Source organism: Poromitra crassiceps (genome assembly GCF_964638095.1).
Source record: "Poromitra crassiceps genome assembly, chromosome: 6".
Taxonomy (NCBI): Eukaryota; Metazoa; Chordata; class Actinopteri; order Beryciformes; family Melamphaidae; genus Poromitra; species Poromitra crassiceps.
The window spans coordinates 33481904-33626082 of NC_139627.1; the positions used below are offsets into that span (position 1 = coordinate 33481904).

The 144179-nt window shown below is 45.2% G+C and overlaps 3 protein-coding genes across 4 annotated transcripts; 2 read left to right on the plus strand and 1 right to left on the minus strand.

Moving 5' to 3' along the window:
- Positions 1-32281: 32281 nt before the first annotated feature.
- Positions 32282-105731, minus strand: kdm6a (lysine (K)-specific demethylase 6A). Of its 2 annotated transcripts, XM_083638420.1 has the most exons (31): positions 105311-105731; positions 105097-105160; positions 97103-97211; positions 93097-93146; positions 88934-88992; positions 87367-87411; positions 78369-78489; positions 69581-69635; positions 69106-69140; positions 66113-66206; positions 58080-58206; positions 57160-57258; positions 56325-56544; positions 55766-55906; positions 53247-53339; positions 53018-53095; positions 52771-52878; positions 50796-51185; positions 49780-50678; positions 43279-43408; positions 42991-43096; positions 41999-42204; positions 41432-41484; positions 41270-41344; positions 40991-41139; positions 40789-40903; positions 40487-40674; positions 38160-38301; positions 37753-37879; positions 32909-33079; positions 32282-32576 (listed from the first exon to the last, which is right to left on the minus strand). In XM_083638420.1, the coding sequence occupies exons 1-31, from the start codon at positions 105481-105483 to the stop codon at positions 32550-32552; spliced, it is 4449 nt and encodes a 1482-aa protein (XP_083494546.1). In that variant the 5' UTR covers positions 105484-105731; the 3' UTR covers positions 32282-32549. The 2 variants fall into 2 exon arrangements, with proteins under 2 accessions (XP_083494546.1, XP_083494547.1); XM_083638421.1 differs by lacking the exon at positions 87367-87411.
- A 9917-nt stretch (positions 105732-115648) lies between these two features.
- fundc1 (FUN14 domain containing 1) lies at positions 115649-119312 on the plus strand. The gene is made up of 5 exons (XM_083638023.1): positions 115649-115729; positions 116158-116311; positions 117280-117355; positions 117447-117575; positions 118363-119312. Exons 1-5 carry the CDS (start codon positions 115711-115713, stop codon positions 118438-118440), a joined length of 456 nt encoding a protein of 151 aa, XP_083494149.1. The 5' UTR covers positions 115649-115710; the 3' UTR covers positions 118441-119312.
- Positions 119313-119906: 594 nt separating this feature from the next.
- Positions 119907-138226, plus strand: efhc2 (EF-hand domain (C-terminal) containing 2; the record flags this gene model as incomplete). The annotated part of the gene is made up of 17 exons (XM_083638197.1): positions 119907-119945; positions 120382-120570; positions 121681-121831; positions 122084-122307; positions 122389-122640; positions 123490-123597; positions 124093-124231; positions 125483-125648; positions 125748-125887; positions 127220-127416; positions 127600-127733; positions 128207-128401; positions 132683-132775; positions 133175-133294; positions 133913-133931; positions 135056-135140; positions 136365-138226. 17 exons carry the CDS (start codon positions 119907-119909, stop codon positions 138224-138226), a joined length of 4113 nt encoding a protein of 1370 aa, XP_083494323.1.
- Positions 138227-144179: the final 5953 nt, after the last annotated feature.

Genomic DNA, 144179 nt, shown 5'->3' on the forward strand with positions numbered 1-144179 from the left:
ATCGAGCTTTCAAACCTCTCCGTCGAGAAGCAATGAACCCTTCTGCTCTAGTAGGTGGCTTTGAAATGTTTCTGTGACACTTGTAAATACGTGCGTATCGCTGATTTAGACAGCTTGAGAGCGAGAGTCGCAGGCAAGTCTATGTACGGATAAGGGACTCTTGTAGGGTAGACGACGTCATATCCGGAAAGAGTCCGAAAGGCGGCTAACTTTAACCCCTGTGCATTAATTAATTTATTATTAATTTGCCGTATCACTTTCCTCTTCCACAGGTTAAATTTCCCAGAAGGCTTTGCATAACTTTTTACACTCTGTTTTACAATTAAATCAGGCTAAAAAGTGTTAGATAGAAATAATAATATGTATTTTAACACAACAGGCAATTCTGGAATATCTGAATATTGGTCAAAATAAAATGAAATGAAATGTAAACGTAAACCATAAGAGAAACCCACACACAGCGATGGGGTCTGTAAATACCCCTCGCAAATATAACATCTTATAGTGAAGTGGGCGCAGTGCGGTGTGCTCCGTAATAATCTACCAGGCAGCAATCTGCCAAAAATAATTGAAAGCGCCGTCTTCTACAACAACTTTTTGTTGCGCGGAAGACAAGAATGTGACACTGCAAACGTTGCCCTGGACAGAAGCAGCTAGCTACTGTACAACATCAAACCTCTCAAAGCATCTGCAGTGGAAACATGCTAACACAAAGCTGGTTGCAGAGCCAAGCTGAGTCGCCTGCCTCGACCCCAAGCAAGCAGCAAAAGCTTGCTTTTCACCAGGTAACATCAAAATCAGAGGTGGACAGGCTTGTTACCTCCTCCTACATGGTAGAGGAAATGTTGCCAGTTTCAACAGTAGAATGAAATCGCCATCTTTCAGAAACATATTGAGCAAAATACAGCAGGCACAGCTGGTGGACAGCCACCATCAGACAGGAAAAGTTTTGCAACCTACCTTATTACGATAGAGATTTGTGCTAATATATGGGCATATGTAAGGTTTAATGTTGTATTGTTAACTGGCAAATTATGTGACAATGCATCTCAGGCGATGTTATGGAGTAACGCAAAAGTAATGTAACGAGTAGTGTAACGAATTACTTTCTCCAGGGAGTAATCAAGTAAAGTAAGGCATTACTTTTTTTGAAAGTAATGTGTAATATGTAATACATTACTTTTTGAGTAACGGACCCCAACTCTGGTCGGGAGGCAGTTGAGTTTACACTTGACGATTAGAAATCTGTACTCATAATACACTAACAGATGATTTTGCTGCCCACTGGCACAACAACTGCCCACAACAACTGCAGACTAGAGTCAACAAAGACAGACTGAGCCCAACTGGAAATCCTGTGTAAAATCGGAGGGAAAGTCTTGTAGTGTATTTGAAGCTTTAGTCTGGTGTGTTGATCAGAGTTGTGATGAAAGGGTTGGGTGGGCCCCGGAAGATGTTCACATTTCAAAGTGGGCCCCGGCATTCTTAAGTTTGGGAAGCCCGATCTTTAGACTAACTGTCATTGAAGTGAATGTAACTGAGGTTGAGGTCCTGGTGTGAGGTTTGAACTCACAACCTCACAGTTGCACATTATTGTAACAGTCCCTGCGCTGTGCTTGAGTCACGTCCTCTGAGGTTATGAGTCATGTGGTACTGAGAGCTGCGTAGTGTCACTGTTGACATTAAACCAGTCTAATATATCTAATACAAGGAGAGTTTGGCCAAGGAAACATTTCTCATTATGCACTGATATTTTAGAGGTCAATTTCCTTTTAAAATCCTACTTATTCCAGCAAAGTACTTTTCAATACCACAGAGTCTCATTCAGGTTTTCCTTATTTCAGGATTGTAAAATGACAAGCCAGGTTTAGGGATTAAAAACCATGGAACGACTTTTTACATTCCGCATTTGATTTCATAGTCTGTGATAAAACTGAATCTCATTGGGCTCCACAGGAGCTGGAGGACTTCGTTTCTGGCTTCAGTTTGCAGGCCTGGAATTAAGTCATGTTTAGGGCAAGGCCACTTTGGCCTTTGATAAATCCACATTTATTGGGGCATCACAGCCAAAATGTAGGGCACAAAGGCCAAAAAGCAATGGTTATTAAAATATTTTTTTCAGTCCTTTTTCCTCAACAAAATAAATATCCTAATAAAAAAATTAAGTGCTGCAGTGTGATATACAGTAGTGGTTCTCAAACTTTTCCACGTCAAGGACCCCTAAACTGACTAAACTAACTAACTAACTAAACCGACATTTGATAAACTTTTAGCTTTTGTGACGACCCTCAACCTGCCCCTGTTTTGCAACAGCCTGATGTTGGGGTTGTTATGCTGAATGGGTGCACCTGGGCCCTGGTGCACTCCTTGGGCTTAAGAAGACCTTCAGACCATTCAGTCTCTCTCCCTCCTCACCTTTTGTTCTGTTTGTTTGTTTAAAGTTCCCAATATAATGCTATTTTTAACTGTATAAAACATGTCTCATAAGTCTTTAAAACAAAGTTATGAATTCTGTTGCCAAAAAAAATCAAATCCAGCCTCTGTGGGACTTCTCTATGTGCTCTGTCTCTCCCCTCATTAAATATGTGCCGTTTTGATAAGATAAGATTGTCTGTTGGGATCAATCTGGGAACCCATCGGTTAAAAAACATTTTTTTTTCCCTCTAACCTCTGGGGGCAGCAGCCCCATTTCAATGTGGTGCAACAGGAACTCAAGAGGCACGGTCGGCAGCAGAAGAAAATCCCTTTCCCCTCCCTGCATGCTCTGCCATTGGCTCCAACCGACCGGCTCTGACCATTAATACATTTCTTTTCTGCTCTCTGCGTGTCACTCTCAAATCCATCTGTCGCTATGAAACAACAATAACAACTCTAGCTTGTTGCTAGTAGCAAGTAGCAACTTGCTATACGCTGAAAATGGTAAGTGTTGACTACACACCGGTCACGTTCACTTCATTTTGATCAGGTAAAGCGCAGCATGCATGCGAGCGCTGTTACACCCCTTCTGACGGAGCCTGCCGACAGATTTTCGATGCAAGTCGAAAGTCTGTCTCGAGAGATTAGTTGGGATAGATACATCTTTGGTGCAGTTGTTTTCTGAAAATGTTTCCATTCTGCTGACCAATTTGGGCCCGTTTTGGCCCGCCACGGATTTGGGGATTTTTTTATCCCATTTTTATCCCCCATTAGTGCTAATTTATTTATTTATCCTGGCTGCTACTCCCCCCTCTGCCGATCTGGGGAGAGCCAAAACTGGCTCCATGCTTCCTCCGAGACATGGGCAGTTAGCCAGCCGCTTCTTTTCACCTGACAGGGGAAGCTTCACCGGTAGGACATAGCACGTGGGAGGTTCACGCTATTCCAACCAGTTCCCCTCCCTCTGAACATTTTCAAAGTACCTTGAGGATTTTTCAAGTTGTGAATTAAGTCAAATTTCTCTCTTGATTACAAAGGTGGAAAATACAACTGTTTTTAACTGGGTGTTTACTGATTAAATGTTTAAGCTCCCCACAAATGCAGATGTTTTTTTTATATATATAACCAATTGCAAATTATTACAATTACCAAACAGATAAAAAGTAGATTATTATATTGAAATGTTATTTTAGATTTAGAATGTTAATTTTCTATAAAACACAATACATTTTAATGTAATTCCATGTTTATTTTTGGCCCTCGGCCCTCCACCCAGATTGAGTTTTGGCCCTTCATGGGAAAGAATTTGGGCACCCCTGCTCTAGAGAGAGAGTGGCGTCAGCGGAGGACCAAAATGCGTGACTCATTAGCCAATGAACAGCCAGGAAAGGGTCTCGCGCTACTTTTGCATGCTAAAATAAAGCTGATAATGTACAATTTGATTCAAGAAAAAAACAACTTTCAAAGTCCAACACAAACTGTCCATTTTGCTGCAACTCGACAGTGCTGCTTAATCCAGGACCTTACTTCCTGGAACTCTTGAGAGTAAAAAACTGGTCCATTGGAGTGAATGGATATGTCGCGACTCTTCTATATACACGGCTCTGATCAGAACTAAAAAGAGAGACTATGACACGAGTTGTCTGCAAACTTGATAAAATGGCGCGTCACATAAAAGCTACAACAGAAATTAGTGTATAAAATAAATAAAAGAGCGTTCCGGTGGAGTAGAAGAGAACATTGGATAGGATGCCACTCACTCTCACGCGTTGTGACCAGTCAGTTAAAAAGCTCATCAGCCAACATATCAAGCCAGGGTCAATGTTAAAAAATACTGGCTAAAATATGGGGCTGTATAAAGTTCAAAGCGGGGGGGAAATCAAGATTTCAGATGTGCCAGTTAGTTTTACATGAAGAAATCGGCAACTTTCTTTGAAGGGTACAACTAGTTTAAACAAGCAGTAAACATGGTCCCCCAACTTGGGTCAGTCCCATTCACTGTCAATGCTGCACCCTAGTGGCACAAAGTCAATGTTACAGTGTGACAAACAACAAACTAACGAACGGACAGACAGATGAAGCCCGACCCACCAAAGGGGTTGTCCCCCACCCCTTTGGTGGGGGACAAAGCGCATGCCAAACTAGAAGGGGTGTTACGGCCACACTCCGGGGCATCCACAGCACTGGCATTTGGCCGTGGTATTCCTGCCTGAGTTTGGATCGGTGGAAGCAGCTCCTCCCAACTGCTCCAAATGCTCTCTGCCAATCACACTGAGTAATGAACCGATCAACTCTGTTAAAGACTGACCTCTAAACTCAGCAACGACGTACCTCTAGAGGGATGATATTCCTGATCAATTTATTCCACCTCTGTCTTTGCTGCAGAGTCAAAGTATCAAAGCTGCACACTACAAAAAATAGCTCAGATATATAAACATGGCTGACCACATCCATGTCCAAATAACATTGTACATACACATAGACGACCACCACAAAGGCTGCACTTGAACATATTTGGTAGTTCATGACGCACACTGAATCACGTCAATTTACGTAAAACCATGAATTACCGTACCTTAAGTTGAAACCAATGACTAACCATCACTTGGAACTTGATATCCCAGATCTAGGAATGGAAATGCCAGTACTATTACTGCAGTTCACTGTAGTCTTTACAGACTCTGTCTGTCCCAACTGTGGTTTCACCACACTTCACCAAAAACTCAAACTGGTGGTAAGCAGGGCAGATCTGAGCATGTTCGCCATTATATCTTAATGACCAAACCCAGTGACTCATGCAGAGGTGGAACCTCCCACAGAGTTTGGTGTGAAGGTTTTGGCCACTCTGCAGCACCACCAGTTGCGTAGGTGTTACCACCAGGCATTCAAACAGCCTTACTCAACTCCATCAGTCTGCGGAGTGGACACAGGCAATATACTTTTACAACTCATCCTCACGCAAGTTTCCATCATGTTCGCACACACATGATAATATTTACTTTGGATATCTTTCGACAATAATGCCAGATTTGGTCTTTTTCTTTTATAATAAAGTGATACTGGTTGAGTGGTCCCTTGCATCCACTCCACGGGGACATGAGACGTCAGTCAGGTACAGAACAACACCCACTATCTTGCTCAAGGACACTTCAGCAGGGTAGATGCCTGCCAACACAGGGGCTTGAACAAAGATCATCTGGTTGGAGGTAGGGATGTTCATCAGTTATCGAAAATCGATAATTGATTGTTAAGGAATGGAATCGATCATGTGGAATTTTTATCGATTATTGTTATTATTATTATTATTTATTTTTTTATTTTTTTGCGGACTAGGTTTGGGTGGAATTCGTTCCTCCTCGCCCCACTCCATTGCACAGCCGACTAACGTGAGGTGGAGCTTCATATAGTCTCTAGTTTTCTGGCTGGGCACGGGCCTTTGTGCCAACAAAACTGTTTTAAACATGGGGAATTCACACCGGCATGCGCCGGGGACAGCAGAGTGTTGGAGAGGAGACACATTGAAATAAAGAGTTCATTGAGGAGAACACGTTGTCTTTCGTATTTTCTGCCATAGGCATTCATTTTGTAAAAAAAAAAGGATATATATATATATATGATCGATAATCGATAATTGATCGTTAATTTTCCCGATTTTCGATTATGGAATTTTTTCAAAATGAACATCCCTAGTTGGAGGACAGTTTTTCAAACCACAACATCCGCATTTCACAACCTTCTTTACATAGTCATTTTGGGCATCATTCTGGAAACTCATGACTGTGATCAAAGATTTCTGGAGCCGGCAAACTGCCATTCACATGACTAGAACACTGTGTTCATGCATAGCATCTTTCTCCTGCATTTCCTCTTTTCTGAGGAAGTCAACATGTCCAGAACAGTGGCACTTCATCACTGAGAGAGTCTGCGCATGACAGTGGGTTGAATGTACATACGGCGCTGTGAATATTCACTTCCAGTTCAACCCTGCCGGTGGTGTCCATAATCCCCTGTTATTTAACCACAGAATATTGTATCAGTAACTAAGCAGTGTTGTAGTCGAGTCACTCAGTACATTTACATGACACTTAAAAAAAAAATCAAATTATTGCGTTAGTCCGCCTAAAACCGGACTTTTGAAATGCAGGTAAACATGTTAGCTTGACTGAAATCGAAGTTATAAAAGTCCGACTAACACACCCAGATAATGCGATTGGGAGTCGATTTACTCCTGCATGCCTATATACAGGCCAGTCGGACTGAACTGGACGAGGTGATCAGTGCATGCGCTAAAGTTCCCGTGCCAGGCTTTGACCCAGAAGTCGAACAGTGTGTAAAACGCATAAAACGTAAACAGAGGGTGCATTTCATCTGCACAAAAAGTAGAGCGTACAACACCAAAGACGATGGGATTTCAAGCAAGACGGCCTAACTTCAACTCACTTCCTGTCATTTTGGCACGCGGGTTTTGCTCATGGCTTTCCACGGACACTAAGAGATTTTCGGCAGCTCTGAGTCTATTGGAGTCAATGGGAAAAGTCAACGTGATCTCAGATTATGACAGATCCCTTCGCCCCCATATTCATTACAGGAAATATTCGGCCCATTCTCTGAAGCCACATATCTTCTGAATATTCTGACACTAAAATGGCATTTTTCAGACAGAAAGATCAGGAGTGATCAGTGTGAAGGGCGAGCTAAGAGGGAGAGAGAGGGGTCGGGAGAGATATGGAGGAAGGGAGAAACGTACCATATTTTTCCATTTTCCTATTTGTATAGGAGTTGTTTCAGATTGAACATAATACAGGTCGTCAAGTTTAGACTGTGCACTGTAGACCCCCCCACCCACACTCTCTCTCTCTCTGCTGCCTCTACAGCCTGAATGGAATAAGCCAGTCATGCGTGCTGATGACTGTGTCAACCTTGGCTCGCTGATATACCCTCCTAAAAATACCAGCCTCTTCATTGGCCCCTGCCTTCGTCATGCAGGTGACACACGGGGAGACGTACGACCGCACCAGGTGACCCCCGGGTATTTCTGTCGCCAGAGGGGGTCAAAGGTGAAGTGTCGGCCACCACCATTCTACGTTTATTATTGTGGTATGAGGTCGCGGGGCTCTATATCTGGTCTCTCACATCAGCTCCTAAATTCAGCTCAACACACACACACACACACACACACACACACACACACACACACACACACACACACACACACACACACACACACACACACACACACACACACACACACACACAGCTCTGCAGAGGGAGAGACTGACACTAGCATGAGATTGGCATTCTGGTTGGATTCCATCCTGCTGAGGTCTATCCGGGGGAAACCCTGACGAGGCAAAACACAACATGTCCCCTAGCTGTCCCATAGACAGACAGACAGGCAGCTGACCTCATGCAACATGTCCCCTGACAGATAGACACACAGACAGGCAGCTGACATCATGCAACATGTGAAGACCAGCCGGTGTCAGGGATGGACCCCACGGAGGGGACCGCATTATGAAATACTGACGTGATGAAATGCTGGACGTGATTCTCTGCTCTGCTTGTTGGGTCAGGGCCAGCGTGTGCATGTGTGTGTGTGTGTGTGTGTGTGTGTGTGTGTGTGTGTGTGTGTGTCTGTGTCTGTGTGCGTGTGTGTGTGTGTGCGTGTGTGTGTTGAGGACTGCCAGGGCCCCCATTTACCCAGGTAATCACATTACTAAGCACCTGACTGCCTGCCACCATGGATGACACATAAGCAGCCTTGTTGGCCCTACATACCAGTATACTTTACTCCAGTGGGAGAAATGAAGTTGCCCCAGAGCACAGCTTCAGGCAGGCCCTGATTCCTCATAGACCCTACAAAGTGCTGGATTACTTTATCAACACAATCGCCTGGTTAAAGCTGTTGGGTCATGTTGATGTCTTGTTTTGTAAGTGTTGAGTGGTTTTGTGCAATTCATTTGCTTGATTAGTGTCTCGGTTGGCCCCAGACGGCGGAAGCAGTGTTGCCAACTTGGCGACTTTGTCGCTACATTATACTTTTCAGACCCCCCTCATGAGTCTATTTCTCAAAGGCGACTAGCAACAAATCTGGTGACTTTTCTGACCATGGGAAGCAACGTTATGCGTTGAATTTGGCAATAAATTGGTATGGCTGATGCCGGTTTGCTCTCTCTCTCTTTCTCTCTGCCTGTCCCACACACAGTGCAGCTCCCCTCCGCTGCCTGAGAGCAGCGATTGAGGATGGGTTGACCTGTCATTGTTAATGATCGATGTATGTGAATCTGGCCCGAGTAGGCGGAGTCAGCACTTAATATTAAAACGGGCTATGCCATGGCATCATGCACTGCAGCATTATTGATATGCAAATTAGCATATGATGTCATCTGCTGACTTTCCGAGCAGCCAATAGCTGCTTACCTTGGAAAAGAGTTGGCAACACTGAGCGAGGCCAAATGACGGCGCTGCCTGGCTGCATTCATTCAGGTGGAGGAGCAGAAGGCTGGGCTCTTAAAAGCATTGGATGAAAGGCACAAGAAATGTGTGAAAGGAAAGCCTTTTCATCGTCCACGCTCCGTTGTGAGTGCTGTTGCCGTAAACACTTGTTGGATAGACATGTGATGCTTTGATATGCTTTCAAGACCCCATCCTTCTGCTCCTGCATCTCTCGTAGGTCATGTTGCCTTCAAGTGGAGCTCGTGTTTGCCGTGCGTGAATACGACATAAATCCACTTAAAAGCCCTCAATAATCTGGCCCCCTCTTACCTAACAGATCTCCTCCAGCGCCACTACCCCACCCGCCGTCTCCGCTCTGCTGATGCCAACCTCCTAACCCCCATCACCAAAACCAAGCACCGCACCACGGGGGACAGAGCCTTTGCCATCGCTGCCCCAACCCTCTGGAACTCTCTGCCCCTCAATATCAGAAACTCGGACTCACTCACCTCCTTCAAAACCCAACTCAAATCCCACCTCTTCAAAACAGCCTACAATATCTGACTTCTACCTCTAACCACCATTCCATCTCTGCAATCTATTGACTTGTATTTGTTTTCGTTCTTGTTATTTAGTTTTGTTTATTGTATTACTTTTCTATGTATTGTAAAGCGTCTTTGAGTTCCCCAGAAAAGCGCTATATAAAACTTATGTATTATTATTATTATTATTATTAAAAGCCCCCCCCCCCCCTCATATGGTGTAGTTAGCCGCTCACTAGCTAGCGGTAGCTAAATTGTTACCCTCGGTGGCTTCTAGTCAACTGCGCATGTTCACGAGGTGACCACTTGAATGCCAAGCATGTTGTGTACACGACTTCCAGTCACGTATTCATGGTAAACACGAGCCCACTTGAAGGCAGCATAAGATGCAGCCATGCGTCATAGAGCTCAACAGTCACGTGACTTGCAAACTGTGATTGAAACTATGCAAATTGTTTGTCTTGAAACTATGCAAGTTGTTTGACCCCAGGAAGAATAGCTGCAGCTCTGCTGTAGCTAATGGGGATCTTAAATAAAGACAAAGACAAAGACTTTCTGTGACGTTTCCAGCCCCGGAAGAGAGTTCCCCATTCATTTCCTCCATAGTGTCGGGTGTCGCTTCCGAACTTCTCAAACTCGTGTCTAGGGCTATTTTAGCATTCCACCAACACCGCAACATGAATGTGATCAAAAGGTTACAAGGAGGTTAGGCTGTTGGTCAGTGAACTTAGTTTGAATTACCTGGCCCTTCGCGCAGGATGTCAGGCTGCGTCTTGTAGTCACTCTTTCTCCGGCTAGCAGCTTAGTCCATCCCGACCCTGAAACAGCACTGTCGTCTTCGAGATGCGAGAGCCGATCCAGGCATCACCAGTTCAGTAGTGCCTCGCCATAGCAATACTGAAAAATGTATGTCTATCACACATTGATCTTGGTCACATCACTTTGAATTTGCTCTCAATGTGTGTTGAGAGTTGTACTGATCCTATAACGTTAGGGCTATAGGTCAGCTCCTGTAGACGACTAGCTGACCATGCTATCGTCTGTCTTGATTTGTATTACTTTTTATTCAGCCTTCTGTGATTTTCTTTTGTGCTTATTGCATTTTACTATTGTTTGTCATGTAATGTGTAACTGCTTGGACCCCAGGAAGACTAGCTGTCGTCTTCGCAGCAGCTAATGGCGATCCTTTTTAATAAACAAATAAACATGAAGTTAGCTCCGGCTATCGCTGTCGTCCTCACCCCGGAAGTAGTCCAACAGGAAGCAAGGGCAAAAGGTCGCCTTGAGAATCATAATTATAACAATAGTCCATACTTCGGCCAGGCAATTAAACATCAGTCAATGATCAGGACAGCCAGAAATACATAAGTAAACATTATCTGATCTGATCTGAGGGGATACTGCCTACTCTCACCTAACGAACCGTGACAATAGATGTTGTAGAATCTATGTGTAGAATGGAATTTGTATCAATAACACCATTCAGCCGGTGACACAAACAACAATGTAAATAATGAAAGAAATAACCAGCCTCTTACCGCGTCGCCGGTGTGTTGTTGCTGCTCGTCGTCGTCAACTCACTGTTACTGTTTGTGGATGCTCACTGATGCTGGAGCTTTTTTCTTTTGCAGCCTTTTCCGAATGTCCATGGCGAAAAAATAACTATCTTCACAAGTGCAGAAAAAAGTATAGCCCAATATCCTAATTCTGGGGGGATTTCCCCCCAGGAGGCACATATGTCCTGCCCTACTCTGCCGATTGGCTTACCCTGATATTTTACCCTAAGCTAATCAATCGCCATACCCTCATGCCTACACACAACCAATCATCACTCCGGATGCCTAACCCCAACTATCACAGGTAGAGTAGGGCAGGACCGCATTGTAGTAGGCAGAGCAGGCTGGTTATGCAGCAGTTTTGAAGCCCGGCTATGCCGGGACACAAATCGAACTAATCTGTCGCTGTTTGCTATGTGTCTGTTTGGTCGCAGGCTTTGCCAATCTGTCATCTGTGAATACTAGACTGCTTTTTCCATTTACACTCCTGATAAATGGAACAGGCTCCAGGACTCTTGGTCATATAGTTGTTCAGAGTACTTCTTGAAGATAGGCTACATTATAGGGAATGCTCTTGTTTTTCTTAATGTGTTTGTTATTATCATCTTATCTTATTTACCGGTAATTGTATTGGTATGGTATTTTTTTTTGTAGACATATTTGGGGATTTTTATAAAGATATTTTTACCAATAGCCAAAACACTGTTTTTTGATTCCAAACCCTTTCCAGTTCTGGAAAACAGTTTTTCAAAATTCCATACTTTTTCCAGGAATTTCATGACCGTCATTTCATTCCCATTTCATGGGAACCCTGCATAAAACCGATTATGTAACTTAGAAAACAAGTAAGAATAGAAAATGCCTCATCTGCCTGTTCATACACTACACTGTAACGTACCTGCATTTATGACAAAAGACATAAGGTAGAATCTGGTGGACACAAACAGCATAAATGCTCTGGCTGGAAAGACGGCATTCAAGTTCATGTTAACTAGCTATTGGAGATATTTCTACTGACGACAAAACACATGTAAACGAATGGTTAACTTAACAAAACATGGCGAAATTAATCTAAGACCATTAATATTCAACCCAATAAAGCGAGCTCAACTTTTAAGTCCATTTCAAGTTAGCTACTAGCTAAACATTGTTTTGTCCACAGCATTCAGACCTTGCCTTTGGAAATCCTCCATTTGCTTTGAGGATTACCCAGAATGCTTTGCCATTACTACTCTGCCATTACTACTCAACAGGTACCATTTTACAACAACAGGTGGCGTAGTTGTCCCAGGTTAACCCACCGCCATGCACATTTTCATCCCAATCCGACCTGGGGTGTGGGTTTAAGGTGGTACGCAGCACTTTAGTTTACTGGCGGTTCCAGGAAGTACCTGCCCATGATAAGGTGACCAGATTTCTGAAATGAAATTCGGTGGCAGTCAATATATCATTAAAATACGCAATGTTATTATCAATGAAATAAAAAAAGGGGGGGGGGATTCCATTCCGGCGGCGGTTTCATATATTTTTGGCCATTTACTGTAATAAATGGTGCAGGAGGATGAACACCATAGGAAAAATCATGCTGTGAATTGGTATCCAAAACCTTTGACATTTAGAGATTTCTGTAACAGTTGCATTTTTGGGCGATTGGGTGCATGGCGAGCACTTTGGTTGTGGAAATGGCTCAGAAACCCCTTTGTTGTCAATAATACCTAGTTAGTTGTAGTGGCTTCTTGTCCTTAATTCAAAAGTTCCTTCAATAGCCACAGTGGGCAGTGACTGGCAATAATCCAGACTCACACAAAAGATCAAATCTCGGAAGGTTGTTTTCTTGTCAAAAGTACAGTCTATTTATTTTTTCTTTTAGCCTACAGCTCCATTCTTCCATAGTCAATACATAACTTAAATAGGCTACTTGAAACAAACTGAAACCCCTTAATTGGCATGAACAAAGGAAGAAACCATGATCTTCAGCATGATCAAAGACTGTGTGCCCTAGGCCACTCCCCCTGCCTGCCAGCCGGCAAGTGGGGTAATTCACAGTAACATTAACTTAACAAATGATACATTTTCCTCACTTTTGGCTCATACACCTAGGAAAGCCAATAGATCTCCTGAATGCCATATGGTTTCTAATTTGTGGTTGCAAAGTTTCCTGAGGCTGTGATACTAGAGGTCAAGCTAGCATCACATGGTTGAGCCCAATGGATGCCTGTCTTCTAGTTTCATATGCTATAAGTATCACATTTTTAAAGCATTACAGCTTTAAAACATTAGCCCGTTAGACCCTCTGAAAGACAGTATTCACGGCCACGGATGAGTAGAAAATCAGGGACATGTTCGGGAACAGCTCCAGCTGGGACAGGTCACCAAAAACAGGGACTGTCCCGGGAAATCGGGGATGTCTGGTCACTTTAGCCCATAACCTTCCCCGTATCAGAACACCCACCATGGAGATTTTCAGCCCAATCCGACCTGGGGTGTGGGTGTGAGGTGTTTCCCAGGACTTTCCAGGTGGTTCCAGAGGACTTTACAACCTGCCCATTACCTTCCCCAGATCATAACCCCCTGCCATGCAAAATTTCAGCCCAATCCGACCTGGGTGGGCGTGAGGTGGTTTCCAGGATTTTCCAGGTGGTTCCAGGACTTGATGACGTGCTCGTGACCTTCTCCATATCATAACCGCCCCCATGCAAAATTTCAGATGACTCCGACCTAGTCTCTTAGAACAGACGAGTTGGCTTCCGCAATTTTCAAATGCTTCCGCCATACCGTCTGTAATTCTTGGGGGAGAAGCATGCGCCAACCAGAATGGGAAGCAGAAAGGCGGGTCTTCTGCTTATTAGTCCAATACGAATTTTTTTAAGGCGGGTCTTCCGCTCATTAGTCCAATCAGAATTTTTTTTCGTGGACACACGTGTCGTGATTGGTCGGATTTTGTCTAACTTCCTTCCAGTCTAAAGGTTTTTTTTCCCAACTTCCTTGTGCATGTTCTGGGGGTGTAACGTACAGACTATTTAGCTGCATTCGCCGGATGTAGATGAGACAGTCTGTTTTAAGAGACTAACTCCGACCTACAGTGTGGGCATGTATAAAAGACATACATACATACATACATACATACACACATACAACATACTTCAACTTTATTCTATAAAGTAGATGTTTACACTTACTTGCAGGGTACCACAGTTCTTTACTTTGTAACTAAGATGCATAGGGGAAATGTAGTGGAGTAAAAGTATACATTTTATTTGGGAAATGTAGTGAAGTAAATGTGAAAGTTGACAGAAATATAAATACTCAAGTAAAGGATACTTAAGTAGCCTACTGTACTTAAGTGTTATTACTTTGTAAAATTACACCACTGCCTATAATCATCATCATATAATAAGAATCCAAAGTGTGTGTGTGTGTGTGTGCGCGCGCGTGCATGTGTGAGCGAGTGAGCAGAATTGTGTTCGGCCACAGCTATGCCATTTTACCTGCGATCGGCTGAATCTTTGAGGAAGTGTAAAGAGCACACCTGCGGGTGATCTAATGGAGCCGGATTTTTGAATGAGGTCATTTGGGCCGACTAAGCTTCCAGTGATGGAGGTAGATAGGTAGATCATCTACAGCTGGCACTGCGAGACCACTAGGGCCGACTAAATGGGCAAAAATGGCTAATTAGTGGCCAAAATGCCCCAACACAGGTTCAGCACCATGGAGAGCTCCAGAGTGGAGCAGCACACAGGTGAGCAGAGTTTGAATCAGCCAGTGAACTCTGGAGTAACACACAGGTGAGACAAGTTGTAATCAGCCGGTGAAGTGGACTATGAAAACCCTCTGGGAAGAGAGAGGAGAGGCTGCGCGCTTATGTTTTCCAAATTTGTAAAGCATTTTGGATAATGCAGTTCATTCGAGCCATCTGGGCCGCCGTACTTTCCATTGTTGATTGTGTTACGTTATTTGTATGTGCTCAATACTAATCTAGTCTACTTTATATACATAATGTGATTTCCCGCCAAAGGAATGTTTATCTCTGAAAACCATTTTCCTAATAAGAGCTGGGAATCAAATTAACTTCCTTTGCAATTAGTGTTGCTCATTCAAGAACACTCGTCATAGATTTAACCATTTATTGCATAAATGGAAATACAGTTATGTTTGGCGTTGAAGGCTCCGCTCTTTACACAAGATGCTCCTGCCTGATTCGGCCCAGCAGCAACATGTTACGCCGAACAGGGAGTGCAGCCAAATCCCCCATGGGGATACAAGATTCCAGATTAATTTAAAGCCAGTAGTGAGTAACAGAGGGAGCCTAAGCAAGACATGGAATACAACTTTTTGAGCCATGCAGGCTCTTGAGATAGAATACATGTTTAGCCTTTGAGCCATGCAGACTCTGAGCTGGAAAGGTGGAGGCTGGCATGGTGGAGGCAAAACAATTGGCAGCAGCAGCGGTGTGAAGCAGCATAGGTGGAGCAAAGATCAGAGTGAGAGGAGCCGTATATGGACCGCCTTATTGGGAGGATGGCTGTGAGATTGGTGAATGAACCTACTTCCGTGTCTCAAATGAACTAACGGGAGGCTTCATTTATGAGAAATTGATTATAGACTTTGCAGGGTTCGTCTGTCTCCCACATTTGCCACTAATTGGTTATTCTGCAGCTTAGTTGTAACATTTGAATTATGTGTAAGGAAGTGCATGAGAAAATCAAATGTGGCCCCGCCTACAAGTGTTGGTTCACAACACATATTGTCATGAAGCCTGTTATCCTGGGCTGCTGGGTTCCATGAGAAGCTGGAGGAGAATTTGAGGGACCTACGCAGACTGGAAAGGGAAAGACATTGATACCTGGTAATGTCCGAGCTGGAAAGGCAAGTAAGGCAGAGCACACTGCTTGGGGCAGTTTATGTGATTCAAAAGGCATTTCATATTTTGCCATCAACCACACACTGTCACAACAGCATGTGGCTGGTATTGTTTTCATCGTGTGTGTGTGTGTGTGTGTGTTCACAGCTTTTGTGTGTGTGTGTGTGTGTGTGTGTGTGTGTGTGTGTGTGTGTGTGTGTGTGTGTGTGTGTGTGTGTGCGTGCCCGTGCCCATGCGTGTCATCATCAAGGCAAAATGTGGTCCTGGAGACCTATTGTAGCTAGCTTGTAGAGAACTAAGAGAGAAGCCGTTTTGAGTACTTGTCTATCTCTTGTCGGATTTTGTCAGGGCGATAGCATCACAACTGTGCAAGATGCAGTCACGAAACTTTACACGTGTGTGTAGTTGAGATCACAATGAAGTTCAAAGATGGGTCTAGTCCAAGCAAGGGGGCTGGAAGTAGCCACCCCACCACCACCACCACTTTACGCCCCTGGCCCACATTCATTTTAAGTTGCAGGCTGGTGTGATCCCATCGCAAGATGGTCTCTATATATTTGTATAAATTAATTCAATTAATTTAAAAGTAGTTAGTTTAACCCCAAAAGTATATTGAGATTCAGTTAATTTTCTTGCCCATAATGTTTTATCATTTTCAAAATATACAGTTCACTCTCCATTAAATGCAGTTTTACCCTAATTCACCCCTGCATGTTATGCAGTGACTGGTACATGATATGCCCATGTACAACTATCAAGTTCACTTCTCAGGACCATTTATAAATATATTTTTTCACTCAAACTGATCATCTTTCTCTTTTGGTTATTAGTTATCTAGTCCCTAGTCCTGTGTTCTGTTCCTGGGAGACGAGCGCCAAGACTTTGCTGTTATTGTTGGACAGTTTTGTTTAATAATGAATCATTACAGCTGATGTGAATGTGAATGTTGAACAACTGCTTTTATGTATACTTTCAGTGGTTGTCAGAGGTTCAACAGTCTGCAGATCTTCATCCAACCAAACCAAGCAGCTGAGTCATGAACTTGTGTACACCTTCAACCAGAGAGATGGAACTGATGAGTGAAGTCAGCTGCTGTAGTGTATCCTTGATAGCACTTGGATGAGAACCACTGATTTAGTTACCTTTTTATAAGGGACATAGAAATAATAATAACCCAATTACGATATTACATTTACTCCATAATGTAGTGAAGCCTTTGGGTAAAATGAACAACCCAAAGTGTTATCCTATAATAAAATTGCCTAGGTGGGCGGGTAGGAGGGGTAAGCCACGATTTGCTTCACATTGTGCGACCCGATGTCACTTTCGTGCTATTCAGCATAGCGCCACCTACTGGCAACCACAAAAAGTGCTTTATTTTAAGAACAATTTATCGGATCGACTTCAAAATCTGGGAGTACGCTTAGGGGGACCTGACGGAGTTCAGTGGCGAATTTTGTGCTATTTGGCATAGCGCTACCTACTAGCAAACACAAAAAGTGGTTTATCTCGAGAACCGTTTGTACGATCGACTTCAAACTTGGGGAATGCGGTTAGGGGGAACTGACGGATTGCAGTGCTGAATTTTGTGCTATTTTGGCATAGCGCCACCTACTGGTAACACAAAAAGTGGTTTACCTCGAGAACCATTCGTTGGATCGACTTCAACCTTGGGGAGTGCATTTAGGGGGGCCTGACAGAGTTCAGTGCCGAATTCAGCACAATTCGGCATAGCGCCACCTACGATACCTCACACACACACAACACAATACCAGTCCCGAGTCCTGGCATACTAGATTTGGAGGCAGCCTGATAATCTAGTCCTCTATATTTACTCAGCGGCTAATTCATAAACTACCAACGATATTTTCAACTAAGCATTTTTAGAGAGTATACTGGTTTTAAATCACTGCTCTACTGTTTCACTCACTTTTGAAGAGCAGTGATTCTTTGTAAATGGGAATAACCCCTGTTCCATGCCTGACTTTGACAGAGTTTTTAAACCATTTTGAGATTACACCTCCTCTTCCTCTATAAAAGCCATATAGGTATCCAATAGGATAATCAGATTGAATCCAACTGTATATGAGACGCAATCCTTTAGGTTGCTATTGGACTGTAGCCTACAGTGAGACTAAGAGTTGCCCAAAATGATCCTATAAGGAATTGCTTCCAATATATAATAGAATACAATTGAATTTTCTTATTTCAATCCTAAAAGTCTTTTTGGCCAGAGCTGTCACTCTCTCGTATTCCTCCTTTGAAATGCAAAGATGTATTTCACCAACGTGAGGAGGGGAATAGCCACTTTACTGTATGAAGAGTTTGATCTTGGATGTGTGGCATCCTCCACTCTAAATCCCTTTCAGTCATGAATGCTGCACATACAGTACATGGAGACTGATGAGCGTCTGGACTTGTTTCTGCTGAGAGTGAAAACTTCTCTGCGTGGGAGAGTTGCTTTCTTGATGCCTCCCCCGTCCCTCCTGTCCGCTCGCCTTCACTCTCCCTTTCTCTGCCTCCATACCAGCTTAGAAATGAGGAGTAAGTCCCTCTGTTTCAAGAGGTTTGGAATTAGTTGGTCTCCTAGCAACAACCATACAATACAACATGGTTTTGTGTGAGACAGAGACACAGTGTGAGAGTGATGTGTAAGTGCGAGAGACTATGGGAGAGAGTTGAGAGTAAGAGAGTGTGTGTGTGTGTGTGTGTGTGTGTGTGTGTGTGTGTGTGTGTGTGTGTGTGTGTGTGTGTGTGTGTGTGTGTGTGTGTCTGCGCACTAATCAGCTGAGTGCAGTTTTTCCACTGTCGTAGATGCTTGGTGGGTTTACTCTCATGTGGAAACCTGTTCCACTCCACGCGTCTGTCTACTTCTCTCTTTCTGGCTCTTCCACCACCACACACACCTAGCCACCTACACACACTCACACAAACACACACACGCATCCGCACACACGCATCCGCACACACATACATTTGTCCATTCACAGTAGACAGCACTTCCTCCCTGGGTTGATGTTACGTAAGCGCTAAGAAGCTGAATGGAAACTGGTGATAAGCTGGTGTTTTATCATGAGGACAGAGTCAGTGACCATGAGACAGACAGTCTGGGTGGGACAAACCGACCATGGGCTGGTGTTTATAGACTGGGGAGGGCATCCTTTACAGATCGCCCACACTCCCACCCACCCACCCCAGCCCAGGTACCCTGATGTCACCACCGCTGTCCTACACCTGAAATCTGGGTCACCGCAACCAGCTGGCAAACCTCCAGCGCTGCCACCAAAATGAGACCATGGGGAAACTCTCTATAGCTGATGTCACGAGTGGCAATCTCGTCTCAAGCACTTCTGTGGCGTCTCACCACTTTCGGATGTAGCCAAAACCAAAGGGTGTTAACTGGAGAGGCAAGGGTTAACTTCCCATAGCTGGAACTGTGAAATCCGAGAACTGGAGAGGGAGAAGGAAGAGGGAAGATTTCTGGGGACCGAAGAAGAAGAGGAAGATAGTCGGAGGAAGACCCAAAGCGCTCCCCTTTGCCCTCCTCCTCCCTGACAGCTCCAAACCTCTCCTCTCTTCTCTTCTCTTCTTACTGTCTTGCTGTTTGAGTGACAGCTCCTTCTCTCTGAGCTTTTATAGAGACTCTTCTTCTGGTAAGAACTGTGTGCACGCGTGTGTTCGTGCAAAGCAAATGTGTGCGCGTATGTTGCTCAAACGGCCAAGATGTGTGTGTGTTGCACCGGGGGGGGGGGGGGGGGGGGGGGGGGGGGGAGGGGGGGGAGGGACTCTTTTTACAGTTACACCGCTCCAGACGAGGTTCTTTCCCTCCCTGGTGTTAAAGCTCAGCAGCGAGCGTTTCCCACTTCCTGTGCAGCGCTGAATCAGCCCCCAGGAATGTACGAGCACTGACTCACACTTCCTCCTGGATATGACAGAGCTTCCTCTCCTCCACCAACTGATTTTAGCCCCTCTCTCCTCCACCCCTCTTCCTCTCCCTCCCCCCACCCGACCTCCTTCCTCTTAACAGTCGAAGGTTTGGGCGGAGTGGAAGGAGTGACTCGCGGTGCTCGCCGTGCGTGCGTGTTAGCTAAAAGGCAGAGCGCTGACCAACTGGAGCGGGGCACTCAAGAGGGATAAGTCACTCATCTCACTCATCGAGCATCTGAGTCATTTGCGTTTAATTCGCCATGTCTATTTTTAGGTGCCTTAGCCCACGGGCCTGATGACCGTTCGGTAAGAGCAGAACAGATGGGTCTCTGTTGCGTCGCTGCAGCTGACAACAGGTCCGCTGTTAATGTCTCCTGGCTGCGCAGGGCTGGAGGTGAACTGCAGTTCAACTCTCATTTAGAGAATTAGCTGAAATGCAGGAGCAGAAATACACTGTTATTTCTATGGCGACCCCAGTGCAGCATGTTTCCGCAAACACAGTCAGCCTATTGCGTCATGACGTTGAGACCTTTTGAAAGTAAAATAAACGTTTCCCCCTTTTCATGTTAAGTGTAGTCCGCTTTTCTGCCTCAGAAGAACCTATAACCCATGTATAATAGCGTAAAACGACTTTGTAGAGTTTGTTATTGCAGATAAGATGTGTTTTCCGCTGTGTGTGTGTGTCGATAAGTCGCTCACACTCATTTCTGCCACACATTAGCTGCCATCAATCTCGTGTGTAAATGTAGGCCATTCCCTAACTGCTCCAGTGAGAAGCAGACGTCTTTTTCTCTCAGCACAGTGGAAAGTTTACCTTGTGACCAAGGTGTGCTGCTGTGCTGATTATGCAAACATCCCACAGCCAGTATGAGCCTGTACACGCACCCAAAGGCACACACACACACGCATTCACCTGAGTCATATATGACGTCACATGCGACAGGTGCCTCGGTGGACACAGCAGGGTCTGAGGCGGTATCGGTGTGTGTGTTTGTATGTGTGTTTGTATGTGTGTGTGTGTCTGTGTGTGTGTGTGTGTTAGCATGTGCACGCGCTGTCCTGTGTGCTTGTGTGCTCTTTTGAGTTGTTTGCGGTGTTTACACACAACAGTGCAATCGTTGGCGAGCGCGTTGCGCGTCAGGGCAACTGGGAAACGGCGAGCGCTAAGAGGAGCTGGTGATGTCACAAAGTCATAACCAAGGAAAATGTTGTGCAATACCTGCGTCACTCTGCACCGGGACAACAAGCCGGGTGGTCAACATCTAAACAAACATCTGTCATACGGAGCCGGCAGTCCACACAGACACAGAGGTGTAGTGTTGCTGCTTAGTCAATGGCCAGTGACTTATAATGTAATGTAGCTGGAAAGCACCTTTCTGCCCAGCAAAGCCAGCTAATGTGATGACTGTTAGAGCCACTTCAGATGACCAAATCTTGTGGTATGTTTGTTGAGGGAAGTCACACAGCCCAAACCTTATCTGGCTCTGTCTCTCTCTCTCTCTACACACACACAGACACACACACACACACGCACACACACGCATGCATAAACGCACATAAACATGCACCAATGCACACACTCACACACTCGAGCCCTATCCAAAAGCACATCCACAACTTGCCCTACTTAGACAGAGACAATCATCGATCCTGTCCAGGCCATTCAATGTGAAAGCGACCCTCACGTTAACCTTTCTTTTCTTTGGATCTCCTCTTGGGAGAACGAGGCTAGGTCAGTGGTGAGTCACCCAAAAATGATGCTCTGTAGCTCGGGTAGGAAATGGGAGCGTGCAGGCCGAGTGTCTCAGGCCAGAGAGGAGCAGAGCGAGGGGGCAGAGTGTCTCAGGCCATGAGAGGTGCAGAGCGAGGGGGCAGAGTGTCTCAGGCCATGAGAGGTGCAGAGCGAGGGGGCAGAGTGTCTCAGGCCAGAGAGGAGCAGAGCGAGGGGGCAGAGTGTCTCAGGCCATGAGAGGTGCAGAGCGAGGGGGCAGAGTGTCTCAGGCCAGAGAGGAGCAGAGCGAGGGGGCAGAGTGTCTCAGGCCAGAGAGGAGCAGAGCGAGGGGGCAGAGTGTCAGGCCAGAGAGGAGCAGAGCGAGGGGGTAGAGTGTCTCAGGCCATGAGAGGTGCAGAGCGAGGGGGCAGAGTGTCTCAGGCCAGAGAGGAGCAGAGCGAGGGGGCAGAGTGTCTCAGGCCAGAGAGGAGCAGAGCGAGGGGGCAGAGTGTCTCAGGCCAGAGAGGAGCAGAGCGAGGGGGCAGAGTGTCTCAGGCCAGAGAGGAGCAGAGCGAGGGGGCAGAGTGTCTCAGGCCATGAGAGGTGCAGAGCGAGGGGGCAGAGTGTCTCAGGCCATGAGAGGTGCAGAGCGAGGGGGCAGAATGTCTCAGGCCAGAGAGGAGCAGAGCGAGGGGGCAGAGTGTCTCAGGCCAGAGAGGAGCAGAGCGAGGGGGCAGAGTGTCTCAGGCCAGAGAGGAGCAGAGCGAGGGGGCAGAGTGTCTCAGGCCATGAGAGGTGCAGAGCGAGGGGGCAGAGTGTCTCAGGCCATGAGAGGTGCAGAGCGAGGGAGCAGAGTGTCTCAGGCCAGAGAGGAGCAGAGCGAGGGGGCAGAGTGTCTCAGGCCAGAGAGGAGCAGAGTAAGGGGGCAGAGTGTCCCAGGCCATGAGAGGTGCAGAGCGAGGGGGTAGAGTGTCTCAGGCCATGAGAGGAGCAGAGCGAGGGGGCAGAGTGTCTCAGGCCAGAGAGGAGCAGAGCGAGGGGGCAGAGTGTCTCAGGCCAGAGAGGAGCAGAGCGAGGGGGCAGAGTGTCTCAGGCCAGAGAGGAGCAGAGCGAGGGAGCAGAGTGTCTCAGGCCAGAGAGGTGCAGAGTGAGGGGGCAGAGTGTCTCAGGCCAGAGAGGAGCAGAGCGAGGGGGCAGAGTGTCTCAGGCCAGAGAGGAGCAGAGTGAGGGGGCAGAGTGTCTCAGGCCAGAGAGGTGCAGAGCGAGGGGGCAGAGTGTCTCAGGCCAGAGAGGAGCAGAGTGAGGGGGCAGAGTGTCTCAGGCCAGAGAGGAGCAGAGCGAGGGGGCTGAGGTTTGGGCAGGTGAGGCGAGGGGGCTGAGGTTTGGGCAGGTGAGATCTAATGATAAGATGAGGCTAGTTCATGTCAACAGCACTAATAAAGAGTTCTCTTCTTCCCATCCGTTGGAGCAGCGGAGTTTCCCTGGCTGCTCAGGTAGCATGCACAGCACCTGTCAGGAAGGACGTTGCTTTATTGCTTTAACAAACAGAACATTAAAACAGCCGATTATCCTCGCAGTCAGTCAATAAATATATTTTTGGCGTCTGTTCCTCAGTCAAGCAATCATCATTACTCATTATCACATATTCTGAGCGTTGACCTTTCCCCTAGTTACTTTTGCATACTATGATCGTATGTTCATGGAAACTAAAATGTGATAAAAAATGACTAAATGGAACCAGTGTGGGCTAATGTGCCGTGTTTCAAATTAGTAATGTGATCCATCAGATGACAATTAGATCTTACTCAAAAAGAGAACTGTCACATGCATTATAGCCATGGGACAACAGTTAGCCACTCCGCTCAGTGATGTTTGTTGGAAGAGTCATGGTGAGTCATACATAACAAGGGAAGGAATTTAAACATTTGGGGTAATTGCCAAGTGCCTCAATTTGGCTGCCATCTGCATTTTCTAGAAGCCCCCATTTGAATTCTGGCTGGCGAGGATAATCTTACACTTGACCCGACTGAGACTTAATCAGCCAGAAGACAGCGAGCTGGTGAAAATTTTCGTATACCTTTAAACAGTGCCCTCGGGATTGGGAAAAGCTGTTACCTTGTGGACATCGAGGACGGCCTGTCCACCTCAGCTGCTGCTGCTCGGACAGTATTTGTGGACACTGCCACCATGTGGCTCCCTTCCAACCACCAGTGACCAGAGGAGGATGGCTCACTGTGTGTAGCCTACAGAGAAATCAGATTAGATTAGAGTGGAGGAGGGGGAGGGTTGTGTGTTTAAGATCAGAGGGGGAGGGGTGTGTGTTTAAGATCAGACAAAAGATGTCTTCAGGATAATATATATATGTAAATATACCGTATGTAAATAAAGACAGATGTTGACAGTAGATACCACTAAGCAAGTGTGCATCCATATTCAATGCCACACACAAAGCACATTCATCAAATTAATTATTATTATTATTATTGTGAATATACAATTGTCTTGCATGATGAATGCCATAGAGCTGGAATGGCGAGAAAGAACACTAACGTATACAGCCCAATCTCTTAAAAAGTAGTACAAATAACACGGTTTTGCAGTGTTAAATAAGCGTGGAGTGAATACGGCAAATGTCAAAAATAGCGTGCAGTGCACAGTGTATGAATGTTACATGCATGGCGTATCCTATCATGGTAGATACAGCGATGGACAAATTTAATTAATTTTGTGGAACTTAAAGTTGTGTAGCCCTCACACGCATAGCCAGCAAGTGCCTAGAGAAGCTGGTCATATCACACATCCGCCCCACACTCCCCCTCTACCAGGACCGCCTACAATTTGCATACCGCCCCAACAGGAGCACAGCAGATGCCATCGCCCACGTGCTCCACACCGCCCTCTCCCACCTGGATGGGAGGGACACCTATGTGAGAATGCTGTTCGTGGACTACAGCTCAGCGTTCAACACCATAGTGCCCTCCAGGTTGGTCAGCAAGCTCAATGATCTGGGCCTGAACACAGAGTGACTGGATCGAGGACTTTCTGACAGAGTGCCACCAGGGGGCACGGTGGCTCAGTGGTAGAGCTGTCGCCTCACAGTCAGAAGGTCCTGAGTTCGATTCTCGCCTGGGACACTGTGGGCGCTGTGGTTGTGTTCCCCCCCCATATCTTCAGTGCCTACTGCCCAGGTGGGGTATCTCGTCGTAAGGGCCTTTCTCTCTGTGTGGAGTTTGCATGTTCTCCCCGTGCTCCCCCAGGGGGTTCCTCCGTATATAACCCCCCCACTAAAAACATGCATCAGATCGTCATCGTCATCCGACCAGTGACGACAACATCCGAAGTCGGTCCCCGGGCGCTGTACGAGAAAGCGACCACTGCTCCTGGCCTGCCCCCCGGAGGAAAGGACATGCCTGGATGGGTTAAATGCAGAGGACACTTTTCACCGGCCACCATCAGCATGAGTGTGTTGTGGCCGCATGCATGTATTGTGGTGTTCGTGTGACAATAAAAGACGGGCTTGTCCCGTTACGAGAGTACGGGCTTGTCCCGTTACGAGAGTAAAGTGGACAACTGCACATCCTCCCCACTGACCATCAGCATAGGAGCGCCGCAGGGCTGTGTCTCCAGCCCCTTCTGGTAGGACCTCTACACCCACGACTGCGTGGCGACACAGACTTCAAACACCATTGTGAAGTTTGCAGACGACACAGTGGTTGTGGGGCTGATCTCCAATGACGATGAGACGGCCTACAGGAAGGAGGTAGATGCCCTGGAACAGTGGTGCCAGGACAACCACCTCTCCCTGAACGTCTCCAAGACCAAGGAAGTCATTGTGGATTACAGGAAGGGGAGGGAGACTCACCCCCCAGTCACCATCAACGGCACAGTGGTGGAAAGGTTGGACAGCTTCAAGTACCTGGGAGTCAACATCCACCAGGACCTGACGTGGGCCAGCCACACCACCACTGTCGTCAAAAAGGCCCAACAGCGACTGCACACTCAGACGACTAAAGAAATTTGGCCTGAGGCCCAAAATCCTCAGGGACTTCTACAGAGGCACCATTGAGAGCCTGCTGACTGGCTGTTTCACTACCTGGTACGGGAACTGTACCACCATAGCATGTAGCAAGGCACTGAGAAGGGTGAGGCGCGGGGCCCAGCACATGACAGGATGTGAGCTGCCAAAACTGCAGGATCTGTACACTCAGCGGTACCTCAGGAAGTCCTGGAAGATCATCAAGGACACGACCCACCCGCACCCCACAGCCTGTTCTCCCTGCTCAGGGAGAAGATAAAGCGGCCCGAAGACACGCACAAACTGTCTGCGGAATAGTTTCTTTCACACACACACACACACACACACACACACACAAATAGTGCAATAAACCTGTGTTATTGTCATTTGCACACTTCCACTGATGACAAGTGGACACTCTTGGACACTGAACAAGTTTCACATTTATTCTATCTTATTCTATTTTAATACTTTATCCCTTCTACTTTATTACCTCTCCTACTGTTGCCTTAATTGCCCTTCACATACACTGTTTACATTGTTTGCCATATTTAACTATTGCCTTATTCTATTTGTTGCTTGCTGTGATTTTGCACCATTTACCTACTGCACCTTGTCTGTAACGGAGCCCGCAGCATAAGAATTTCACATGCGGGTACTCATACAACGGAGTGACAATAAAAACCTTGAATCTTGTATACATGTACAAATATACAGTAGCCTATGGACACTAATTAGGAACAATAAATAATGTTGAGCCAAATTGTGCATTTGCCAAAGAAATTAATCCACCTTCTGGGTGTCATGCACCAAGCCAATGCTTGTCTCCATGACGATGTCACTAGCATCCATCTATTCCCTGTCTGTCTGTCTATCTATCTATCTATCTATCTATTTATTTATCTGTCTATCTATCTATCATAATGAACAAAAGATGTGTCATACTGTGTAGCACATGTGAGAGCAGAAGCCCGCCTGCTGGGAGAAAATATGAAAGCACAACAGAATTGGCTGCTGAATGTTTCCCTCAGTACATTTCTTCTGCTTGTGACTCAGTGCTCAGATCCGCTCCCACTGATTCAGCCTCATATTCTACTGGGCAGTCATTTTCAAAGGAATGTCAATAACAGGCAAAGAAAAACATTTCAGAAAAGACAGTACTTACCATGTCTTGATGAAGGGCAAACTCATTGTCAGAGCCACAGCCAAATGCCCCTATGATACATCCTCGTCCTTATATGAGATAGATAAATCAAATCTGGAATTGTATAGTCTGTAGCTTGAAGATTTTTTTTTCTCTCTGGGAATATGTCTGTCTAACTATTCATGTATGTGTCATTATTAGTTTTTGTTTAACAGGTAAAATGAAAAGTAAAAGTAAATAGACCACCATCAGGCTGGAGAACTAGCTGAAGAGCGTGAGAAAAAAGAGAGGAGTCGGCCAGATATAAAAGTAATGAATTTCTCCACTCAAATTGCTCTTTACCCAGAATGAATAGTAGAAAAGTTATATGTTTATGTAGGCTAGTGTCCAAAAAGGAATGAGAAAATATGAATTGCAATATAGCCTTGACCTATACAACCAAATGAAGAGTGTTGTATCACTTTGGGAGGTGGAAGGGAGGACTAAGCTACCATGATCATTTAAAAAGCACCATATGATTTTTGGCATCCATCACTTTGTATCACGTTATTATTATTTTAATAATAACCCCCCCCCCCCCCCCCCCCATCACATTTTGGAAAATAAGATGAAAATGAGGTGGAAATCGTAAAACACATCCAGTTTCAGGGCGATGCTTCCTGTGACTCACGGCTACAATATCATCACTCATCCCAGAAGAATCTGGGGGACTTCTACCACATGGATGTTGCCCTGCCAGTGCTCAATGGTTGGGTTTGAAAATATAAGGGTAAATCCTCTTCTCACAGTTGGCATGGGCAGCTTCCTCCTGCCCGCTCCAGAGCCACAGGTGTGATGTGCAGCCAGTTTCCAGCTGCTCATGTGACACATTGTCACTGTGCCCCAAAACCATGAGCTTCAACTGGGTATGGCAAGGTGTTGCACTTACTGTACCTTATTAGCCTATATGAGGCAAGCATTTGATGTTGTTTATGTATATATACTATACATAGTATATGTATAGCGACAACATCATGTTTTGGGTAACTTTGTAAAACGCAGTAGGTTAAAAGCAGTCGCCTTGCCTGCAGCTGCCAACAGTGTCTCACCTCCGGTATGCGAGGTCGTTTGAAGTTTACAGTTTGCGGTAGTTTATTCATTCCAACAATAAACTCTGCCCAGGCGCACGCGACCGACCACAGCGGTGATGAGTCCCGGTTGAGTCACTGAGCTGCGTATTTCAGGGGTACAAGAACTGCAGAACCTGGGCTGCTGAACAGGAGCTGATCACTAGAGGACTCTCATACTCAGCTTGCTCATGCATGATGGTTACCTAAGAGAATAAAAAGCAATAAATCTTCAATTTTTCAAATAGCTTCTCTGACTATCTCTATATGACCTTATACCGCTACTTAATTAGACATGTTATGTTTATATCCTATAACTAGGCTATAATATTCCTTCCCATATTTGTATAGCCAGGCCTACTATCCTTCTAAAATGTATTATAGGATCAATCTCTCTCTCATGAAAGGAATGGCATACAGGACTTCTTATTAAATGTGAACTCGCAACAAATTATTTAATTTCAATAGGGCACTTTAAATTAATTGTAATTATTCCTAATCCTTTAATCCTCATTGTCTTTTTAACTCATAAAGGTTATGACATGTTATGAGCTTGGATCCACTTTTGGCAATGAAAGTAAGTACCGGTAAATGTAAGATTCATATTTACTCAATGCAAACTACAGTATGAGCAAAGTTTGATCATTTTCATATGGAAACAATGCATGCTGAACTGCATGGAATACACGCATGCAGAACATTGCCTAGTTCCAATATCTCATTCAAAACAAAACAATAAAAAAAGCCTTCATAGCACAAAGTAAATGAAATAATATAGTAGGCTACTCTAAAATAGACACGTTTCAGACTACTAAGTGACAGTCAGAAACCATATGTCAATCAGTCTGTTGCCACCTTGTCAGGCAGGAGATATTGAGCTTTCTGCATCACAACGGTAGTCTGCACTCTGTAGACACATTCTCTCAAACCCACTTCCACAAATGACTATGATTTCCTCTTGGCTGGTGAAAGCTCTTGACCCAAACAGTCCCAAGAAATGTAATTTCTGCCATTCTGTATTTCCTCTCTTAAAATACTTGCATATGTTTTCTGTGTCAACTCAAGTGTGAGTCACTTGGTTTAAGAGTCAAAACAAATAGGAACGGAACAAATACAAGCTGACTCACGAGTGACTAAGGCATTTGGAATACACCTTCAGGATTTAAGAACAGCTTTGATCCTCTTTATAAGGTAGGTGTGTGTGTGTGTGTGTGTGTGTGTGTGTGTGTGTGTGTGTGTGTGTGTGTGTGTGTGTGCATGTGTGTGCGTTACAGGCATGAGCTTCAGTCCTAGCATCCATCTCTCTCATAACTAGAGTGACATCTGCTGGCTCTAGGTTACACTGGCTCATATTTCGCTCGTGAACAGAATTTTTGTCAGACTCCCCCCTCATCCCATCACACACTGCAGCCATCTGTAACTGTGCACGAGGGACAAGATGGTTGTTACATTATCATGCATCAAATATGTGTTACAGCACATGATGTAACACTCATACGGCTTATAGCTCCAGCTTGAACATAAGTGGGTTTCTACAAGTGGCCTCTCATGAGTTTGAATATTGTCACGACTCACAGAGAAGGGTAGTGTTGTGTGTTGGGAGGGGCCCTATTTTAACGATCATAGTGCATGGTCTAAAGTTTAGCTATGATCGTCTAAATGCATGACGCATCATAGTATTCCCATGATGTCACGTGCATTTCCTACCAATATGTCGCTTTACAATACACACAGCTCATTGGCTGCGTGTCATTTGATTGTAATCACCTGTTAATTGATTACAATCACCTGTTATTTTCCTACCAAGATGACCATGTGGTGATGTAACAGAATACTATCAATAGCACAAGCACTTTAAAGTAAGATAGCAATGTGCCAGCAATGTGCCTGGCCACACAGATGAGCACAATTTGCTATTTTAACATCATGGGCGCTGGGCGTTAAATTGACAACTGCATCAGCTGGAAACTAGCAAGTACTTGTGCTGCGCGCCACTTTGCGCCTGGTGGGAGATGGGGCCCTCTGTCTAAGTGAGTTGGTCCGCAGGAACCTGAGTCTCTCCATTTGTATAATGGAGATGCATTGGCCTATTCTTCTGACCAAGGATATAGCTGTGATATATTAAAAAAAAATGCTTTTTCTTTATTCAGCTGTAACAATGGACATTAGGGGTGTCACGATACACTCAGTTCACGATACGATACGTATCACGATACTGGGTTCACGATAACGATACGATACGATACGATTTTAACAATATTTTTTTAAACTTGAATAATGACAATATATGACTGGAAAAGTAGTATTTTATTTGAAATGCACAAATACAAAACATGCTGTTGTGGGAAATTGTTATTACAATAACAACTAGAAAAAACATGAGATTGGAGATAAGGCTTATCTTGAAATAGAATGAGTTACACCATCACTTAGATTTACTTTGAACTAAAAGGTTTCTCAGCAGTATAAATTCTCATTATGCATCTTCAGTTTTTCTTCAAACTCAAACAACAAGACTTTTCTTAATCTATTTTTTATGCATCTTCAGTTTTTCCTGTCAAGTAAACAGTTTTGCCAGAAACTCAATTGAATGGTTTCTCTCCTGTATAACTTCTCATGTGTCTCTTCAGAGACTTGTTCAACTGAACTACTTTCCACACATTGAACTTCAACAAACAAAGACGTTTCTTAGTCTATTTTTTGAAGATTTTTTTTTTTTTTTTTGCGATATGAGATTTCATCTCAACGATACATATCGTGACGTTTTACTATCGCGAAATTTCGTGGGACGATATATTGTGACACCCCTAATGGACATGTTTCAACTATACAGCCTTCGCTGGTTTATCAAAAACATGTTCACTGACTGATAAGTAACATGACCAGAGTCCGGCCTATTGTGTGTGTGAAGATGCCAGACACCCAAAAATATTAGATGATATCAAAATCCCCAAATTATCCAAGAAGTCTGTTAAATCTTTTTCTGGCCATTCATTACCACCGAGGAAGTGCGCGCTCACACTGTTCCTCTTTTATTAACCGTTGATTGTCAAAGTTCCTCTTTTCCTCTCCAGTAAGCCATGACAGCATCATGTCTGCTTTTAGTAGGCTATGGTAGTAAATCTGGCAGAAACAACTCTATCCATGTTCATCTATATAAAGTATATGTCAAAGGAAATGAACGCACACCAAAGGTTATAGTGAGGCATTGATCACGGAAGCAAACTTGAATCAAAAGAAGCATCACATGAAGCCAGAGTGTGTGATGCTTCTTTTGACACAAATATATGTACAATGATAGGAGGGGACAAAGGTGAGAAGACAATAGGTATTTACCTTCTGGTCCTGTTGGCAAAGTGGCAATTTTCCTGGCAGTCTGTGAGTAAAAGACCAAGTGAGAGAGACAAAAGGTGGAAATGTGTTCTTCAGTGGAACGCTGGGGAAGGAGGGGGACAGGAGACAGATGATGAATAAGGAATGGACATCTCATGCAACCCTTCCATTAAACTGTCAGACCTGCTGTTCCCCTCCAGGTTTCCCCCCTCTCCCTCAGACCCAGATGAAGACATCTTCGCCTGGCTGGGTCAGCGGGCACCCACCTGGGAGCTTCCCCGTGCTCACCCAGAGAGCAGGTTAAACTACACTACCAACAATCCATCTGTGATTCATGCTTCCCCATGCTCTCCCAGAGAGCAGATTAAACTACACTACCAACAATCCATGTGTGATTCATGGAGCTGGTGGGACGAGGCTATAGATACCGCAGGAGTGCCAAGATCAAAATACCTACCAGCTGCAACCAACTGGCCTTCACTTACAGCTATAACAGTCAATGACATAAATCCTTTCTAAATCAGCACAACAGAGCTTAACATGTAAATAAAGACAGTTTTTTGTTTATTGACGCATAAAACATCCTTCAAACAATAAAACCATTTCAAAGAAGGTCTCTGTACAATTGCTTACCAAGCAGTTTTATTTATATAGAAAACTTATGAGGGGCCAAGCTTAAAATGACAAGGCTCCTTCAAATTTAATGGCAGGTACTCTGGAAAAAGAATTACAGCATTCCATTAACAATATTTTCAAGCAATAAATATGCATTTATAAATAGTGTAAATTTACATCAAAATTAGAAAAAACAAAAACAAATTAAAGTTTGTCTATGTGCAACCCATTTCTCTGTGACTTGGCTGTTGTTTCTCTTCAAATGATTTCCTCTTTTTTACCTAAGAAATCAAAAACTCAGCATGGTTCCAACAAAACAAAACCAAACAAATAGAAAACAAAATGGGGGAAATGTTGCAATCAACGTTTCACATTACAAAACAAATTTCTTCTTCTTTTCCTGACCAAGGAGACGTCTATCTATCTAACGTACAAAGACCAGCTATGCTAGTTACTCATCTCAGGGGGAAAAGGGGGGGGGGAGGCAAAAACTCTGATGTCAACCCACAAACAGAATACAAAAATGGAAAAAGAAAATGATCAAGTCAGTAGTCTTTGTGTGACGTTGTTGCCAGTTATAACATGATATATACAAAACTTTTTTTTTCATCATTTTTTGTGGGATTTAGCATTTTCTAGAGAAGTCCAGCTGGGCCAGCAGTAGAACAGTCTGGTCATGACGACAGGAGAGGCTGCCATCCCCCTCCAGTCCACTGGGGGTGGCGCACCACTCTGGGAAGGTTGCATAGACACACAGCTTTCACATAGCTGCCTTATGGGTTAGCTACAGACTGCCGGCTTACTTCCTGAATATCAGAAAAAAGAGGGTTTCCGGAGGGTTTCCGATAAGTCCATTATGATTCTAACTGTCCTCAACATAATGTTACCATCAAGAAGAGGAAGGCAGAGGGCTAGCCTGTAGAGAGAAAGAGTAAGAAAACTGAGCTCTATGCATTTCCTTTTCATTTTGGCTGCAAACTGATTTACATTCATATTCCAGCCTGTATAGTAGACAAAACTCCTCTATTCCACACATATTCTCTCCTGAAACGTTTCCTTCATGGATGACAACAAATTAACTTGACGTAAAAATAGGCAACACACTGTAGAGGACCTTCAGTATGTTTATATATTAATGGACTTTGGTCTATAAATAGAACAGCATCCATGAGTCAGATGACACAAAGCTAGAGAAAGCACAACTAGGTCTTGCTGGTGTGAATGCTAATGTGCCTGCCTGGTACTTACAAGTGTGAACTGGTCATAGACCTGCATGAGGTCCTCTATCTTGTACTGTTCTAGCACCACAAAGTTGTCCAGGTTAGTGCTCCCCCTACGGGCACAGTCCTGGCAGTGCACCACATAAGTTTTCCTGCTGTTGCTCTCGCTGGTCACGAACAGCAGGTCAAACACCTCCACCTAGGTACAAGAGACAGATAGAGCAGTGGGTTACACAAAGTTTGTGTTTGGATGAAAAACAAATACTCAGTCTTCCAGTGTCACCTTACAAATGTCAGTCACATCACATGGTAAACCTATGGCTGCTCGACAGGGCCAGGCCTGTAATCTGGTGGCCCTAAGCAGGATAAGTTTGGGGGCACTGCCTCACAGTGGATAGACAGTGAAGTATTTCTACGAACCAGCTACCATAATGTAATAGAGGGTATGCATGTGATGTCACAGAGGCAGAAGTCACTGTGGGGTCACGCCCACTGAGTCACAGCAAGACTGAGCTTGAATGCAGTAATCAGCCTAGATAACTGACACCTGCTGCTCAGGGAGGAACTTGACACTCATTTTGACACTCATTCCCGATTGAGGGGGCGTGTTCCAGTGGGTGTGCATACCCTCTATTATAACCCACTATGCATTTTATTTGTACCTAGAGCTATCAAATGATGGGCCGTAGTTAACACTCAAAGTAAAGCTGACTGCACTTGCCATTTTATACTTCTACTTTGTTTTTGACTGAATGCTTAGTGTTGAAATTGTTTAAATTACATTAACTGTATTTGTCCACTAGGCGGCTCCAAACCACAATTCAGTATTGCTCCTCCTGAGAAAGTGATTTTTTTCTTTTTAAAATTAGCAGATTTTAAGCAGAAAATAATGCTAAGTGTACATTTCTACACCACAGTGTGCATAAATAGCGAAAGGAAAAAAGGTGAGAATAACAAATTTTCATACAAAGGTTACACCATGTGGAGCACCACTGAGCACTACACAATTAGTCCAGGCAAAGTAACTCATTTTGGAACCAAAAAACAAACTAATTGTAAAAGAATTTTTTGGCAGCTTAGATCATTTCTATGAGGTGTCCAGAACAACATACTAAAAGTCCTAAGAAATCCTAGTTGAGGAAATATGTTTAATTCTCATCAATCCAAGATGTGTGCCAGTAAGGCCAGACAACAATACACCCCAATGGGGCTATTTTTTTCCTTTACTCATATCAAAATAAAACTTTATACAATGAAAGTATCCATGAAAAGTAACATTTTTTGTATTACAAGTTTCTTTGAAAATGAATTTGAATATGCAAATGAGCTATACACTAATCAAATATAGGCTACCCAAAATATACCCGCATAGGAGTAAAGGAAAAAATGAAGCCTATCACAATCAAACCTCACACAGTGAAAGTATACATGAAAAGGAACTTTTTTGTTTTACAAGTTTCTTGGAAAAATCTTAAATATGCAAATTAGCTCAACACTAGGCCTAATTGACTTGTCCAATAAGCCATAAAGTCACAAGTAAAACAGGGGCCAAATAACTAACACATTCATGTCTATTCAGTAAGTTAACCTATGCATAAACAAGATAAATTTGAAGTCACTTGCCACACTTACCTGGGTCACTTGCCACAAAAAGGCAATGCGATGCTACTTCAAGATGAAAAGTAGTTTTGACCTTAAGCAAAATGTGTCTACAGTAAAATGTCTAGTTAGAAAGGAGTTGGTAACTTAAAATGTTCCGATTGGGTTTCTAGCCTAGATATTGCTGTTGCTAGCTTCTCATAACACTGCAAAGCTACTTTACAAACGGTGGAAGTCTGATGTGTGGCCCGCCTGGTCTGAAATACTTGCTTACTACAAAAAGAGAAGCAGTTTTGGTGTCTGGCAAAATTATTTAAAGAGCTGGAATGTCTGGAAAGTGTGTCTATCTCGTTTTTCATCTGTCTTCTGTGTGAGAGTGAATCGTTTAGTTGGTAAGAATGACTTCTGCCATTAGGGAGGTATGGTGGTGCATTGGTAAGCACCATCGCCTCACAGCTCGAAGGTCGTGGGTTCGATTCCCACCTGGGGACGAGGTGAACGCTGAAGGAATGCGTGCCCGTCCGCATGTCCTCGAGTGCCCACCGACCGGGTGGGGTCGGCAAAAGGGCCTTTCTGTGTGGAGTTTGCATGTTCTCCCCGTGCCTCCCGGGGGTTTCCTTCATATAGGAACCCCCTTCACAAAAACATGCAATATCCTGGTTGCTAATGTGGTTCCTCCTCTGGTCGTTAAGGGTGCCTGTTCAGAGGGAGGGGAACTGGTTGGAATAGCGTGAACCTCCCACGTGCTATGTCCTACCGGTGAAGCTTCCTCTGTCAGGTGAAAAGAAGCGGCTGGCTGACTGCCCATGTCTCCGATTCCCACCTGGGGACGAGGTGAACGCTGAAGGAATGCGTGCCCGTCCGCATGTCCTCGAGTGCCCACCGACCGGGTGGGGTTGGCAAAAGGGCCTTTCTGTGTGGAGTTTGCATGTTCTCCCCGTGCCTCCCGGGGGTTTCCTTCATATAGGAACCCCCTTCACAAAAACATGCAATATCCTGGTTGCTAATGTGGTTCCTCCTCTGGTCGTTAAGGGCGCCTGTTCAGAGGGAGGGGAACTGGTTGGAATAGCGTGAACCTCCCACGTGCTATGTCCTACCGGTGAAGCTTCCTCTGTCAGGTGAAAAGAAGCGGCTGGCTGACTGCCCATGTCTCGGAGGAAGCATGGAGCCAGTCTCGGCTCTCCCCAGATCGGCAGAGGATGGAGTAGCAACCAGGATTGCGAAATCAAGTGAGCACTAATGGGGAATAAAATGGGATAAAAAAATCGGAAAAAAAGAAGAAAAAAAAAGAATGACTTCTGCCTGTTATCTCGTAATCTTACCAACAATACCAATTATTTGTAAATCTACCAGCCCAAAATGTAATCTCACCACGTTACTAATGACTAAGATGGCTATTCTGACTTTCTGTCATGTCATTAGGTTAGGCTTGTTCGCAAATAAAAATAAATAAATTAGAAAGCAACTGGAGGCAAGATTGTGCAATCAATTCTTAAGGTCAATATAAGTCTTTTTGTGGCAAGTGACCCAGGTAAGTGTGGCAAGTGACTTCAAATTTATCTTGTTTATGCATAGGTTAACTTACTGAATAGACATGAATGTGTTAGTTATTTGGCCCCTGTTTTAATTGTGACTTTATGGCTTATTGGACAAGTCAATTAGGCCTAGTGTTGAGCTCATTTGCATATTTAAAATAGATTTTTCCAAGAAACTTGTAAAACAAAAAAGTTCCTTTTCATGTATACTTTCACTGTGTGAGGTTTGATTGTGATAGGCTTCATTTTTTCCTTTACTCCTATGCGGGTATATTTTGGGTAGCCTATATTCGATTAGTGTATAGCTCATTTGCACATTCAAATTCATTTTCAAAGAAACTTGTAATACAAAAAATGTTACTTTTCATGGATACTTTCATTGTATAAAGTTTTATTTTGATAGGAGTAAAGGAAAAAAATAGCCCCATTGGGGTGTATTGTTGTCTGGCCTTACTGGCACACATCTTGGATTGATGAGAATTAAACATATTTCCTCAACTAGGATTTCTTAGGACTTTTAGTATGTTGTTCTGGACACCTCATAGAAATGATCTAAGCTGCAAAAAATTATTTTACAATTAGTTTGTCGTAAAATGCTACTTTGCCTGGACTAAATATGGGTTTCTATTAACAGCCACCCTATTTGATTACAGCCGGACCAGCCTCAATTCCTCTTTGGGTAAGCTACATGGAGGCAACATGAACACAATTATTGCCATTTAAGATAAGAGGGAAAGTTTTAAAATGTTTTTTTGTGTGTGGATTTATCTGCCAGGGTTACTTCCTGCTGCATTGATTACAACTGATGATGGTGTTTGGATGAACACTGAAATGTCTTGTTTTCTACCTTTTTTAAGTTAAGTTATCAGTTAAGTTAAGTTATCCTTTATTTATCCCCATGGGGAAATTCATCCTCTGCATTTGACCCATCCTCTACTAGGAACCTTCCTAGAACTAGGAGCAGTGGGCAGCCGCAGTGCAGCGCCCGGGGACCAACTCCAGTTCTTTTGCCATTGCCTTGGTCAGGGGCACTGACAGGAGTATTAACCCTAACATACATGTCTTTGATGGTGGGAGGAAACCGGAGCACCTGGAGAAAACTGACACAAACACGGGGAGAACAAACTCCACACAGAAAGGACCTGGGATGGACTGGAGTTCGAACCCGGGACCTTCTTGCTGTGGGGCAACAGCGCTAACCACTGAGCCACCGTGCCATTTTTAGTCCAGTGTTTTTAAAAATAAATTATTTTTAAAACTTTCAATCACCTGGATATTTGAAAATGAACTTACAGTACACAGATAAGAGGGAAATGATTCATCTGTAAGGCAGGGTCTGTTGTATTTAAGTTGCAACTTGATATCGTAATGTGAGAGGTCAAGGGACCCGTTTCAAAATAGTCATGCCCATTTACCTTTGTAAAAAACGTTGCCAAATTTGGAGCAACTTTATGCCCGCTTCCCAGTGAGCTAGCATAACATGGTTGGCCCTGATGTATTTGTCAGGATGTCTAGTTTCCGCTAATACCGGAAGCTCTGCTCTAGCTAAAACATTGAGCACGCAAGAGCTCGTCAAACATGGAGTGCACCCTGCCATCTTGTTCCCACGGGGGCCCCCTGGTGGCTGCGGGGCCCTAAGCAGCTGCTTAGTTTGCTTATAGGGAGGGCCGGCTCTGCTGGCTGAGATGGAACCCATCGTAGGTAGCAGCCAGTTGTCATTGAGCGTGTGTGCGCCTACCTCACAGATGCTGCAGTAGTGGGCCGGCTCGTTCTGCGTCCTTCCGTGCCACACCAGCTCCTTCCCCGCAGCCAATAGAAGCTCCCGCAGCATCTGACACTGCTTCAGGGTCCGCAGCAAGCAATACCTAACACACATGCAGGAAGGCACGCACGCAGGAAGGCATGCACACGCGCACACACACGCACGCAGGAAGGCATGCACACAGGCGCACACACACACACACACACACACACACACACACACACACACACACACACACACACACACGTTAGCTGAGCATGAGTTCCCCTTTCAATTGTTCAAACCACGGGAGCATAACAAGTCTGAGATCTTAAGTAGTCCTGATATTCATATTAGGAATTAGCACTGGTAATTTTAGAGCAAGCGCGAGTTCGTGTCCTCACTTGATCATCTCGAAGAGCTTGTGGTCGGACACTTTGATGTTCCTGGCCATGTTCCACGAGAGGTGGATCATGGGAACGATGGATTTGACACTCTGCAGTTTGTTCCACTCATAGCGCTCCACTGCCAGCTTGTACTGATGGGCTGAGGACAAAACACAGAAGAACCACCCTTCATTTTCATTTCTGTATATCAGTAGAAACTCTAACATGTATTTAGGGTGGTATACTAGGGATGTCAAGCGCTAACCCTTTAACTGTTATCCGACAATCATTTTGATTGATTAATACTATCAGTTACACAGCAACAAAAAAAAAGTAAGTACGGTAATAAAAAAAAGTCTGTTGCATGGCAAAATAAAACGAGGCTATAGGCCAGGTGGGGTGGCCAACCCGAGGCTCGTGAGTCGCATGCGGCTCTTTGCTTGTTCTTATGCGGCTCTTCTATTCACATGAAATTGTGGTTGTGTTTTTAACACACTGCCTGTTACAGGCCATGTTTACCACTGCTTCAGTGTGAGACGAACCAACCACTTCAAACCATATACACTGTTATCTTGGAAATTGAGAGAGCGAGAAAAAGGCAGCTAACCTTCATGAATCACTTTAGAAATGGGGGGGGGGGGGGTGATATTGCTGTTGAGTGTTTTGACATTTTCTTTTAAGGCAAGTTCATTCAATGGCAGGGAAATGTCAAAGTAACTAAGCGCAAATATCAAGACAAACACAAGACCAGGAATTCACAAAAAAGCACAAACTAGAACGACCGCACTGTGGATATATGTCTCCGCCAACAAGTGAGCAGTCGACATCCATGTCTGTCCAGACTGTGACGTTTGGGCCAAATGTGATGAAATTCCGTCAAGGCGTTCGGATATCATGTTAATGAGATAGAAAAATGGTGTTGATGAGGTCACAGTGACCATGAAACAAAACACACACACAAGAGACAGACACACACACACAAAGTCCCAGTGTTGTCATAAATTGTGACATCATCAGTGATGTCATAAGAGGTTGTGACATCATAAGTGATGTCATAAAAGCAGTTGTGACATCATCAGTGATGTCATAAGAGTCCCACTGATGATGTCATAAGAGCAAAATCAAGTCCCAGGGGCAAACACTGAAAGAAGTGGGAGTCTGGCTTCAGACCCCTGTCTTCAGTCATGGACAGCTGTATGTTGCCAGCTCCAGGACAGGTGATCCAGCATCCCTGAGGAGCAGCCAGGGCGAGGCCGCGCAGCGGCCGAGCTGCATATGCGGGATGCAGGGCCAGCTCGGCGAGCTGCAGGGCGAGCCTAGGAATCGAGCATGCATAGCGTGTGAGATGCCTAGTTTCAGAATAAGAGCATATCTATGTGGTCAGAGATGTGTCCATTGTGTCACCAGGCTGACTGGGCTCAAACTCCGCCCGGGGGAACAGCTGTCCCAAGTGAGGAGGCACAAATAGTATTGCGCCAACTTCACCAGCCAGGGGAATAATGGTTAATGATGGTTAACAAGGATCAGTTGTTGGCCAGATAGAATTTTTTTTTTTTTTAATTGCCATCCCTAGTTGGTACACTGATCACTCTTTTTCAGCAGGGCTATGCTTCACATTCATACAGTTTTTTCGTCATCAATATTTTTTTATTTAAAACAAAAAGGGCACAAGACAAACAGAAAACGGACACTGCCACAATAACTACAACAACAACAACAGCAACAACAATAACGATAACGACGAAAGGGCGGCACACTTTAGTAGAAACTAAAGGAATAATGAAACATACATTCCCATTCAAAAAGCAGTGAGAGTAGACTTGAAAAAGGAAAAAGAAAAAAGGAAGCTCTCAACGTGGAGTTCGGGGATGCCGAGGAGGCCTCACTATTAAGTGATGCCACTGAACGCCATCAATGATGACATCATTAGTGATGTCATTCAAGTAGGTCTGACGCCATCAGAGATGCCACCGGTGAACGATGATCTGACATCTGTCAAATTCATACAGTTCTTCTACTGCTCAGCAATTACACTAGAGCAGGCTAGAGGTTTAGCATTTTTTGTCCAGGGGCCCATTGAGAGCAGTTGTTGAGGGAGGGTGAGTTATTCTTTAAATGTCCCCACCCAGAATTCCCTTTGTGGCCCAGAGATTCAGACCTCGTCACAAGCCCTCATAATGTTGGCTTGGGAAAAATTACACTTTCCCCCCTAGGATCCATTTGATCTCAGCAGCAGGTACAGTAATAAGCATCACCATCCATAAGAACCTCTCCTTCTGAAAACCATGCTCTGAAGTTTTTGCAAATCCGTCAACCCAGAAAAGAAAGTAGTCCCAGTCCCGCACCTGTGAGGGGTCCGACGTTCCACGCCACGTTGTTGCACCAGCCGATGGCCTGAACCCAGTGCACAGTGCCCGTGTTAAGCCACACCAGGTCCCCGGGACGCTGGATGAACCGGTAAACGGGCACGTTGGCCTCGTACAAGTCCTCCAGGTTAGGCCACCAGGAACCCATCAGGAAGTTGATGTTGTTCCTGCCAGAGAAGAACACACAAACACGACTGTCAGTGTCAAAGCTGGCGATAAAATAGGTTATGCATAGAAAGGTGCTATGAAAGGTTTAGGGCGTGTCGTTTCTGGAAGCATACTTTTCACAGAAGTCGTTGATGGTTCCCCAGTGGGGCTCAGGCACAGCAAACCACTCACAGTCCCCAGGACCAATGTTGATGTTGACTGAACAAAAGTTATTGTTCTCTTGATGACCTAATGCAGGATAATATGATTAGAAACTATGGGAAATCAAAGCAATCGACATAGATGTAGTGCTGCTCATTCCATCTGTGTATATACCTGGTGTCCTGCTCCCAGGCACCTTCATGTAGAGCTGGACAGTGTTCATGCCCAGGATGGTGTGTCCTACATGGCTCAGCAGGTTCCCAGCAGACACCACTCTGGCGAAGGCTGGCAGCTTAGTCAACTCCTGGAGCTGCTGCTTCCACCTGTAAACGACAAAGTTATAGATCAGCACTACTGCAAGAATACACAACCCCCCCCCCCCCCCCCCCTCTACCCTACTGAAGAATTTGTGTGAAAAGAAATGGGTCCTAACATTTCCAGATATTCACTTACTTCATCTCATCAGAGAGGTCGATGTTGGTGCCAAACTTGATGTGTTTGAAGGGCCCTTTCCTTCGCCGTGCCGCGCTGAGGGAGCATGGGAGATGTAGTTAGAGTGGCAGAAAAAACCCAACACAGATTCTGAGAGATGCAAGAAAGGCAGAAGGAACTCACTTCTCCGACGAGGCTGCTTCTGCTTCCAACTCCTTCTTCTTCTCATTCTCCTCCTGACACATGCACAATTCATGTTCACAATCGAAACGAAGTAGAAAAATGAAAGAAAAATGTAATGGAATATATTTTACATTATTTGAAAATCAATAATTAAATGTGTGAATGAAAGAAAGAAAGACAGAGAAAAGAATACTGAAACTACAAAGCAGACAACATTTCTATTGTTGTACTGTTAACAAACATCACCGGTGACACATTTGTAAAAACAAAATACCTAGTGTAAACACCACAAATGAATTATTTTAGATAATGAAAATAAATAGCTTGCATGAAGAAATAATACTCTTGTAAGCCTTATACTTGATGTAAGTGTGGCTATTTGTTTTTATTATGAAATTTGTAAAATATGGTGTATAACCCTGATTCAATGGTGTATAATCCTGATTCAATTCTGGTTGACCTCTTGCCTTTTTTAAACTAGGAACCACAATAGTAATCCCACATTGGTGTATCAGCCAACAGTACAGTAGTGTGTGTGGCATATGTGTGTATCCATCTCCCACTGACCCGTAGGGACTCCTGGAAGGAGGAGGCCTGGTACTGGGCGTATCGGACCACGGTGGTGTGGGAGCGACTGCTCTCACAGCGCCACATCTTCCTGCTGCCGCTGGGGTCCCAGTTCTCGTCGGTGGGCTGGGCCAGCTGGGTCCGCACCTCCACCAGATGCTCCGGGTTAGCCTCCACCAGCGTCTTGGTAGAGAACAGCCCCAGGTCTGTGGGGTGGATGACAGACAGGAGCCAATGAACAAACATTTACATTTTGATTTCCATTTATTTCCTGGTGCCATAGAGAATAATGCATAATTAATATTTTGTTATTCAGTCATTCATTTATTTTATGAGGGAGGTCCCTGAACAGAGGCACTTGACTCTGCAACTGCCTTGTCGAAAATGTGGGTTGCCCTTCCAACCAATCAGGGAAGCTGAAGGGGGAGAGGGTTTTTTCTTCCAATCACGCTCACTTGGTACTACTGCATGGTTAGAGGGAGCAGGGAAGATAAGAAGGTAGGGGGTGTGCTTCAGCATGTGTGTTTTGCATCATTTCAAAGATTCTCAATGTATTCAAACTTAATTATGGCAGCTTAACTACCCACACGAATGAGTAATGAACAATTTGTCAGATTAAAGTATGATATAATATGGCAGCAAGACATGGTATAAGGAGAGCAGATGTGTTTGTCATTCTTGGCAAAAGCAACTAGGGCTCCCTACAGCAAACACATGCAGTAACATTTCCCACTTGCAGGTGGTGCTGTTGTCATACATGTCAAATTCATCCAGGGAGCACACACCCTCCAATGAACACAGAGACACACCCACAGAGCCACGTGAGACTGCAAATGACAGACAGCAGCATGGAGTTGTGCACATGCACACAGCCACTGGCACTCTGTCTGATGTTAAATCAACAAGTAGTAGTTTCATTGAAGATCAAACAGTGTGTCATATAAGTCACATGCAGAGGAATATGCTTAAGCAAAGGCATGGCCTCTTCTTACCTAGTTTCAATGCTCCGGCCAGTCCTCTGATGACAGTGACCGGGTTGGAAGGGTTGGTGCAGAACTGATGGAGGGGAGGGAAGAAGGCATCTCTCTTGTTTTCCAGCTGTACGACAGAGAGAAGAGACAGAAGTGGTCAGAGCAACTCCAGATTGATCAAGGCAATCGATGGATAAAAGAGGAATTAACTAGGAGTGTTTGTATTTGGTGCTGTAGCCAAGATACTGTAGCGCAAACATTGCACACAACAACATCATGGATACTTCTATATGGTCCGTTTGTACGCACATAGATGCTGGGCGTTGGGGGGTTGAGTTTGTCCTTTGGCAGCACGGGGGACGGTGCGGGAGGGGGCCTCGGCGGGGGACACTTGTCCAGGAGGACGCTGCTGGTTGACAGACCGTTCTTCCCCAGGTTCCTGCAGTGCAGAGAGTGAGAGGGAGGAAGAGACAAACCGCTACATCACATCAGGGAAAGCAGACTGCCATTGACAAAGTATTACTATAAATGCACACCGCCATGTAGTATGCAGGTCAAACTATTTGACAAAGAGCATTTGCTAAGCACTTATAGGCAAGAACTCCATGTACAGTAGGTGACTTCATCTCACCTGGAGGTTTATAATACTAGGCATCTCGCGCGCTCAATTCCTAGGCTCGTCCGCTGCGCAGGCTCTCCCGTCCTGCAGCTTGCCCTGCAGCTCGGTCGCTACTACGCGGCCTCGCCCGCAGCTCGGCTGCTGCATGGCCTTGCCTGCCCTATTCAACGCGTGCAATGTCTCCCTCTCTCTCCCCCTCAGTTTATCTCCCCCTCTCTCAGTCTCTCTCCCCCCCTCTCTCTCTCCCTCAGCCTCTTCCTCTTCTTAGATACACAGACAGACAGACAGACAGACAGACAGACAGACATTCAGGTGAGAAGAAGCCTAATGGCAACGCAACTGCATCCAGAATCTGCTTCTCATCATTTGGAAAAGCAGTCTCCTTAACAGAATCAGGAATGCACTCACCTGGGATGAACAAAGTGGAGTTGGTGTTTCAAGCCTAACATTTGAACTGAGCCGTTCTAATGATGTGTGCATGCCTACAAAAGTTGGAAGAGAGGCTCACTAGTTGGGTTTCCATCCAAAGGTATTGCACATTTTAATCGGGTTTTCAGAAAGTCAGCAAAGGAAAATACTAAATAATGCGCGTTTCCGTCCGCTGCTATTATGCAAATTATAGAGGTGTCAATCACCTCGTGTTTGAGGCTATCTAAGCTGCTGCTGATCAGCTGCTAGACCCGATACGTGCCCTCTTGCAGACGGGCAACGACCAAGCTCTATTAAACACATCGAACTATTCATTTAAAGTTTCTTGATGATCTACAAGTAGATAAAATGCAATTTCCTGATTACCAGGTGCTGCTCTTCAACTCGGCAAGCATAACGTTATACCACGTAGCAGATAGTAAGTGAATACAATTTGGAGGTTTTTGCTAATTTTGCAGCGTTTCCACAAATTTTTTTAATGCGAAAATTGAAATTTTGCATAAAAACAGGTGGATGGAAACCCGACTACTTAGTACTGACAGGAGCACGCTTATAGCCGTTATAGCTGCTCATCACTGTTCCTATTGGCAATCAAACAGTACATGTACACAAACAAGCCCACAGCCATAACTCCTCACCACCAGTGTAGGAAATCTCAAAAATATTTTGGGGGCAACTAACTTTTGCCCCCACTATTTAAAAAGTGGGGGTATTTAGTATTTACAACATTTTGGGGGCACTTGAAAAGGAAATTGGTGCATAACGTTGCTAAAGCGTAGTGTGAACAACAGCACTGTTTGTGTGAGTGTGTTCTTCTTCGTCGTTGTCTTCTGGCAACCAGCTTGCAGGTGCTGAGTGTGTGTTAGAGATGGAAATGGGAATTAAATTAATAGAATGAAAATAACATTATCGAAATTTTGGGGGCAATTTTTGCCGCAGGATCATGGTTTTTAGGGGCAGTCTGAGATTACTTGGGGCATTTTTGCCTTTGCACCTGGCTAAATTCCTACACTGATCACCACATCTGTAACCAACATAAGCACGTGTCTCACTGTCACAACGGCACATTGACACAGCATCTACTCAATTTGGAACCAAAGACATAAAGTGGCAATGGAGGTTCCCCCCATCTCATGCAAAACAATTACGATCTATAGAGACAAATACTGTAGAACCCAGCTCACATACACAATCTATAGAGACAAATACTGTAGAACCCAGCTCACATACAAAATCTATAGAGACAAATACTGTAGAACCCAGCTCACATACATGATCTATAGAGACAAATACTGTAGAACCCAGCTCACATACATGATCTATAGAGACAAATACTGTAGAACCCAGCTCACATACATGATCTATAGAGACAAATACTGTAGAACCCAGCTCACATACACAATCTATAGACAAATACTGTAGAACCCAGCTCACATACATGATCTATAGAGACAAATACTGTAGAACCCAGCTCACATACACAATCTATAGAGACAAATACTGTAGAACCCAGCTCACATACATGATCTATAGAGACAAATACTGTAGAACCCAGCTCACATACATGATCTATAGAGACAATTACTGTAGAACCCAGCTCACATACATGATCTATAGAGACAAATACTGTAGACCCCAGCTCACATACATGATCTATAGACAAATACTGTAGAACCCAGCTCACATACATGATCTATAGAGACAAATACTGTAGAACCCAGCTGACATACACGATCTATAGAGACAAATACTGTAGAACCCAGCTCACACTAGTGTTGTCATGGTTCTTGGTACTTCGGTACTTAGTCGGTACTACATTGCTACGGTACTGAATGGTACTTGTTTTTCATGGTACCGAGGGTACCGAGTTTAGTTTGCCACCATGGCTTTAACTCCAGGCGACTGAGGCGAGTTTATTTGAGTGCTGGCAATGAACACCAAAACATGGACACAGCCGTCAGCTAACGTTAGCCTGTCTGCCTGAGCAACACACATACATACTGCGCATACAGCCCTGCGCACTTCCGGGACTACGGTGTCCCCGAACGTCCACACGTAATCGCGAACAGTCATTCAGCTTGTTGACATGGATGACTTCCGAGAGGGATGACGCGCAAGGGACGGCGTCTGAGGAGCACGATGGCGGAAATGGCGTCAGAGTGATTTGGAGGGAGAATCAAATAATGAAGATTCGAGGTGTGTGGAGAACAAGAGAAAGAGTGTGTCGAGTGTCTCGAGCGGGTCTGCTCAGAATATTAAGAAAGTGAAAAAAGACGGGTCGGGGCCTTGGGTGGTTGGAATGAAAGCGTGTGAAGACATTGATGGAGTGTTTAGTAATCCACATGAGGTGGGAAAGTTTGTGAAAGAAGAGTTTGGAGCAGTGAAGTCTGTCAAGATAACGAGAGGTGGGATTGTTATTATTGATTGTGTGTCGAAGAAGCAGGAGGTGGAAGTTCTAGATTTATGCATGTTCAAATCTTGTGGAGTGATGTGTTTCCGACTTGGAACGGGTCCAGTGACATTGAAGAAAGGAGTGATCAGTGGAGTGCCAGTATGTGTTGACTGTGATTTATTTGAAGAAGTGGAAGGTGTATTTGAGGCGAAGAGAATGAATCGGTTTAGAGATGGTCTAAGCGAGGAGAGTACCTCAGTCTGTTTGAGTTTTGAAGGAGAAATCCCGGATCGAGTATTTTTGGATAGTGTCAGCTATAGGGTGAGGGAGTATGAGAGGGCTCCTCTCAGGTGTTATTCTTGTCAGGAATACGGTCATGTTGCTGCAGTGTGCAGAGGACAAAGGAGATGTGGACGGTGTGGTGGAAAGGAGTGCAGGAGGGAGACATGTAAAGATGAGGCAAAATGTCTGCACTGTGAGGGGAGTCACAACACAGGATCAGCGCAGTGTCCACGTAGAGTTAAGGAGAATGACGTGAGCAGGATCAGAGAGGAGAAAGGAGTGTCGTATGCTGAGGCTGTTAAGTGCAGGGAGATTTAGAGAAAGGAAAAAGTGGAAGTGCAAAATGAATCGGAGCAGAAGAGTGGAACTGGTGGAATTGAACGAAACATTTGTGTGGACAAGAAAGGATTTTTGACATTCATGGCCATGGTAATTAATTGTGCGGAGCAGGTCAAAGGAAAAAAGGAAAAGATTAAGATGATGATGGATGCAGCTAGAAGGTTCTTGAATGTTGTTGACATTTCCGGAGAGGAAATTGAGAAGGCGCTGAGGGATGAGTTCCCGCCGACTGAGTCATAGAATGGACACATATATCGTGAATGGGAGCACTATGGGTGGATACATGATGAACACTGTAAATACTGTAGATTCCAATATGAAGAAGACATCAAACTCCAGTAGGTGGCGGTAATGCACAATAAGCTGTTTGCCAACCGCCATAAAACAATAGTAGAAGAAGAAGAAGAAGCTTGTTGACACGAGCAGTGCGCACAGTCCGGTGAAGAGAATGGCTAGTGGAAGGACAGCAGGAGCGGCTGCTCCTATTCCAACAACTCAACTTGTAGAGAAGAAGAATGCAAAGAGTCGCATTTGGAAATATTTCGTATTCAAGGCAAATGCAGATGGTGTTATCATCAGTCCCCAAAAACACATCCAATCTCACCAAGCACCTGAAAGACAGGCACCCAGACCTGTTCAAAGAATTCAAGGTGGGTTAATTCTTTCAAACGGTGTAAAATAACACGTTTAACAACATATCAAACGGACCTTATCCTGTCGCATTAGTTTTTGAGATAGCTGGCAATGCATTGTGTAACCAAAAAACGTTTGGCTAACGTTAACGTGTTTTGTAATGGAATCATTATGGGACACGGCTAATACCTGGCACAGCGTTAGCTAGCATAGTGTAGCACGTGTGCAATGCAATGTTTGTAATGGAATCATTATGGAACTATGGCTAAGTTCGGCTATTAGCCGTGTCCCATAATGATTCCATTACAAAACACGTTAACGCTAGCCAAACGTTTTTTGGTTACACAATGCATTGCCAGCTATCTCAAAAACTAATGTGACAGGATAAGGTCCGTTTGATATGTTGTTAAACGTGTTATTTTACACCGTTTGAAAGAATTAACCCACCTTGAATTCTTTGAACAGGTCTGGGTGCCTGTCTTTCAGGTGCTTGGCGAGATTGGATGTGTTACCCTTGCCATAAAAAGTTGAATGTAGGCTAACTAAGCAGAAGCACAATATTGTTTTTGTTTTAAATACTTGAGGGCTACATGCCACTGGTGTTGCACTGTCTGCACTCACTGCCATACAGAGTTGAATGTAAGAAGTAAGCAGAAGCACATTGTTTTTGTTTTAAAGTTGAAGGCTACATGCCAGTTGTTCATTGGAAATGGTTGCATACTTTAATAAAGGAGAATATGTTGAAGAAATATCAGTCTGTTTTATTTACCGTGGTACCGAAATTGGTACCGAGTACCGTGGAAATTCACTAGTAACGGTACAGACTACTGAATTATTGGTACCGTGACATCACTAGCTCACATACACAATCTATAGAGACAAATACTGTAGAACCCAGCTCACATACATGATCTATAGACAAATACTGTAGAACCCAGCTCACATACACAATCTATAGACAAATACTGTAGAACCCAGCTCACATACATGATCTATAGAGACAAATACTGTAGAACCCAGCTCACATACATGATCTATAGAGACAAATACTGTAGTAGCCAGCTCACATACACAATCTATAGAGACAAATACTGTAGTAGCCAGCTCACATACATGATCTATAGAGACATACTGTAGTAGCCAGCTCACATACATGATCTATAGAGACAAATACTGTAGTAGCCAGCTCACATACATAATCTATAGAGACAAATACTGTAGAACCCAGCTCACATACATGATCTATAGAGACAAATACTGTAGTAGCCAGCTCACATACACAATCTATAGAGACAAATACTGTAGAACCCAGCTCACATACATGATCTATAGAGACAAATACTGTAGAACCCAGCTCACATACATGATCTATAGAGACAAATACTGTAGTAGCCAGCTCACATACATGATCTATAGAGACAAATACTGTAGAACCCAGCTCACATACATGATCTATAGAGACAAATACTGTAGAACCCAGCTCACATACATGATCTATAGCAGGGGTGCCCACACTTTTTCAGCTTGCGAGCTACTTTTAAAATGACCAAGTCAAAGTGAGCTACCAAGCATATTTATTTATATATATATACACTGAGTATACAGTGGAAAACAGTGGAACAGTGGAAAAACAGTGGAAAAACAGTGGAAACAGTGGAAAAACATTGGAAAAACAGTGGAAACAGTGGGAAAACAGTAAAAAAAAAAAAAAAAAAAAAAAAAAAAATTCTTCCTCAATGCCATGCGATCGACCACACTACCTTCGCGATCGACCGGTCGATCGCGATCGACGTATTGGGCACCCCTGATCTATAGAGACAAATACTGTAGTAGCCAGCTCACATACACGATCTATAGAGACAAATACTGTAGAACCCAGCTCACATACATGATCTATAGAGACAAATACTGTAGAACCCAGCTCACATACATGATCTATAGAGACAAATACTGTAGAACCCAGCTCACATACATGATCTATAGAGACAAATACTGTAGAACCCAGCTCACATACATGATCTATAGAGACAAATACTGTAGGACCCAGCTCACATACACGCAATGTGAGAAAGCCCATGTTTCAACATAGCTTGGCAAGGAAAAAGCGAGGCCTTACCTGCAAGCTTTCAACACTTCGTTGGAGCTGGGGTAGATGGAGACTGAGGACCAGGGTGCCAGACCAGAAGAGACCGTGTGCCTGTGAGCTCCCCCAGAAGGCTCCACCTTCACTGGGCTCCGGGAGTCCTCCAGCCCCTTGCCATTGAGCGTAGGGCCCTGGCTGTTGGTATTGGACGGGCTGTTAAGGCAGGAGAGGCTGTTGGCGCCGTGCGGGTCAGCTGAGCGGGGAGATGGGGTGGCGGTGGACATGGCGGAGAGTGGTGACGATGCCACCGAGTGCTCCGACAGCGGCTTGGCAGCACCATGGAGACCCGGGTGGACGTTGTCGATTTGATCCGAGGAAGCCGCTCCGTGGTTACTGTAGTTATTGTTATCGTCATTACTGCTAGTATTGGCTTTTCCCTTTAGCAAGGCTGAGAGCTGAGGATTGTCTGAACTGAGCACGCCAGGGGCAGGAGAGCCCGGCTGAGATAGGCTGGTCGAGCTGTCCGTCACCCGCGGCTGGACGTGATTAGTCAATCCCTGCGCGGGGACGGTGCCGGGACTGAGGGGTGTCCCTGCGGAATGCCTGACGGTGTTCTCAGGTCCTGATGGCAAAGTGGCGTTGGCGCCACTGCTGCCGTTGTTGCTCCCTGAAGGCGTGGTGTCTTTGGTGTGGACCCCTGAGGTAGTAGCGAAGTGGGGTGGCGAGGACAAGTGGTTGGGTGTGGTCTGGGGAGAGGTGGGAGATAGGGAGGAGGCTGAGGAAGAGGCAGTGCAGGGCCCAGAGGAATGTCCAACCTGATTTAGAGCAGCAGAGCCAGAGGAGGGGAGCGAGGTCTGAGGGGAGGAGGACGATGAGAAATGTGGTTCTCCATTGGGACCTGCCGAATGTGAACTTGGACCTTTTTGAAGCCCCTGGACAGAGAGGGGGAAAAGAATGAGGGGTCAAGAGGAATGGTCAACTAAGTATTTCATACAACGCTACACTAAACATTCCTAAGAGACACAGAAGAGGTTAGCGCCGCGGGCTACCTGAGTGATGCTGTTGCGCTGCTGGCTCCTCCAGGCCTCGTCTGCATGACAGGGACTGTTGGTCGTGCTGCTGGTGCTTGGCTGACTGGCGGCTGTGCAGTTGTGAGGTAGAGAGTTCTGCTGCGGGTAAGGCACGTTTCCGTTGCTCGCGCCGCCATCTCCCGGTCCCAGGGTGTGATTATTGCCCAGAGAACCAGCGTCCGGGTGTGCCGGCGGCCTCGCTGTGCAGGATCCGTTGGCCGTGGGCCGGGCAGGGCACGGGGGCCGGACGGCGCTGTGATTGAGGGGGAAGGTGTGGGACAGGCCCACGTGGGGGTGAGAGGGCTCAGCCAGAGGGCCGTTGGGAAGGCTGGGCCGCGACTGTCCACCTGCTGCTGCCTGCTGCCTCATCTGACACAGCGGAGAAAAACAAGACCCACATTACTTTCCATTATTATTGAAATACTACACCTGCAATGTATTCAAAATGTCTTAACTAGTTCATATAAATTTACAGAATATAATTGTTGTACTGCACTTCTATTTTGTATTATAGATGTAGTGGATGTGTGTGTGTGTGTGTGTGTGTGTGTGTGTGTGTGTGTGTGTGTGTGTGTGTGTGTGTGTGTGTGTGTGTGTGTGTGTAGCATACAGTATATGTGTGGTGGTCTGGGAGAACCCTTCATATGTTGCTGCTACACATTGGTAATGAGCCAAAGAAGGTTGAAAATTAGTTTTGCAGGTATTGTACTTTCATCTCCGCAGTACATCATGGTGAGGCGAATAATTATTTTCATGAAACAAAAGGCAAAGTATTTATTTTTATGGTTTTGGTGGAATGCCACTGTAGAAAATAGAATCTTGTGGAATGTTTAAAGCCATTTTTCTCCCATGCATCGCATGGCCTGCAATAGCCTCTCTCTCTCTAACACATAACAGATTAAAATACTCATAACTTTTGATCTGAGAGAGCTATCTCAGTCATTCAAAAAAGTTATACATACCTGTAGGGGAGGGTTTCTAATTTATGGAAATGTAAAAATATATATATATATATTATTATTAAATTAAAAAAATCAAGTTTTCACCATGTGAAGGGTTTTTGCAGGCCACCACACATATTATTTCATAGTGGTAAATTTAGACTGAAGAGCTTTGTCAAAGTCTTGTATATTATAAAATCCAACTTCTAAATAAGTTCCACTGTAAGCTAATAAAGATAAACAGGGAGTTTACATAATTAATGCAAAGCTTGGTATAATTACAGCACGGGATAATCAGCTCGTGTGTGTTTGTGTGTGAGATTGTGTGTGTGTGTTTGTGTGTGTGTGTGTGTGTGTGTGTGTGTGTGTGTGTGTGTGTGTGTGTGTGTGTGTGTGTGTGTGTGTGTGTGCGCGTGTGTGTGTGTTCAGATGTGTTCTTGAATATTCCAGCTAACACTCCTGATGTTGTTGTTGTCAATGAAAATCGTAGAGAGGTGTTTGTTCTAGAGGTTGGCTGTACCTTTGACCACAGCCTAGAGGAGGCCTTTCTAACCAAGATGATGAAATACCAACAGCTAGAACAGACCATTTCACAGCTGGGCTACAGGTGTAAACTTCTAGTTTTCATATTTGGTAGCCTAGGTCATGTCCATAAGCTGGTTGTGAGAGGCCTTCAGATGGCTGGTCTCCCAAAGAGAAGGGCCAAGCAGTTAGCGAGATATTGTTCAATATCTACTATTATCGGCAGCCGCTCAATATGGAGGAGGCGCTGCTTTTTGTACCCATGAAGTGGATACTGATCGCTCTCTTGCATTACAGTATAACTGTATATATCAACCTGCCATGTTATCATCCTGTGTGTTTCTTATGTGTATGCATTATTGTGTTTGCCGTCTGGGCACTCATGTAACTGACTGACTCCCAGCATTTGACTGCACTATTACTGTTTATGTCCTTTGCATACTTGTATTTATGTGGACATAAATAAATATTTCAAATGTGTTTGTGTATACCTGCTGCTGATGTTGCTGCATGAGAGAGAACTGGCTCTCCAGCTGCTCCAACATCTGCACCTGCTGGGGCTTCAGATTCGCCCGGTTGGTCCGCAAGTGATCCAGGAGCTGAAGGGAGGGAGAGGCTCCAGGAATTTAACATCTTGCACCGTTTTCGTGCTTCTGCACCTCACAATCCGTAAGCAAATGCTGCCTCTTATGTTCTTAATTAAGAAATAAATTGCTTTGGATGAAGACGTTTTCGTACCTGAAGTTTCTGTGGCGTTAGGTACCAGCTGGGGATCTGCTGCTGCGTGGGGCTGGTTGCCCATGAGTCTGCAGCACCCTGTTGAGAGAGAGAAAAAAGCTAAACCCATCTATACCAAAGAGAGCTACACAGGTCCGAATGTCCCCTGTTCCAGTGGAGTTTAAGTGCATATTAGATGCCTTTCCCAGTGTAGTTTAGTTGTGATAGTGATAAATGTTCTTAGCAGTACCTTGGCTGGGCTGGTGGTGCGTTTCCTCTTAGCAGGACTGGCCTGTGTGTCTGTGTGACTGCTGGAGGACTGGCTTCCTTCCCCCTTACATGCCTGGACAACCAACACAGCAATACAGCTGGTAAGCACACATCCTTCACTAGAAATAACAAAGCTTCTTTTTCAATTAACTCACAAGCTCAATTTCAAAGTCAGCTCTGTTTAAAAAACAAACAAAAAAGGTAAAACAGAAACCAATCCAATCCACATCATTTCTGCGCACTGATATTGGACAGACTACATTTTCATGCATAATTTTAAATGCAGCCATGACAATACTCTGATTAAAATGTGGGTTATGTTGACACTTTAATCTACTTAGGAGACTTTGATTAAGGTCATAATCAGAGTATTCATGCTGTGATTGAGATGTGGGATAATGCAAAATTAGTCATATTCAGTGGTGGGTTGTTTGGACATGCATGTTCTGGGTAAACCCGTCCAGAGTTTTCACAGGTTACAATGCCACATGATGTGGCATTGTTGATGTTCACGGCTAATATTTTTATTTACACCTCAAACCTCAATACTGGATCATTTGCAGGAAAGGCAACATAAATATTGTTTTTGTTAACATTTAACTTATTTAAATTGTTAACATTTATGTTTTAATTATTTTATCTATACATTTTTATTATTAACATTATGCCTGCAGTGTTGTTATGCAGATAATTTGTTATTTATTTGTCATCAGTAAGAGGTGAGTATGCAGGACTGCATGAAAACATAAGCTTAGTGGAATAATAGAGGGAGAACCATTTAAATCGATGTGTGCATGTAAATTACATTGTGTGCAGGTTACTGTTAATGAGGCCAGCTTTTTGGCTGGAGAAATGTGAAAAACCAAACCATCTGTAGAACCGCCAATTCGCATTAACCAAGAAAACAAAAGTTTAAAAAAAGCCTTTGGACATTTCATTCATGATGTTATTGTTTGCAGTATAACTAGCAATCTCGTGCGCTATGCTCGCTCGATCGCGGCCTCGCCCGCCCTGCAGCTCGCCCACTGCACGTTGCATATCGTCGCTGTCGTTCCAGGACCTCGAATGTGCCTTTTTTTCACTTTTTTATTTTTTGTCATGAATCAATGCCATTGGTCACCCTTCACGTCTCTGTGTGGTTTTTAACAAATGCAACCAATGGAAAAGCATTAAAACGAGCTTGTGAGTAAATCTCGTAACGCCATTCGCCCTCAATCTGTCAGTCAAACCTCGAAATTCCCCCCCTACCTCCGTGTGTACCCCCCAACGCAGGACAATAAACCCGGAAAAGACACACGGCAGACGCGCTGTGTATTTCTCATATCGTTTTGACTAATCCTGGCTTCCTCTGACGTTAATATATCAATCAAATGTTTTCCAGTTATTCCTAGGCTGCAAACTTGTTTTAACATGCAAATCAGAGTGCTTTCTGACGAGAATAAAGTAACGTTAACGTTACGTTATGTCAGACTATTTCTCACCCCATGTGAAAGCCCCCATTCAGCCATGAGAGGCGAGGGGCAATGCTGCTGCTCCTGCGCGCGCCCCCGCGGCCTGGAGCTTGGGGGCTCGTGCATGAGTATGCGACTCTCTCCCGCTTGACTGGCCGTGAGAAAGCGCTTCCAAGTCGGACTGATAATATAAACAACATCATTTGAGCTTATCCAGGTAAGATATTTATAAAGTAATGACACATTCAGCGGGAAACTAACTATAATTAAGACATTGGACGACATTTGGTTCAGTAGTTTAAGAGCAAACAGGTTTTTTTTACTTCCTGAAAAGTTCATGTTTTGGAAATTCGAGGTCCTGGAACGACAGCGGCGATATGCAGCTCGCATGGCCTGCAATAGCCTCACCCAGGAAGGATGACATCACTGACTGATGACATCACATCATTAGGTAATTAGGGCAATCGTCTAATAAAAAAATACCGCTCGGGTGCTCTTTACACACCCTGAAAGTTTCAGCCCGATCGCACGTAAAACGGCATAGCTGTGGCCGGCAATTATTATTATTATATTATATACTTCTTATTATAGGATACTCAATATAGTGTATATCCATCAAGCATGCATTTTCCTATGTGTGCTTGTGGAAGTGAAATGTCTGCACAGGGTTTGACAGTCTTTGTATCAAACAGAAGAGTTGTGGGACACATGGGTGCTAACAGCACTGCCTAATCAGTTTGACACTTGATGAGATGTGACAAGGAGGAGAGGTACTGGAAAGGTCAACTACCACTCTAGTAATTAGGCTATTACCACGTGGGCCTGCTTCCAAGTCTTTCGGAGTGCACCCGCTTTTTCTCCAAAGCTCTTAGGACAGTGGGCAGTTACAAACTAACATTTTTAGAAACTTGAATATCATCTGATGAATGATTGGATGGAACACATTTGAAAGTATTGGAGCAGGCCCTCAGCTGTAATAGCCTGGATAAATTGGGTGCGGCGGTAGTTTCCAAGAGGCTGGTTGTCTCTGGTAGGAGTGGGGTCTCACCTGCTGTGCCTGTGCAGTGTTCAAGGCCCCCTGCCTGGACGTGAGCTCAGCGGGGATGGGTAGGCTCCACGCCTCCTCAATACTAGGAAGCATTTTACTCTTATTCTGCAGACTACCTGGCTGTAGGTTACACAACTGAGCCTAGGAGAAATTGCGTAAGACATATTTCAGTGCTGACCTTGAGTTCAACAAGAAAGGCGTAGTAGTGAGCACCTATAGATGATGTGTTCAGATATGTTATTTTATATAAAATCTAACCCTTTTAAGAGGTGGTAGAATTAAATTAAAACAAGTCAAAAATAATGCCATGAAGTTATGCTTTACAACTACACGTGAAAAATGCCCTCAAACACACCAATATGAATCACTATTCATATGTCAGTGGTCCAAAATCAAAATGACAGAAGCACAATCAGCATTAAAGAAAAAGACAATTGCATGGGGGCAATGCTTGGCAATAAACACAGCACTTGGATGCAAACACACCAATATACTCGACAACATCTGACACACAAGGTGTGGGCTGATGGACACGACTCGTGTGAACGGCGCCCCCTACCTGCAGCAGTTTGATGCGCTGTGTGAGCGCAGCAGTGTTGAGGCAGGCCTTGCCGCGCGTGGCGTTGATGTAGCACTTGATGGCGTCGTGCGGCTGGCCGCACGACTCATACAGTGTGCCCAGGTCCATCCAGGCGGCAGCGTGGCTGTGGTCAAGCTGAACGGCACAGATGTAGGCCTGCAGCGCGTCCATAGGCTGGTTCTGTTGCTGGTAGAGCACCCTGGAGGCAGAGGGGACGAGACGAGAGATGAAGATCTTCTCTTGCTATCCTCCTGAATTTAGGGCCTTATCTTTCCCAGCTGTCCCAACTCTGTCACTCCCAAAGGACACACCCTCTCCCTTCATATACTGTATCTATCTATCTATCTATAGATAGGACACACCCCTCCCTTCATATACTGTATCTATCTATCTATCTATAGATAGGACACACCCTCTGCCTTCATATACTGTATCTATCTATCTATAGATAGGACACACCCCTCCCTTCATATACTGTATCTATCTATCTATCTATAGATAGGACACACCCTCTCCCTTCATATACTGTATCTATCTATCTATAGATACATTCCTGGCTCTTACTGCTCTCTCATCCACCCTCTCCCTTCGTCCCCTGCCGCAGTGCAGTTGCTGTGGCCCCAAGAGGCGTTTTGCGACCAGCCGAGCCCCTGAGCAGAACACAAGCCACCCTTGAAGAGACCAACTGCCACACACCAACTCCCTTTCTCTGAAACGTATGGCGGTTCCCTTCAGTATGCTAGCAGACTGCAGCCTCACTTCTGCTGCCAGCCCAGTTAATATATCAGCATGGCGTCACCAGAACTGTTCTTACCCTATGGAGCACCAGGTGTCAGCGCTGGCCTCTGACTTATCAATGGACTGACGGTAGGAGATGAACGCATCCTGAACCTTCCCAATACTGGAGTAGCACCTGTTGGAGAGATGATGGGACATGGGACATGACGTAAGAGACAGAAACAGAGACAGAGTTGACACTTCAATTTCTGACAAATCAAAACACCGTGGAGCTCAGCTTGTGTTGCACTGATATTTGTCCTTGTCCACTCATTTCAGCAAGGCGTTGTGTCATTATGATTATTATTATGTCAATTTAACAGTTACGAGTTATATGCTCTGTTAGCCATAGCTATCATGCTGATAGCGGAGCATTGACCTGCACAGACAAGAACAACACTGTGACTGTTTCTACACAGACAGCTTTTACTGCCCAGGATGTAGCCAAGTCTAGCTAACACCAGAGGGAGAGAATAGACTTGGAGGGGACGGGGTGTTGGGGTTGTATGTGTAGCCACTACAAGACTGGCTGCATTCTGTCTCCTATATCATCCTATACAGCAGAAACCACATGCCAACATTAGGCATACAGAGCATTACTCGTTACACATTTAACCAATTAACAATCAATGTATCCAAGATTATTATCATGACACATTGACAGGCTCGTTACACATCCAATTAACAGTCAATGTATCCAAGATTATTATCATGACACATTGACAGGCTCGTTACACATCTAATTAACAGTCAATGTATCCAAGATTATTATCATGACACACACACACACACACACACACACACACACACACACACACACACACACACACACACAGGTGGCTTCTAGGCACAGCAAATAGTCTAATCAGCATGTAGAAAAGCTCCAGTGCTGTGACAGGTTGGAGGTTAGCCCTAACAAACACACACCAGCAACACTCACGCCCTTGTTTGCCTTACCTGCCGAGGAAGTACCAGGACTGGCCAGAGTTTGGGTCTGCTTCTAGAGACTTCTGCAGACATTGGATGGCATAGCTGTCCTTGGTGCCTTTATCCCCCAGCTGCTCCACTGTGTGATGCATCCAGCCTGGAGGAACACAGACCAGGAGCAGATCCAGCTCAAACACCTATGGCAAAACTGGCTGGCCTGGGTTAGGCAGCATCTAGCAGCTGTACCAGTAGATTAGGAGCAGTGTTGTATAGAGTATGATGGAAGAATATGTGTGTCAACCAGAGGGTGAGATGAGTTTGTCTGCCGTCTCAAACGGAACAAATGGCTCGTCTTTCTAAAGCTCTCTGAGGACTCGGTATGAGGAAGGAAGAGGAGGGGGGGGGGCAACACACGCACGTGACACACCTCAAAGGTCCCATATGAGCCAGCCTTTACAAACAACTCCTGCCTGCTCTCCAACCACTCCCACATGCACAAACGGACACACACACACACACCTATCTCTCTCTCTCACACACACACACACACACACACACACACACAGTGATGGGCAATTTCCAACAAATAAGTGATCTCTCAGGGGACATACACAATCACACACCCATTCCTTCTCCTAACACCTGTGGCGAGTCCCACAGGTCACCATGACAACCCCTGACCTGTGGCGAGTCCCACAGGTCACCATGACAACCCCTGCAGACCAGAATGGGAATGGTTTTACGATGGGAGGGGAGGGGGCAATCTACACGTCGCAAAGAAAAGCAGGGCTGTCTGTCTGTGTTTGGAAGAAGGATGTCGGTGAAGTGTGTAAGTAAGTGTGTGTGTGTGTGTGTGTGTGTGTGTGTGTGTGTGTGTGTGTGTGTGTGTGTGTGTGTGTGTGTGATGTTATTCAAATGGGTTCTGCTATGCATGGGTGGCTATGATGACCTGTAGCTTTAGTAATAGCTTTGTAAATTTGTAGAAAAAGAAAATCTTGTTTTTTTTCCACAAGCATTTTTTCAAAGCATGAAAGCATATCTCCAGTGTGAAAGCTGACTACAAAATTTAAAAGCAACCGACGCACCAAATCAAATGCAGGTTTAATGTTGACCTTGGAGGCTGAATTGATCATTATCCATGAGATTTGAAAGCAGCTTGTCATCTACTTCCTCAGTCAACACTCATGAATAGAGGATATGTAGGACTAGGACAGGCTTTTGCACTTTTGTACTGAGCTTAAAAAATTATTAAAGTATTTTTAAGTATTTTTAAGGGGACAGTTCAGAAATGCATGCATTGGGGAAAGTATTAACTGAATTAACTAGGGGTGTGAATCTTTTGGTATCTCATGATTCGATTCAAAATCGATTCTCGATTCAGTACATACTAGGGATGCACATTTTCCACAAATTCCAAACTCGATCATTGGTAACGTTAACGAGCAATCAATCGAGTAATTGTAATTAAAAATAAATCCAACCCCTACCAAATGCGTTTTTTCCTCAATAAAACCTTTATTTATACAGCAGCAACTTATTGTATATTTCTCACAGCATTGCATAGTATGAAACGTATGAAACACATAACGTAGAGGCATAACTTTTAGACATGTCAACATTTGCCCAGAATCCCCGCCGCGGCCGCAGGGGCTCACTTACCGCACGCAGATTGTTTACTTTTTCTGCTGCAGTGCGTCGCAGCCGTTGCAGCTCTTAAACGCTGATGCCAAGTTGCTCAGCTCCAGTCCAGGTGAGACTAGGATCCCAATGAACAATGTTCAAGTGATTGTTGTTGTACGTGCGTCGCAACTCTTCCTCTTCCTCACTGATGGTGGGTTGCTCCAGGTTTGAGGAAGAGGAGCCAATTTATCCGAATGAACACTGTTCAAGTAGAGCATCTTATGACTTTGTCTGAAAAGGGCCAGTGATGTAGCCGAGTGTCCGGGTCCGCCTATTACTTACACTTTGTTAATAAAACAATAAACGAGAGTAAGGCTGTAACGTTATAACACGTTTCCACATTTATTCTCAGACAGCTAGTGCCTAGCGTTAGCACTAAGCACACTAGTCAACACCGGCTCCGTCTCTGTCAACAACAAAGTCCCCCACTTCCTGTTCTACGGCAACTCGGGACATCCACAGAGCCTTGCGTACACACTGAACAGTCCGTTACAGTGATGATATTGCGCCCTCTGGAGGATAATTGAAAAATTATTTGAAAACACCGCTCTACTGACAGAATGCACGTTGCTTTTTGTTTTGACAATTTTTCACATGCTCGAGTAAATCCTTAACGAGCGAGTAATCGACCTTCGATTAATTGTGTGGATCCCTAGTACATACAGTACACTGTACACCCACTGTAGGGGGATTTCAGGACAGGATCTACTCCAGTCCACACTTAGGGCTTTCACACCGGCAGGGCTCCGTGCCGGTTCCGGTTCCCGAACCCAAATTTGAACCGGCCGGCGCGTTCAGACTGGTTCGGAACCTGAAAAGTTGGTTCTCAGCGGAACCAAAAAATAGTTGTTTTTTCCTTGGGAACCGTGACATCATCAGTGGGCGTGTCTCATTCTAGGCTGTGAAAACGAGCAGGAAGGAGAAGAAGGCAGTGACAACATGGAGAAAAATAATATGCAGTGGTCTCTGAGGAAACCAAATGTTTAGTGGCGATTTGGGCATCTACCGAATGTTAGGGTTGCTGTGAGACATGTGGATTTAGGTGCGGATACTCGATGGCCAAGACACACTTGGTAAACCGGAATCTCGATAACTAGAACTATGGAACTGTGGAACTGTGGAACTTGATACTTGATAGCTGAGTCTGCAAGGTTCGAAAGATGGGAACTGTTGCAGAAGGTTGTCGTGAGATCCTAACAGTACCCTCCCCTCTACGGACATCCTAACACCGAATCTCAAGAAAAGCTAGAAAGCAGTACAAGAAAGTGCAAGTCGTATGCCGAACTTGCGGAAGAGATGGCCAAGGCTGGGTTCACTCGAACGCCAGACCAAATAATTAATAAACTTAAAAAACTGAAGAAGGACTACCGAATAATGTCCTCCCACCGTTCAGTCGGATAATCTTCACACATGAGGACCACTTTCATGAGTTTTGTAGCGTAAATGCGAGCCCTAGAAGTAAAAAGCTCGAGCTAAGCTAATCCAGAACTACACACTGTCGCATAGGCTTCCACGTCACGTCAGCACTCAACCTGGACTGTTGTTGATGTGTGCACTGATTATCTCGGGCTGAACGGGCTGAACCAGGTGAGGGAAAGAGAATTTCTGTGTTCGTCCTTTGCAGTGGTGACATCATTGACGTATATATCCCCATCGACTCAACAGTGTAGTCTCATTTAGCCGTTTGCTAGCTAGCCGCCCTTTTAACGGCACGTAAAAGCTTCAAAACTCATAAAAGTGGTCCTCGGGTGTGAAGATGATATTACTAAACACTGGTTCGCGTTTGATTAAGCCAGCGTTGCCCAGAGAGATTATTAGAAGCATCGCCAAAAACCCATTCAAAACTCCCATAGGCGAAAACAGTGAAGAACCAGGAGTGTTAGCATTAGAGCCCGACCCATATTATCGGCACGCCGATATTATCGGCCGATATTGGCGATATTGGCGATTGCCGATATATTGGTATCGGTCATATTTGGCGCCGATTTTTTTTTTTTTTTTTTTTAATATATAAGTTATAGACAGCATGGACAGCATGTTGTGTATATTTTATATTTTTTCTTAACTATTTGTTCTATTGTGTTTTTGTATTTCTAGTTATTTATAATTATTAAATTCCCAGTTAAGTTTACTGTTTCATTGCATTGAGTTTATTAATAAGCTGTAAAATATCCTGCCTACATCACATATTTCAATTCATGTCAACTCAATCATATCTTTGTCAAGTGTTTGATATTTGAGGGTTGCTGATGTGGTGCCTCCTCTGGTCGTTAAGGGCGCCTGTTCGGAGGGAGGGGAACTCGTTGGAATAGCGTGATCCTCCCACGTGCTATGTCCTACCGGTGAAGCTTCCCCTGTCAGGTGAAAAGAAGCGGCTGGCTAACTGCCCATGTGGAAGCATGGAGCCAGTTTTCGGCTCTCCCCAGATCGGCAGAGGGTGGAGCAGCAACCAGGATAAATAAATAAAAAATTAGCACTAATGGGGGATTAGCACTAATGGGGGATAAACATTTGATTAAAAAAAAAGAAAAAAAAAATATCGGCCGATATATCGGTTATCGCTATTTTTTTATTCCCTAAAATCGGTATCGGTTTCAAAAATCCCATATCGGTCGGGCTCTAGTTAGCATCGATGATTTCCGGACTCGTTCCTGCGGCTCTCTATTGTGTAGTGTTTATATTTGAAAAAGTTTTCTCAACTGATTGCAAATTGCAATACTGACACACAAAGGCAAACCTAAGACAATGTTAAACTTGCAAAAGTAAATAAACTGCGGGTCCCAGGATCTCATTCTCTCCTCGTTTACTATAGAGTGAGCGATTTTATCTGACATAAACAATCAATTTATGTATTTTATGTATATATATTTATTGGCGATCGGAGTTGTACAATGACAAATGTAAAGTCCAGGCAGTATATTACAGTAATTTCCTCTCTCCTTTTGTGGAGTGTTCGAACTAAAAGCTAAAACACAAGCATTTACCCCACCCACACCCACCCCAAGCTTCCCAAAAGGATAAAAAACAACAACAACAACAACAACAACAACAACAACAACAACAACAACAACAACAACAATAATAATAATAATAGGGGGAAAGGGAGAAAAAAAAATTACACTATATATAAAGGATCTTTGGCCTGTCGGTCTAGGAGTTGCCAGAGCAATCAAGAAAGATAGTGGTGCCAGCGGAGGTCCAAAATGCTTGACTCATATAGCCAAAGAATAGCCAGGAAGGCGGCTTTATTTTGAAAAGAAAATGCACTTTGGCTAAGACTGGTGATGATATTGTGGCGAGTTTAACACTACAGAGAAAGAAAGCAGAGACGCTGAGCGTGTGCATGCCATGTTGTTGGCCTGACCGCAGAGTAGGTCTGCAGCCAGACCCCCCTGGAAGACTGTGCAGTGTGCAGATAAGTCTGTTAGCTTAGCAGACTGTCAAAACTTAACACAAAGTTTTAAGTTCGTTTGAGAGGGCTAGCGTTATCTGCGCGCCTGGAAAATAGACGTAGTCAGGCGAAAGCGAGATGGAATCAACAAGCCATACTCCGAATCACGTTGCCAGATACAACTAATGGTTTCCAGGCGAAAGGCTGTTCAAAAATCACCCAAGCCCATTGCCCCCGCACAATGCAACCGACAGACCAATTGGCGGAAGGCCGCCAATTGTGGCAAAACTTGTCTCGACTGCAGCACACATGCAGAAGATGTGCAAGGCTCAGCTGACATTTTCCAAAAGGAAAAAATTAAATAAAAAATCCGCGTGGGAGATGAACAAATTAAAGACCGCTGTAAACGTAATTCAAGACGTTATGAACGAAGTTCAATACTTTTAAGATGCTGCGGGATATCCCTTTAAGAGCGCAGTGTCATGTGTGTAATCGCCTACTGTGGCTAATGTTAGCGGCTAGCTAGCTATGTTACATGGCAGTAAAACGCCACTGAATGACCAAATTGATATAACTTTTAACCATTTCGAGTAACACTGTTTCCATACGGATCACCAGCGTTAGTTTGTTGTTTATAACCATAATGTGGCTATATTTGTCACGTTCTCTATCTAACTCTGATACACTGAAAATACTGGGAGGCTGTCGATGATTTGATTTGACAGTTCTGGGCACTGGCGTTGGCGTTGGCCAATCCTGGCGTGTTCCACCCCCAAATCAATTGTGTTCTGGCGCAAAGCGAGTGGCTTCCAGGACGAACAGGCTCTCTGAGTCGCACGCCACTAACGTTATTTTAGAGCAGTGCAGTAAATACAATATTCCTGGAACGCGAGTTTAACGAAACCGTTACATGTCCTCTGCATTCTAGCGTTACATCAAATAAAGACATTACTGTTTGTTTTATTTGGTATGTTACATACTACCAAGTTATGTTCAATTCAGCCAGGGTACAAGGGAGTATAGGCGGCCATCTTTTCAAATCAAGTAGAATACCGTTTTAGGAAATGGCAAGCTGCAACAATAAGTCACGTTAAACCGGACCTTGTACCCATAATTATTTGTACAGCGGGGCATTCAAAAATAAGGTGGATAGGCTGCTGAGGCAACAGACATACACGCACGCACACACAGACACACGGCGCATGCACGCACAGTACACACACATTTCAAAAAGGTAGTGTGGCATAGCAGAAGAATTATTACGCTCTTTTCATTAGCAAGCCAGCAAATGGCGCATACTTGAATGAATGGTGAGAGAAGATGAGAGACTGATAAACACTTGCAGTATCAGACGATCAGTAAACATTGTAACCTCCCACACTAGCTAATCTGACAGCCTTGGAGCAGCATACTGGTGATTTCAGAGAACCAACACAGCCATACTGTTATTGCTACAGCAGCTTTACAAACCAACAGACACATGGCGACAAAAAATGAAGCTCACGCTCATTGTCTATCACTATCCTTCTGAAATGTAATGTATTGCAAACAATAAAAACTAAAGTTAACAAACCAAGAGCTCCTAGGCCATGGCTGACCAATTTGGGGGCCGCAGGGCAGCTCAGTTTGTTTTGACCCTCCTGGTTTTGAAAGGGAAAAAATCACAGCCAATATTACTGTCTTTCAGAGGCTGTCGGGGGCTCATTTTTAAAGCTAGCTTGATGATACATTTCCCATATGAAAACTAGAAGACCTATTTTAGGTTTAGAATGTAAATTGTTATATAAAATAATATAATTTAATTTAACATAAAATCAACATTTCTTTTTGGGCCACGGCCATCCATCCAGATCAATTTTGGCCCTTCATAGGAAAGAACCTCTGTACTAGGCTATAAAGAGTTGTCACCACTTCTCTGTGGCAGAGAGTCAGTGGGGACATTGCTTTATCATTCAAAATGTTAAAATCAATTCACATCTCCCAACAGATATTCCATGATTTAATCCCTCTTTCTTACTAACTGCCAAAGCCTCTGACCCACTTCCACAATAGTCCTGGTGTGATCGTTGTTAGTGTACCACTGATGACTTGCAATGATCAAATGATCACAGTATTTCAATTCATCCAACACGTTACTATTAAACACGTTAATATTAAACACGTTACTATTCCACTTTCTCCACATTTTTGACACCTTGATGCTTTGATGAAACAAGTGTTGATTTGCAGGCTGCACTAGGAGTGTGTGCCCCTTCAGGTATACACAGCTAGAAACAGTTACTTTTCCAATTTACTTAAATTGCAGCTCTTCCAGACAGACAAATCAAAAATTTAAATTCTCTCCAAACTTCTATCCAGTATGACAGATGAGTATGTGTAAGAAATGTGTAAATAAATATGTTTCTGCATGGAGTTGTGTTTGCAGCAGTGCATTTATATGCAAGACAGAAAATTTAAGATTTAAAAATGTAAGGATCGGGTATACCATGCAACATTACTGTGTGTGTGTGTGTGTGTGTGTGTGTGTGTGTGTGTGTGTGTCTTTCATACTCTGTGTGGGGGAAGGGAACATGAGAAAAAGACGCAGCACGCTGCAGCCGACACGTTCACACCAGCACTCTGGAGAACCGAGAGAGACTTGGGAAAAGTGGGAAGAGGATAGGGACAACTAGTTTGTGCGGCGGTGGCATGGTGTGGGAATAGCTTCCACTGAACAAAACATCCAAACATCCCAGAGCACCCAGCAAACAGCATGATGCAATCCCCTTTCCAACAGCACTTATTTATCTGATCAGTTCACTGCTGTAGACGCACGCAACTCAACATGAGCTAAAGTTCCACCACAGATGATTAATTCAAGCAAGATAAGGTTCATAACGTCTTTTCGATTCAAAGTATGACAAGACAAGGCAAATTTAAGGCAAGCTAATCCCAGATGTTGAACACAGGTACCAAAATATGAGGTGATGGTGTGCGGGCAAGGGGCACTCACCAAGCTGTTGCAGTGTAGTTGCCTTCACCTGTGCAGGAAGATTTTCCGTCTGCAAGAGACTTTCATACGCTTCTTTCGCCACTCTGTATTTCTTCTGCATGCAGAATGAGGGGGAGAGAGGTTGTTTAAGCCAGACAGAAGGGTCAGTGTGTTTTATGGTTCTCTCTGGACGGACACAAAGAGTCTAGAGACCTCCTCACACCCACCATAATGACCAGACACACACACACGGGGGAGGGTTAGTGTGGAAAAGGACAGGCCAGACTCAACATGTCTGGCAGCTTTAAGTGTGTGTGTGTGTGTGTGTGTGTGTGTGTGTGTGTGTGTGTGTGTGTGTGTGTGTGTGTGTGTGTGTGTGTGTGTGTGTGCGTGTGTGTGTGTACTTGGTTATATACATGTGTGTCTCCATTGCAGTGCAGGCTTTGTATTTGGGAGAAACCTGAGCTGCCCACTCTGCGGTGAGACCACCGTTTGTTTTTTCTGAGTGACCTTATTGACCTTGAGTCTGATCCAGTGTGTGTGTGTCATCTGAATGTTATCTTCTTATCAGCTTTAACACAGCCATTTTGAAAGCTGCCTGCCCCATATCTACAGACCCAACACACACACACACACACACACACACACACACAGTCTGGTCCAGGGCTCTTCCTGTCTGAGGACCATCAAGTCACCTCAGGGTAAACACAGACACTTCAGGCACATAAATGACAGCCTCTTTGTGGTTCCTTCCTGGTTGGATTGCTGACTGTCATGGCGGCCTGGTCCAGACTACAAATAGCGACATGTCAGAAGAGTTGAATGGTTGTCAGACTCCAGTGTTGTCGTCAAGTCACTATATCTCAAGTCCAAGTCGAGTCTCAAGTCTCCAGTGTTCCAGTCCAAGTCCAAGTCACCAAAGAAGAGTCCGTGTTGAGTCCGAGTCAAGTCCCCATTACCCGAGTTAGTGAATGTGAATGAGCTGGAACACATGTGCCTGCTGCCCTCGCACGAAATTTAAAGTCACTGTATTAAATTGTGTGTTTTTTTTACAACCTGGACCTTATTTCCAGCGTTAAATATGATTTTTTAATTCACCCTGATAACTTAACATAACAACACCTTGATTAATGGCCCAAACATTCCTTTGTTTCAGCATCAGAGGGCACTTTGCACAGCAGCACTGGAATCATAAATGGCAGCAGACTCTCTGGCAGTTATCTGTATAATCCAATTTGCATTTAAAATTATTTGGCAATAAAGTGTCCAATTCTAATTCTAAACTACCCATGCCCCTAGTGCAATGCCCATGTCGCTGGCAGAGCAGCTCATGTTTGAATAGTACAGGCTCTTGTCCAGAGTGAGCGAGTGGGCGTGTTGATGACGTTGGGATTACTTCTGTTCTCCTTTATATAAAATGGAGTAAGTGGGTGCTGCCATTTTGGTCATGTTTTGGTGGTCACGTTTTTGGTTACATGTCTATGACATCATCAGTGACATCACTGATGATGTCATAGACATTGTGACATCATTGTGATGTCATCAGTGATGCAAAGTTGGGCAATTGTGCCAATAGAGCAGGCGAGGCCACGCAGCAGCCGAGCTGTGGGCGAGGCCGCATTGCAGCCGAGCTGCAGGGCCAGCTCTGGAAGCTGCATGGCGGGCCTAGGAATCGAGCACGCGAGATGCCTAGTGTTGTTAAATGGATAGTTACGTGGCTGGATCATTTGGAAGAGAAGAATTGGTGAGTAAACAAGTAAAAGTTGAATTTCTTTTCCTCCCAGTCTGCCTGTTTGAATCGTGAAAATGCAAAAAGAAGATGATAGTGTTGCATTAGGCTATACTTTCAAAAAATTCCTGGCAGTTGATTGGATGAACAATCTGTCAATCACAGGCTGGCTCTCGCTGGCATCACACCAAAGCTCAACCGTAGCTGCCTCACAGGATGCTGATTGGTGTGAACCACTGGTGGTTTGAATTCAAACTAATAGATTGAAGCGTGGCAAGATGGTTTTGCCGTGTGACCATGACCATGGTTACTTATAGGCAGCACACATCCTGAACAAATGACCTTTGTCATAGGCTGCTGGTTTGGGGAGAGGAATTTTCAGTAACAAAAGAAATCAAGAGCAAAAAAGGAGAAACAACAAAGGAGAAAGAGTGGTAGCCTCAAAGACCTCACTGCCTCCAGAGTGACTGATTATTTACTGCTTGACTCAACATCAGGAAACAGCCTGTGCGTGCACAGGTGTGTGTGTGTGTGTGTGTGTGTGTGTGTGTGTGCCCACTGATGACAAGGCAAGATTCATTATCGCTCACTAATCTTCGTCCCACTCGCCGAAACCACAAGACAAATGATTACTAACTGCTTTCATTTCCTTCCACATTTAACCTGCAGGACCTTGAGGACGTGCAAGATACCATGATGGGACTTGACAGAAAACCCATCTTTTGGGGGGAAACATTTCCAAAAAAGCATTGTAGCAAACAGAAAAGGGAAACATTGGGCTATTAGAGAACGGAGCGCTCTTTGTCAACCTCTACAACTGTTCAGAGGCATTGCTACATCACAGATGCAAAACACAGCTGCCCTCAACAGTGTCTAAGTCCCTCTTCCAGGTTCCCGCATGGGACCTAAGGAAATGAATTCGTCATTGATTTCTCCGTTGACGTTTCGTAAAATCCTTATATAAAGAGGCTTACTTGGACAAACCAAGCGATTCAGCTACGAGATGAATCGCGAGTGACCAGAAAACATTTGACTCTGAGCAAAACAACAAAAATATTATTTTCTCTCTTTTGGTCCGCGTCAAATGCTTCAAAGATGCACTCGCAATTCATCTCGTAGCTGAATCACTTAGTTTGTTCAAGTAAAACTCTTTATACAAGGATTTTACGAAACGTCAATGGAGAAATGAATGGGGAATTCACCTCCTTAGGTTCCATGCGGACCCGGGAGGGGGCGGGACTTAGGCACTCTACATGGAAAAGGAAAAGTGGAATTGAATTCTTACCTGAATCTCATACAAATGAGCAATGTGGAACTGAACTGTGGAGAAGAGGAGAGGAGAGGGGGGAGATTAGGGTTGAAGGTCTGATCAGGGTACAGATTGGAGACTGTATGGAACATGGCCACAGATGGGAGGGGGATAGTTTCCTGTGTGTGTGTGTGTGTGTGTGTGTGTGTGTGTGTGTGTGTGTGTGTGTGTGTGTGTGTGTGTGTGTGTGTGCTTGTGCACTGTGCAGGCAAGCACTTCCAGCTCTCCCTCCTTGTGCCGTCTCCTAGGCAACCCCAGTCTTGGGCAGAGACAGCGGGGAAACGGCAGCAGAGAGGAAAAAACTAGTCTGTAGAAAAATCCAGCTATTTTGCTGTGTCCTTTCAATATGCACTACCACTGACTGACCTAGCACAAATCTAATAATACATTAGACACCAGGTGTATGGGCTAGCTTCCCCGTGGCCTGTGGTCATCTTAGTAATACACTTACTTTCAGCTTTGGACAAAGTGCAGAGGTTGGAGTCGATCAAAGCCAGCTGAAAATGCTGCAGAGACAAGAAGAGGCATTTCATTATGAAGGTAAATAATTTATATCTAATGAAAGGTTTGCATTTTTATGTTGCTAATATGAAGAGTGATTGCTGGGTTTAAAAAAAAGTCACTACATTCCAAACTGAAATGATAGATCTTAGAACATAAAGTACTGAGTGCAACAAGTCCAGATGCTTATAAGCAAACCAGGGAGAAATTAAGGTTCTCCACTGCAATCCACTTTACGTGGAGCCTCTACAGTCTACAGATCCACAGCCAGTCATAAGTGACCCTACTGGCTGTGACATGAGAGAACACTGATGACTGGAGGGGCTGGACTGCAGACATGCATGATCTGTAGTCTACTCTTCACCTTTCATCCAACCTGAGGGCAAAGCCTTGAGTATGAGACACGGACATCCAGTAGATGTAATGGTGTCTGATCAGCTGTCACTTGAACAAAGTTCAGGATAAGGCTAACCCTTACCAGGTAACCCGCCTTCACTTGAAAGCGTAGGAGCAGCAAGCCGGAACGGTGCGAATGGTCAGCTCATTCATAAAAAAATTACAGGGGAAATCACCTCATGCAGCAAGAAAGTGCATGAGTGAAAGAAAAAAAAAGTAGCCTATACAATCATGACTGCAGGGACGCCAGGAGGAATGCTCCGTGCCTGTAAGTAGGTTAGGCTTTATGCTCAAAAGATGTTGACATTAGTAGGTAAAAGTAACGGATACAATAATAATAGCTTCAGACGGGGCCGATTATAGCTATGGGCAGAGGTGGGCAATGCCCACCCAGACATGAGTCTTGCCCACCCAATCAAAAGTTAGGAAAATATGTTTATTTTCACCCCCAGCCAATGGAAAAATTGCACAGAAAATATCAGTAGCGATTAGGGCTGCACGATATGAGGAAAAGCTGCGATGTGCGATAACACTGTTCAATATTGCGATGACGATATGACCTGCGATAAATAAATAAATGCTATAAACAAAAATCCGATCCGGCTAAGCCACGATCCAATCCGATTCCGATTCCTGGGGTCACGATCCGATTCCAGAATCGATTCTCGATTCCAACGATTCTCGATTCCAGAATCTAGAATCGATTCTCAATTATGTAGTTTTATATTGCAATAACACACAAAGGTAAATCTAAGACAAAAAATGACAAATGTATTAATGCCGAACTTCAAATTCAACTTCTGAAGTATTACAGTGAGGGCCTAAATTCATTTTGCAATATGAGTGTGTTAACTCATTGAGTGCCAGCCACTTTTGGAGAACGGACCAGTGCCAGAGTTTCAGAGCGTTTTCAGTAATTTCTCGAGGCCCACAGAATATTGTGTGATATTACTATGTAAACACCGAACACGCACAAAGAACGATGAGACTCTCTTCTATCATCTGCAAAAAAAAGTTTATTGATACCATTTCCGTTCTTTGAGTCGGAGAAGATAGGTTGTTTTGAGCAAAAAGACACGTTTCAAATTAGAAGCTGAGTTATTCCGCCTTTTGTGAAATGAAGCATTTCAAGCACATTCACTGAGTCTGAAGCTAATATTTTCTGATGTAGTGACGTGGTGTAGTTGTGTGGTGCCCTGCGTGCCCCACCCCCCTCTCCCCCCCTCAGCTGCAAACTCCTCCCCACACTAACACACAGCCTAACACGCACCCAGTCTATTTTTGGAGCGCTCCGTTTTTGTGCGCCGGCTCCCAGCGCGACACGGAAATGCCAAACCGGACTGCAGGGAAAGGTTTGGCCCTTCGGCGTCGGGTGCTGCCTTTCTGGTGGCTAATCGTGTGGAGAAACTATGCAGACAGACAGACAGAGGCAGAGGGGCTCAGTTGTGGGCGCCGATTGACTGCTGTTCGCAGCCAACGTCAGCTGCAGACAGAGCAATCTATATGGCTCTGGCTGCAGCATGAGCGGTTTCTCTTTCATCACGGGGCTTTTTCCTGCTGTTTTCCGGACCTTTCTCTAATCTGGAGAGCACTGTCGCCACCTAATGGGTCTGTAAAATAGGTTATACACCTTCAATAGCTACAATATTTTTTATAGGAGATGCAATAGGCTTTGATCCACGTCCCACCGTCAAAAAACGCAATTGACGACAATCGTCGTCATTGGCACTCTACGTCACTAATCGAATTGACGACGATTGTCGTCATTGGCACTCAATGAGTTAATTTAAGCATACGTATCAGTAAGTGGCACGGGATTCTCAAAGCCTGTGTTGAGGGTCATACGAACAAAAATGCACTCTTGAAGCTAAAAAAAATCCAAAACCAACAAGTTAATTATTTCCATTTTTACTTCAATGTAGAACAGTCTTACACATGAGATTACTTTTAGCCTTTTAGTCATAACGATTATTGAAAGATATTCCATATTCCAGACTGAAATGTTATAACAGAAGTGGAGTATTGGCCAGAATGACATGAACATTTGGACACTTATTCAGCCGGTATCTTGCATGTTGCGTTCATGTGCACTGTAAAAAAAATAATAATAATAAATTTAAAAAATTGCGATAACACGTGACTTTTGCGATGTGTTCATCGTGCATTTTCGTATCGCGATGACGATGAAAATACGATAAATCGTGCAGCCCTAGTAGCGATTCTAGCTTCTTATTGGGTGGGCACTGAGCTTCAGCCCGCCTCCAAAGTCCTCTCGACTCATGTATTGAGAACGAGAAACACAAGAGCTGTGACAGACTCGACTGTCGCCCTCCGCTTAGAGAGCTGCGCGGGCCTGAAATCTCGGCCCGAGCCCTCCCCGGGCCGTGACATGCAGACCCGTGCCCGATCCGGCCCGGATGAGTTATGAAATTACACCGCGCTGTACACCGACGGACACGCGGCACACACGGCTTGTTTCGTTGTTTTTTACATACTGACAGCACGCCGTCTGTCGCTGACTGAGCGGAAAGCTACATGTCATGGCATGAGTCCTGGCAGACTAACGTCACGTGAGGGTCTGTGTGTGACTGTGTGACTCTGTGGCTGGGGGAGTGTCTGTGCACTCCTCCTCTTTGTCTGACTGCTCTGCTGTGTAAAATCAAGCGAGGAAAACGTTATTTAATTTAATTAATGAAACGCCTTTCAATCCGGGAGCGGTGGCTGTCACTTGAAAGCACACCCCAGGACGGGAATGTGGCGGTGCTGCTTGGCTGTGTGTGAAAGCAATTTCTGTGGTGAGGCTGCCGGTTTTGCGGGCCTTTTGAACTGCAATTTTGCGCGATCTGTGTGTGAAAGCGGCTTATGGCTCCCATACATCCCCATTACTCCCCTTGTAACAGGTGATACATGTTATGAGGCCATGCTTATCCTGATCTGGCGCTATATAAGCGTTTCACGTGGGCTTTAGGTTAGCAGAGATGCCGCGGAGCCAATTCAGACAAAAAGCACCTGAGCTGACAAAGTGATGAATATTAAATTACAGCGAGCTGTCTGATCCTGTAATTCTGCAGAAGGAACTCAGGCACCCATAGGTGGCTTCAAGGTGACAGGTTCCATTGCAGTTCCTTAGCTGCATGCTGACACAATGCAATGATTGGATTGGATTGGATTCAAAGGTGCCAGCGGTGCCTTGTATCTGGGTCATAAAAGAAATCAGTGCTAACTCCTGAATCCAGAACCAGCTGACAATAATCTCACACACAGTCAAAGGACAGACCGTACCGCTGCTGTTGCCATGATACTCCACTGGCCAATCGCAGTGGACTTCCTCACCTTCCATTCTAAAACCAGCCCTGCTACATTCAAAGGCTAATATTAGTAGCTGCCATCTAGGCCGTTGCAAAAGGCACCTGTATCCACAACCACACACACTCACAAAATGAGGAGCCCTTAGCAGCAGCAACAACACAGCCGGTCAATGTCAGACAGATAAGAAATCAAGAGCAGTCCAGCTGGCTTTCTTTGCATGCGTCAGTCAGGGCCAGCGGAGCTTCATATGCGTGCACATGTGCACACGCACACACACGCAGTTGAGGGAATCTACCCAGAAGAAGAAGAAAATCAGACATGGCAACCATGAGCCACCCACAAAACATCAGATCTGCTCACCACAGGCAGATGCCTTCACATTGAAAGATGTATTCCCACATACACACACACACACTTACATTACCTATACCGTTGGCACATCACACTCCTGGAAGCCCAATGCATCTTCCCAGTAGATCTCTCCCTCTGTCTTGTCTCTCCTCTCCTCTCTCTTTCACACTTGCTCTACTACCAGGCAGATAATGCAGCAGGATTGGCAGCTTGGCATTGCACCTCCCTCCCCGTGTCTCGCCTTCCTCGCTCTCTCTCCCCGTCTGCTATCTCTCTCTCTCCCCCTCCCTCCCTCCCTCCTATCCTGGTGTCACTGATTACTATTCAGCAGACGGCTGCAGTGGAGAGTGCAGAGAGATGACACGCAATACCTCAAAGCAGGAACAGGCAGGCACACACACACACACACACACACAAGCTCTCCCCATCTCCCCCCCCTCTATCTCACCTCCTTTCTATGGCTGCACGGCACTGGAGAGGCAGCCGACTCATCACCTGACTAATATACACTGCACACTCTCTCTCCCTCCCTCCCTCTCTGTCTCTCTCTCGCATTTCCTCTCTTCTCACTGCCTAAATTAGCCACAGAGGGAAGAAGAGGAGTGTGTGTGTGTCTGTGTGAGTGTGTGTGCGCGTGCACGTGCACGTGCACACGGTGGGCAGATAGAATAAGAGGGCAGAAGAATCAGAATTATGTACAATGCATGCCTCAGAGGAAGCAGCATGGAAACACTGTGCATGCTTCAGAGGAAGCAGCATGGAAACACTGTGCATGCTTCAGAAGAAGCAGCATGGAAACACTGTGCATGCTTCAGAGGAAGCAGCATGGAAACACTGTGCATGCTTCAGAAGAAGCAGCATGGAATCACTGTGCATGCTTCAGAGGAAGCAGCATGGAAACACTGTGCATGCCTCAGAGGAAGCAGCATGGAAACACTGTGCATGCTTCAGAGGAAGCAGCATGGAAACACTGTGCATGCTTCAGAGGAAGCAGCATGGAAACACTGTGCATGCTTCAGAGGAAGCAGCATGGAAACACTGTGCATGCTTCAGAAGAAGCAGCATGGAAACACTGTGCATGCTTCAGAGGAAGCAGCATGGAAACACTGTGCATGCTTCAGAAGAAGCAGCATGGAATCACTGTGCATGCTTCAGAGGAAGCAGCATGGAAACACTGTGCATGCTTCAGAGGAAGCAGCATGGAAACACTGTGCATGCTTCAGAAGAAGCAGCATGGAAACACTGTGCATGCTTCAGAGGAAGCAGCATGGAAACACTGTGCATGCTTCAGAGGAAGCAGCATGGAAACACTGTGCATGCTTCAGAAGAAGCAGCATGGAAACACTGTGCATGCTTCAGAAGAAGCAGCATGGAAACACTGTGCATGCTTCAGAGGAAGCAGCATGGAAACACTGTGCATGCTTCAGAGGAAGCAGCATGGAATCACTGTGCATGCTTCAGAGGAAGCAGCATGGAATCACTGTGCATGCTTCAGAAGAAGCAGCATGGAAACACTGTGCATGCTTCAGAAGAAGCAGCATGGAAACACTGCATGCTTCAGAGGAAGCAGCATGGAAACACTGTGCATGCTTCCCCCACATACCCCCGTCGTCTGCAGCAGTCTGACCTTTCTAACACGTCTCTCCGTTTCCTTGTCCTTTCTCTCCCCTCTCTCTCTCCTCTCTCTCCAGCCTTTACACAATGTCTCCTCCTCTAACCTTACACACCACTCGCTACACCCTGCCCCTCTCTGTAGATAACTGGGGCAGTGGTTTGTGTGTGTGTGTGTGTGGGTGCTGGCAGTGAGCCAGGACTCAGTGGGAGGGGTGTGTCTAAGACAGAGTGAGGACGTGCAGCACGTGCAGCCTGCTTAGCTCAATGCTTCACGCTCACACACCTATCAACAATACAGAATCTCCTCGATAATCCTTTTGCATTTAAATGTATTACCATACTCAAATAGATTCAATGCAAATCCATAGGTAAGGCCAGACTCCAATGACCACAGACTCCTCGCTGCAAACCTATATTCAAATCTCCCAACAGACAATTCAAGAATCAATGAATTCTCCACAGAGCAACAATGCCCTGCATGGCTCACCAGTAGGCCGACGCGTTAAAATGGATGACATCAACAAGGTCCTGCAACACAAACATGGCAGTGACTGAGTCCACTCCACCTACCCACTGAGGAGCAGTCAGAGACATGACTGAGTCCACTCCACCTACCCAGTGAGGAGCAGTCAGAGACATGACTGAGTCCACTCCACCTACCCACTGAGAAGCAGTCAGAGACATGACTGAGTCCACTCCACCTACCCAGTGAGGAGCAGTCAGAGACATGCCCCAGAGGTGTGTCTGGAGCAGGACAAAGCCCAGGATCAGATAGCAGTCTGTCCCTAAAGGGAACCAGGACTCTCAGACAACAATGGATCCATAGGCTCCAGTCACAGAGCTCTCTGTTACAGTCTGGACATCTATGGCTTACAGGTGTCAAGAGACAGTAGACTGGGCTCAGACACAAGCAGACAGGACAGACGATCCAGCAGCAGCCTTTGTTCATAAGAGGACTACAGAGGTCAAGTCTATTCAGGCAGGAAATGGCCTTCCATGACTACACATCAGGTGCACAATGCAGAAAGGCATGAATGGAAAGCGATTGTGCCACGTTCATGTCTTTATCGTCCACTGGGATGGACAGGTGGATGGAGGGATGAAAGAGGAGGAAGATGGACAGGCGAATGGAGGGATGAAAGAGGAGCAGGCTGCAGGGTTCTGTCTAAAATGATGACCATGTTACTGCACTATATCTTCTTACATCTACACCTTGACTATTTCCATTGACAGCGGATCTTCTAAAATGAAATGAAATGTTACGGGAATGCTGAAATGCTAGTATTATTCAATTATTAAATGTGGAAACTGGAAATTGTGATATATGGTTCTACACAATCGTGCCTCTCTAACAGGCTTACTCACTGGACGGGGAGTGGGTACTAGGGATGTCACGATACCAAAATTATGAGTTCGATACCGATACCTGCCTAAATATCTCGATACCGATACTGAAACGATACCACGGCAAAAAACTAAAACATCAGGAAAAGTAGTGGAATAAATAGAGGGGACAAAACATGGAACTTAAAACTTATTTTATTGATTTAACAAGGTAATGCACAGCCATCAGTGTGCCTGTGCTGTAGTGTAGCCTATGTGGGTTAATAATCCTGGGTTTAAGCTTCATTAACATTAAGTGCCAGATTTATGGTTAATTTAGTAATATATATTGTTTTCACACATAAATGTAGGCTATTGAAATGTAGGCTTATTATGTGGTGTACCCCCCCCCCCCCCCCATACATGTAGGCTAGGTGTTTTTTTACAATTAATTCGTATATCATTAATAATTGGGATTATTGTAAATATTAGGATAGGTGACATCAGATGACTGCTTACCATGTAAAAGCTTTAATAACACTGGCATTGAGAGCCATAGTGTTATTAAATATTGTACATGGTATGCAGTCATCTGATGTCCCCTCCCCTAAACGTTACATGTCATGACTTGCTCCTTCCTTGGCAGAGATCTGTGCTCCAGCACATTGCCTCGTGTTTTACTGTAAACGAGTAGGCTATTGTGACAAGCGAACTTTTTCAGTGAAACAAGTTCGCTTGTCACACAATACTCGTTGGACTTATTTGAGGGCATGTATGTTTATCGTTCACGTTCGCTAACCTGTCGGTCTTTAAACTCTTTGAACAGGTCGGGGTGCCTGTCGGCAAGATGTTTAGCCAGGTTCGATGTGTTTGATCCTTTCGCTTGCGTCACGTTGAAGGACCTTTTACACACTGGTTTGGATGTGTCCACGGGCTTGCCTTCGCTGGCGGCAACATAAGCAAAATATTTCCATATTTCGCTTCGTGCATCTGCTTTTTCTACAAGCGTTGGTCGGCTTGCAAGACTAGAAGAAGCCGCTGCCATTTTCGCTGCGTCTGTCCTGTGTGTCGGGGTGCTGTAGTGAGGACTGAACGACTGTGGCCAGAGAGCGAGCAGAGAGGGAAGAGGGGAAAGTCGACACGCCCCCACATGAAGCAGACAGAGTCAGAGACGAGCTTTTTTTCACTTTTCACGAGTCACCATTGGTTCAAGGCAAGGCTGTGTTGCCTTCACGTGAGGTGGGAGACAGGCTCTCAACTGTAATGCCGCTGTGTCTCTCTCCTCCGCTAACAAACACCACGGTCGCACACTGACGCAACCCATGACATTTTTTTAAGTATCGGTACTAAATTAACGTGGTATAGTATCCTTTTTAACGGCAGGGAACCGCGGTACCATACTAATACCGGTATACCGTGCAACCCTAGTGGGTACAGAGTGCATCTTGCCATATAGTGTACATGGAGGATGTAGTTAAGCGCGCCTCAACCTCTGCAGCCCAGCAGGCTGGTCTGGTACTTCTCAGAAAAGGCAGACTCACGATATAGATAATTGGATGTAATCCAAAAGGTACTGGAGCACACAGATCAAGTGTATAATGAAGTTTTTATTCAACTAACGTTTCGACACTACTGTGTCTTCATCAGAGTGCCATATAGTGTACATGGAGTAGCAGAGTAGCTGTGTACATGGAGTAGCAGAGTAGCTGTGTACATGGAGTAGCAGAGTCGCCGTGTGTGTATACCTTTAAGCTGGACTCATAGTCTGTGTTGACTTTGAACATGAGGCCCAGTCTCAGATGAATGTCTTTAGCCCGGGAGAAACTGGCGTCAATGTACAGCACCTCCTGGAAAGCCTTGATCGCCCTGGAGCAAGACAGAGAGAGACACAGGAATACAGCATGTTAAACACAGTTCGAGAAAACAACATTGATATTGAACTCAGAATATTTATCCATTCATCCAGGGAATGCCGATGTAGTCAACCAACTGGAAACATATCTTTTCACCTGAGCGTGCGCACGCACACACAAAGTACGTGGCACCCGTTTGCTCTTAGTAATATACAAACTGTGCTAGCCTAGCGGTATATTTAACTGGTTAAAGTTGTAGTGCACACATACTTGGCAGTCAGATATGCAATCGTGCTTTCCAGCAAAATCACTGATCAGCGCTGAAATGTGTCCATTCTTCATGCGGCCAACAACAAGACAACTGATATTTGTCAAAGTCATTTGGCGGGCAGTACAGACTGGAAGCGTGAGTCTCACACCAGATGTATGCGAGCCAGCAGACCTGCTTCCCTGACTTCTACATGGTTCTTTGTTTGGAGGAAATGTTTGGAGCTAGAAACACTGTTTAACGCTGCATCCAAGCAAAGGGAGGGAGAATGGTGGGAAGGTGGAGAGGTAAAGAGAGAGTGGGAGAAAGAAACTGAAATGGGAGGAATGTGCAAGCATTGCTGTCACCTTGGCAACAAACATCCTCCTAGGGCTGGGCCATATGGATGAAAAATATCATATCTCTATTTTTAGACTCAATGGTGATAGACAATGTAGGTATATCACGGTATTTTCTCCGAAATGGGCTAAATGGTCAGTTGTAAGTCAAAGGCTAGCCACATGTGAGATATGCACTTTTTTTTTCTTTCTTTTTTTAGCAATTAAAAAAATTTAGAACACAGAATAAAAATAAAAATAAACGAACAAACTCAGATACAGGAAAAGAAAAGAAAACATACATACACTAGTGCCACCAGTTACATACAGCTTGTAAATATATATAAATTGTGCTTATAAATATATATACATATATAAATATAAATGAGTGGGATTTTGAGTTTGAAATCTCCCAGGTGAGTTGGTCCTCAAGAACCTGAGTCTCTCCATTTGTATAACAGAGATCATGTCCGCCAACCACAACTGAAAAGAGGGTGGAGAGGGGGACTTCCATTTCTGCAGAATGAGTTTCTTGGCAACAATTGTCCCCTGTGTCAGAGATTGCTGCACAGCTGTAGGGAAGTCCAGAGAGGATTCCGAGCAGCCGAAGATGGCGAGTTCTGCATCCGGCTGAAGGGTTAGTTTGTAGGCCTTAGAGTACCAATTAAATATTTTGGCCCAAAATCCGGTCAGTAAAGGGCAGGACCAGAAGGGAGATATGCACTTTTATTAAAACAAGACTGTACTTGACTAATACCGCTATCAATATTGCAACAATATTGTAGGGATGACTATTGGTGCTTTCACAAGATATTTACACGAGATTTAAATTTTTAATAAATAATCATCAGTAATTGTGGATAGCTGTTCTAATAGAACCGCTGGTAAGTTCAGAAAATGACTAGGGATGGGCATTTTAAGTCATTTCAATATTTGAGTACTCTCCTATTATGAACAAGTAACTGGGTACTCAAAAAAAGAAAGCGGAACCAAAGTTTGGCTATGTGAAGCCGTTAATTTTGCATTAGCCATATGCCTGTAAGAATATGTACTATGGTAATGCCAGAGCAGGACTAATCTGCTGTGTATGGGGCGGTTCACTAGCGCTTTGGCATGGAAAAAGCTGCCTGGAGCACTTTTTGTGCTTTATGATCACTGTTACAGTAACGTAAATCTACTGATTACAACGTCCGGCGTTCTGCCAAAAAGTGATAACTGCAAACAAGTTATTAATGTTAGCTGCTATGCGCCATGAAGCGATTGTCTCCCAAAAGTGATCCCCCCCCCCCCCCCCCATATTTGTTATGGACAACGTTATATTATGGGAAATGACAGTGGTGTCAGTAAACTAGTGAATGAGTTTTATCGAGCCTGCGTTATAGAGAAGCGTTTGTCCGTCTGTCTGGTTTGCACCGGGGTTGCGTTGTTAAAGTGCGAGTACCTGAAGGGTAGAAAAGTTACTCGAATAGCAACATTATGAACGAGTACTGGAGTACTTCCGCCCATCCCAAATGACACACCACTTTACTATACTGGACCAAGAGAAAATATTCTGTGACTTAGATTGGTTAAAGTTTGAACCAAATTTCTAACTATCACATCACCAATTCAATTATGGGGAAATCACCAGAAGGATAAATTGATAAAAGCAAAAAATCGCCAATTAATGTTTTTTTAATTTGTTTTTTTTTAGAGACACTGCATGAAATAGGCCACGCCCATCACGGGGGAAAAGCTCTGTTCATTTCCACACACCAGCGTCACTTTCCTTGAATTAAACATAGCTAAAAGCTGTTGTGTGGTGCGCTGCGCAGACAACAAATGTAAAAAATCGCCAGTTAAAGTTTTTTTGTACTCCTGAGCAAAACAAGGAAGCCATTGAGAATTGACGAGAAGAAAAATGTGGATCTAGCTGTCAAGAAGTAAGTTGGAGTGTTCATCTTCCGTACATGCAATCTTTTTGTGCAACACGCAACCATGCACGTGATATAGGAGAACGCCAGGATTGGAGGGGGGGTTTCTGTTTTCCCCCGTTTTGGGCGTGGTTTCTGAATGATGGCGCGCTCCGCAGTGTCTCTATGATTTGCCTACAAAGTCAAAATAAATTGCACTGTGACCTTTTGGATCTTATATTTACCTTGTAACACTGCTCTTTTCTTTTGATCCATTTTATGTAAAGCACTTTGAATGGCCTCTGTGTATGAAGTGCTATACAAATAAACTTGCCTCGACTATAATGCAGCCTTCAAAACAAGGAAAAGACAACACTTATTATGACATATCACAATATCCAAAATCTAAGACGATATCTAGTCTCATAATACAATATCAACATTTTTTACCAGTCCTACCTCCCCCCCTTCAAATACTAAGAAACAGACAATAGAGATAGGAGCAAATTAAAATGACCAAAAACAAAGGAGCTCACTCACTGTGCACTGCAGTTATGACAATGGCAATCACATGTCAGCATGAAGCCCCATCCCTGCATGAGACAGTAGAGAACTGCACCCCCGCGCAACCCCCCCCCCCCCCCCCCCCCCCACACAACCCCCCCCCCCCCCCCCCCCCCCCCCCACACACACACACACACACACACACACACACACACACACAGGATGTGCTATTCCAGGGCAAAGCGCTCTGAACTCATTGGCCCCATTTCCCCCCCTCCTCCTCTTCACATATCTGGCCCCTCCCTCTCTCTCCCTCCCTGTGCGTACATCCCTCCCTCTCTCTCTCTCTCTCCCTCCCTCTCCCTCCCTGTGCGTGCATCCCTCCCTCTCTCTCTCTCTCTCTCCTGTGCGTGCATCCCTCCCTCTCTCTCCCTCCCTGTGCATGCATGCCTCCCTCTCTCTCTCGCTCTCTCTCTCCCTGTGTGTGCATCCCTCCCCCCCCTCTCTCTCTCCCTCCCTGTGCATTCCTCCCTCTCTCTCCCTCCCTGTGCGTGCATCCCTCCCTCCCTCTCTCTCTCCCTCCCTGTGCGTGCATCCCTCCCTCTCTCTCTCCACATCCCTCCCTCTCTCTCTCCCTCCCTGTGCGTCCCTCCCTCTCTCTCCCTCCCTGTGCGTGCATCCCTCCCTCTCTCTCTCCACGTCCCTCCCTCTCTCTCTCTCCCTCCCTGGGCGTCCCTCCCTCTCTCTCTCTCTCCCTCCCTGTGCGTCCCCTCCCTCCCTCTCTCTCCCTACCTGTGCGTCCCTCCCTCTCTCTCTCTCTCCCTCCCTGTGCGTCCCTCCCTCTCTCTCTCTCTCCCTACCTGTGCGTCCCTCCCTCTCTCTCTCTCTCCCTGTGTGTGCATCCCTCCCCCCCCTCTCTCTCTCCCTCCCTGTGCATTCCTCCCTCTCTCTCCCTCCCTGTGCGTGCATCCCTCCCTCCCTCTCTCTCTCCCTCCCTGTGCGTGCATCCCTCCCTCTCTCTCTCCACATCCCTCCCTCTCTCTCTCCCTCCCTGTGCGTCCCTCCCTCTCTCTCCCCTCCCTGTGCGTGCATCCCTCCCTCTCTCTCTCCACGTCCCTCCCTCTCTCTCTCTCCCTCCCTGGGCGTCCCTCCCTCTCTCTCTCTCTCCCTCCCTGTGCGTCCCTCCCTCCCTCTCTCTCCCTACCTGTGCGTCCCCTCCCTCTCTCTCTCTCTCCCTACCTGTGCGTCCCTCCCTCTCTCTCTCTCTCCCTCCCTGTGCGTCCCTCCCTCTCTCTCTCTCTCTCTCCCTCCCTGTGCGTCCCTCCCTCTCTCTCTCTCTCTCCCTCCCTGTGCGTCCCTCCCTCTCTCTCCCTCCCTCCCTCCCTGTGCGTTCCGGGTCCACTCCCTCCTCCCTCCCTGGCAGAATTCAGTGCAGCTCATCTAATGTGGTCTAGATAGGCTGCCTGTGACAGAGCACAATACAGGCTCTAGCCAGCAGATAAACCAAGGAATATTCTCTCGTGTAGAAAAGGGCAGCTGAGGGCACCAGACAACGCCAAAGCACTTTTCTGAATAAGTAGGTCAAATAACACATATTCAGCTCTATTATATAGGCTCTACTTGCTTTATCAGTTAAGACATTATGGCTCCAAATTGGCACTGGATTGTGGAGACACTATCAAAACCATGACCATAAGACCATAAGCAGGTTATTGGTGACAATAGTGCTAGCTAGTAGCAACAGGCTGGACACAGCGTAGCCACAGCTCATGCCCTGTGAAGTAATATTCACCATCTGACAGCTCAGCATTCCTCCGGGCCTCGGGCTCGGGGTGACGTAATGTGCCCCAGAGAAACCCATATGACCCGCTTCACGCTCCTCCCCCACAAACACATTCCCCAGGCCTGGGAGAAGGAGACATGTACACTTGGCAGGGCAGCAACACTAGAGGCCTTCAAGACCGGGGAGGGGGATCAGAGGCCAGGGGGGGGGGGGGGGGGGGGGATACAGGCTGAGAGGAGGCAGGGAGCAGAGGCCGGGGGGGGATACAGGCTGAGAGGAGGAGAGGAGGCTGGGGGGATACAGGCTGAGAGGAGGAGAGGAGGCTGGGGGGGGATACAGGCTGAGAGGAGGAGAGGAGGCCGGGGGGGGATACAGGCTGAGAGGAGGAGAGGAGGCTGGGGGGATACAGGCTGAGAGGAGGAGAGGAGGCCGGGGGGGGATACAGGCTGAGAGGAGGAGAGGAGGCTGGGGGGATACAGGCTGAGAGGAGGAGAGGAGGCTGGGGGGATACAGGCTGAGAGGAGAGGAGGCAGGGAGCAGAGGCCGGGAGGGGATACAGGCTGAGAGGAGGAGAGGAGGCTGGGAGCAGAGGCCGGGGGGGATACAGGCTGAGAGGAGGAGAGGAGGCAGGGAGCAGAGGCCGGGGGGGGGGGATACAGGCTGAGAGGAGGCAGGGAGCAGAGGCCGGGGGGGGATACAGGCTGGGAGGAGGCAGGGAGCAGAGGCCGGGGGGGGATACAGGCTGAGAGGAGGCAGGGAGCAGAGGCCGGGGGGGATACAGGCTGAGAGGAGGCAGGGAACAGAGGCCGGGGGGGATACAGGCTGAGAGGAGGCAGGGAGCAGAGGCCGGGAGGGGATACAGGCTGAGAGGAGGAGAGGAGGCAGGGAGCAGAGGCCGGGGGGGATACAGGCTGAGAGGAGGAGAGGAGGCAGGGAGCAGAGGCCGGGGGGGGATACAGGCTGAGAGGAGGCAGGGAGCAGAGGCCGGGGGGGGATACAGGCTGAGAGGAGGAGAGGAGGCAGGGAGCAGAGGCCGGGGGGGGATACAGGCTGAGAGGAGGCAGGGAGCAGAGGCCGGGGGGGGATACAGGCTGAGAGGAGGCAGGGAGCAGAGGCCGGTGGGAGGGATACAGGCCTAGAGGAGGAGAGGAGGCAGGGAGCCGAGGCCGGGGGGGGATACAGGCTGAGAGGAGGCAGGGAGCAGAGGCCGGGGGGGGATACAGGCTGAGAGGAGGAGAGGAGGCAGGGAGCAGAGGCAATGGGGAACCAGCGGGAGAGCGGGCAGAGGAGCAAGTGGAGGCAGGATGGTCTGATTCAGAGCCAGTGTAGCGTGTACACCAGATGAATGCGGGCTCTTTACGCTAGTCATGTTAAAGGAGAATTTCGTTTTTTTTTTTAACCTGGATCACTCTCCTCACATTAATTATTATCTGACGACTCACCCAGTGTTCTCCGCAGCGTTTTTGCCCGTCTTAGGCGTTGTTTTGAGATCAATAGTGTCCAAGCCAGTCCTAGAATGGAGCTCCGTGGGGGCCACGTGGCAGCGTGCTTTTCATCCATGTAAATAGACAGTTTTATTCCCATTTTCTGATCCCTAGAGAACCATCAGACTGCTATTGTCCCCCGGGCTCATTACAGCGGTAAAGAGCGCCGAGCGGTAGTTGTTACAGGCATCCCAGACATCCCAGGGTCAGTGAGACCAACTCTCGTCAAGTCCCGCGAGACTTTCCTGCCGCTGGCCTGTGGACTGACTTGACGAGATTTGGTCTCACTGACCCGACAGGCGGAAATGGGATGCCTGTAACTACCGCTGAAAAGAGCCCGGGGGAGAATTAGCAGTTTGATGGGATCAGATTAGGGATCAGATTCTGACGATATGGGTCGAAAACGGGAATAAAACTGTCTATTTACATGGATGAAAAGCACGCTGCTACGTGGCGCCCACGGAGCTCCGTTCTAGGACTGGCTTGCACACTATTGATCTCAAAACAATGCCTAAGACGGACAAAAACACTGCGGAGAACACTGGGTGAGTCGTCCGATAATAATCAATCTGAGGAGAGGGATCCAGGTAAAAAAAAAACGAAATTCTCCTTTAAAGGACCAAGCAGCTACATTGAGGAATGAAACGGCATTTCAGTGTCCTTGCACAACTTTTTACTATAATCAGTCGCTCCAGGATTTCACAGGTTTTTTGTGTGTGTGATTGTTGCGATTAAAAATGCTTGATTTTGTAGCGGCTTGCAATGCAATTTGCAATTTCATGTGATTTCTTTGCTGTAAAATGGTGAGAACTGGCAAAAATTCCAAGTTGAGCAACTCGCCTTGCTGTTTTTGCAGAGAAATCACCGGAAATTAAAAAAAAAGGCAAGCCCCTGCAAATAATGCAGAAATTGGTTGAATTTGCATTAACTCATTGAGTGCCAAGGACGAGTATGTTCGTCAATTCAGATACTAACGTAGAGTGCCAAGGACGAGTATGTTCGTCAATTGCGTTTTTTGACGGTGGGACGTGGATCAAAGCCTCAGGCATCTCCTGTACAAATATTGTAGCTATTGAAGGTGTATAACCTATTTTACGGACTCATTAGGTGGCGACAGTGCTCTCCAGATTAGAGAAAGGTCCGGAAAACAGCAGGAAAAAGCCCCGTGATGAAAGAGAAACCGCTCATGCTGCAGCCAGAGATATAGATTGCTCTGTCTGGAGCTGACGTTGGCTGCGAACAGCAGTCAATCCATGCCCACAACTGAGCCCCTCTGCCTCCGTCTGTCTGTCTGCATAGTTTCTCCACACGATTAGCCGCCAGAAAAGCAGCACCCGACGCCGAAGGGCCAAACCATTAGTCCGGTTTGGCTTTTGTCGCGCTGGGAGCCGGCGCACAAAAACGGAGCACTCCGAAAATAGACTGGGTGCGTGTTAGGCTGTGTGTTAGTGTGGGGAGGAGTTTGCAGCTGAGGGGGAGAGAGGGGGGTGGGGCACGCAGGGCACCACACAACTACACCACGTCACTACATCAGAAAATATTAGCTTCAGACTCGGTGAATGTGCTTGAAATGCTGCATTTCACAAAAGGCGGAATATCTCAGCTTCTAATTTGAAACGCATGTTTTTGCTCAAAACAACCTATCTTCTCCGGCTCATAACTAAAGAACGGAAAATGGTATCAATAAACTTTTTTTTGCTGATGATACAATAGAGTCAGCTCGTTCTTTGTGCGTGTTCGGTGTTTACATAGTAATATCACACAATATTCTGTGGGCCTCGAGAAATCACTGAAAACGCTCTGAAACTCTGGCACTGGGAGCGTCCGTTCTCCAAAAGTGGCTGGCACTCAATGAGTTAATTATTGCGATCACAAAATCGCAATTTCCTGGAGGGATTGTATAATGGATCCACAAACCTGAAAACTACAGATTCTGTACAATCTCAATGTGTTTATGGCTTTCAAGCTACAGCTAGCTAAAGAAATAGTTATATGCAATGCACATTGTAAAAGTACAAATATCAGCCCTAATCCATGTCAGACAGAGGGTTCTGAATGGTGACCAGGAACGCCTCCTTTGGTAGATAAGCATTTCCAATCATCAACAATACAGAGGATTGTCCTCTGATGTTGACATGATAAAGGGGTTCTTTCTGAACACCAGAAGAGGATTGCTAGAGTAGTGAGAAGAATACTCACAGTCAATACGCAAAGATTCAGAGTTACGGTACAATTTTCACTTTAATCAAACTTTATTGAAATTGATTTATTGAAACATTATTATGATTGTAGGAAATTATTTTAAAACCCGTTTGATTGTGCCCAGTTATAGAGGAGTGAACAGTCCTAACTGACCTGAATTTGACTCTTGGTGTGCGGGAATAACCATGCGTAACAGTGCAGGACTGATGAACCATTTTGACATTATCATGTCTATTGTAGCTTGATGCTAAAAAGGCTACCAATACTAGACAGTCATCCTCGCTCGCTCAGCAGCAGCTATGTCCTACTCCCTGTGGGTTAGATAGATGGGGCTCACTGCACATGATTTAGTTCCAAGATGGTTTCTAGTCTGATTAAAAGCACACATTCAACAGCACAATCCTCTACAGAAACTAAGCCAAGGTAGGTAATGGGCCTACCTTCTCAGTCCTGCCTGGGCCTCTGCTGAGGGGAGCTGTTCTGGCCTAGACAAGAAGACAGAGCACCTAACGCAGTCAATATCAACCAATGCCACAGATACCATGCACTACTACATCATAAAAATGTGATAGTTAATGCATCCTTGTGGGGAAATTCTCTTTTGCTTGACCCCTGACATGGGGAGGTCAAAGTGCAGGGTCAGCTACAGACAGGGGGGCAGGGAGCTCAAGGACACTTCAGATGGGCAGCAGCACAGGAGCATCAACACAGGTTCTCCAGCTGGAGGGCAGTCTCCCTACTCACTGCTGCAACATGGCCATCTTAAAGACAGCAGTTGCTAGTTGGTCGCTACATTTTTATAGAGTCCCGACCTGGCTGGGGGCTAAACAGCCACTGACCAAAGGCTGCCACCCAGAAAAGTCCCTAGACCACCAAAATAATAAGAAAATACAGGCAGAGGGCCGATATAAACCACCACACACTTTTAGTGGCTAATAAGTGATGATTGAGAGGGATTTTATTTTTTTACGAGTCTAATACATTGTGTGATTCCCCCACCCCCGTCTTTTTTTTTTTAGGAAAATTCTGCATAGTATGCCTTTGTAAAAAAATATTCACAAGTCACCATCTATCAACACAGGTGCAGTCTCTAGGTCACACAGTCCACAGCTGAACCCAAAATCGAGACTTCTACATTTCTCTTCCAAAGGCGCTGCTCTCTTGGAGATTGTCCGCTACTGCTCAGCAAAGAGTTCTGGTATCTGTGGTGTGGACATGGAGAGCCAGCATATCCATCTACGGACTGCAGAGCACACTCTAAAACCAGGCATCAGGACCAACCACGTTCGGGATAGTAACAAGGCCAAGCAGGCCTGGTGCCAAACCGCAGGGCCACAGAAAGGCCCCAGCAGGGACTGAACGCCTTCAGTAAGGCCACCATGAACCCTTCATTCCACAGGACAGTTCAAACCGGGACATGGCCGCCCTGACCCTGTTGGTGGGGTTGTGTGTGTAAGTGTGTGTTTGGTGTGTGTGTGTGTGTGTGTGTGTGTGTGTGTAAGTGTGTCTTTGGTGTGTGTGTGTGTGTGTGTGTGCGTGTGTGCGTGTGCGTGTGCGTGTGTGTGTGTATGCGTGGCATGCATGCAATTGCAAACAGACCCTTCAAATGCCAATAGTGAGAGAAATTCAGCAAGTGCAATAGCTACCACAAGATCAGAACCCCTGGAGACACAGCGGCTGCAGTCACACCGACACACAACTTTCATCTTCCCTGGTCCTCCCTCCCACAATAGTCCACTGTCTTTTCATATTAGAGTATCTGAGAAAACTTAGTCTGAACTCTCAATAGCACAGATTGAGAAGTAAAAAAAAAAAACATGAACTCTGTACTGACAGACTTGTATTCCCCATGAACAAACATGCTTATTACAATACAAACACGTAAACCAAGAAAAAACAAAAACATTTAACATCATGATGTAGCTGCAAAATGACCAAAAATGGAGTAAAATCACTGTGAAACTGGCAGACAACATGTAACAGTGCAATAAAAAGAAAAGTACTTACCACTGAAATGCATTGTAATGGAAGTAAACCATGCCAAGGCCATATAAAAAGGCAGCATTCTGAAAGAAAAAGAAAACAAAAACAGTATTGGAAATGTGTTATGAACAGCAACTCTTGTTGTTGTTGTTGTTGTTGTTGTTGTTATGGTTGTTGTTAGGAGTTGAGAAGTCAAGAACAAGCAAAATTCCTAAAGTCATTGTTGTAAAGTCTTAGCCAAGGGCAGAGATCCCCATTGCTGTATACCAGCGATCCTCAAAGTCCGGACTCCGGTCCGCATCCGGACCCAGACGCCGTCCTATCCGGACCGAGCCCTATAACCTACAAATCACTGAATAGTTACATTTTCATGGAGCTTTTCTATTTTAACCGGCACATGCTTTTCTAGCCTTTACGGTAGGCTACTGGTTTATCTGTCAGGAAGCTCACAGACCAATGCATGCGCTGTAAATCATCACACGTGATGCTACTCAGCCAATCAACAAGCGAATCGATTATGCCTGCTGCTGCTGCGGGAGAGTTAACACACGGACGGAGGAGAGGCGAGACTCAGAGAAATGCGAGAGAAGTATTTCACATCGCGTGCTCAAAAGAAACGAGTAGACCGCGAAAACAAAGCTTTAGTTTTAATCCAGAGCAGGCAGACTCATGTTCATTCATTGGTTTCACGAGCAGTTCAAAACCAGTATGTCTCGTGAAGTGTGATGCGATCCTGACCAGCTGTCTATGGAAGCGCCACACATGAGCAAACACACTCAAATCCAGGGCGCACACACACCGGCATGCAAAGTTTGCATTGCGAGCGACCGATAGATAGAAAGACAGACAGACAGACAGGCAGGCAGGCAGGCAGGCACAGACAAACAGAGTGGGAGCTCACTTCTATCAAGAGAAAATGAGGTTTGTTGGCTGAGAGCCTGACTGATAAAATGTGAAATGGAGTTAAGAAAAGGAAGACAAGGGGGAACTTATTTTTCTAAAATTAAAGCACTTTATTTTAAGATGCAAATTTTTCCAAAGCACTCTGTTGTGTTATTTCTACATGCAGCCATTATTTTACTTGAAATGAGAAAAGAACATGTATTTATTATTAGTGTAGGCTAGTTATTTATAATTAATCCAGTTAAATATGAAAACTGTAAAGACGTTGTACCATTAGGCTACTGCAATCATTGAAGTAGCCTTAAGTTCAATGGCACTGAATCATAACGCAAGCTCAATGTTCCGGACCTTCGCTTGAGGACATTTTCTCTATCTGGACCTCTTAGAATTTTAATTGAGTGCCCCTGCTGTATACAATAGCCAGGCATTAGAATTTCCATGGAGTTTCCAACATTTCTTAAGACAAGAACAACAACCTTGATCATCTCAAAGCATTTTATTTTTGAATGACAGTACAAACGCTAATTGTCCAGTCATGCATCCATATATTCTCCAATACCTTTGACAGTATTCCATACAGAATTGCATGAAGCATTGTCATTGTATATTTACATGGGCATTTGGTGCCTCGGCTGGGCGATAATTCAATATAGTTAATAGTTTGTCATCTTTCAGTGGAGTCATATTGACGACCTACCGGTCACAAGCTCGCTTCTCTAACCAATGGGCCACCACCACTGCACTTTACCATCAGAATGTGAGACAGAGAGTATGCATAGGCACAAAAACACCAATGCCAATAATATACATTACATACATAATAATAACTTTGACACATGAACAACAAATGGCCGACAGGAGTAGAGTGGTCTACAGGGCAGACTGGCACAGAGACGTGGGCACAGAGAGGAGGTGGTCTACAGGGCAGACTGGCACAGAGACGTGGGCACAGAGAGGAGGTGGTCTACAGGACAGACTGGCAGCTGACATGGGCACAAAGAGGAGGTGGTCTACAGGGCAGACTGGCAGCTGACATGGGCACAGAGAGGAGGTGGTCTACAGGGCAGACTGGCAGCTGACATGGGCACAAAGAGGAGGTCTACAGGGCAGACAGGCAGCTGACATGGGCACAGAGAGGAGGTGGTCTACAGGGCAGACTGGCAGCTGACATGGGCACAAAGAGGAGGTGGTCTACAGGGCAGACTGGCAGCTGACATGGGCACAGAGAGGAGGTGGTCTACAGGGCAGACTGGCAGCTGACATGGGCACAGAGAGGAGGTGGTCTACAGGGCAGACTGGCAGCTGACATGGGCACAGAGAGGAGGTGGTCTACAGGGCAGACTGGCAGCTGACATGGGCACAGAGAGGAGGTGGTCTACAGGGCAGACTGGCAGCTGACATGGGCACAGAGAGGAGGTGGTCTACAGGGCAGACTGGCAGCTGACATGGGCACAGAGAGGAGGTGGTCTACAGGGCAGACTGGCAGCTGACATGGGCACAGAGAGGAGGTGGTCTACAGGGCAGACTGGCAGCTGACATGGGCACAGAGAGGAGGTCTACAGGGCAGACTGGCAGCTGACATGGGCACAGAGAGGAGGTGGTCTACAGGGCAGACTGGCAGCTGACATGGGCACAGAGAGGAGGTGGTCTACAGGGCAGACTGGCAGCTGACATGGGCACAGAGAGGAGGTGGTCTACAGGGCAGACTGGCAGCTGACATGGGCACAAAGAGGAGGTGGTCTACAGGGCAGACTGGCAGCTGACATGGGCACAAGGAGGAGGTGGTCTATGATGAATGGAGCCCAGTGGGAGAACAGGACAAACACATGCAGAAGCTCCATACCACTGCAATGCTTAAAGTGGAGTTTATCATCTGGCATCGCCGACTCCCAAAAAAATGTGACTGGACACAGCGGACATGAACAGCAAATAGTAGCCTACTAGAATGTAGATGGGGAGATGACAGGAGAGAGTGAAAGGTATGACCAAGTAGATGCACTGACTACATTCTCTCTTTGGGTTAGCTTCTAGTCATTGAAATCAGCGAAATCACATAATTACTCATTTTGCTGGAGACTCCCCTGCGACACCCTCGTCCAGCTGACATTCGAGTATGTAGGTCTAAGCTGCCGCCGACAATGTACCTAAACTCGAGGCTATGGTGAAGCATGTTTGTCGCTTAAGCCCAAGTTGGGTAAAGGCTAGCAAACCCAAGACCTCACAGCTGTCCAGGCGAGGCAGAGCAGACACGAGTATAACAACCACATTCATTCCTTTACCACAAAATCATCCCTTCCCTAGCCAGATTATTACCCAGCTACAGTCCAGCCTATTGGATCAACCACTCCAGTCCAGTCCTGCCCTGGGTCAATAGAAGCCCTGCCTCGCCTCGGGGCACAAACCCCAGGCTTGTTACATGGCGACAGCAGCCAAGTCAACTCTGGCCGCTCGATTATCCAGCCCAGAAGAGGACTTCACACTCTCTTTTCACTGTGCTAGTCTGTATTCTCGAGGAGCCCAAAGCTGTCAGGCCCGTTCACCATCAAACTCCAAGCACCTCTCCTTAATGGGCCTTCCACAACAAGGCAACACCATAGCCAAGCAGCACATCCACCCACACTGGGAGCAAGGAGAGGACAGCCTAGACAGCATCACGTCACCATCACGGCTGGTTGGACGGTTTAGCTGCAGGCCATGAGCAGGGGATGTAGACAAATAATGGTGAAGCATTATTTACAATACTAGGCATCTGATGCCTAGACTCAACCGCTGTGCGGCCTCGCCCGGACCCCCGCCCTGCAGCTCGACGAGCTGGATGACATCATGACTAATGACTAGCTCATACTTGAGACTTGACTTGGACTCAACCTCAAAGACTTGAGACTTGACTTGGACTTGCAAAACATTACTTGTGCGCATCTGTGTGTATCTGTGTGTGTGTGTGTGTGTGTGTGTGTGTGTGTGTGTGTGTGTCTCCTCTTCCTCATGTGTGAGCATATCTTGACAACCGTTCGTCCGATCTACGTCGGACGTGTGACGACTAATCAACGAATCGATTAATTGCTTGAACTATCAACTATTAGTCGACTAAGGCCTAGTCCACACGTACCCGTACATTCACATCCAGTGTAGTCAAATAAATACAATAAAATGTCATTTAAATATAGATAGCTGAAAACAAGGTGCTGTGTGTGCAAGCTATGTACTTAAATATACTCCAATCTACTCTAAAGCAGACACAATATTTATTATACACGTTTATGTGCAGTGTTGTGTAAACTCACCTTCCAGTAGTCTGACTGTAAACTGTAGTACCTCTGGTATGCAGATAATGCTGAGGAAAACAGACAGATTAATAAAAGAACATGATACAGAAAGAGAGAACAGAAGGAGTACCGTAGGTGAGGACAATTAGTGACAAAATGTTATGTGCCAATAAACCAATCAATATACCAATCAAATCTGATAACCTCAACAGTTCCCAGTAGGGTTATTTTCAAGTGTCTTGGGGAAAAGCATTACCTGCTTTCTAGAGATGACCATAAAATATGTAATGAGGAGAGAATACTTCTTTGTCTGCTGGTTCTACCAGTGTTACCAAAAACAGAGAGAGAAACCAAAAAGACAAAAGAACACATCAAATGAGAGAGGGATAGACAAGAGTGAGCGACAGATAGCGACAGAACAAGAGAGAGACCGACAGTAAGGCCTTGTTCAGACTGCCAGCCCAAATTAATTTTGGCATATCCAGATTGTATCCAGATTGATTTGAGAAAGTCTGGAGTCTGGACACAGTGGACAGCAAATAAACAAAAACAAATGAAATGTGATTATTGCAAATCGGATCCAAATCACATTTTGAGGTGTTTTCAAATGAGATACCAATAAGATTTCTACAGGTGTGTCTCAGTCGCTCAAATTAAAATGTATTTTAGGTCACTCACAACATCAAATCCGAAGTAGCGGAAGTGCATCAGAGCGTTACATTTGGCTGTATGGACATGGACATGTGACGGAGGAGTTCTGCACCGCAACTTGACAGCGTGATCGTTTGGATGGCGAGATGATGGATCGCACATGGAAAGCCGCGTCAACAGTTTTACTGTTGCTTGTCTTTTTCTTGTTTATCGTTTGCTTGTTTCTTTTCTCTTGTGTTTGTTTATTGTATGCTTTGTACGGACTATTAGTGATATTGGTTTAATTTCTGAGGTAGAGACCCAGAATAAGTCCACATAGGGTTTCCTGTCTCTACCTCCACATGCTTTTGTTGATTTCCTTTTCTCTGTTTCTGTTTTTAATATGTGCAAAAAAAACAAAAAAAAAACATGCAGGTTGGTGATGTCTGGACACACAAATTCAATCTGCTCACTTGCCAATAACAGTGTGGACAGTAGTGCTGCACGATTTGGGGGAAAGGTGCGATTAGCGATTGTGATTGCGATATAATAAACAAGAGGTATCTAGGGATGTGCCGGCATGAGTTTTTGACGGTATGATAACCTTGGACAAAAATACCACGGTTTTACGTATCACAGACTAAAATACATGAAATATGTTACAATTTAAAATATATTAAAACTAAATAAATAAATAAAATTTAAATAAAATGATCTTTACAAAAAATAAAACATGTTGAGACATTTGCCTGTCCCAAACATGTAAAAAAGAAACACCAGAAAAATAGAAACTGCACTGTGTTACAGCATATAGTAGAAGATGGCTCGGACTGGCAAAGTTAGTTACATGTCTGTCGAGTAATACAATGATACACCCGTTTATTTATTTTGTAGCGACAGATGGCCTTAAACGCCACACTCACGTGACGCTTCTTGAGAGAGTGGTGAGGTAACGTGCATCTGCAGACTTTATCGAGGGACCATGAAGTCATGTGACAGGCTAACGCTAGTTAAAGCCTGGAGGTGCTGCTGTTGGCAGCTGCGACAGTGTTTTGCTATCAACCTTGTTAATCTCGCTATGTTCTTCATCACAGCGGGTCATCCCCACTGTGCACTTAATTGTGCACTAGTTCTGCATAAGCACCTTTTTTTTTTACTGACGTTCTCACTAATCACACGGCGGTTTACATGCGTTTCTGAATGGCTAGCTAGTTATTAGCATAGCTCGCTGTTAGCGATCATGGATGTTCTCTCTCTCCCTCTCGGTAAGATGTTATGTAACCTTGCTGCGCATAAACATTACTTATTTGCGGGAGTGCGTGGGAGAAGTCTCCCGCTAGTGTTGATGCCCAGTGTGATGGCAGAGAAATGTGTGTTTGCTGCCACTTTTACGTGCTGACATCGCGATTGCGATTACCGTAAATTCCGGACTATAAGCCGCGGCTTTTTTCCCGTTTTTTGGCCCCTGCGGCTTATATAACGGTGCGTCTTATCTATGGATTTTTTCAGAAAAAAAAAAAAAAAAAAAAAAAATCTCTCTTTTTTAGCACTCTTTCTAACTATAAATCCACTTCTGTTTTAATTTCCTCTCTTGCCCTCTTTTCACCACACCGCGGACACTGTGTGCACTGTAAAAATAAACAACGGTGGTGTTGTGTTATGTTGTTTTGTTGAAATGTTACGGTAATACGGTAAATGGGAGCTTCCTCAAACAGCCATCTCTTTCCCGACAATCCCCTCTGTGCTTGACCACTTACATATGGTAATTACGGTAAGCAAACGGCCACAAGCCCATCAACTCCCTCCCCCGACTACCAGGAGAAAATCACAAACTTCGGCGAATTCACACAAAGGAAGATCAAGGAATATTCCATCGAACCGGAGCAGATCATAAATATGGATGAAGTGCCTTTGACGTTCGACCTGCCACTCACTCGGACTGTTAACAAGAAGCGCCCTGGAGGATTCTTTCACCAAAAAAAAGCTTTGCTCGTTCTCGACAGCATGAGAACGAGCAGTAGATGATCATGAGGTGGTTTTTCAGACGTGTCGATATAGCAGTTTATCGCAAAAGTGTAATGGAAACACATTTTTCGCATTTGCACGTCATGTGACCCATATTATCCCTTGGAAAAGGAGCGGAAAATAAGTTTGGTAAGTAAGGTTCGATAGCCGTGTCAAAACCTCCGCAGCAAGTGGAAAACTTTGAAGCAACGCTACCTAGCAGAAAGACGAGTGTTGTGCAAAAGCGTAGCCGGGCAAATTAGATAATGTTTAATGGCAGAAATCGGTCCATGGTGACAGCAGGCTGCCTGTGTGCGCGCATTTGGCACAGCGGCGAGATGAGAGGATGAAAAGCACACACTGGTGCGGTGGTGCTGTCTGAAGTGAATACAGTGACTGTGAGTAGGCTAATACATTGCACACGTTTCAGGTGCAATTATAGAACCAAATCAGCCTTTTCCCCCCTCCATCTCTAAATCGGACCAGTTGTAGGCTATTAGGCTACCTTTTTTCCTCTGCCTGTCGCGCTGACTGCATTCACGCAGCCAGCAACATTTTGCGACTCATTTTCTTTTGAATTGATAATCAGGCTCGTTTATATGCATTGTAACTTCATGTTGGGATTTCCATTGACCATTGGTTGGATTTGAGCATGCAGGGGACGGGATATGGGGCAGATCCCCGTGCGTAATCACTGTGGCAGCTGCTGCAACGGGGAATCACTCAAACGCAACTTCAATGGAAACGCCTACAAGTCGCAATTGTACATTGTCGAAGTTGTAGAAATATCGCAATTCTTTTGCGAAAAACTGTAATGGAAACACAGCTATAGATGAAGAGGAGTTCGTTGGTTTTGAGTGACAATGAAGGAGAGAGGAGAGTGGTTGACGAAGCCACCCTGAACCTGTTCGTTTCCGACACTGAAGATGAGGACTTTGGTGGTTTCAGTACGCAGGAAGAAGAGGAAGACGAGGATTAGTGACTTGACTTCTCTGGTTACAGGTTTGCTGCACATATAGCCTATTGTTGTGTGATTTTGTCTGGGGATTAGTGACCTGACTTTTGTTTTGTTTTGTTGAAATGTTAATAAATGGGAGCTTCCCCAAACAGCCATCGCTTTCCCGACATTCCTCTCTGTGCACGAACCCTTTCATATGGTAATTAAACATCAAAACACCCGCGGCTTATAGACCGGTGCGGCTTATAGAAGAAAAAAATAGTCAATTTTGGTCCCGCGGCTTATACACCGGTGCGTCTTATAGTCCGGAATTTACGGTAGATTAATCGTGCAGCACTAGTGGACAGTCCATCTTAAAAATCTGATTTGAGAAACAAATCGGATTGACCTGTTGTCTGAATGAGGCCTAAGAGACGGGTAAGCAAGACTCACCTTTTGGATAGTCCTCCAGTAGGAGGTTGAAGTGGCCCAGCTGACAGAACATCTCTGGGTCCACTTTGCCCTCTGCTTTCAGGATGAGAGCATCGTAGCAACTAACAGCCTAGAGGAAAGAAGGCAGAGTTCGAGGGAAGTTATGCACCTGGCTGCAACAAAGAAGAAAATTAAGATGCCAGAATTTGACCTGTTAGTGAAAGTTAGTTTCATTTTATAGATTGGCATCTCTCCCTTATAAAATTGCAAACATTTTTATTTTTACGTTCAGATAGAATAAATATTTTATTTTAGATGGATAGTAGGGGTGTCACGGTATTCGTCCCATGAGTTCACGGTACGGGCATCACGTGTCAAATCCAGAAGCACCTAAACGCTGTTTGAACGCCATTGAATTGAATTGAATTAAACGCCACAGAAGAACCGGCTAAACGTTACATAACACTGACAAAGCTGTTAACTTGTAAACAAGCAACTTACATCGCGTGAGATGACAAGCAAGATGCGGTGAGGAAGAGGGGATGACTCCTTGTCATGTTCCAATAATCCATTAGATGACCGAACGTAATCATTATGGTAAACAAAAGACTAGTAGGCTAACAGGCTAGATAACAGGCTAGTAACAGGCTTGCTGTCAATCTTACCGTCGTTCTTCTTCTGCCGTTTTATTCTTCTTCTACTGAACATGTAGGTATTTTGACGTTGACTAAAGAAATACTGCCGCCTAATGGCCGCTTTTAGATAGGATTCCAAATTAGTGCTTAAATCAAACACATCAATAGCAAATGCTACATAAAACAAATACAACAGGGGGAGGGGTTGGTGGGCGTATTAGGCTATTCCACACATGCGCTCTGTTTACAAACTTGTGTACAATAAAGATTTAAAGTGGGGGGAAATGCCTTTGCCCTGTCAAACAGCTGGAATACAGACATCTGAAGTTGCGTTTACACCGACCTATTAAAGTTTTTCGCTGGCATCGAGTTTACATACAAAGTCAATGCAAACGAGCGATTGAGCGTATATTCGCCCGGGAGAAAAATCGCTGGGCGTCCGAGCGGCAGAGACAGAGCGATAGGGAGAAAATACGCTCATCGCCCGAGATGAAATATCCCAACTCGAGCGAAAATACGCTGGCATCAGTCGCTCGCTGTTCAACGCTGATTGGCTGCCGTGTGAGAGCGAGTCAAGGATCACACTGGCTTGGAACAAACCGCTGGTTTATTGTATGGCAACAAACCGCATTGACAGGCTGACAGCTGACATGAAGTTAAGTCTGTACTACCGGTATGGAGCTCGCGTTAGGAGCACGCTGATAGGCTTAGCTTGTAAACGACGACGGGGGCTCGTAGTGGACAAACAGCATGACATTGCGTAACGTTATAGCCCCCACATGTCCGTCAATTCGTGTGCCTGTTGATGAGTGATTTAAACAGAGCGACAGAGCGATTCCAAAGGGTTGAATCAAGCGACAGAGCGAAAAATAAATATCTCGGTGTGAACACAGCTTGAGAGGGAGGCGCACCCCACACTTTGGAAATCACTGCTCTAGAGTAAAACATTTATTCATTCCCACTTATTAGACACTATTTCTGATGGTAAAATTAGCGTAAAAAGCAGAATTCAGAAAAATTCAAAGGGAAAAAAACAGAATTTGGGATTTGTTGCTTTTTTTCCCCCGTTTTCGTACCATACCGTATTCGTACCGAACCGTGACCCCAAAACCGAGGTACGTACCGTACTGTGACTTTTGTGTACCGTGACACCCCTAATGGATAGCTTGTTGTTATAATTTGTGGGATCATGGAATGATAAAGCTGTTTCTTATTCCACAAAGACTATGTTCAGGCTGATTAAACAAAGTTGAGCTGCTTGAAGTAACCATGCAGGACGTTAGCGATTCGAAGTGCCATGTAAGGCGGAACTTCCATTCTAAACAAACCCAATTTGTCCGCTGAAAGTGATGCATTGATTTGAAAAAGTGGAGCTTTCGTCAGTCCAGAAGTACATTTCATTCACAAATATCACTATTTAATGCTCACATCTTCCATCCATAAATCTCCCCATGGATGACTTTAATACACAGTCTGGATTTGATATCATACATGACGAGCCATATCATGAATGGGATTGAATGGTGTCTACCAGAGCCGTATAATAGAAGAGTTCTGACATCTCCATTCACTCCAATGGACCAGTTTTTTTCCAGGAAGTAGAAAGTGGAACTCTTCAGTAAAAAAAGCAGCACTGTCGAGTTGCATCAAAATAGACAGTGTTGTACTTTGAAAGGGTTTTTCATCCCTTGAAATGAATCAAATTGTACATTATCTGCTTTATTTTAGCATGCAAAAGTAGCGCGAGACCCATTCCTGGCTGTTCATTGGCTAATGATTCTTGCATTTTGGTCCTCCGCTGACGCCACTCTCTTACTAGAGGACACTAGTGTCTACAAGGTCAGGAAAACCACTCTCATTTGAGCTTATTGTGTGATGATGATGGTGTGGGAAAACATTCATAGCAATGTCATATAGGATAGAGGTCAATCTGGAGAATGAGTCTAACTTTCACTCACACGAAAGGAATAATTTAATGTTAGGCCTAAAGCTGTAGTAAAGGTTTATAGGAGGCTATGATCAGACATACTGGAGTTGACTCATGTCCTATCAATGGACTGTGTTTTCCCAGCCTTCCAGGGCTGTTTGCATGTGGTCAGATGCGCGCCAAACATGGGCCTCCCGTCACCAAGTATTTAAATAACGGCTACACAAATTATTCTGATAACACATTTTGCAGGCCAGGCGTTACCGAATTATTTGCCCAAAAATTAAAATGTTGTCGTTATCTACTCACCCTCACATTAGTTGAGACTAGTGATACTTTTATGGTCATTTTTCAAGGCTGACACAAAGTTAAGCCAGCTAACTTGTAAAGATGCACCGATATGAAAATGTTGGTCGATGCCAATAACCGATATTAACATTGCTGTTATGGCCGATAACCGATATTTACCTATGTCGATATGATCTGTGTAAAAACAAATTTCTATGATAATCAAATTGTGTATATACTAAAAAACTGATGTAAACACTGTGAATTTGAAAAAGTAATGCATTTCTTTATTTCCAAAACATGTGGAAAAGCCCATAATCATAGATTTACCACATTGGTTCCTCTCAATCAATGTGAAAGTTTTGGCTAATACTGATAACCGATATTAACATTGCAACATTGGCCGATACCGATATGATTGCCGATATATATCGTGCATCCCCTACTAACTCGCTATTATGTGATATTGACGTGCAAACTTCAACAATGTTTTGACTGACATGAGGGTGACTAGTTAACAACAAACATTTTTACTTGTGGGTGAACCACTGAGATAAATAGTGAACTAATGCTTTTAGGGATTGATTGTATGTGTGTGTGTGTGTGTGTGTGTGTGTGTGTGTGTGTGTGTGTGTGTGTGTGTGTGTGTGTGTGTGTGTGTGTGTGTGTGTGTGTGTGTGTGTGATGTTGGAACAATGTTGGACTAAAATGCCATAATGGCAAAACCATAGACTAACATGAACTTCTGAAGGCAGAGCACACCAGGACACTGCTGTGGTTCTAACCTGAGAACAGAGTCTGCACTAAGGTGATTTTGTGTTGACTATGGCATCACCTTCAAGGTTTGCTAATCTTGTTAAAGGCTCTATGTGTAAAAATCTGGAAACAATTGACATGTATTAAAGCGTTTTTTATTGCAAATGAGTGAATGCCCCGTAGAGATGCACGGGCTGCAGTTATAACCGCGCTGACCGCGGATATCCCGCCCGCGGTCATAAAAATAAACATTCTGATTAATAGCGAATGAGTTGCAGGCGGGTGAAATCATGCAGCATTAATGAGGAACATTAATATTATTTACGTTATCTAGTCTATGAACGTATTTTAAGCTTAATTCTTCGTCAGGCACATGTTAGCCGCCTACTGTTAGATGTCAAGGACCCCCAAGGACGCAAGGCAGTAGTAAACAAATAGCCACGCAATGGGATGCCTTCTTTCTTAACTCCTTATATGGTCAATGATGTCACCAGAACGTCAAAGAGGAGTCTCCACTGAAGACACGTTGGAAGAGAAGACACAATGCGCTAGTATTATTTTCACATACATACATACATACATACATACATACAGGTCAATCCAGTCTTGATCTAATCTAAATTTAAAGCTATAGCGTTAGCCCATTATTAGGGATGCACGATATATCGGCAATCATATCGGTATCGGCCGATGTTGGTCATTTTTTAACATATCGGTCATATCGGTATCGGTCAGATGTTGCAATGTTAATATCGGTTATCATTATCAGCCAAATTCTTCACATTGATATGTAAATCTATGATTTATGGGCTTTTCCAAAGGCTTTGCAAATAAAGAAATGCATAACTTTTTCAAATTCAGTGTTAACATGTGTTTTTCAGTATGTACAAAATGTGATGATCATAAAAATGTGGTTTTATACAGATCATATCGACATCGGTAAATATCGGTTATCGGCCATAACAGCAATGTTAATATCGGTTATCGGCATCGGCCAAAATGTTCATATCGGTGCATCCCTACCCATTATGCTACATGGGCAAGTGCTGGACTGGATTATAATACAACATGAAAGTTTATTTGGAGTCGACTGCAGCGAAGCGATCGCACCGACGGCAGCAGAAACAGTAAGTTCATCTACCCAAATCGCTCATTTATAGCGGTGTGAAATGTCGGGTGCACAGCGGGCGCGGATCTATAAATAGTACGAAATAATTTGCGCAGATTTATTGCGGGCGGCCACGTCATCAACAATAAACTAAGGACAACAAGAGAACAGATTGAAAGATTCGTGGGCCCAAAATGCAAGTGAATAATAAAAAAAAACTATTTTTCTAGCCTTATAACATACCACCGACTCTCAACTCTACCACTAACGTTAGCCAGCTAATGCAACTAACTAGCCGGTCGGCTAATGTAAACACAAGTCATGCTTGTCAATCTGGGTGGCGTGCAAACACCGCACCGGCTATTAACGTTAACGTTAGATAAAAGAAACGAACCTGTTTTGAGATTAACTTTCCCACACTTCAAAACGCAACACACATGGGTCTAATAATGTAATGTTAGTTTGCATATAGAGTTTGTAGTAGCATAACATAACGCTAAGTTCATTTACCCAGCTGAGCTCCCTTCACCCGGCATCATCCATGGATCCAACGTGTTTTCGTTTCAGGTGTTCATGCATTACCATGGTACTTCCGTGTCATGATCGACTTTGCAGATTGCACGTAACAGCCTTTTTAGTTTTAGTTAACGTGAAGTGCTCCCATACTTTTGATGATTTGGGGCGAGCGGCTTTCTCCTCCTCAGCCATGTTTGTTGTTGTTCTTGCTGCGCACGCCGCTCTCGTAAACAGACAAGCCCATCTTTTATTGTCACACGAACACCACAATACATGCATGCGGCCACAACACACTCATGTGACGGTGGCCGGTGAAAAGTGTCCTCTGCATTTAACCCATCCAGGCTCATAACAGAGAAGAAAGCGAGTGCCGTAGTAGGCAGGGTTTCCGTTGTCCCGTAATTGCAGGACATTGTCCTTTAAAATTAATCAAAGTCCTGCAAATTAAAATCTGCAGGACACTGTGTCCTGTAAATTTGATGCATTTAACTGAAATTCACATGCAAAAATCCCATTGACTTTTACATGTAAGAACCAGGAAGTGCAGGGACTTCTGTGTAAACCTACAAAAATATATGAGTCATCCCTGCGGTACTCTATTGTCATTCTCAAACCTTAGCACTTCAAGGAACCCTAAATTGACACAAATTAGACCACCATAATATTTTGTCCCAGGGTCCCCCATCTGATGAGATTCTTACATTTATTTTTTATTAGGCTACAGAAAGCGTATGAAGTTTGACCAAAATAGTTATATGTATTCTGTCATTGTTTTACTTATGGATGGAATTATAGTGAAAATAAATGATTCTCCTTTTTGCTGAGCACCACTGACAGGAGTAAAGAAACCAGAAACATTCACATTTAAGAAGCTGAGGATATTTATGTTTTCTTTTTCTTTTTTACACAAACCAATTAATCAATTATCAAAATAGTTGGCGATTAATTTAATAGTTGATGACTAATCGATTCATTGTTGCAGCTCTATCTATCAGTGGGTTCATTGTCTGTCATATAGCAAATAAAAAGGCTTGCATGATTAAACACATTTTGGAGGTGATGGCACAATGCCAAGTGTCTCCCCATGTTAATTAAGAATGTTTCACAGAGGTTGTGTAGGCACTCTGCAGGGCATCCTGCAGAAAGAGTGTGATTCAGCAACAAAACTATATACAACACCCTCCCTTCATTTATGAATACAGTCAGTCCTGAAATTAATAAATTGTTTGTTAGGCTGTTACATCTGCTTGCATTACCTGATATTAAACCATTAACCCCCTTCCCCAGGCCACCACAGCTAAACATGGTGGAGTCCAAGCAAACCAAATTGGCTGTAGATGAGTAGGCTAACGTTAGCTGTCACTGAGAAGGATCACACGACAAAATCGCTCTAGTTTAATGTTATAAAAAATGATAGGCCTGTCTGCAGAGTATGAAGGACAACAACATGAAAACCACCAAAAGACAGCAACTGGTTATAAGCGAGAACAGGGTTAGGTCTACCCTGAAAGTATGCCCTAAACAAAACAATGAAATAGGCTACGTTAACCCTACAAGACAGCGACAAGCCACATGTTGATAACACGGATCAACGTTACAGTGTTCATGTAGTCACTTGGACTGGGTGAGGTGATCATCATGGTTGCTTATGTGTGCACACACTACCGTAGCGCCCAGTCCTGTAGTACTGTACCGGGGTTATACTTGGTCGTATTTGTTTAAAAAAATTAACTCGGCATTACGCGGACAGCCTCATCGTGATATCTTTATTTGTGCAAGCTGATTAGCCTAGCAATGGCTGCTATGTAGCTAGCAAACGTTTGCTAGGTATTTTTCCTCCCCAACCCGCCATCTTGGGCCGAGCTAAGCAGCCATTATTTTTGCAACTTAAAAGTAACAACGTCCATTTGTTTGTCCATCGACAATATCATATTTGGTGTCACTAGTAAGATATACGAGTGGGGGGGTGTGAAAACCGCCGGATAGATAGCCACCACATGCTAACTAAGTGCGCGGACGCACAAACTCTCCATCGTTATTGTCACCGAGAGGATGGGACAGATGGGTTGGTTGGTGGGATACAAATACTTTAACAATTAAATCTCTAAACGAAAAATCTATAGCGAACATATTCTTAGCCGGAACCTCTCGTCTTACTTTTGCAAGCTATAGCAAGACATTCCATTTATAAACCTATTCACCGTAGAGTAACAGTTTAAATGGCTGCGTGATTATTCCGCAAATGTAGCAGTACTGTAACATGTTTGCGTCACCCACCTGTCTCTAATCATGAAACGCAATGTTTATTATTATTGTATCTATCGTAACATTACACTAACAAAACACGTTTGCAACCGATACATTGTTATCGCGTAACAATGTTACATATTCTTTCAGCACTCAATGGCACAATCGAATTTAGCAGGGTGGATTATATCGTCTTGCAATTTAACTATGGAATATTTTGTTAGTTTGGTCTGTCTCATTTTATGGATAGAGATTATAGAGAGAGCGACAGTATTCTGATTATGTCCGTCACAGTCCGTGGCAGCGTAAAATGCAACATTATGCACCGGTCACGTCCATAATTAAACGCTGGCTTTACAGTCACACAGCATTCTCACTGATTCAGCATGAAAGTTGGGGAAATGGGTGTTTGTGTTAGTAGTGGACAACCATATAGCTAGAGTGTCGTTGAGAGGTCTGAACCACTTATTTCAGGTGGGATATGCACAAATCAGAGGAGATAACGGAGAGGCGACTCTGATCTTATTCTGTGGCATACCTTTAACAGCAAGGCCTTCGTTCTGGCGCCATCTTCATGAAGCCTCTGAAATCCAAACAGTGAACTGCGAGTAGAGGACAGACAACACAGGCGGTTCCGTATTACTTGGGGGGCATTCATATAGCTAGATATATTTTTTTATAAAGTGCGCGGAGAAAATTTGAAACAATCAAAAAGAAGCAGAGAATACTGTTCAAATTATAGAGCGCCTAACCTGTCAATTCCGGCCAAGCTCTCTCTCTCTTGCGCTGTTAGCTTTGGAAAGTCCTCTTCGATTTCATTCGCTTTTCCCGACGCCATTTTCTTTTCCTCATCACCAGCAGCAGCGCCGAGACTCCGAGCAGCAGCAGAGGCGGCGGGGTTGAGCGACACTCCGCACGATTTCATGGAAAGCAAACGGGGAAACCAACGGGGCTGAGCAACTCCGCCGAAATGCAATAACGAGAGTGCAGCACCTTATCCAGGACTAGAACAGGGCGTAGCGTAATTGTTGCCAAATCCTCAAGGAAATGATCCCTTCAAGTTACCTTCCACACACCTCATTGTACATCAAAACACAGCGTGTATTCCAGTGCCAAATTATGCATGAAGTTGATGTAATGTTGGGTTTTACGACAAAGTGTTATTTGATAATATCGCAAACTTCCCCAACCACCAGCTCAAAGTTGTTGTAATTGTGTCACATAGGCAAACGCACGCCGCCACCGTCGGCACGCCCTCCGTTCACGCTGGCCAATCGTCGCCGAGCGTTTGTAGTCACGTGTCTTGCATGACTTGGGGTGTCACTTACACGCGCACGAGCATGCGCACGCACACACCAAGGAGGCTATCAAGACCCGCCTCAAGCCCTACCATTGGTTCCTCACGCTGTATTATGATTACGTAACTACCATTTGAGGCAGCCTATTGGTCAAAATACCTGTCCATTTGCCGTGTTTGTCTATGGGGGGGGGGGGGGGGACTTTCAAGGATGGTAAAATGTTGCAAAATTCCACTCACATACTTTTTGTTGCATTTATTGACAGCTTATCTGCAGAGTGTGTGGATAGTTCTTTGCTTGTGACCACCAGATGCAATCTGAACAGACTAACAGTATCAATACAAGTAGTAATTTTGCCTTTATCTTTCACTTAGTATCCTTATCCCTTAATCGCAAATCAGTTTGCATTTTCTTCCAATTATATCTTGTATTATTTCCTTCACAGACATCCAAAAAGCCAGTCTAATGCATTCTACAAATGGCATAAAAAACCATAACAAATAATAAATAAACAGCATGTGAGAAAGAGCAGTTGTAAAAGCCATATTAATATTAAAAAAAATAAGAGAAGCAATAATAATAAATACCCTGTAAACATACATACCGGTACATGCAGAGCCGGCCCTCCCTATAAGCAAACTAAGCAGCTGCTTAGGGTCCCGCAGCTGCTAGGGGGCCCCCGTGGGAAGAAGATTGCAGGGTGCAGTCCATGTTTGACAGCTCTAACTGCAATGTTTTAGCTAGACTAGAGCAGAGCTTCTGGTATTAGCAGATACTAGACATCCAGACATAATCCGTCAGGACCAACCATGTTATGCTAGCTCACTGAGAAGCCGGCATAAAATAGCTCAAAATTCGGCAATTTTTTTACAAAGGTAAATGGCCATGATTATTTTCAAACGGGTCCCTTGACCTCTCACATAAGATATCAAGCTGCAACTTAAATACAACAACCCTGCCTTACATATGAATCATTTCCCTCTTATCTGTGTAAGTTCATTTTCAAGCATCCAGGTGATAGAAAGTTTTAAAAATAATTGATTGTGTCATTATGTTAAAACCTCACCCAGTAGTGTCTCTCCTGGGAGGTTGCTAGCTCAACCTCCCAGGTCCCAGGAGCATCCCCAGAGGAGTGTCAGGCAGAGAGAGGAGAGCAAGGAGCAGGAGAACCTTTGGCCGCCCTGAGCCTTCTGTTATAGACATTTTTGAAAGTATTTACAGTATCATGTTTCCTCTCTCTTAATCTCCATTTATTCCCTCCTACTCATTACTCATTACACAGTATTCAGGGGTTGCGTGAAGATGGGTGGTCGTGTGTGATCGATTGTGGTCGGACGGTCTGGGGGCCAAAATGCCAGGGCAGATTTTTTTGTCCCAGTCCAGCCCTGTTTGTATATCAGTCATTCATAACAGGCAACGATAGAACCATAGGTATGGCTATTCCCCCCACCCAGTGCGTCTGTATGCGGCATTATCAAGTGATCTGCTCCTTATACATGATCATCTGCAAGATCCTGCAATGATTGTATAATTGATCTGATAATATAAATTCACCGTGTATAAATATTGTATTCAGCAAGCTGGCCTGTAAGTAAGAGAGCCTTGATCTAGCCGTTGTTTGAGGCTGATTCTTCAAACGTGGAGGGAGACTCTTTGATATGGGAGACTAGAGGTCATTTTCCAGTTTGATTGGAATACCACAAATCCTACTGACAAAGATTGCTGGGCTGTAAATCTGCCACCACTGTCAGAACATCAGAGATTGATGCAAAAGTGTCATCCTGCCTGCACAGGAGGGGAAGAAATATGGGGCATAAAAAAGGAACAAATCAAGTTCCAGACCAAATTGAATAAGCACAACATGGTGGTCATCAAAGCAAGTTTAAGTCCTGACTTTTGGCTCTGCAGTGTCCTCCAGAATGATTTACATCCCAGTTACGGATGAACTAAAGAGGCTGTAAAAGTCCTAATAATACAAGTAATGAGCTCTTTAAAATACCTCTGCTCCATGAATCCATTAGTCATGCTCATTACACAAGATTATGGGACGGCTGTAGCTCAGGAGGTAGAGCGGGTCGTCCACTAATCACTTTGGATAAAAGAGGTCGGTGGTTCGATTCCCGCCTCCTCCAGTCTGCATGTCGAAGTGTCCTTGGGCAAGATACTGAACCCCAAATTGCTCCCGATGGTGTGCCAGCACCCTGCGTGGTAGCCTGCCGCCATCGGTGTATGAATGGGTGAATGTACCTACTGATTGTAAAGCGCTTTGGATAAAAGCACTATATAAATGCAGGCTATTTACCATTTACCAAGATTATTAAGAACCGGAACAGAAACTAAAAAAATCTGAAATGCTCATTAAAATGGATTGAAATACAAGAGGCCATATTAAGGCATAAATGAGCATACCGGTATATCAAAGGAATAACATGTATTATAACATATAGAATTACCCTATGGCGGTGTCTTATTTCAGAATCAGAAGCACATTTGCTAGATATATTGAATATACAAAAACCTTAGCTTGATATTAACTGCTACTTGAAAGTAACAGTTTCACACAGCACTTAATATAGGCCTATACGGTGCAAAGATCAGTGTTACCCATACTGTTGGAACTGAAGTGAGTGGCCAAGTAGTTCAGTAGTCCATTTGAAAGATTCTTGGTCTCAGTTGGACTCCTGCTGGCTCATACTTGTAGCATTTATAGTAAATGAAAGTGGAAGAAGTTCACCGAAAAAGTATTAACACACATTCAAAACAATCTGTAATGTATCTGACAAAGTGCTTCAGAATGAACTAGAGTGCACTCAGTAGAGTGCATACCTCTTTCAACAAAGTTCTGTGGTGTTACGTGAATCCATTTGGAAGTTAGGCGCTTTTTTGTGATTGGCCATGAATGGGTGTGGAAAGTTAATCAGTTCTAAGTTGGCACATGACCAACCCTTCTGCAAAGTTTTGTGTAAATTCGTTCATAACGTTTTGAGATATCCTGCTGACAAACAGACAAACAGGGATGAAAACACGACCTCCAAGCCAACTCCGTTGGCAGAGGTAACAACTCAGTTCATTGACTTCTCCTCCTCCATATGGCCATTCTCAGCTAGGTCAAACTCAACACAGACCCAACACCTGTTTCAGCAGCATACAGATCCACAGCAGACCTGTGAGAGCAGAATACCTCCAGGAAACTTTCATCCCTGAAGGAGCAATTAAACTTCCTGCGCTGCGTGAACTGCAGCCATCCATCCTGCTAACAAACAAACAAACAAACAAACAAACAGAAAGACAGACCGACAGACAGACAGACACAAACAGACAGACAGACACAAACAGACAGACAGACACAAACAGACAGACAGACAGACAGACAGACAGACTAACAAACAGACAGACAGACAGACAGACAGACAGACAGACAAACGGCGGAGATAATGAAAAGGACAGAATCCCTGTCCTACGGCATTTGGGATATTATTCATGAGACCAGAGGGAAAAGCACCTCCTAGTGGTCCTCCAACACCACTTCCACCACCAGGTGCATCATGGTCTTCCAAGGATTAACCACAGCTTCCCCAGGAAATCGTGTGCTGGGGACCTCGGATATGGAACAAGCTTGATGGTTTTATTAAAATGTCACAGTCCTTCTCATCTTTAAAAAAAAATGTTAAAAATAAGTTACTATCCACTTATGTTTAATTGACTTACTTGTCCGACGATGATTATCGAAATGAGCAATGTGTCTTGCTCTAACGGTATTATGTATTTGGTGTATGTGTGTGTTATGTGAGTGTGCGTGTGTGTGTGAGTGTGCGTGTGTGTGTGTGTGTGTGTGTGTGTGTGTGTGTGTGTGTGTGTGTGTGTGTGTGTGTATGTATGGTGTATGGGTGTTGTTGTTGGTGTGTGTGTGTGTGTGGGTATGCACGGGGGATGCATGAGCGGTGGCTGGGTGTGTGGCGTAACTGTATTGTCTGTTTTGCAATTTTGATGTCTTGGGTCCCCTACCATAAGCATTTTTTGATTCTTTGGGGTCTCCCTTTCATGTGCACCTCATTGTAACTGTATTCAACTGTGAATCTGCATGTGCCTTTTGGATGCATGAACAAAATCAATCAATCAATCAATCAATCAATCAATCAAAGCCAGCCCTGAGGAAGCCACTGGGGCTGACAAGTATCTGCTCAGGTACCTGCTGAACCAAATTACTTTTGACAACGCCCAGAAAAGAGCCGTGAACTTGTTACATTCCATTTCAGGCTGATTGGATTTCACACTTGTAAACATGCTATGCTACTATAAAAAATGATCATAAAAAGGAAAAACATGATTAAACCATGGGGGGAAACCTTTGAATGCTTCATTATTATTATTATTATTATTATTATTATTATTATTATTATTATTGTTGTTGTTCTTGTTGTTTCCCCCAATATATGATACAACGTGGAACTGTATCAACAGGAAGTTCTGATAGAGGGAAGTGTGTCACAGAGCAGTTGCGGTTATACCACAGAGGTTTTATGGGTTACACAGACGTGTAACCGTAGACTGTAGCCTAAAGTTTAGGCCCTAAACAAGTACAGATCCTGTACAGGCACATGGTGCATGTGTCGAATGCCACTAGCTGTGGCAGAAAACAGACATAATTACTGACAGATAGATTTATGTCCACTGGGCTGTTTTGGATCACTCTGCCTTCTGGCAAACCATCTTCCTTCACACCTCAGGGGGGAGAGACTTTGACATGCACATCAGCCAATGGGGGAACCGCACAGCATAACCAAGTGCATAAAAGGTAAGGTGCAGCCCGCCCACCTCCAATCCTTCAGACAGCATCTGAGATGACAACACATAGTCTAGGACGGACTTCATCTACCTTGGCAAGATTGCCGCGTATTCCCAGATCTGCTATCTCCAGGGCTGTGCTTTCCCTCCTGGTTTCCGAGCGCTCGACCCTCTCCAGCGTGGATGCCCTGACGGTGACACCCTCATGCTATGCTTCGATGCCGCCGCCATTGACGCTACCCAAGCTGCACCATTCAGCCTCGGGTGTTGGCGAGCTAGCCATGTGAGGTGGCAGCTAGCTCCCACCTTCTGCTATGCTGGATATTATGGCTCTCTCCTGCATGGGGGGAAATCACCGTGTTTTTTCCAACAGGTTTCCGAGTGAGTAGCCTACTATAAGTAATACACCAAGCATTACTCATATTCCCCTGCGACTTATGTGAATATATCTTTACACAATGTCGAATTGCAGCTGCCACACATGGAGTTCTAACGAAAGTTCAGACAGGAAGACTATAATCTGCACTTTATGCTTCCTCATTTCACGCCACCCCTTCAAATCTGCTCACCCGCTCAAAATAAACCTGCCAACTTCTGGGCTTCATTGAATAATCCAACACGTTCTCACTCCGTCTCTTTTATCCAATAGCATAGCATCACATCACCTCTCACCCCCACACACCTCCATTGTAAGGCCTACATTGCTTTTCACCCCCAAGCCAACCACATGGCTGTTGTCCTCTTAAATATGTTTTTTTCTATCCCATTCAGCCTCCCAACCTTGCTGCTGACAGTCTCACACCCTCCACCTCCCCTTCTCCACACAGTTTTGCAGACCCATCAGATTCTTCAGTCTGAAGAGTCATCAGTTTCAGAAGGCGAGGCATCACCATCACCACCAGTATCTAGACTCTACAGGGTGATATACAGTAACTGGCTGCTGCTCTGGTGCAGCCCTATCTCATTATCTCCATGTGATGTCTAAGCGCCGAAGACTATTAACAATACCTAATTCTCATAATATTTTCTGTAATGCATCATTTAGTAGCTATTGTAATAAATATTATTTTATTCATTCACTGGTCTCCAGTCTCTCCTGCTGGCATTAGTTACTTCCTGCACCTTATGTGAGGCGGTTGGCATACAATCACTCTCTCCAAATGCTGTTCCATCATCCGAGGGCAGCGCCTTGTGGTCCAGACCTTCGCAACTTCATAGGGTTTTCAAGTGGGCAACCCCCCCCCTCCTCCTCCCCTCCCACAGTGTTCTGTTGATTAGCCCACAGGGCTACTCACCACTTGCCCTCCCTCTCCTCTGCCAGCCTGGTTGCACCATTGCTCACTCCTCTTCAACCAGAGCCGTCTGGAAGCTCTCTCCACCCGCCATGGTGAGTAACTGCCCTGGGAAGCCCCTGCAACCAACTTGGTTCCAGGCTCTCCATCCCCTCTGCTGGCTTTCAAGGATGAAGGATATTCCAGCTTGCGCTCGTGTGCCTCCTCAATCCTTTCCTCCCAGGGTACTTTCAGCTCCAGAAGGAGAACCTGTTATGTCAGTTCGGCAAATTCTTCTCGAAATTTGAGTTTGCTTTCCAAGGTCAACTCTCATTTCCCAGTCCTTTGCTGTCTGTCGAGAGGATGCCTGTACCCCCTGCACCTGATCATGCTGCCATGTGAATCTCCTGTCCGTCAGGCTTGTTGGGCATGATGGCAGGATGTGTTCCAGGTCGGCTGGTCTCCCACACAGTGAACAGCAGGTATTCTCTGTTAGTTTCCACCGTTGGAAGTCTGTTAGTGTTGGTAGGACATCATAGACAGAACAGAGCAGAAACTTAATCCGGTGTCCCTCCATATTCCAGATGTCCTTCCATCCATTCCATTCTATTTTTACGCTGTCCCACCAATTCCAGCTGCCCTGGCTTGTCTGTCCTCTTCCTCTGCCACCTGGATCTCCTTCTGCACCATACCTCGCCACTCCATTAGCTTTGCGTCCTTCCAGCTTGCCCTGGTGATGCTGTCCACTTGCATCCTGTCTGTCTGGATGCTGATCTCTGCCTGCCGGACCGCCTCATCCTCACTGTCCTCTTCCAGGACTGATGTAATTGGCAGTTGCATTAAAACATCCAACATGCTCCAACTCGCCCATGTTAACTGATGGGCGATACATGCTGTACGGAAAAATTACGCACCTGTTCTATTTGTCAGATCCCGCATCCATCTGACAGATTACATGAGTGTGGGTCTGTTCACAGCCGTACCGGAGCTGTACCGCATCTGTTCCGGAGCTGGTGGACATTAGCCCTTAGGCCGGGTCCGCCGGGAGGCTCCACAGGACATAAATGCACACACAAAAAGCAACACGTGATAAATGAAACATAACATAAAAGAACAGAAACACACAATAATAATAATATAGATTTGAAAAGAAAAAAACTGAAAAACACTAGCAATGCAAGGTGTTTCAATTAAATGGTGTGAGAAGTCATATTTATACAGTATGTCATGCATCAGGTATTGCACTTAGCCAATATTACGATCAGTCACTCGTATTGCATTCCAAACCCAAACTTGTGCAAGGTAATGTGTGTGTGTGTGTGTGTGTGTGTGTGTGTGTGTGTGTGTGTGTGTGTCTCTCTGTGTGTGTGTGTGTGTGTGTGTGTGTGTGTGTGTGTGTGTGTGTGTCTCTGTGTGTGTGTGTGTGTGTGTGTGTGTGTGTGTGTGTGTGTGTGTGTGTGTGTGTGTGTGTGTGTGTGTGTGTGTGTGTGTGTTTGCGTGTGTGTGTGCGTGTGTGTGTGTGTGCGTGTGTGTTTGCATGCATGTATGCGTGTGCGCACGTATTGTGTGTGCGAGTTATTTGTTGAGGAATATGGCCTGTGGAAAGAAGGTATTCATCAGCCGGTTGGTGTGTGTGTTGGCGGTCCTGTATCTCCTCCCTGAGGACAGGAGGGAGCACAGGCTGTTGTGCGGGTGAGTTGGGTCCTTGATGATCCTCAGGGATTGTATGAGTATTATTTACGTTAATGAGATAAACAGGGTAAAAGAAACATGTTTTCTAAAGAAGTTTGGAGGCTTAATTGGAACTTCATCATTTTAGGGGCAAGGCTTTTTGGCCTTTGGTGTAATATTTTAGAGCACAAAGGCCACATGCCATTCAGTGCACAAAGACCATTGAGTGAAATAAGAAATAAGAGGATTTGGAGCCAACAAATAAAATAAGTTGACTTTCCGACTAGGACGGGGGGAAGGACATAATTCACAAATGACATGAAAAACATAAATTAACTTATATATATATATATATATATATATATACCGACCACCCCTCCCCCCCACCCAACCACCAACCCCCCTCCCCCCCACCTCCCACCCCCCACAGATCCAGACCGCCCTCTCACCATCACTGAGGATGAGGTGCGCCGGTCGTTCCTGCGCATCAACCCACGCAAGGCGGCCGGCCCGGACGGCATCCCCGGGCGGATCCTCAAGGCCTGCGCCCACCAGCTGGCAGGCGTATTCACAGACATTTTCAACCAGTCTCTCTCCCTCCGACGAGTTCCCTCCTGGTTCAAAGCAGCAACAATCATCCCCATTCCCAAGCAGCAGAAAGTGACCAGCCTCAATGACTGGCGCCCAATAGCCCTCACGCCAATAGCCAGCAAGTGCCTTGAAAAGCTGGTCATATCAAAGATCCGCCCCACACTTCCCCCGGACCACGACCCGCTACAATTTGCATACCGCCCCAACAGGAGCACAGCGGATGCAGTAGCACACGTGCTCCACACCGCCCTGTCCCACCTGGAGGGGAAGGACACCTATGTAAGAATGCTGTTCGTGGACTACAGCTCAGCATTCAACACCATAGTACCCTCCAGGCTGGTACGCAAGCTCAAGGATCTGGGACTAAACACAGCAATGTGCGACTGGATCCTGGATTTCCTGACAGACCGCCGCCAGGTGGTGAGGGTGGGCAACCTCACCTCCTCCCCACTGACCATCAGCATAGGAGCGCCCCAGGGGTGCGTCTCCAGCCCCTTCTGGTACGACCTCTACACTCACGACTGCGTGGCGACTCAAACTTCAAACACCATCGTGAAGTTTGCAGACGACACAGCAGTCGTGGGGCTGATCTCGGGGGGGCGACGAGACGGCCTACAGAGAGGAGGTGGGGGCCCTGGAACAATGGTGCCAGGATAACCACCTCTCTCTGAACGTCTCCAAGACCAAGGAGATCATTGTAGACTACAGGAGGGGGGGGGGGGGGGGGGCGCACACCCCCCAATCACCATCAAAGGCACAGTGGTGGAAAGGGTGGACAGCTTCAAGTACCTGGGAGTCAACATCTAGCCTAGGTAAACCCAGCCACCACGTGACCTGCTCTCTCCCAGTCACTATAGTCACATACTGTCACACATATAGTGACTGAGAACAGGTCTGAGAGCAGGTCACGTGGGGGATGGGTTTACCCAGGCTAGTCAACATCCACCAGGACCTGACTTGGGCCGGCCACACCGCCACTGTTGTCAAAAAAGCCCAACAGCGAATACACGGTAGTTCAATGATGTTCATCATGTCTTCATTTATACATAGACGTTTTTGTTTTCTTGTGTTCAGACATAGGTTTATAGATGTTATTTATTTACCTTGACAGTTTCGACGAGTCAACTCTCGTCTTCTTCAGAAGCAGTCGCACTGACACCTGGGTATGACGTCATATGCTTATTATTATTATTACTAGGAAGGTAGGTGACCATAATTCATTTCAATGTCCGTTCTCGAAATCGCTGTGTGCCCTCCAGTGTTGCTCCTGGCCAATCCCGGCGCCACAGGGCGTGGTTATTGCTTATCCTATGTGGGGTTAGAAATCACGCCTCTCCGGGTTGGGTTTAGGCATGAGGAGTGATGATTGGTTAAGGCTAGGGTAAAATATCACGGTAAGCCAATCAGAGGCAGAGTAGGGCGGGTCATGTCACTACCATCGGGAGGGGGGGGAGGGGGGGTACGTGTCGTGTGCATGGGTCGTGTGGAGCAGAGGACAGAATAAACTGCCAGACAGACAGGCCAACCTATTCCAAAATGGCGAACCGCGAGAAGGGTAAGTGTACAAACTAATAACAGACCCTTCTTTGGGCTGTTTACAACGTCTGTAAGTCCGAATCACTAGCTAACATTGCGCATTTGGTCCATGTTCTATGTTTCCAAAGTCTGTTTCCGCGTGCGCACAAGCCCCATAGGCGGCACAGGTTTACACATAACGTTAGCGTTTCCATCATAATGCTAACAGTTAATTATAGACCTAACGTTAACGTTACTAGTAACGATGTAGCAATGAAGTTACCTTTGACCATCATGGCAAAACACTGCTGCAATAGACATTTACAACGATACATATCACTAGCAAGCAGAATTGTACAGAGATCCACTGACTTTATGGGCTGTTTTGCATGTTTTGGCCATTCGCCACTCATGGGCCTGCACATCGCATTGTTGTTTTGTCATCATGGTTGTTGTTTTTTTACACAGAGCTCGAAGAAGAGATTTATGACAAGGTCGTAGATCTGACAGAATATGCCAAACGTCAACGATGGTGGAACCGCCTCTTTGGAAGCAGCTCTGGTCCTCTAGCAGAGAAATACTCTGTTGCCACCCAGATAGCCATAGGGGGAGCCAGTGGATGGTAATGGTCCCCATGGAATACATTGCAGATTATGCTGCCTCCATGTGCTTCTCGTAAACTGCTCTCCAGTTTTCAATGGACCCTGTAAATGAAAGTCATTTTTTGGTGGCAGAATTCTGCTTCTGCTGCAGCAGCAGAATGAAAAGAAAATGTTCACCAGGCATGTAGTTTATGTGTTAGTTAATATACACACAACATAGATATAACATTACTAGGCATCTCACTCTTATGACATCACTGATGACATCACTTCCAGTTGAGTGACATCACTTCCGGGACAAAATTGAAACAGAGAGAGAACAGAGATTGCCCACTTGCCCCTATATAGATCACTAGGCATCTCGTGCGCTACGCTCAGCTCGCATACGCCGTTCGGCCGCTGCGCAGCCTCGCCCATAGCTCAGCTGCCGCGTGGCCTCGCCTGCCCTATTGGCGCACACGCAATGTTTCCCTTTCTCTCCCTTAGTCTCTCTCCCTCTAACTCTCCCCCTCCTCTCAGTCTCTCTTGTGTGTGTCACTGATGACATCATCAATGATGTCACAATGCCTATGTATAACATCACTGATGTCATCAGTGACATCACTGAACTAGCCTTGTGTGTGTTAGTGAATTTATGACATCACTGATGATGTCATCAGTGGGACAGACAGACAGAGCCCTAGCTCCGTTTTATATAGAGTAGATGTAGATGGATAGATATATAGATAGATAGATGATAAAAATCCATAACTTGTACCATCAACTGTCGAATCAAATTCAATGCTCTCCTTTCGATAAACGTCAACTCAGTTTGTCGTAGAAAACTGAAGTCATAAATGCACCACTTTGTTGCATCGTTCGTTCACCTGCGCTCACTATGCAACTGCAATATTTCCGACAGCATTGGAAGGCAGCATTAGTCTTGCATCTTTATAAGGAGGGTTCTTTCATGATGTCTATGACTCAGAAGTGTTCTCTCTCATTTTAGGTGTACAGGGTATCTCTGTCAGAAGGTTGGAAAGGTTGCTGCTACAGCTGTGGGAGGCGGTCTTCTGTTGCTACAGGTATCCAAGTGTTACTAAGCACAAGCACATGTGGTTTAAGCCTTTAAAATGGTCTCTTAATCGTTGTTTGACTTGTGCTTTCTCTCTCCAGATTGCCAACAATAGTGGCTATATCCAAGTGGACTGGAAGCGAGTAGAGAAGGATGTCAACAAAGCTAAGAAGCAGTTAAAGAAGGGTACCAATAAGGCTGGCCCAGAGCTCAACTCATTTGTTGACAAGGTAGATCCTCAAAATGTTGATATTTATTACAATGTAATTCTGTAAACATGCTAGCGCAGTGGTTCTCAAATGGGGGTCCGGGGACCCCCAGGGATCCTTGAGGGGGTTCCAGGGGGTCCCCAGCCAAAAGGGGGGTAATAAAGTTATTTTCGCTATAATTCCAGTAACACAATGGCTATTTTGGTCATGGGTTTTATACATTTTCTGTAATAAAACATCTAAAAGCATCAATCTTATTATGGGGACCGTGGGACAAAATCATATCAAATGGGGGTACGTGGTCTAATATTTGTCAGTTTAGGGGTCCTTCATGTGAAAAAATGTTAGAACCACTGTGCTAGCGATCTTGCAACCCCAACACATACGTATAGAGGTCAGTCAAAACATCAGAATGTCTTCTCATTCCATCACAAATATGATGATCGCACTTGACAAATCAGTCAATAGTTGTGCATCACAGAAAAATGGAAAACATTGAAAAACCATAAAACCTGCCAATGAAGTTATTAATCCTGTTGATAACAAATAATACAGAGCTGAATTGCAAACATATTGAATTATGCAATTCTTTGCAATCAGGGAGGCAGGGCTAAATTTCAGCCATCACCCATGTACTTGACATTCAACTTGATGAATGAAGCAGCTAACTACTATCACTGTTTTTTGCAAGCCCAACTGAATGAGCCAGGTGGTTGATACATTCAACCTTACCACATTTTAATAAGTCAAAATTATCAATTTGAAATCGATATTCGATTCACCTGTTCTGTATTGTGTCTTGTTTCAGTCAACGGAGTTTGTGAAGAAAAACATCGTTGTCACAAGTGGGTTCATCGGAGGCTTCCTGATTGGCCTGGCATCTTAGGTCTGCCAAAATGAGACAAGCCTATTCATTCTCAAGAAAGAACACGGGGGAAATCACTGCATCATAGCTGTTAAGGCTTCTCACAGCAAGCAAGCAAACTTCAAATTAGCTTGTAGCTGTGTGTTTTTACATAAGCTCCACATCCTTTTTACTGTCAATACCGTACCTCCAGAAAAACATGGAAGTAAGGCTTTTGGATCGACCACAATGGCCCCCTAACTTAAAAATGACTGTCCAGGCCGAGTACGACAAGACACATCTTCCAAACCAGCTAAAGAGCAACATTGTTTTAGCTTTAAAGCTGCAGTGGAACTGTGCAACAACGCTCCATGTAACTGCATAGGTAGTACTACTCCACTGCACAGAATACCACTGACATACTACGGCACATGCCGATGTCCATAGACTGAGAATGTTGCAAGCAACTATTATTATCTTTACCAAACTGACATTGTACAACACCAAAATGAAGGAATGGATGCACTGTCACTGCTGACACTTTTTCTGCGCACAATTTGGCTAATTACATTGCAGCAATTGGCTAAGTGTATTTAAACCCACTTTCACAGGTGTGACAGTTTCCGTGGGATTGCATAAGTGTCAGTATTATTGCTCAGACCCAGGTCGCCACAGTCAATCATCTTCAAAGTTAAACTTGAATCTTATTCGAAAGTGCTGATAGATGTTGGGTTGCTACAGTATGCCTTTTTGAGAGGTGCAATATGTGTGATGGGTGTTATGTCAGCCTCCCCTGCATCTCAGATTTTTATGTATTTTGTTTAGCAATAAAATGTTGATGCTTTAGGTAGTACTGAAGGTTGCTGATGTATTTTTATATAAGGCTGTTGAGCAAATAAACCATTTAAACAGGACTTTTTAATGGTTTCTCTTTCTCCTGTTACCCTTTTAACTGTGCTCTAATGCAGTTTGTCATCATTCAAAATTCGTTGTGCCTTGAAAGTATTTAAACACTCTTGACTTACAGTATTGTTGCCTGGGTCCATTGACCACCCATTCCATCGAGTTTGCTATGGAGTGAGTGTGAGTTGACAATTCAATCTGATATCAGACAATACGTTTATACCTCCATGGTTTAGATCAGTCTGCTGTTAATTCATGCTCAGCAATTATTGAATTATTATTATATTGTCCTACTGAAGCAATTATTTCAGATTTCTGGTTTATAATGAATGTTTAACGTTGGCGATAGGCCTAAAAAACGATTTGTAAGGTAATACATTCGAAATGTATGGGATGCATGTTAGCTAGCTAGGCTAGTGTCATAGACGTGTAGCAACTTGTATGGGCTAGTATGTGTCATTTTGGTAGAGGGAGAGCGAGAGCGCGCTGGATGTTGCCAAGCAACGCAGCCAAACAAAACGCCTCTACGGTAACCTCAGATCAAAGACCGTTAGAAACTCAACTTGTAGAAAGAAAAAAATCCATCTGCGTTCAATTTTGCCGTCATGCCTCTACCATTTCTACCTGGGAATTCCCCCCACAACGTAAGTCTACCAAATGTGTTGTTGTAGCTTGTAGGCTATATGTACATGTGGAATGTTTGGACTTTGCAAGGTCCGCTTGCCACTTGGGCTGCATAGGCATGAATAGGAATACCTAGCGTTATTATTTACTAGTTAGGTTGACAACGGATCATACCATGTTGACCATTAACTTCCTACAAAGTTACATGACAAGTGAAGTTTGTGGTAGGCTAGTAGCCTAGCTAGAGGGCAGTGTTGACCATACTGTAGTCATAAAACAATAGCTACCTGTTCATAGACCATTAATCCAATAGCATAATAATAAACTAACATATGCATAATAACTTGACAAATCCACAGGTCTATTATAATGCATGGAATATATGATTTCCATTGAATGTGTTAATTCCATATATTTCCAGTTCATGTGAAACCCTTTGTCCCTCCTGCCCTCTAGCTGGGGAAGGAGAGATTCCACAAGTCCCAACATTTTGACTATTCCAACGGGGTCCCCATGCTGGTGGGGTCTGAGAAGCCAGGCATTGGAGGAGAGTTGTTAGTCGCCCAGAAGATTCAACCAAAATATTCTGTCTACCCCAAAGGAGAGGGCAGTGATGTACCATCATGGGTGGCCTTTGACAAACAGGTGAGCTGTCTTGACCTGGATCAGTTTTCCCTCCCTGGTCATACAATCACTTCCATGCTATTTGGATCATATCTGATTACAAAAAACTGACAGCTGTAATATGTAGCCTAGTGATTTACTGCAGTTGACAAATTACATACACCTTTTGAAAAGTTACTTTTTTATATGAAGTAATGTTACTGCGTTTAAAGCTCCAATGGATTATGTTACTGATCACAATTTTATTTGCATATTTTTTTTACCAACCTCGCACAAGCACAAACACACACTACACTACATAGTCACCTTGAGTGATCTTAAAAAATAAAATAAAAAATCAGTTAAATACAGTACTAGTCAGTTTAGATGAGCTTTTTCACGTAATCATTTATCAGTAAATGCCCCTATAACAAGAAATAATATGTTTAAGCCATCTATTATAGATGGGTCCTTCAATACCTGGGCCAAGAACGGACTAGCCAAATTAAAAGATTTATATATTAATGAAAATTTTGCATCATTTGAACAGTTGAGTTTAAAATTTAAAATCCCCAACTTTCAGTTCTATAAATATTTACAGCTTTGTAGTTTTGTATCTTCATGTTCGGTTCATTATCCATCATTACCGCCCAGCTCTCTCCTTGAATCTGTTTTGGAGCTTAGCTCTTACCCCGGCAGGAAAGTATCGCGGGACTTGACGAGAGTTGGTGACTGAGATCACGAATGAGGTCATTTGATCCCTGGGAGACTCCAGGAAACAGCCCCGGGGGAAATATCAGTCTGGTGGTTGTTGAGGGATGAGATTATGACGATATGTGGCGAAAACGGGAATAAAACTGGCTATTTAGATGCAGGAAAGACAGGCTGCCACTTGGCCCCCACGGAGCTCTATTTTACGACTGGATTGGAGAGTATTGATCTCAAAACAACGCGTAGGACGGCCAGAAACGCTGCGGAGATCACTGGGTGAGTCGTCAGATCATAATTAATGTGAGGAGAGGGGTCCAGGTTAAAAAAAAAAAATCTCCTTTAAAGCTAATGTACAAATAGTCTAGTGTATGGCATGTAACTCAAACTGCCTAAAATAGTTTGATTGGCCTCATGCACAACAACCCGTTATGTCCTTCCCAGGCTCTGTGTTTTGAAGCGTACTTCCAGGAGGCGGTGCCTGAGAAACGGGAGGAGACATACAGAATCAGGAAGTGTAAGATCTACTTCTACCTGGAGGATGATACAATACAGGTGGTGGAGCACAAGAACAAGAACAGCGGCATCCCTCAAGGTGAAATAGGATGTTTCACCTGGCCTACTGTAATATCTCAGAGAAAGTCTTGTGAACATAGCTCAAGAGAAAACATTTCATTTTTCAAGTTGAATTTCATTGCTTTGCCACGTGTAGGGTACTTACTTTTCTTCGCTCTAGATTCCAGCTGGTTAACACAAAATTATGTACCCAATTTAGACAGACAGTATAATTCCCAAAGATATGATGACAGATTTAATACCAATGCTTTTTTATTTATTCTTGTGGCAGGAACACTTATTCGTCGCCACCGCATCCCACTGCCTCCCCCAGATGATGGCCAGTTCTACAATGTTTACCATTTCAACATCAACCAGAAGATAGTGCTATACACACGAACCTTCACCATAACCTGCTGCGACACTTTTACCAATAACTTTCTCACAAAGCTTGGGGTGCGCCTCAACGCCCCTACCACCATTCCTGACGACCCCTACAGCAACCTGCGGGAACAGGTAGACGTCAGGGAGTCGTATCATGTAGATTTCATTTCATTTAGAGTCTTTTCACTGAGCATGTTCCTTCCTTCCATCCAGATGGAGAGAAGTATGAAGCCGCTTCGGCCGTACGAGAGGCACGACACACTGAAGCAGTTCCTGGACCACGACTGCAACGTCCTGCGTTTCTACTGCTACTGGGACGACACCGAGAACATGTTTGGCGACCCGCACGAGCTCACTCTGCACTACTTCCTCGCCGATGACACCATCGAGATCCGGGAGGTGATCCAGCCAAACTCGGGCCGCGACGCCACGGCCAAGTTCCTGCACCGCGGCAAACTGCCTAAGGTGAGGACTGTAGAGGGATACCACCACAATATGAATCTATGAACCTATTAGGAAGGGATGAAGAGAGGACTGATAAAGACACATGGTCAAGGAGAGGAGGGAAGCCCCCCAAAAAGCAAAAAGGAGAGAGGATATTATAAAAGGAAAAGCACAAATAAGATCAGATTCTTTGTTTGCCATCTGGATATTTGAGCAGGTCTTTCTACAGTGGTCGCCTCTCTTTCTGCTTGAACGGCTTCTTTTCATCTTCCTCCTACCATCCCTCCCTTCACCGAGGCCTACTCATTCACTCTGACAGGACCACCGTAGTGTCAACGCCCCCTCAAGCATTTGGGCTTTCTCCTCCAGTTACTCACCAGAGTCGAATTCATCTTGAAATACAGCCAGGCCTCAATCATCCTCCTTGTCGCTTTTTGGTGTGTGTGTGTGTGTGTGTGCGTGCGTGTGTGCGTGCGTGCGTGCGTGCGTGCGTGCATGCGTGCGTGTGCGCGTGTGTTGTGTTTTTTCAGTCCAGTGATTGTCATTTTGTTTGTTCCAATGTCTTTCATTAAATGGCAGCCCAAAGTGTTTATCTGAAGCCTCCATTCAGCGGGAAATGATCACGTCTCCAGATACAAATGAAGCTTGTCCTTCATGACATCACTAGCAGCATGTTCTCACTTGATCTCTCCGTCTGCTTTTCTCTTTCTTTGTCTCCCTCTCTCCCTCCCTCGCTCTCTTTTTCAAATGATTCCAAAGTGCCCTTGCCCTGTCTGTGTGTTTGCATGTTAAATGGTCCTCGGTTTTGTGACAATCTCACGCGCTGTTTTGCGTAACAATGATTTCTGTCCTGTTCCTGTTTCTCTGCAGCGGGCTCCCACCTCCAAGAGGCAGCCTGGAGAGATCACAGGCCGCACCGTGCTCAATGTGTTCGGCTCCACGGGTCAGGGGGAGCGCTACATTCTGGACAGCCTCAAAGTACGTCCTGTCTGGACCACAGCAGAGAAATAACTGACATGTCAACAACATTTGAGGAAATCATGGTGACATGTCAAACAAGTAAAGTAATAAAAAATGTTATTTAATAGGTTACGGGGTGGAATAGTGGTAAGGGAGACTGTCCTGTAACTCAAAGGCTGCAGTCCTGAGAACAAAGATAGAACTGGCACGTTTCAGCATTTACTAAGACATTTTGTGTTCCCAGTGCTGCTTATAATGTTCATCAGCAGCCGTGTGCAGAAGTGTAACTGCTAAGCTAAATGCCTAGAGTGTGAATGAAGAAATGTCACACATGGTCTTTCACCTGCCCCATATCATTCTCCTCTATGTCTGTCTGTCTGTCTGTGTGTGTGTGTGTGTGTGTGTGTGTGTGTGTGTGTGTGTGTGTGTGTGTGTGTGTGTGTGTGTGTGTGTGTGTGTGTGTGTGTGTGTGTGTGTGTTGTGTGTGTGTCTCTCTCTCTCTCTCCCCTGCAGACAGGCACCATCCAGGAGGAGTTTTATAAGGACTGTGATCTGACTCTAGGTGGGGAGGTGAATGTGTGGGGCAGGAGAGTGGTCATCTGTGACTGTGATAGCTTCACCAAAGACTTCTACCGCTCCAAATATGGCATAGGTAAGCTACAGTATATTACTGTAGGCTACCAGTACTACAAACTGGAGCTAGCCAGACACAGCCCAGTGTTGTACTTGTAGTACTATAGACTACGGGGGGGGGGGGGGGGGGGGGGGGGGGGGGGTATTTTGTCAGTGTCCTACCCAGAGCTTGCCTCAAGGTGGTGGTGCAATAGTAGTGCTGCAACCACGTGCAACATGTATCTTCCATGATGTTAGATCTGTACAAAAAACAGCAAACCTGATGTTATTGTAATAAGCTGAATTCATTGATATGTGCACTCACATTGCCTCTTCCTATAGCAGACAACTTTGCTTACTGTAGCTATTCCCAGATTTATACAGAGGGACTTGGTCAAAGCTTATCAGTCTTCTGTTGCCCATGCCTGCATTACAGATATATGACCACTTGGGGGCAGTAAGAGTAAGCACTAGAAGCACCTTCCTTGAGAACCAGAATCATGAGAATGTTGGCAGAGTGGAAAATTGAGAGGAAATAATAATAATATTTATAGCTGAACAGTTAAAACCGAACGAAATGTTTTATTGAGTTGTTATGTTCTTTTCCTTATCCAGGATTGGACTCATGTTTCTTCACAAGTATTTGAATCTGTATGTTTAGGTTACTGGTGAGTAAGTAATCATGTCTGGAGAATGTCATGCATAGCTCCAATTAAAGAACTTCGAATAAAGTTCTGCCTGTTGTTCCACTCAGCAGCCTGAGTACTGTCCCACTCAGTCCCCACACCATCAGCCTTTAGCAGGGCCTGTTTTGGCTCATGGACAGTATGTAGACCCCAAAACAGCACCAGCATCTGACTGACATCAGATGCTAGGTCTCTCCAGCACTGGTCTCGCTCCATGCCTCCATAGGTCTCTCCAGCACTGGTCTCGCTCCATGCCTCCATAGCTAAAGGCACCAGGGGCCACGAGAGGCACATGGCTCCCCAGCACCAGTAAGCCAAACCGGGCCTGGCTGTGTCTGCCACCCTGGGCCAGGCAGGTTGTGGGGGGGGGGGGGGGGGGTCACTACATTAGTCACAGTAGTGATCCAGGCGGAGCCCCCAGTGACAGAGCACTGTGATGGAGGGTCCCGTCTGACTCCCAGCGGTCAGAGGTCAGCTCGGGGTTACCGTCAAACCAGGCTGTTGCGCTCCTGCATGGATGAATGACCCGCTGCCCTCCACTCCTCTCACCTCTCCTCCCCAGCTTCTCTCTCCATATTTTCTTTCTCTGTCTCTCTTTCTGCCAGAGGACTTCACCCCGGTGCAGTACAAGGCTCCCCAGGCCCCGAAGCCCCCGAGGCCCGTGCCCCCCTACAACGGCTTCGGCTCAGAGGAGGACTCTCTATGCTCCTGCCAGGGCCTGCTGCCCAAGCCCCCGCAGAAAGACTTCCGCAAGCTCATGGAGAAAGACAGGTTGGAGGGAGTCACAGTACCAATCAAATGACATACAGCAAATAGTGTGTGCGCGTGTTTGTCTTAAGCCCAGAGTCTGGTGTGTACCTCTCCCTCCAGACATGGCCTGGAGAGTAACGTGCTGCGATTCCGTGCCAAGATGGTGACCCCCATCGACAGGGACAACAGGGCATTCATCATCTCCTTCTACCTCTGTGACGACACCATTAGTGTATTCGAACCCCCACAGAGGAATTCAGGTAGGGCCGTTTGGACCATAGGCGGAACCAGAGCTGCTCCCAGCACTTAAGATGCAAATCTGACTCCCAAGATAAGCATGAGAGATGTCAGACTCAGTTTGCATTTCCAGAATCTTATGAAATCAGATGGAAAGTTGGCCTTTATGTCCCAAACCTACATTTTTTCAAGAATTGAGAACAATTGGGTGATTTTCCAATCGATGAAAATCTACTTTTGACAGGATTCTTTACAACACATGATTAATAGTTTGTCTTGGTTCCAGGGCCCTGAAACATTTGAAAGGTTTTGCTCCACATTTGAGGGGGGAAAAGACACCTCTTTAAAATAATTGACAACACAATATAAAATAAATAAATACGGGTACTGTTTAAACTAAAGGATATTAGGTATTATCTCTTTGGTTGACAAATTGATGACATTTGGAGTAATATTTATTTTGTCCAAAATAGAGGTTATTTTATTTTATTTTTTACCTGGATGAGGCAATGTAAGCTGTAGGTCAGGTGAAAGTAGTCTGCAGGACCAGGAGTATGGAGAAATACTTGCCTGGCTCCAGACCTTTGAATCCGCCCACTCCACTGAGTTGAGTTTTGGCTGCTTCTGGTGTGGCATCATGACATGCAACAGTGATTTCCTGTTGAATAAACAATTATCCAATCAGCACCGAGGGGGACTAACGATTAGCCAATCAGCATCAATAAACAGGGCAAAGGGTGAAACGAACGTCGTTGTCAAGCTGTTTCCCCTGTTGTCAAGTGCACCGAGGAGTAATAACAACAATGGCGGCTGCAAGGGGGGTACGGTGGTGCAGTGGTAAGCGCTGTCGCCTCACAGCTCGAAGGTCCTGGGTTCGATTCCCACCTGGGACGCTGTGAACGCTGAAGGAATGCGTGCCCGTCCGTATGTCCTCAAGTGCCCACCGCCCGGGTGGGGTCGTCAAAAGCAGTGGTGTAGTCTACCCTTTTTCAGAGGGTATACTGACCCCGTTCTCCTGAGTGGAGGCAATGTCAGAGTAGAAGATAGAAATGGAGTGTGATTTCAGGCTAGATAAATACATGTACAAGCTTAAAGGAAGGCTTTGCTGATTTTCAACCCGCTTTGTATCATAATCTTGGTAATATAAAACAGATGGACAGTGCTTACCTTCTCTATATGTTTTCTACATTGAGAAATCCCTTTTGGTCTGCCTGCAGAAACTGCGTCCCCACCAGCTGCCCATCCATAAATGACCGACATTGTAATGATACAGAGCGGGTTGAAAATCAGCAAAGCCTTCCTTTAAAGACTATACACCACCCCAGGTTGAACTCTGCTCTCCCATCATGCACCAGGTGTGCTCGGGGGTAAGTTCCTGGAGCGTGGTCGTGTGAAGAAGCCGGGCCAGGAGCTGTTTAAGAGTGAGATGTCGGAGTACCTCACAGTACAGGACCTGTACGTCGGAGCGGCCCTCAACCTCAACAACCAGTGCTTCCTGCTTTTGGACGCTGACGAATACACCCTCACCTACATGGAGCAACATGCTGAGGAGGTGGGGAGTGAACAAACTGTTTGGTAAACTTACACAATAAGGGTTGGGTGCCCTTGCTCATGGGTACTTACATGTATGTATGTGTATGTATGTGTGCGTGCGTGCATGTGTGTGTGTGTGTGTGTGTGTGTGTGTGTGGGTGTGTGTGTGTGTGTGCGTGTGCGTGTGTGTGTTTCTCTAAAGTTCTCCAAAGCCAACGTGGGCAGCATCCTCAGTAAGCTGCGTTCCATCTCGGAGGAGAAGCAGAGTGAGATGAAGACGTTTCTGGCTCTCAGTGACCCCAGCGACACAGGCCTCATCCCCTATGAGTCTTTCAGGTGCCACAGCCAATAACTATAGTATAGTTCAATAGCTTCCTAATGTCTCTGTGAGCCCTGTTACCCCTAACATTAACATGCACTTTACTGAGGGAGTGGATTGGACTTGGACGGAGCAAAGATGCATAAATTCCAAATTTATATACCAAAGACATCGCCCAAACCACCTCCAGGAGTGTTCAAAGACATATTTGGCCACATTAAGAACTGGTAATATGAAATAGTAAGAAATGGTAAACATTTTGCACGGCTAAAAACCAGAAGTGCTGGGAGAAGATGAGGTCATTACTGTCCATTTTAAAGGATGTAAATATTACGATTGGAAGTGCAGAGGGAAAGAGAAATCCAATTTCACTTTGCATACGAGAGACACGTTTGAAAGGCCAGGTGTATGATATGTGGATAACTGACGTCGTATGAGATTGTGTGTCATTTGCTTCATATGAGTGTGTGTGTGCGTGCGTGCACCACAGGGGCCTGCTGATGGGCATGGAGAGCGGCATGTCGGAGCATGAGGTGATGGTGTTGGGTCGATGCTTCTCGGAGCGCGAGCCGTCTGAGGTGGACATGGGTTTGATGCTGGCCGTGGCCCAGGACTACCTGAGGAAGAAACACTTTGAGAAGTTCCCTGAGATGGCCAAAGCCTTCATACACCAAGACAGACACAGGTAGGTATACTGTAGGCACGCGCACACACATGCACAGGCACGCACACACTGTTTTAGAGGCTTCGCATCAACACCAAGCCGGAGACAGAGACAGCTACAGGTGCAGACACCGTGCCCAGAGAAGCCGCAGCATTGAGGACGAGCGACATGGCTCTTCTCAGGATGGTTTATCAATATGGTGTGGACCAGACCGAAGAAGGCAGGTGGGTCCTCAATCGGGATGTACCCCCCAGCCTCACCACAAGGTCCATCTTAGGAGGCGCTGGTCAACGCCCAGTTGGCCAGTGGGTTGTGGGAGGAAGGGACCTCTTACACACACTTGCCAGTGTGCCTGTGTCAATGCAAGCTTCAAGATCTGAGCCAGGCTCAAACCCAAGCATGGAGCAGACGGGTTTGCTGAACCCGCAAATCCTTGAGAGGGAAAGCTTGATTGCCACGCGTGGAGCTGGACTCCGCACGCACTGCGCCTCCCGTCAGTGGAGTTGGGTTCGGCCCAGATCAAACCTCTCTAACAAATGAGAGAGCTGATGGTGGGAACCGATCATCCCTGTGCTGGTTAAAACTCCTCGCTGTCAGGTGAAAAGAAGCAGCTGGTGACTGCACGTGTATTGGAGGAGGCATGTGCTAGTCTACAACTTTCCCCAGATCAGCCACATAGGTAGCTAGCAGCAAGCCATCAATCGTGCAGCCAGTGGCCCCATATCTCAGAGCAACAATTAGTTCCAGCAGTGTGAGTGGAGCATTGGAACCAGATGGTCCCAAAGAACCTGCATGGCATGTAGCTCTGTAGGCCAGAGAGGACACACACACACACATGCGCGCACACACACAAACACACACACGCATACGCGTGCACACACGCACACACACGCACACACACAATCTCTCTCGCGCCCTCTCTCTCTCTCTCTCTCTCTCTCTGTCTCTCTGTCTCTCAATTAAATTCAAATAAGCTTTATTGGCATGAATGGTAATCAACTGTTACATGTATATCAGGGATGCCAACTTTGGGTACCTGGCTGGAGTGAGATTCTGATAGCATGGCTATCATAGCTTAATCATGCGTATGCACACTTAATCATGACTCAATTCAGCTTGAGCTTACACACGTGGTGAGCACATTTGAATGCTTTATTTGAGTCCACAAATGATATTAAAAGTACAGGGAATCAAATATAATGGGTTAGAGTCTAAATGGTCGGGGGGGCATGAGTTAAGTATCACTGGCTTAGACAATTCAGACAATCCACACACACACACACACACACACACCGGGCCCGGCGCCACGAGGGGGCCTAAGGGGGCTTAGCCCCCTCAGTTCAATTTTCGGCCCCCTCACTTAAATTTTTTTTTTTTTTTTTTTTTTTTTAAGAATAGTTAATCTATAAAGGCCAGTTAGGCCATGTTTGTACCTGACATGTTTAGGCTGCTGTTTCTGCAGTCTTCATCAAATTTGATCAGTTTAAGTTGATGTAGGCTACCCCCTGTAAACATAGCTCTGTTGTTTCAGAATTGGCAGGGAAGCGCTATTTGCTGTGCTTTGGTTGTCACAAGGTGTCAGAGATGTAGCTATTTATTAAATTTGAACCTATGAATCCTTGAACCTCTATTAATGCCTTAATCTGCTGCTGTGAAATAAATGTTTTATTTGATTTTGAATAGTAGTCTTTCTTGTGTTGTTATTGCACTTTTCATTATGGTTAAAAAGTCCAGAAATAGGCATAGCGGGTATATAACCTATGTTTTACGATATAAAAATATCATATAAAAAATAAAAAAAAGTCAAAAAAAAAAGTAAAAACAAAAAAATCAGCCCCCTCGCCAGTTATAACAGCCCCCTCAGTCATTTCATCCTGGCGCCGGCCCTGACACACACACACACACACACACACACACACACACACACGCGCACACACACATACCACACACACACACACACACACACACACACACACACACACACACACACACACACACACACACACACACACACACACACACACACACACACACACACACACAGGAAAAGGTTTATATTACATGCAGCATACCATCAGTGATGTCACTTATCTTTATTGAATGAATGAATGGATATCTCCTCCCCCTTTTCTCTTTTGGCATGACCATATTCAAGTACAGTAACCATGAATCAAATTCTGCTCCTAATTACAATGGCAAATATAAACAATATTCAGATGTGTAGCATAGCCTATATTTTAATCCAAGACCATTTGCATAACATCTCGCACATCTTATATAGCCTACCTAAATGGTCAATGGAAATATCGACTTGCACTTGTCACATGGCGTTGCAACAATAATGGATTGCGCTCTCCTGTGCGTGGCTGATAGGCTACAACTTCATTCATAACTTTCCACTGGACTAACGTTTGATGCTTGGAGTGGCGTTTGGTGAGCAGCCATGGGGATGTGGCAGGCAGGTTTGTTAGATTGCTGCTGCTCTAGAGGACATGTGGGGACCGCAGCAGTCAGTGTTCATTGGCGTGAGAATTGTTTGGGCAGAGTGAGCGCGTGAGATTGAAGGTGAAATAGTGTGTCACACGCCAGAAACGTGTGAGTTGGCAACCCTGCGTTATACTCGTGGTTGCAACAGGGTCTGTACGCTTATTATGGTCTGTCTCTTTTCTTTTTTTATAATTTTTGGGGCATTTCGCCTTCATTTATTTTTTATATAGGACAGTAGGCAGACAGGAAAGGTGGGGAGAGAGAGAGGGGATGACATGCGGCAAAGGACCGCAGGTCGGATTCTAACCCCGGTCGGCCGCGTGAAGGGCCGAGCCTTCGTGGTATGCGTGCTACCAGGTGAGCTACTAGGACGCACGATGGTCTGTCTCTTTAACAGCTGGCATCTATGCCTATAATATGATGCTCTGAATCACCAATGCTATTCCTGCACACTAGTATGAGTAAGGGCATGTCTAATGGAGGCCACTCAGCAACAGATCCTAGTCACAATCACAATAATAACTTGAAAGAAAAGAAAAACAGGGACTGGAGCATTGATGGATCTATAAGATGATTAACTAGCAGCTCAGCTCACCTTTGTGTAGCCACAGGTGTGCTTTCATTAGCCACCAGCCGCGTCTTTTGATGGCCGTATCGTTCAGATGCTGGTTTGTTGTTGTACTGTGAAGAAGAGGATGCAAGTTTGAAGATGGCATGTCAAGAAGACTATGCCTCTGGACCACATCACCGTGGAAAACAACTGGGCCTCTGTCTCACATCCACATACAGAGAATACACCGTCACTTTGGGTTGATTTCTCTATTATTAATAATAATGATAATAGTGTCATGCTTTGTTGATCCATATAGGGAGCAAAAACCAATTATTCATGCATACGTGTTCATATCTTGCTCGGTTGTTCTTATAAATCTATTAGAATGTCTTAAAGCGGGGATTCTTCAGTCCAGCATATACTGTACACAGAACACATTTTTCCATGAGGCACAGGCTTATTCAAATAACACACTACAGACAGGCATGCGGTCCATTTTGCGTTCCAACCTGTAGTCTGATAACCTTCCTGATGTGAGGTAGCTTTGTCTCTCTGTCTCCTGTAGTGTGATAACCTTCCTGATGTGAGGTAGCTTTGTCTCTCTGTCTCCTGTAGTGTGATAACCTTCCTGATGTGAGGTAGCTTTGTCTCTCTGTCTCCTGTAGTGTGATAACCTTCCTGATGTGAGGTAGCTGTGTCTCTCTGTCTCCTGTAGTGTGATAACCTTCCTGATGTGAGGTAGCTGTGTCTCTCTGTCTCCTGTAGTGTGATAACCTTCCTGATGTGAGGTAGCTGTGTCTCTCTGTCTCCTGTAGTGTGATAACCTTCCTGATGTGAGGTAGCTTTGTCTCTCTGTCTCCTGTAGTGTGATAACCTTCCTGATGTGAGGTAGCTTTGTCTCTCTGTCTCCTGTAGTGTGATAACCTTCCTGATGTGAGGTAGCTTTGTCTCTCTGTCTCCTGTAGTGTGATAACCTTCCTGATGTGAGGTAGCTTTGTCTCTCTGTCTCCTGTAGTGTGATAACCTTCCTGATGTGAGGTAGCTTTGTCTCTCTGTCTCCTGTAGTGTGATAACCTTCCTGATGTGAGGTAGCTTTGTCTCTCTGTCTCCTGTAGTGTGATAACCTTCCTGATGTGAGGTAGCTTTGTCTCTCTGTCTCCTGTAGTGTGATAACCTTCCTGATGTGAGGTAGCTTTGTCTCTCTGTCTCCTGTAGTGTGATAACCTTCCTGATGTGAGGTAGCTGTGTCTCTCTGTCTCCAGAACTGGCCGTCTATCTACCAAAGAGACAAGGACTATCTGCAAGGCCTTTCAGCTGCCTCTAGCTGAGGATCTGCTCCGAACCCTGCTCAACAAGTAAGAGCCCACCCACACAGCACAATTTAGCATGGAACAATCAAATGTTCCACTACATTTTCAGAATGGTTACAGTAAACGTATTATTTTATTTTTCACTGATTGTGAAGTATATATTTTAGACGAGTGCTTCCCCGGGACATTTTTCTTGGCAGAGTTGAGAAAACTCTGCAATGTTTGAAACAGCAGTCAGTCTACATGACAGTAAAACAATCTCCATTGGAATAAGTACAAATTGAATTCTTTCCGATCTGGAGGGAGCTCTTTAAGGTGGAGCGGTCTATCCCGCCCATCAGTGGTCAGGGGAAACACGGAGATAGGCTCCAGATTGGCTCTGTCGTCCGAAAAGTGTTTCTACAGGACATACCTGCTTGTAATCTGGACACGTGTCTGCTGCAGGTTCACAGAGGAAGAGGACATTGACTACCACGCGCTCCTGGCTGGCATCAACTGGAGGGAGAACCCCGCCCCCCCGGTCCTGCCCGACGACACCCTGAAGGTGAGAGAGGATGGACAGACGTAAGACTTTGAGATGAGAGGGAATGAGAAGAGAGAAGCAGAGTAAGGGCTTTAGCATTGTGTGTGCACAGATTCTTAAATAGTTCTCATTTTAAAATCAATATAAAGCTTAGGCCTAATTATGAGTGACAGGATGACAGAGTGGACGAGTGAGCCAGAAGCAGAATCAAGTGAGTGAGTAAGCTAATAGTCTAAATGAACAAGCCAGCACTTTATTGTTGTGCAAGGAAAAGGGACGAGAAGGCGATGGGGAGACAGAGGGGGTGAGAGAGATAGGTGGTCGAAAAGGACGGAAGTAGCTCCTCTGATCTTCTGCCTCATGTCTGTGTCTCCACTATGTAATGCTGATTTAGCGTGCCTCGCCACAGCCAGAGCTAAGCAGAAACAGCTGCACTCACACCGTGGCAGCATGACAACAGACGGAGACAGGCGGGGACAGAATGAGAGAGGACTGCGTGTGTGTGTGTGTGTGTGTGTGTGTGTGTGTGTGTGTGTGTGTGTGTGTGTGTGTGTGTGTGTGTGTGTGTGTGCGTGCGCGTGCGTGCGTGCGTGCGTGCGTGTTTGTACACCGACACTGATTTCCCAACTCTCTAATTTTCCTCTGTCACTGGTTTCCAGCTACTCTCTGCCTCGCCGGGTCCTAAGCCCAAACTAGTCGCTCAGTCTCTGGTCAGCTACTCTGCCTTCCTTAACAACCTCCACGGAAACCCCGAAGAAGAATGACAACAGCCGCTGCACCTTTTGCGTCTTTGTGGGTGTCCGAAATATTATGTCTCATAGTGATGACATCACAGGAATGTTGGCTTTTTGGTCTTTGCTGCCATCCAGTCTTGCTCCTTCTCTGTGTTGTTTCCTCTTGTCCTACCTCAGCCACTAAAATGTTTCAACTTATACTGTATGTGAAATAGTATTTCCAATGGGGTAAAATTCCAGTGTAACTATCTTTATATTGGTTGTGGCCTGCCTTTGTATCTTTGTTTTTTGAGTGTGATTATTGAATGTTGATTGTGTCCTCTTCTTATGGAAAATATTTTTCAGACTGGAACCAATCCAAGCCAAAATGCTTTATACAAATATGTACATTGCGCCTTGCTAAAAATAATTGTTTTATCTCTGTTCCTGAAAAATTCATTTTGTTTTTCTTGAGGTTTTCTGCACAGCAACAATAAGATTAAAGTCAAGTCAAGTCAAGTCAAGTCAAGTTTATTTATATAGCCCTAATTCACAAGCATGTCTCAGAGGGCTTCACAGAAAGTATGTCTAGCTGATTCTAGCTAACACACAGTAACAAGAATATACAGAATAAAGAACAATTGATAATATAGAAAATATAGAAATGAAGAGAGAGATTAAAGCTGCTGTAAGTGATACATTTTTGTTAAAATAAGTGTTAAATAGCTCTATATTCTGATGGCAATCACAGCAGTGTTTGGTCAGTAACATGGGTAAACAGAAAATAAACCTTTCTGCTGTCCCATCCCACTTTATCCAATCAGCAGAGAGAACACATCCCACTTTATCCAGTCAGGAGAGAGAGTCAACACATTTGAGTCAACACGTTTGAATCAACACGCTTGAATCAACACATTTCTTATTCCCAAGTTGGGCCACCAACCCAAAGGGTCATTATTTGACTATTTGAGAATGAGAACCGTGTTGATCAATCAATCCTTCCTCCAGAATCACTTCCATCACCTTTATGGCAAATGTTTTGAACTCGGGACAGCTGCTGCAGTGACTGTGTGCTCCTGTTGTCTCCAGTTTGATGTGAACTGGGGTTTTGAGGCCAGTGGCCCCGCAGTGAAGAACGTCCACTACGCTGCCATGCTGGAGGACGTGTTCAGCTGTGCCCTCACCAACATGGACCCAACAACAGCCGCCTCAACATAGATGCACGCAGGGAGGTGATTCTGATGCTGCTTCACACACAAGAGCATGGATTACATTTGCAAACCAACATCTCCGTTTTGATTTTGTGTCATCTGGGAGATGTGCAAAACAAAGACACTTGAGCATAGAAAAGCCGGGTGGAAGTGTGTGTGTGTGTGTGTGTGTGTGTGTGTGTGTGTGTGTGTGTGTGTGTACACACTTAGATGAATTGGCGTGAATCCCTCAGAGACACTGTAAGTGTAAAAGATATGAGGCGTTGAAGCAGAACCATATTTCAGCTGTGTGGCAGTCAGACAGGCGCTCACAGACGCTGTGATTACAGCGTCTTCCACGTCTCCCCCAGCACTGTGCTCCAGCACTGTGCTCCGTTGATAAGGGAGGAAATTGTCTTTGGAATGGATGATGTATGCTTTCATGCTGACTGTATGCTGGCTACATATAAAGACATCCATCCATACTGTTGGCCCAAAGCTTTGGGAAACACAGCCACTGATGATCCATACTGACATCAAAACACATTTTGTTTTTTAAGTAACAGCTCATACATTTACAATCTATTTCCAGAGTTAGAGCTCATAGGTTGAATGGGAAAAGTAGAAGAGAAAATAGAATGGAGTTCTATTTCCTTGTCATTGCTAATGTTCATGTGTTTGAGATCCTTTGGGGATTAGTGGGATGTCAGTGGTTTATCTATGATGATATGATGGGAACCGTCTATTCAAGAGGAAGGAGGAATAAGACCATTTCACGTGTGTGTGTGTGTGTGTGTGTGTGTGTGTGTGTGTGTGTGTGTGTGTGTGTGTGTGTGTGTGTGTGTGTGTGTGTGTGTGTGTGTGTGTGGCGGTGCCGGACTATAAAAAGGCACAGGTTGTTCAGGTTGAGGCGCCACTGTAATCAGAGCCTCCATCGCAAATGCCAGGATGGGGATAAGTCAAACATTCGGTATAATCAACCACCCAGTCCCCTCCATGTAACTGGCACACACACGTATGCATGCACGCACACGCACACACACACACACACACACACACACACACACACACACGCCTGTCTCGCACACCCTCAGTGCCTCCCCCACCCCCCCCCGTCCCCTTCACACGGAGCGCAGAAAGAGTCCATTACATCACCCCGGGCATTATCAGGTCCTCACCGTCTGCTTTCACACGTATTAAAATATTAGCCTCGGAGCCACCCGCTACCCAGGCCCAACACAAAGTCACCTGCTACCCAGGCCCAACACAAAGTCACCTGCTACCCAGGCCCAACACAAAGTCACCCGCTACCCAGACCCAACACAAAGTCACCTGCTACCCAGACCCAACACAAAGTCACCTGCTACCCAGACCCAACACAAAGTCACCTGCTACCCAGACCCAACACAAAGTCACCTGCTACCCAGGCCCAACACAAAGTCACCTGCTACCCAGGCCCAACACAAAGTCACCTGCTACCCAGGCCCAACACAAAGTCACCTGCTACCCAGACCCAACACAAAGTCACCTGCTACCCAGGCCCAACACAAAGTCACCTGCTACCCAGGCCCAACACAAAGTCAACCTGCTACCCAGACCCAACACAAAGTCACCTGCTACCCAGACCCAACACAAAGTCAACCTGCTACCCAGACCCAACACAAAGTCACCTGCTACCCAGACCCAACACAATGTCACCTGCTACCCAGGCCCAACACAAAGTCACCTGCTACCCAGGCCCAACACAAAGTCAACCTGCTACCCAGACCCAACACAAAGTCACCTGCTACCCAGGCCCAACACAAAGTCACCTGCTACCCAGGCCCAACACAAAGTCACCTGCTACCCAGACCCAACACAAAGTCACCTGCTACCCAGACCCAACACAAAGTCACCTGCTACCCAGGCCCAACACAAAGTCAACCTGCTACCCAGACCCAACACAATGTCAACCTGCTACCCAGACCCAACACAAAGTCACCTGCTACCCAGACCCAACACAAAGTCAACCTGCTACCCAGACCCAACACAAAGTCAACCTGCTACCCAGACCCAACACAATGTCAACCTGCTACCCAGACCCAACACAAAGTCAACCTGCTACCCAGGCCCAACACAAAGTCAACCTGCTACCCAGACCCAACACAAAGTCAACCTGCTACCCAGACCCAACACAAAGTCACCTGCTAGCCAGGCCCAACACAAAGTCACCTGCTACCCAGGCCCAACACAAAGTCACCTGCTACCCAGACCCAACACAAAGTCACCTGCTACCCAGGCCCAACACAAAGTCACCTGCTACCCAGGCCCAACACAAAGTCACCTGCTACCCAGACCCAACACAAAGTCACCTGCTACCCAGACCCAACACAAAGTCAACCTGCTACCCAGACCCAACACAAAGTCACCTGCTACCCAGGCCCAACACAAAGTCACCTGCTACCCAGACCCAACACAAAGTCACCTGCTACCCAGGCCCAACACAAAGTCACCTGCTACCCAGGCCCAACACAAAGTCACCTGCTACCCAGGCCCAACACAAAGTCACCTGCTACCCAGGCCCAACACAAAGTCACCTGCTACCCAGACCCAACACAAAGTCACCTGCTACCCAGGCCCAACACAAAGTCACCTGCTACCCAGACCCAACACAAAGTCACCTGCTACCCAGACCCAACACAAAGTCAACCTGCTACCCAGACCCAACACAAAGTCACCTGCTACCCAGACCCAACACAAAGTCACCCGCTACCCAGACCCAACACAAAGTCACCTGCTACCCAGACCCAACACAAAGTCACCTGCTACCCAGACCCAACACAAAGTCACCTGCTACCCAGGCCCAACACAAAGTCACCTGCTACCCAGGCCCAACACAAAGTCACCTGCTACCCAGACCCAACACAAAGTCACCTGCTACCCAGACCCAACACAAAGTCACCTACCCAGACCCAACACAAAGTCACCTGCTACCCAGACCCAACACAAAGTCACCTGCTACCCAGGCCCAACACAAAGGGTGACATCGCTGCAGTGGCGGGGGGCATATTTGGCCTTTTATGTCTTCTGAAAGGCGCTGTGAGATGGGGGAGGACAATAAGGGAAGAACCTCCACTCCCTCCCATCCCCCCCTCTCAGTGCCTGTGTCTATCTGTTTGACTCACACACACACACTCACGCATCCCATTTTCTGCCCTGTCATGCTCTGCGGCACAGCATCACTTGAGTGACTGTCACACGTTGAGCCAGCTGCGCTCGTCCTCATCCGTCTTGTAAATCTGGGCGCAACGTTTGGCACGCGTCCACCAGGGTTAGACCGATATATTGGTTAGCTGATACATCGGGGCAATATTGATCTGTTATTAAATATCAGATACTACTGTGTCAGTGTTGTCCACCGCCGATATGAAGGATATGATGCAGTCTTTGATTACTATTTACTTTGTAACTGATCAGTAGCCTACTGTACTGGTAGAGTATGGGAAACACTTAACCTGAATTGATTTCTGTTTGACCAGATTCCATGCAAATAAATATGTATGAATGTTTTATTATCATTATTGGTTTCAATGTTTGAATATTCACTATGCTGTCTTTTCCACACTGTCAACAATAAAATTGTGGGGGGGAGGACTGAATACTTGTATGTATTTATTTATCTATTTACTTATTTATTTGCATGAAAATGTTAAAATTTAAACATATTGCGAATCAGCACAAAATACCATCTATCGGCGTCTTCGATCTAAAAAATATTGGTACCAGTATCAGCATTCAAAAACGAATTTTGTGGAACCCTAACGTCCACGTTGACTTGCATGTGAATTGCAACTTTGTAGCAAACAGGGATCGGTGAGTCGTGCTCCTCACAGCATGCAGTGTTGTTTGACAGAGTGCAGAGACTCGCTGTAAACAATCTTGTTCTCTCACTCTATCCTTGTTCCACTTTACTGCTGTTCTGCTCAGGACCACTGCACTGTAAAAACTGATATGCAGGAAGGTCATAAAGTCTCCGGGGTTAAGAGGATCTCCTGTGAGGAAAGTGTGTGTGTGTGTGTGTGTGTGTGTGTGTGTGTGTGTGTGTGTGTGTGTGTGTGTGTGTGTGTGTGTGTGTGTGTGTGTGTGTGTGTGTGTGTGTGTGTGTGTGTGTGTGTGCGCGTGTGCGTGTGATGAAGCAGTCATGGCTAATCTACAAAGCCTAAACAGACATCTGAGAGCAAGAGGGGAAAAGTTTCTCTTTACTGGCTGCTTGCCACTCCTTTCTCATGACAACAAATCCTCAACCTGGAAGCACACACGGAAGCACACACACACGGACACAGTCACACACACATGGACACACACGCACACACACACACTCACTCGCTCACACACACGCACGCACGGACACATACATGCACGGACACACACGCTCGCGCAAACACACGTGGACACACGCACGTACGCACACACACACACACACAGACACACACACACACGCTCGCACACACACATGGACACACACACACACACACACACACACACACACACACACACACACACAGTGCACCTGTGTTCAGATGTTTTTCTCAGAGCCATTCCCCTAAGTATCAGTTTTGGTCCTACAGTTCATTCTGAATAAACTGAAGCTTCTAGTATTTTCTCCCCCTTCATTTTCTTATGACTAGATTCTTACTCGAGTCTTACTCTTAATTCGGCTGTGTTAATCTGTGTTTAAATAGACAGTTTTACAGCTGCTTATATTAAAGAAAACTAACCATTTCCTTTAGGCAACATATTAACTATGACCTTTCCCTCAATAGTTTAATAATTGATCTTAATAATATGTGATACTAGCACCTTATATGGAGTTATTGAAGATAACTGAGGTTCAGGAACATGAGACCACACCATTGTCACTCATCACCATGTAAATGTAATCACCTGTACCTCCTCCAATCCATTCACCTGGGCTCAATCAACCCAATCTACTGTAGCCTATATATAACGCCACAATCCCACCAAACCCTGTTTGCACCAGATGTAACAATACATCAGATGTAACAACCCTCCCGCCCAACCCTAATTTAATTCATTACGGGCAGCACGTGCAGAGTTGCATGTTCTCCTCGTGCTGCGTGGGTTTTCCCCGGGTACTCCGGTTTCCTCCCACAACAATTCTAAAACATGTTAGCTAGGGCCACTGTTGGCATCTGCATAACCTTGAATCTCTATCCTCTGCCCACAGGAACCACGGGGGGGCCGATGGAGCCGGGACTCCATCCCCGTGAAGCCGCGCTCCAAATGTAAGAGGCGCTTCACCGGAGACGTTACCCCCACCCTGAGTCTCGACCCCCCGGGTTCCTGACTAGTCGAACATCATCAACATCATCCGCACCCCGACCCCATTACGACTTGCACCCAAACACTCAAACTACAATAAATCAATTCTGTTTCGAACTATGGTGTGGTCTGTGTTAGTGAAAAGCCCCATAGTGAGCAAAGCATGTACCCAATTAATGTGTAACAACTTACCTACTGACTGCTATTAGGACTAATTAGGATGTTATTGTGGGGAAAACCCATAGTTTTATGGGATATATTTGTATATCTATATGTGTGTATGTATAGAAAACAGAATACAAATAATAAAGTAATAATATGTGATTTGTAATAATGAACCAATAAACAACTAATCTGCATATTAATATGCAACTTATTACTAGTTCATATGTGTTCCCCAATCTAAAGTATTACCAAGAAAACATTCAAATGATGCAGTCGCCTGGACACAAAAATGTTCCAGGTGCCTCTTGGCTGCTGATCAGAATGGTGTCAGTCAGCGTCACTGAGCTCATCAGCGCCCCATGAGGGCCATGGAGCAGACGGAGCGCGGCCGTGCTGAGTGCTCTCTGGCTGGGCCGTGCCGGAGGCCCACTGCACAGGCACTTCCATGCAGACACCAAGAGAGTGGAGGTGCCGACTGCTTTTGGCCACTCTCCCTCATTCCTGTGATTCCTCAGTGCCTATGGGCATTGGCACAGGGAGAGAGGGCTAAGGCTTACACCCCGCTTTACAGGGTCAGCCACTGCCCCAGGTGCACATGGGGAAACACTTAGTCTCTCTCTCTCTCTCTCTCTCTCTCTCTCTCGTTGCGCCATATCTCCCAGGCCCTATCTCTTTCTCAGAATCTTTCACTCCATTTGTCCGTTTCTCTCCGTTATACCAGAAGCACCCCTCCTCTCTCTTCCTTTGTCTCCTAATCCTCCATCCAGTCGCAAGGGCTGCTGTTCTCATTCCACATGTGATATCATGCATGTGTGTGACTGTGTGTTTGTGATATCATGGACATGTCTGCATGCGTGTGACTGTGTGTTTGTGATATCATGCAGATGTCTGCATGTGTGTGACTGTGTTTGTGATATCATGCACATGTCTGCATGCGTGTGACTGTGTGTTTGTGATATCATGCACATGTCTGCATGTGTGTGACTGTGTGTTTGTAATATCATGCACATGTCTGCATGCATGTGACTGTGTGTCTGTGATATCATGCACATGTCTGCATGCGTGTGACTGTGTGTGATATCATGCACATGTCTGCATGCATGTGACTGTGTGTTTGTAATATCATGCACATGTCTGCATGCATGTGACTGTGTGTCTGTGATATCATGCACATGTCTGCATGCGTGTGACTGTGTGTGATATCATGCACATGTCTGCATGCATGTGACTGTGTGTCTGTGATATCATGCACATGTCTGCATGCATGTGACTGTGTGTCTGTGATATCATGCACATGTCTGCATGCGTGTGACTGTGTGTTTGTGATATCATGCACATGTCTGCATGCGTGTGACTGTGTGTTTGTGATATCATGCACATGTCTGCATGTGTGTGACTGTGTGTTTGTGATATCATGCACATGTCTGCATGCGTGTGACTGTGTGTTTGTGATATCATGCACATGTCTGCATGTTTGTGATATCATGCACATGTCTGCATGTTTGTGATATCATGCACATGTCTGCATGTTTGTGATATCATGCACATGTCTGCATGTTTGTGATATCATGCACATGTCTGCATGCGTGTGACTGTGTGTTTGTGATATCATGCACATGTCTGCATGCGTGTGACTGTGTGTTTGTGATATCATGGACATGTCTGCATGCATGTGACTGTGTGTGATATCATGCACATGGCTGCATGCGTGTGACTGAGTGTTTGTGATATCATGCACATGTCTGCATGCGTGTGACTGTGTGTTTGTGATATCATGCACATGTCTGCATGCATGTGACTGTGTGTTTGTGATATCATGCACATGTCTGCATCGTTGGTCTGCATGCGTGTGACTGTGTGTTTGTGATATCATGCACATGTCTGCATGCATGTGACTGTGTCTGTGATATCATGCACATGTCTGCATGTTTGTGATATCATGCACATGTCTGCATGTGTGTGACTGTGTGTTTGTGATATCATGCACATGTCTGCATGTGTGTGACTGTGTGTTTGTGATATCATGCACATGTCTGCATGTGTGTGACTGTGTGTTTGTGATATCATGCACATGTCTGCATGCGTGTGACTGTGTGTTTGTGATATCATGCACATGTCTGCATGCGTGTGACTGTGTGTTTGTGATATCATGCACATGTCTGCATGCGTGTGACTGTGTGTTTGTAATATCATGCACATGTCTGCATTCGTGTGACTGTGTGTTTGTGATATCATGCACATGTCTGCATGCGTGTGACTGTGTGTTTGTGATATCATGCACATGTCTGCATGCATGTGACTGTGTGTTTGTGATATCATGCACATGTCTGCATGCATGTGACTGTGTTTGTGATATCATGCACATGTCTGCATGCGTGTGACTGTGTTTGTGATATCATGCACATGTCTGCATGCGTGTGACTGTGTGTTTGTGTGTTAAGATCATCAGGGGCACCCTCTGTGGTCCGCAGTCGCAGCGTCCTCGATGCTTCTGAAAAGCGCAGTTCTCCTCTGTCTCCCTTTGATTCTGTGTTTCCTTCCCGCAGTAGCGTTATCCATTAACTCATTCAGCCTAAGAGGCTCACTTGTATACGTACTGTGCTAAGTCACTTGTATACACTTGTACTGTGCTAAGTCACTTGTATACACTTGTACTGTGCTAAGTCACTTGAATACACTTGTACTGTGCTAAGGCACTTGAATACACTTGTACTGTGCTAAGTCACTTGTATACACTTGTACGGTGCTAAGTCACTTGTATACACTTGTACTGTGCTAAGTCACTTGAATACACTTGTACTGTGCTAAGTCACTTGAATACACTTGTACTGTGCTAAGTCACTTGTATACACTTGTACGGTGCTAAGTCACTTGTATACACTTGTACTGTGCTAAGTCACTTGTATACACTTGTACTGTGCTAAGTCACTTGTATACACTTGTACTGTGCTAAGTCACTTGAATACACTTGTACTGTGCTAAGGCACTTGAATACACTTGTACTGTGCTAAGTCACTTGTATACACTTGTACGGTGCTAAGTCACTTGTATACACTTGTACTGTGCTAAGTCACTTGAATACACTTGTACTGTGCTAAGTCACTTGAATACACTTGTACTGTGCTAAGTCACTTGTATACACTTGTACTGTGCTAAGTCACTTGAATACACTTGTACTGCGCTAAGTCACTTGAATACACTTGTACTGCGCTAAGTTACTTGTATACACTTGTACTGTGCTAAGTCACTTGTATACACTTGTACTGTGCTAAGTCACTTGTATACACTTGTACTGTGCTAAGTTACTTGTATACACTTGTACTGTGCTAAGTCACTTGTATACACTTGTACTGTGCTAAGTCACTTGTATACAATCGTACTGTGCTAAGTCACTTGAATACACTTGTACTGTGCTAAGTCACTTGTATACACTTGTACTGTGCTAAGTCACTTGAATACACTTGTACTGTGCTAAGTCACTTGAATACACTTGTACTGTGCTAAGTCACTTGTATACACATGTAGGGCTCTATCTT

Bases quoted from the DNA above. Each gene is read 5' to 3' on its own strand.
- kdm6a (XM_083638420.1), bottom strand. From the start codon at position 105,483: ATGAAATCGTGCGGAGTGTCGCTCAACCCCGCCGCCTCTGCTGCTGCT. The intron at 58,207-66,112 runs GTGAGTGCCCCT...GTGTTCCTCCAG, and splicing joins AACTACACTGCAACAGCTTG to GCTGGATGCATCACACAGTG. The intron at 43,409-49,779 runs GTAAGGCCTCGC...TCTGCACTGCAG, and splicing joins GAAGTGTTGAAAGCTTGCAG to GAACCTGGGGAAGAACGGTC.
- fundc1 (XM_083638023.1), top strand. The intron at 116,312-117,279 runs GTAATGGTCCCC...CTCTCATTTTAG, and splicing joins ATAGGGGGAGCCAGTGGATG to GTGTACAGGGTATCTCTGTC. The intron at 117,356-117,446 runs GTATCCAAGTGT...TTCTCTCTCCAG, and splicing joins GCGGTCTTCTGTTGCTACAG to ATTGCCAACAATAGTGGCTA.